Source organism: Patiria miniata, unplaced genomic scaffold, assembly GCF_015706575.1.
Source record: "Patiria miniata isolate m_02_andy unplaced genomic scaffold, ASM1570657v1 HiC_scaffold_3, whole genome shotgun sequence".
Taxonomy (NCBI): domain Eukaryota; kingdom Metazoa; phylum Echinodermata; class Asteroidea; order Valvatida; family Asterinidae; genus Patiria; species Patiria miniata.
In genome coordinates this window covers 15,051,334-15,166,029 of record NW_024037069.1, presented here as the reverse complement: position 1 = coordinate 15,166,029, position 114,696 = coordinate 15,051,334, and the positions used below count along the sequence as shown (strand labels likewise).

At 41.0% G+C, this 114,696-nt stretch overlaps 4 protein-coding genes and 1 non-coding gene across 9 annotated transcripts; 3 read left to right on the top strand and 2 right to left on the bottom strand.

Moving 5' to 3' along the window:
• The first annotated feature begins 953 nt into the window (after positions 1-953).
• LOC119737522 (dynein regulatory complex subunit 6-like) lies at positions 954-33,263 on the top strand. 4 transcript variants are annotated; one of them, XM_038211950.1, is made up of 22 exons: positions 954-1,078; positions 1,828-1,859; positions 4,734-4,866; positions 6,723-6,844; positions 7,911-8,004; positions 9,371-9,385; positions 12,104-12,171; positions 13,637-13,791; positions 14,467-14,576; positions 15,200-15,301; positions 16,246-16,341; positions 16,782-16,807; positions 17,393-17,502; positions 18,259-18,412; positions 20,182-20,311; positions 20,926-21,145; positions 23,626-23,788; positions 25,141-25,260; positions 25,987-26,113; positions 27,242-27,460; positions 28,253-28,416; positions 29,393-33,263. In XM_038211950.1, the coding sequence occupies exons 3-22, from the start codon at positions 4,792-4,794 to the stop codon at positions 29,886-29,888; spliced, it is 2,766 nt and encodes a 921-aa protein (XP_038067878.1). In that variant the 5' UTR covers positions 954-1,078; positions 1,828-1,859; positions 4,734-4,791; the 3' UTR covers positions 29,889-33,263. The 4 variants fall into 4 exon arrangements, with proteins under 4 accessions (XP_038067878.1, XP_038067877.1, XP_038067876.1 ...); XM_038211949.1 differs by lacking the exon at positions 1,828-1,859 and having other exon boundaries at positions 4,741-4,866; XM_038211948.1 differs by lacking the exon at positions 1,828-1,859.
• On the bottom strand, positions 29,097-29,169 carry Trnaa-agc. Its single transcript has one exon. It is a non-coding gene; the product is annotated as a tRNA-Ala (tRNA).
• A 760-nt stretch (positions 33,264-34,023) lies between the features above and the next one.
• On the bottom strand, positions 34,024-38,513 carry LOC119738741 (armadillo repeat-containing protein 10-like). 2 transcript variants are annotated; one of them, XM_038213675.1, is made up of 5 exons: positions 38,320-38,513; positions 37,324-37,469; positions 36,855-36,989; positions 35,535-35,789; positions 34,024-34,652 (listed from the first exon to the last, which is right to left on the bottom strand). In XM_038213675.1, the coding sequence occupies exons 1-5, from the start codon at positions 38,483-38,485 to the stop codon at positions 34,386-34,388; spliced, it is 969 nt and encodes a 322-aa protein (XP_038069603.1). In that variant the 5' UTR covers positions 38,486-38,513; the 3' UTR covers positions 34,024-34,385. The 2 variants fall into 2 exon arrangements, with proteins under 2 accessions (XP_038069603.1, XP_038069602.1); XM_038213674.1 differs by having other exon boundaries at positions 34,026-34,652; positions 37,324-37,490.
• Positions 38,514-38,742: 229 nt separating this feature from the next.
• On the top strand, positions 38,743-45,752 carry LOC119738230 (28S ribosomal protein S25, mitochondrial-like). The gene is made up of 4 exons (XM_038213017.1): positions 38,743-38,914; positions 41,427-41,533; positions 42,624-42,711; positions 43,945-45,752. Exons 1-4 carry the CDS (start codon positions 38,781-38,783, stop codon positions 44,153-44,155), a joined length of 540 nt encoding a protein of 179 aa, XP_038068945.1. The 5' UTR covers positions 38,743-38,780; the 3' UTR covers positions 44,156-45,752.
• An 8,567-nt stretch (positions 45,753-54,319) lies between these two features.
• LOC119737814 (26S proteasome non-ATPase regulatory subunit 6-like) lies at positions 54,320-74,320 on the top strand. Its single transcript, XM_038212429.1, has 8 exons — positions 54,320-54,534; positions 56,746-56,951; positions 59,201-59,346; positions 60,449-60,668; positions 61,416-61,524; positions 64,235-64,403; positions 71,648-71,753; positions 74,132-74,320. Exons 1-8 carry the CDS (start codon positions 54,390-54,392, stop codon positions 74,198-74,200), a joined length of 1,170 nt encoding a protein of 389 aa, XP_038068357.1. The 5' UTR covers positions 54,320-54,389; the 3' UTR covers positions 74,201-74,320.
• Positions 74,321-114,696: the final 40,376 nt, after the last annotated feature.

Genomic DNA, 114,696 nt, shown 5'->3' with positions numbered 1-114,696 from the left:
CCCGATTTTTTTTAAAACTTAATCTATTTTTATAATTCACCTTTCCTTTATTTGTTTAATTTTCTAATTATTATAATAAGGCCTATTTGAGATGATTACTTTATATTAAATGTTTCTCGAAACTGGTCTCTTGAGTTTCTTTACAGTTTTTTAAATATTTTTTATTGAGAACGTGTAGTTGATGTACGCACCAGGGTGACCGTTTTAGCTGATTTTCGGCTAACTTTGACAGATTTTTTTGTTAAAAAAAAAGAGTTTGACAGCAAATTTACAGAATGGATTTTTTTGGCAGATTTCTGGCAGAATTCTGCAAAAATGGTTATTTGACAGAAAAAACATAGCAAAGTTGAAAAAAATTGTACATTATTTTGTTTAAATCTTTTCAAACAAACCATTGCACAAGGGCGGATCCGGGGGGGGGGGGGCCAAAGGGGGCATCGCAATAAAGGCAGGCAATGAGTACACCACCATCTTTTCCTCAAAAAAACATTGGTTAAAGTGGTCAGAAATTGCCTCAGATCGCACCACAGAGCATCTAGAATCCAAAAAAATTTCGGGGCCCTTAAGCGGGCCCCGAACCCCACGCCGTAATTTTTTGACCCACTTTTTTGGGGGACCAAATTTTTTTTTGGCCCCCCCAAAAATTGTGTTCTGGATCCGCCCTTGCCATTGCATAATGGAACAGGTTGGCTGGTCTATAGGTGCTGAGGTTCACTGGTTGTGATGTTTTGCCTGAAATTTACGCAATAATTTCTTAACATAAATGTGACTACAGATCGTTTATAATGTAATTTGAACCTTAATTAAGGCAATACTACAAATCTGCATGTGATTTTAAGTGTTTATGGTGTATTTCGAGTAATTCTTGGGAATTTGGCAGATTTTTGATAAATCTGACAGATTTTTAAAGTGCATTTAGCAGAATTTGGCCATGACCTTACGGTCACCCTGTACGCAGCTAGCTAGCGTTGCTAGCAACGACATGCTGACATGGCGGTGGTCCCGGTTGGTTTGCGTTCCTTCTACGACAGAATAACCATGGAGGGAGGAACACAAACAACACAGGAATGACATGATTGTAAGGGAATTTGATGAACCGAGAAGCTTCTTTCCTCTGACACATAAAACATTTCCTTGAATTAACACAGACCAGCTTAGGCCAAAGTTAAACTAGCAAACTTGTCGCCTCTGTTGTGTCGGAAATGCACGACTTTATCATTTCTCGTAGTGTGCGCGCAGTGGGCTGGATTCTTGTCGCACTAGTAATCAGTGCAACAAATATAATATGGGTTACTCCATGAAGTTGGAATAATAGCTGATAATGCTGAAATGGAAAAAATTCCGTACTCGGACGTCACTTTTTTCAATTAATTTTCTACCGCCAAAAGTTACATCTTTTATGGTTATTCCTCCACTTTCCCTCCTCTACTCTCACCCTCTCCTTTCCTTAATTTCTATTTATTAATCAGTCAGTTACTTCATCGGGATTCGAACCTCTGACGCTTGCTTGATACACGAGACTCTTAACCGCTAGGCGGCGCACGATCGCTGTTGCAATAATCAATCTTTGGACGTATTTGAAGTATCCATTGAAATAAACTGTCTAAATATTCATGAGAAAATAAATATTCATAATGACGTATTGCACTATCATTGGCAGGCTCATGCGACGTCATGGTTGTTGATGTCACGTGTATAACGTACCGCTGTCTTTCAGCCACTACAATCAGTTTTGACCGGCTGCTTCAAGTTAGTTCTGCACGACGTATGCATCCAAAATGTGCTCTAAAAACACATTTTGAGTAAATTTTTTTCACCTTTACACAGCTTCCTGGATTTCTCTTGGTTCAAATGACAAGGTGAGGTGACAATTAATATGTTTGGCAGCAGATAAATTGACGTCTGAGTACGGAACTTTTCCCGCTGAAATTACTCTCTTTGTTATCAATTTGTAAAAAATTTAGTCTTTCAAATCCTTCAAAGTAACGTAACATTTTCCTCAAAGGATATGATGTTACTTTTAAAAATAAAATCAAACTAGGACTGTATCTGCCCTCAAATAATTTTTATTGGGCAAAATGTGTGCAAAAACCACTAAAAATGTCAGTAAAAAGTGTGACATTTAAATTACCAGAAACATGTGTTTTTATTTTTTTTGTTTTGTTGCAAAAATGCCAACTGATCAATCCTTTTAAGTAATTTACTATTAGATTAAAGTCATATTCACCCATATCTATGCATAAAATTGTACAAAAGCTGCTCGTGTTGATATTACATGCATGTGAAAATTCTGTTACCTATGCTAAATTTGGTGTCCGCACTTTTTGTGTCCTGTAGCATAGGTACTAAGGCTTGCTATCTCCATACAGTACACCGTATCTGAAAGATTTTGATTTTAATATGTTCAACTCACTCCAAGTTGAGTTTTTAAAAAGTTGAATTCTCCAAACTTGCTGCTGTTTATAAGATGCAAGAAGAAAAAGTATCATTTTTTGAAATGGTGTCCATGTAGCATCGGTATTTTCAAACTAAAGAAACCCCTCAAGCTGAAATACCTCCACACATACTGACACATCTTAACCTTTGGTAAATAGTAATTGGATGGATATTCAAAATAAAACATGCTTTGGAAAATTGTTCTTCAGCAATTAAGATTTATGTTCCAAAATATAGCGCGGTGTCCAAATGTAGCATAGGTAGAAAATGTAGCATAGGTAAGAGAGTATTCCTTTAGTTGTGAAGCTATGATTGTAGACAAATTATTTTTTTAATGTTAGAACCAAGAAAGTGGTTAATTACAATAAATTAATAACAATCAGATACAGATGAACTCTATTTTACATAAGGGTTTGCTCCTCTAAAGTGAAAATTGATAAATAGGACACGGTGTCCATGTAGCATAGGTATTGTTCCACACTCTATAATTCATACATACATCCAAATTATGTATCCAAAATTCAGCTTCTGTATTCGGTTTGCATGCCCACTGCCATAAAACATGATTTAGCCATTTTTTGCTTAATTTTCAGTTAATTACTGGATAAATTGTGCTGTTTTCTACCTATGCTACAGGACATGGTGTCCATGTAGCATAGGTAAAATTGACACATTGTCAGCCATATTTCTCAGCACGACGAGCAAAGGCATACTTTTTGAACATCATTTTAGAAAGGTGGTTCACTGACTGTGTCATTTAAGTCAAACTTTTACTCATAAATGCTATTTTATATCTCTTCTAGCTGATTTGGTTACTTTTTCCAAACAAGCACAATTTTGTCAAAATTACACAAAAAGCCTCAATTTACAATGGGTTATATCAACTTATTTTGAGCATCTGCTGAACCATTTGTTTCTCCTTTGATTATACCCTAAAAGTTAATCTTAAACAACAAGAAAACTGACAAATAACCTAACCCATTAAAAAATGTTCAGAGCAATTGTTTAGATTTGGTGTCCATGTAGCATAGGTATTTTGAATTTCCCATCATGAAAATAAAGATCAACCACAAATTCAGTTTTATGTTTTGGGGAAAAAGCATACTATTTCCTAAAAATATAGTAGTTGAGCTGTCAAAAACAATATTCAGATCAACATTTGGGAAGTTTGACCCAATGTCACACTTTTTGCCCGAACTTCATGGAGTAACCCATATCCGATCCACACTTACCGGGTATATTCTGCACTGTATATTATTTATAACACCAAAACTCAAATAAATAAATTGGAACAATGTTGCAACCTGACGCCACTTCCACGATTGTGTACACAAAGTCTAAGGAAAGTCAAGAAAATTTTCTAAGTAGTAGACGTAGGCCTATTTCCTAACAAAATTGGAAATATTTCTCAGTCCCAGATTCATGTCTTATCATCATTTTTGCAATGAATGACCTTCATTGAGATTACTCCTAGAACTATGAGGCTCCACGTAGTGGAGCCTCATAGATTAAGAACCCCGCAAAATCGTTTTCAGCACAAAACACTAATTAAATACAAAAACGTCCATCAAAATGCAGACATTTCCCACAGAACCGCTGCACAGTTTGCCCCCAAACTCCGTACTACACCTCATGACATACTCACGTAATATGCGCAGAACAACCATTGCTGGACTTTGTCGTTTTTTTTGGCCAAAATGATGAAAAATATGCCCTTTCTGCACTGAGCCAACCTGACACTTGAAACGTGCACGCATATGATCCAGCGATGATTTTCGGTTCGCTCGGAGCGCGCAGCGGGGGGTACGGTACTTGCACTTGTACGCATACTATCATTTCGCTTGTACCGTACCCCCCACGGCGGGCTCCTGTATAGTTTACCTTGTGTGGGTACATGTTGTTTAGACTCAAAATGTGTTTTCCCTTTAATATCGAACACTTTTTGGCATGACACTGGGCCTTGGTGCTCATCGTGCTGGCACAAGGCGTGCGTGTGTGGCCCCTGGATTCGATTTTCCGTGGCGCCGTGTTTTGCCTATGGAGTCAAACAGAATGCTACGTTCATCGCACAGATACGTAACGTTATGTTTTTCTTTTGACCGAGTCAGAGTCATTTTCCAGTGTGACTTGAGTCGAGTCCGAGTCGCCAATAATGTGAGTCAAGTCCAAGTCCTGGACTCAAGTCCTACAACACTGTTATTCTTTAATCAGTTAAATTATTAGACATTAATTGTGCTCATCAAAGGATTGTTAAAAAAATGATTTTTCATTTTGCAATTTTTTCTCCATTTTTTCAGTCTTTAGTTAATCGAGGTATGAAGTGGAACTCGACATACTGAGAGAAATTGTCCAAGTATGGCATCATTGAAAGGTGTTAACCCTGAGGTTCGGAAGTATCTCCGTCGGCACAAAGTACCAGATGTGTACGAGGTAAGATTGTCAAGTGCCCATACCTAGTACTAGCACTGATGGATGCATGTAGTACTGGAAATGGCAATCATGTAGTATAGGGCCCTGTTCCCTATCAAAAATCCACTTCGTAGGTTATTGGACTTATCAAACTAGTTAGCGACATAACAAACCAACAGGTATGCTGTTGATAGAGGGCAGGGTTTATTTTTTGAGGGAAGTTTTTGGGTGAAGTGACGATGAGATGATAAAAAGCATCACGAAAATAAAAGATGGTGCAAAACGTGCAAGAAAATCACATTTTCTACCACAAGAAACTGTTCAAAATAATTACAAAAAAATAATGTCATTGGAATTAACAAAAATCTGCTTAGGGTTGACAAAGTCACTTTCAAATGATACAAAACATCCTTGACTCTAATTTGATTGAAACTAAAGAGGTGTCTTACACTAAACATTCGCCCTGGAAATTCTCTCAATCTTCCCACATGCACATGCACAAAATTAGGGCAACTTTACCTGCTCTTTGGCCTACATATTCTCCAAAACGGAGTAATTGCAGAAAACCCCGCCACTCGGAAATACACCCTGCTACTCGGAAATACACCCCTAAAATCTCTGGCTACACGGTTGGAATCACTGGAAAAGAAACAATTCAAGTCCATTGCCAGCTACGCGGATACTGAGTGGGGGTCCATTATTTGAGAACGAAGCAACACAAAAGGAATGGGAGTTGCTGAAATTTTTTTAAGTCCAAACCAACCACCCTGTTGCCGGCTAAGTGGATACGAAGTGGGAGTCCCCTTGAATATGCTTGAGAACGAAGCAACACAAAAGGAATGGGAGTTGCTGAAAAATTTTTAAGTCCAAACCAACTACCCTGTTGGCAGCTACGCGGATACGGAGTGGGAGTGCAGTGGAGCATGACGCATAGTACATACATTTATTGAGGGCAATCAACCGTGACTCCGTAGCCGACTACGAGGTGGATAGATTGAGTGGCGGGGTATTCTGCAATTGTGCCTCCAAAACTTATTGAAGGCAAATTAAGATGTGGTCCTTAGCATTAATTATAGCCCAGTTTTAGTTCTTAAGAATTTGAAGTTTTCAATGACCCTTTTGCACAAGTGAGTGAAACTGCACAAGATCAAGTCAAACCGTTTGAGAAAAATGAACTATTGTCACTTCTACTGCTAAGGAGTGCTACAGTTACATGATGTTATGGGATTTCATGTGCTTTCTCACAAACATGACATGCAACTGTTCGAAAGTCCATCATTTGTAATTTGTGCATTTTGTTCGTTTGAAGCAACAAAAGTGTTCAAAATCTAATGAAGGATACTGAACAACTAACCTGATGAAGTTTCAGCTCAGCTTAAGCTGTATATTCCGAGAAAAACAGCATTCTAGGATCTCAATTTCAAATCAAAAGTTGCTAAATCATGTTTTGAATTGTTTTGAATTGCAGCTGTACGCGATGTCACGCAGTGATCCGACAAATTATAGCAACCGCGCGCACCTGTGCGTCGTGCCAATGCTTGTGCGCGCTGCGCTGAATAACAAAACGAACTACTACTTTCAATTTTCCTACGGTGCGTCTTAAGACGCACTGTTGGAAAGGCCTTCTTTCGTTGTTTACTTCAAAATGATAGCTTGCCAGAAAGATTAATTTCACAGGGAGTTTAGTCCACTTACTATCTTTCAACCAAGTATGTTTTTCAACAATAATACGCCAGTTACTTTTTTGGATGGCTGCAAATGATGGACTATAGCTTTAAAACTAGACTGCTTTCAAATTACCTGCTGGGAAAAAGTAAAAACTTTTCCGGGGCTATCCTTGCCGAGTGCTGCATAATAAATATCTTATTCAATGTCAGGCCATCTTGACAGGGCTAGCCGTGCTCTGCCCAGACGATCCCATGGCTTACATCATTGACAAGGTGAAAGAGCTGATGAAGATGAGGGTGGAATCATTGCACGGACTGGATGCCCTCAAATGGTAAGGACAAAAAAAAAGTCTCCGGTTTCTGGTATGCGGGCGCGTCGCCGTAGCCATGAGCGTCGGCAAAATGAAAAAGTTTTTTTTTTCAATGTAAGATGATGTCTCAAAACTGCCAAACTCACTGGTTTGTCTGGAATCCTGCTACAGCACAATTTTAACGTGTTTTAGATTGGGTTACGATCGAGTGTAAGCTTTATGTGGCCTCTCTGGACTCCCATATATTTGCACTAAATTTAGCCGCGGGCACCTTTTGCAGTCATCAGCCAACATTTGAAGAAAAAAAATCGGTAAAAATTTAAAAAAAAAAGCCGCGTCCCCGCACCACTTTTGGGGCAAGCTCCATACCAGAAACCGGACTTTTTTTGGGGGGGGGGGGGGCTAAGAGACTGTGTGCCATGCAGTGTCGCTCACTTTTGTAGAGGATAAAATAACGGCCAGACATTGGAATTTATTGACAAGTTACTACTTGTTGTATATTTGGTTTCTCCCTTCGCGGACGTATTTAATAAACACTGTATACAAAGTGTGGTCTGACGGCTTGCTAGAAAAAAATTCACCAGCTTACTCGGATGGGACTCAAACCCACGACCTGCTAACTTGTACAGATGTCTTACCATTAACTTTGTAGTTTACTATGAAAGTTGTGTGAGCACTTTTAAAGGAAAGATTTCCATATAAGAAGTCCATTAATTTTCCTCTGTATTGACTAACAAGCCCCCAGATAGCAATTTCATGTCATCAAAGTCAATTTGAGCAGTGAGAAAATACTAGCATTTTCTTTATAGAAAACACTTCAAATTTTTCAGTCCACTCTCGTAGGGTTTGTACACAGGGTGTCGAGTGAACTTCTTTTATGGAAATCTTTCCCTTTTAAAAAAATTGTTTCATCTTCTGAAGCCGTGTTCGCATTGATTGTGACGCAGAAGTGCATGTCCAAAATTCTATGAAAAAAAAAAATCAGTTAAATGCTGTCATGCTTTTCTGAGAAAAATGTTCTTTTAAAACAAAATAAAGAATCTTTTTTCCTCTTGATTTTACCTTGTTTTGCCTCTTTTGTGGGCAGGGATTCGTTGATCCCGGAGGAGGCTAAACCCAAGAAGCGATTGAGCGCCAACTACCTGGACGCCATCTTCATGTTTGATGAAGAAAATCTGCAGGTGAGTACAAAATAGCTTATTTGCAAGTATCCCCTCCGCAGTTCCAACGAGAGACTGTGGGAGGGACGTTCTGTCGCATTCCGGATGGCACTGCACGTGGACGTGAAGAGGCTGAATGAAATCAGTCATGCATACTTTACTCCATGTGCACGCAAACCTGGGCCAAGTTCGGGCAAGGACCGTTAGTCGACTAGTGGTTGATTTGTGACGTACCTTACGCCTGCGCACTGATAGCAATGTGCGAACGTCTCTAGTCAAAGGCTGGTCCAAATGTCATCGCAAAACTTCTGGATCCTGGCTCCCTGCTAGCGTTATGAATGCGCGCGACTATTGGTTACCAGCGATGCAACCAGCCCCAGTAGGCTGGTTCCAAATAGTCGACTAGCCTAGTCAACCATCGTCGACTAGACAGAGTTCGGGCAAGCGTTAGTCGAACTATGGTTAACCATTGGTCAACTATAGTCCTTGTGCGAACTTGGCCATGTCTGCGCACATGGTGTGTCCCTCTCGCCCAAACTCTCGATAGTGGTCACAAAGAGCCATCTGCTGATTGTGCACGGAGTTCATAGGAGATTTCTGAAAAGAAACAGGAATGTTGAGTTTTTTTGAGAGTCGCCATTAGATTTTCTCCCGGTTTTCACTGTAAGAGAATTTCATGCAGGAACACGTAGATGGTGTGGAAAGGAAGGACACATCCGGCTCATGAACTGGCCTACACCAGTAATGGCGCAGTGTGCGTGGCTTATATTTGAACTAAGTGTGCACGAATCTGCCGAATGAAATTATTCTTTCCGTTGCACAAATGTGAAACATTTATTATTTGTTTAAACAACATCTGAATAAATCCTCATCATCTGATTGGTCAGAGCGGCCAAAAGTGTGACCATGGAATGGAACTTCCATTTAACGTGAAATGGAACTTCTATTTTGCGGTGTGGCCACGCCGTGTGTTGGGACGAAAAATTCAATGACGCATGATCAACAAACCACCAATCAGATGACAGGAATTTAATCAGGCATTGTATGATTCTGGAAAGTTGGCTAGACTAGTCAAACTATTGTTGACTAGCGTGTGTTCGAGTGAAGTTAGTCAAACTATGCTTTAACCACAGTTCTTGCTCGAACTTCCTTAGCATAAACCTGGAAGTTGGGAGCATGGTAGCAGTAGGACTCGAGATATTTTCCACAGCATCATTATCAACTTTCATAATCATTTCCTTGAACATTTTGCTGCAGAGTGATCTCTGTATTGAGACTAGTGAAGGGAGTGCATGGATGTTATGGTGTGAAGCTCTTATGCTTTGCTGTTTTGCTTTAAATTCCACTTCATTGTTTCTTTTTCCTTTTTTTTTATCACCGTAAACAGCCATGGGAATGGAGGGTAATGCTTGCAATTTTTCTTTTGCTTTTTGAAAGTTTGTTTTGGTTTGCTTTGCATGATGTAGTTGTGTATTAACATGATTAACATGCGCAGAATTTATGTCAAGATTTTGATATTTTGTGGATGTTGTGGTTCAGTTTAACAAAAGGTAGTGTATACATGTCAACATTATGGGTAGACATAGCAACCAAAGTACTATATCTGTAGCAACCAAAGTACTATACGCATCACAACCGCTATTGTGTGTAACTGCATACGGGTGTGCGCGTTGCGGGTACTGTTCCCAAACGCTAGTGCTACACAGCTGGGTTCAAACATGTCGTGAAGAGGTATAGATTGGAAAAGTGTAAGTGAATTTTAAACTAATGTCGTATTCAAAGAGAAGTACATTTTAATTGTATTTAGAATAAATTGATCAGTTATCTCTTAAAATCAAGCACAATCTGTGGGAGAGGTGTTATAAAACAAATATTGACTGCTTTATCTCGTGGTGTAGTAAATGAAGCCTCCCTCGGTGATCCATAGAGCATTCTATTTTCCCTTGGCTTTGCCTCGGGAAAAATAGAATGCTTCATGGATCACCTCGGAAGGCTAGTTGTACTCCAACACTCGAAGCAGTCAAATATTTGTATAATTCCACACTGTTGTTTCCATGGATTGACCAATTAGAATTGAGGATAATTTAAATTCCCTTGAAGATAAAATCAGTGAAACACAGACTTGTTCAGATGCTTGGCAAGTTTTACATGTAGCTTTGGTTCCCAGATGCCGGACATATTGATCTCAATTCCCTATTCCTAAATGTAGTTGGCACTGTGTTAGTTTTAACTCAAAACAATGTGATTCTAATCCAATTATCATCATTTGGTTTTTGAAGGGGTAATTTAATTTTAATTGTCAAATTTGTAATACTGACTTAAGTACACATGGGGAAGTGTCCTAATAGAGTTTGTAGGGCATTTGGAAATATTAACACAGTAAGGGTCATAGCTGGCCAAATTGTCATTTTAATTTACTCTCCCTGAGCCATTTTGATAGTCTTCTCCCACAAAATCTATTTGAATTTTAAATCTCTATTTTCCTAGCATTGCAAAAATAATTCACTTTTGAATGAAGACATCCAACGAAAAAAATACACCCATGTTTCGGATATAGAATAATTGCAGCTGTACACATTTGAATTACTTGTGCCCCGACAATAATGAAGTTCTTGCAGGCTAGAGTGGTTCCCGCCACCCTATCAAGATCGATAATGTAGGGACTGGGACCAGTTTACTCACATGGCCGATAGGTCTGTCTATTTCAAATAATTTAGTATTCGATTACTCGAAAGTGCTTTTGACCGAATATTCGGGTAATCGAAACTGCAAGCTGCAACTGCGTACCGCGCTGCACACTGAGGGCGCCAGTTAAAAGATGCGCGCGGCGATCGGTATCGGCTGCTGGAGTGTTTTGCAGTAAGGTTTTTATAATTTTGAAAGGGCTTTAACCTGCTGAAAGGATGGGAATAATGAACCGCCATCGACAAAAAAGTTAGCATTGACAAAACACATGGCTCCTAACAATTAGGTGCTACAACTTTCCGATAAAACAACCTCACAGTCGTGTGTGTATGTGTGCAGTTTATTGGGTGTTAAATATTTAAACCCGCAAAAAGCTATTTGACTATTTGATTGAGGATTGAATATTCGGTATAATCGGGACAGCCCTAATTGACGGATCTGTCTGTCTGCACAAAAGCGAACCAAAATTAAAGTCTTGCTTCAGAGGGTTGCAGATGCCCAGAAAAGACAACAGGCAGTTAAAAAACAATCTGAGTTAAGAATTTGACAATAGAAAAAATAAAAGAATTTGTGTAAGAAAATGGGGAGAGCAACGTTAATAATAATGTGTTCCAGGCCCATGTGATTAATGAACGGAAAGAACAAATATTACTCTATCAATCAAGAGTGTCGCTTGCCATGGCAACCATTGATCAGTGATGATGCTGTTGTTATAGACAATTTATCTTTGCACCTGTCTCATGTTTGCTTGCATCCTCCCCCACCCTTGCACAAGTCATTTCCTGCGGTGATGTTATGCAAATTAGCCTTAAAGGAACCGACTAAGACTTGATTTTAAAATAGTCACTAGTCAGATAGATCTCGAATTTGTGGCTCATTTAAAAGTTTTGGAATAACTCACATGGCTTTTTTTCTTTCAAAAACTGTTATGGAACAATTTGTTTTACCAAATATATCACAGTTTGCACATACTAATGTGAGTAGATGTCGAGAAACCCATCTGAAGGTCCTTCCGATTTTTGTTTGTTTTTACATAAAATACAAATTTTGAGGAATGGATTTGTGGGCACTGAAAAGTCTTGACAAAATAAGGAAAATAAATTCCAGTCTTGAATGAAATGTACACAAATCTCTTAATTAAATAAATGGTAAAATTGTGAAAAAAAAGAAGCTCATACTGTAATCCCAAATGGTACAAACTCGTCAAGTTGAAGTCAGTTCCTTTAAGGTAAACGCCAGGTGAAATCACAAGTGTACCTGGGTGTACACACATGTGTGTGCTGAAGTGTGTGCTTCACATCTCTTGCAAGTGTCGTTGAGTGAGAAGCAAGTGTGTGTACGCACTCTCAGATCCTTGCACAAGTGGTAGTGTGTAGTACACTCGGGTTCGGACATTTCTTATCTAACCATGGCTTCTTTATTCGATCATCACCAGCCGACTCCAGAAATGTACCAGAAGGCCTACCATAGCTACAACAACAAGCTGGTCACCATGACGTTCAGGTAATTTCTGTTTAATTTTTTTTATAGTTCTGGTGGCAAAGTTTGAAACTAAAATCTGTCTTCTATTAGAAAAAAAATGGAAACAAATGTTGCAACCTGACGCCACTTCCGCGATTGTGTACAAAGTCTATGGAGAGTCAAGAACATTTTCTAAGTATTTCCTAACAAAATTGGAAATATTTCTCAGTCCCAGATTCATGTCTTATCATCATTTTTGCAACGAATGACCTTCATTGAGATGATATATGAAGAAAAAAGTGGCGTCAGGTTGCAACATTGTTTCCAAAAAATGAGTACTGAACTTTGTGGCACATGTACGCCTGCTCATAGCCCCATAAATGTGGCCAATTTACTGGACTACCTCCGTAAATAAATAAAGGCCACACTTCCACCATGTACAAAAACATGTCGAACTTTGTCAAATTTTGAATTTCACATTTAGGCTTAGTTCGTAGTTTATTTTTGCTTTAGAAGTATACTCGCCCTCTTTATAGGCTAATCAGAAAGTGCTGCCTTTTTCAGATGTCTATTTTTCGTGAAATTTCCAGATTTGTTTGCACACGTTTGCGTATCAAAATTTCAACATGAAATTTCACAAAAGTTAGACATCTGAAAAAGGCAGCACTTTCTGATTAGCCTATAAAGAGGGTGAGTATGCTTCTAAAGCAAAAATAAACTACAAACTATAAAGCCTAAATGTGAAAATCAAAATTTGACAAAGTTCAACATGTTTTTGTACATGGTGGAAGAGTGGCCTTTATTTACGGAGGTAGTCCAGTAAATTGGCCACATTTACTGGGCTAGCCTGCCCACAGCATGGCATCTTTTATGCTCAACTAGTGCACAAATTAAGATGGTGAGGACGCAACCTCAATGTTCACAGTGATGAACCTTGCAGCTCTTTTCTCCTTGAACAAAACGTCAATCAGCATGTTTTATTGTGACAAATAAACCTACTTCATTTTTCTATATTGGGTGTCTGCAACCCAAGAGGCTTATAATTTTGGTTGCTGTTGTACCTCTAGCACACAAAAACACCTAACTCCATTATTTTTGGTTTCTAATAATTAAAAAAATTGTCAAATATATAGTTGTTAACACACCTATGTTCCGACATCCCTGTGTTCCGACACCCCTATGTTCCGACTGCATATATTCCAACCCTAACCCAAACCCTAAACCTAACCCTAGCCCTAACCCTAACTCTTATGTGTGGGCTGTTGGAGCATAGGGGTGTCGGAACATAGAGCAGTCACCAAATGTTTCAACACAAAGCAGTTTTTCATTGATGTCTCATTCAAAAGCGATAAGCTTTTGTGAAGCTAGAAAAATAGCAATTGCAAAAAGAAAAACATAATTTTTCAAATGCAAAACTCAAAAGTAGCACAGGGAGATTAACCTTAATGAATCCATGGAACCACATACCTTACTGAGCGGTCTCTATTTTTGCCCGGTACCCGTGCAGCGCCTGGCTCCTGTACCACGAGAGGAAGAAGCGTCGTCGCCTTATGATGGCCCGCAAGATGGTGCAAGCCGCCGAGTACTATGACATGCGCAAGCAGCGGGTGCACCTGCAGCAGTGGGTCAAGTGGTTCCGCTTCCGTCAAGACCGACAAGAACGTAAGAGACAGTGAGAAGTCCATTAACACAGACAGGATATCCTTGTTTGGTTTAGATCTGGCGAGAGAGAGAGAAAATGGCTGGCTCAGCTGGCATTGATGATAAATTGGCTTTTCAGATGTCAGGATGGGATTTTTAAAAAGATGCCTGAAGGCATCTTTTTGTTATTCTTTGGTCTTCATTTCTGACTGACCCTATTTTTGGCTCCCAACCCGAGGAAAAAAAAACTTTGCTCTTAATGCCGACCCTGTCTGGAACACCCACTAACAAACATATTAATTAATGAAAAAAATTGAATATCAATTTTAGGCAATCAGGCTCTGTATTTTTGAAAAGCTATGGAAAATTATGTCTGATCTCCCTCGAAAAATAAGTTGTACGTATTTCGCGCGCGAACCAGCACAGTGCGCTCATGCGATGTCACGTCCAAGGGGTTCTCAAAAGTGGTAAAAACGCACGCTCTTTTGTTGGCACACGGAGCCCATCGCAACCAATGCAATCAAGGAAGATGCAAGGATGTTGTCTCCAACATATTAGGGCTTTATCGTTCTAATATTTTGTGCATAGTGCGGATAAAGTCAAGTACTTCTTGCCAAAAATGGCTTTGTTATTTTGTTAAGTGATATGCACTTGGCATTATTTAATTTAACATGATTTCTTTTCTCATGCGTATAGGTGCCTATAACATCATCATTAATGTGTACAACATGTCCCTGTCTCGTCTTGTCTTTGAGGCCTGGCATAATGTGATGCTGGAGGCACGGCGTACCAGGGAGTACTTTGAGGTAAGCAAACGATGACCAGAGACCATCTTGTGTTTTACAAGTGTGGCTTATGAGGTTTACAAAGAGAAAACTGTTGTTTTATAAAGTCTACTGAAAACATTTTGCAAAAAAAATGGAACAAGACCAAAAAAAACCACCCAGAAAGTCACAAACTTGCCAGGGAAACCTTCTATCCCATAAGGACCATTCACATTATCCAAGTTGGACTTGGGGTCCAATGTTTAGATTTTTGGAACCTCACTCACGTCCAAGAATCCAACCCTGGTTGCATTTGGACCGAGTTTGAGAGGCTCTTCCCAGGTACAAAATAAAAAAATCTACAGACGACCCGTGTACAACTCAGGTTCAGGTTTGCTTTCCTGCCGAGCATGAACTGGTATCAAGGTGTTTGTTCCAACCCGTGTGCTTACAGGTGTGCCTAATAATTATTTTGAAAATGAATTAAACTGCTTCAAACTGCTCACTAACTAGATTGACCTGAAATGTAGAAATCAAAATTCTCAAATGGCCTGATATTTCAGCCTTAGCAAAGCCTGCTTCAGAGGCAAAAAAAGGCCATTTTCATTTATCTTATTTTTGATTTAATAATTATTGTATTGTTTTCCTTTGTCTGTTCCGTTCAGAGGTTAGAACGAGGCGAGATGGATGGCGAGGATGAGATGCTGTCGCCAAGAGGCGAGGCGAGGGATGACATCTCCCTGTTGCCACGGAAACTTGCCATCAAGGTCAGTCAAGGACGATGAAGTACAATCTTCTGCCTTTTTGCAGAGGATGCAGTTCAGGCTTTTTTCTGGAAATTCCTACTTTTTTCTGGAAATTCCTACTTTTAACTCTACATATGACCACCAAATCCACAAATTCAACACTTTGTTTTTCAGTGTTGTGACAAATTTAGCACTGTATGGCTGTGTCTCTATTTTCAATTGATGTCACAATTGTTATTAGAGTGGCCGTGCTGTGTAGTTTACACATGGGTCATTCTATAACTTTGGGGTCCACTTTTTCCTGTCTCTGTTACATCTGACATCTATGATTTTATAACTCTGATGCACTTCTTAATTAATGCAGTCATCCTCCAAGAGTGATTGTGAATAGCAAACTACATCATCAGCGTTTATAGTCCACTTGTCCCACTTTGTGGGGTTGGACATTTCATTTCCTTAATGGCTGCTCTCCAAGCTTTCCTGTCTGTGGGGTCCATGTGAGCGATACCAGATGTTTTGGCATCTTCTTCTACAGTTTCCCTCCAGGTTTTTCTGGGTCTCCCACGAGGCCTTCTTCCGGTGACTCGAAAATTGAAAGCTCTCTGGAGCCAGTGTGTTGCCGCTCTCCTAGCCACATGTCCATACCATCTAAGCCTGTTAATCCTCATAACCTCTGCTACCCCCATCAGGCCCACTGACTGAAGGAGGACTTCATTCCTCGTTCTTTCATGTAGTGATGTCCTGCACGACTGCATGATGTCCTGTAGTGATGTACCTACCCGACAAATACAAAATTGTTTTCTTAATGACAGATTACAAAGTACCAGGGCAACAGGGACATGAAAAATGTCACACTTTGGACCTAACTTCATAAAACTACCCATATTCTAGCAAAGATACCAAGAGTAGTGGGGGTTTTCCATTAAAAGTGTGCAAAGTACAATTGATTCTGTTCTGCACAACAGATCTTCAGTTATCTTGACCTGGCTGACGTTAGCCGGTGTGCTCAGGTGTGCCGGCAGTGGAAGATGATCACGGGTACCAGTTCCCTGTGGAGCAGGGTAAGCACAAGGCGATCTAGGAACCAGTGAAAACTTTATGGGTTCCGTGCACAAGTACCCCCTCAACGGCAAGAAAGGAGAGCTGATGACGCCTGATGCTCACGCTATAAAGCCGTGATGGCTTTGTGAACACTCAGCATAAAATAGTCATTCGTACTTCGCATCATACGCGCACGAACCAGTACAAGCACGCATACCGTCCCATCCATGGGGCTCTCAAAAGTGGTGAAAAAAGACACCCTTTCTTTCAAATAGTTTTGCCAACCATTTTTTTCACTTTGCAATTGAAAGAAACTTTTGTTGAACAAAACTGAGCTGTCAATTGCTGACATATGTATTTGTGCAAATTCCAATTCATAAGTTGGTAATTATGTATGCTCTGTATTTCTGGAAAAAAAGTAAAATTCCTGACACCAGGTATGTTTTGTTGTGTCTTTCAGGTCAATTTGTCTTCTATCAAAAACAGGTATGTATTTTTGACCTTTTGTATTGTAAATTTTTGTTTTAATTTTCAGTTGTACATTACTGAAGATGAGTTTCCATTTTTTCAGTCGGGGAAAACTCAGGGAATTCCGGAAAAACACCAAAACTCAGGGAACTTGAGAGTGACCCCGAGAAGGGAAAGATTTTGCCAGTTTGGCATATGTGCGTCTTGTGCCATGTGTCCAAATTGTGTTCATTGACTGACTGGCTATGGCGGTGTTCTAGTGTTTATTCAGTGTCAATATTGCACACCTCTCCAGACAATAACAACTGGCTGTGTCGCACCACCTCTTGACTTCCTAGCAACCTTGTTTTAAAAAGTGATAATATTTCTCTTGAAATTTTGGAGATTTCTCAGGGAAAAAGGCAAAAACTCATGGAATTTTATTTTCATAAAGTGCTGGGAACGCTGTGCTGAAAACAACCACTCCATGATAATTACTCTGAACAACAAGCTGACACAATACCTTCACCATTACTAGGGACCATGTACCGTGAGTGTCAGCCACTCTTTGTACCCAGTTTGGTCTGAAGCGTTAATTTGTTCACTTGGATTGAATATTTACAGAGTGACGGACCGGTTTGTGTGTAAGCTCCTACAGACTTGCAGACCTTACTTGCTACATCTCAATCTGCGAGGGTGTAGTCGACTCACCAAGCCCAGCTATGTGGCTATAGGTAAGGTGTAGGTACTTTTCTGTGTGACTGGTTTTTGAGCAACTGCTGAGCAGCATTTTCAGCTATGCAGCTAAAAAATTGGTCCAGGGTTATGATGCAGGTTTAGTATAAAGAGGATATCAAAATGAAGTGCTTTTTGTGGGTGATTGTGAGTCATTGTGATAATGCTCTCTTGTGACAGATTATCGCTTATCCATTATACAACAAAAACGTCTTACCCAAGACATAGGATTTAGCTTGAGGGATGTCTAGGTATCTTATGGACAATGCGGGCTATTTTGAAGACCCTGTTTTACAGTATTTACAATGAAACTGTTTAGCAAACTACTACATCAGTACATGTATGTCCTTTTTTATGTAGTAATCAATGAAATGTTGTATATGGGCAATTCCAGCATTATGTAATGTCAGAGCTTTTGAGAGCTCAATGGGTAAACCTGAACATTTATATTATAAGAGTTTTGGATCATTTCTCTGAATCATTAATTATATATCATAGTTAATATTATTGGCTCTGTCAATGACATTACACTTCCTTTTAAAATACTGGAATTGCCCAAAAGTTAAAAAATACCTCATATTTTGCAGTAAGAATTAAGAGAAATCGCAAAAGCAAAACTTTTGATAACCGGTTTAGAATGCTGACTTAAGCCCTATCTGATGTGAATGTATAACGTAAGTCAGTTTCAGCTTTTCTGCTGTAACAGAAGGATTTAGCTTCTTTGTTTTTGTGTTCGGTGTTTTTTGCCTTGTTAGGTCAGTGCAGGAATCTGCAGGATCTGAACCTGTCTGAATGTGAGGGAGTCAACGACGATGTGATGAAGGACATAGCGGAGGGTTGTCAGATATTGCTGTATCTCAACATCTCCCACACTAACATCACTGATGCGACGCTCAGGCTACTTGGAAGGTACTTATACAGCAGTTTTGGATCATGCTCGGTAAAATCTGGACTTTTCCAGTTCACTCAGCTTCGCCTCGTGAAATGGAAAAGTCCAGATTTTAACTTGCGATAATATTCCTCCCATTTCACTCTGAGCCACTAAATATTTGTATAATATAACTGACATATAGATCCTTGTCATTTGATATATTTGAACTTTTATTTCAGTACAAAATTGATGGGAAATGTATTTCTTCCAAACCACCCCTTCACGAAAATGTTTGAACCCCACTCTGTAGCGCTGGCTCTTTGGAACAATACGCGATACGCGCAATGCTGAACGCGCACACCAGCATGCCTTTGCACACAAATACCGCGTCTTGGAACAAGAATGATCCTAACTGTTCAATAGTATTTCCCATTCCCCATGGGCGGATAGTACTTTTTAAGACCCGGCGTGAATGGGAGTAATAACGAATGTCACGTGATGTGAGTTCCACCAATCAAATGACAAGGATATGTATGTCAGTTATATAATTGCTCTTAATGCATTTTGTTCATTTGCAATAATAACACCACTCGAAATCCAAAGAAGACTGTTCAAAACCCAACCTGTTGAAGTTTCAGCTCAGTGGATATTACACTTTTCCCAGAAAACAGAGAAAACCGTGCACAAACTTGTTATCATGAAACACGATTCCATCAATAGCACTCTTTATTTCCAAAAATCAGTCATTGTTGGAAATCACCTGCATTTCTTGATTTCTTCTAAATGACAGCAAGCCAGACGGAATAATTCCACGGGGTGTTTAGTACCAGTACGATCTGTAATACAAGTAAGCTTTTGGACAAAAAAATTTGGTAGGCTACTTTTGGGATAAATGCAAACAATCCTATGGCTTCCCCACCAGCAGTGGCAGTAGATAATTTTTAGGCCCTGACTTTGGGGAGAGTTGGACTAAATATGGTCCGTGAGGTGTTTCATGCGCATGAAATCTTATGATGTGGTCCCTTTGTTCCATTTTTGTTTGGGAAAAAAAGTATACAAATGATTGTGAAGCAATACCGCCTTCCGAAAATATGAATACCGTAATTTTCGGAATATAAGCCGCGGCTTATACATTGATTTTGCCCATGAAAATGTTTACTGCGGCTTATACACGGAAAATCACGATGGGTTGCATACTCTCTCACGTGCTGCGGGAAAATGTTGTCATAGGCCGGCGCGGCGCAGGCTGCCGCGCCGGGCGATGTATTAACTTTTACGGCCGGGGACGGACGGGGCAGCCAGCAGCAATTCCCGGTGTTTATTTCTCATCATCAATTTCCACATTTGTTTGTGAGAGTATCGATTGTAAATGATTTGATACAACTTTTGTGGGCTCTTTTTATAGCTTCTGTAGTGTAAATGGAACCGGTTCAGAGCATTTGGGCTAGAATTTGGAGGCCTTACAAATTGAAACCGCTGCCGTCGGTGCGGCTTATATGCCGGTGCGGCTTATACGCCGACTTCAAATCTTTATTTGCAGATTTTTGCGTGCTGCGGCTTATACGCCGCGCGGCTTATATTCCGAAAATTACGGTACTTGAAAACCAGGGTTTGCTGGCCGAGAGTCTGTCTTACTTTTGTCAGCTTTCCAGACCCATGCTGACTGCAGTGTCCCAATTTGTCATTGTCTTTTTTTTGAAAGGGCCTGCGCAAAACCCTGTACATGCCATGAAGCAAGGGACCACAACCAAAGTCCGAATTTTTTGCAACATCAAAGCATCTTTGTGTTTGATTTCGATTCTTGTAGATGTTCCCGTAACCTGCAGTACATGAGCTTAGCCTACTGCAGACGCTTCAGTGACAAAGGTCTGCAGTACTTGGCAAATGGTAGGGGCTGCCGCAAACTCATCTATCTGGATCTGTCTGGCTGTCCTCAGGTACAGTACATCAACAAAACAAGCATTCTGCATCCCCCCCCCCAGAATTCGGGCGTGAAGTGACAAAATGGAATGAAATTTGGCACACATGTACAGCAATTCTATCTGAACATATTCATAGAATTTAATTTTCATAAGGCAAAAAGCGTTTTTTTAATTGATGTAAGTTAGCACACTTACCACAGCAAGCTGTACTATCCATGTATTATATTTCTAGGGAATTGCGATTTCCGTGCTGCTCAGCCTCAAATAATTTCGCGCAGCGCAGTGACCCTAAGGTCAATTATCGTAAATTTGGTATCAAAACATGCGCCAGACTTGAAGCTAGAAAGTGATGAAAGCTCATGTCGATAAACGCATGTTTGGTGAAATTATTGCTACGAAAGTCCAGGGGGTGTAATCCCCCCCCTGGCCCTTTTAGGGTAAATGGAGTTGATGTTCGCAAAGAGTGATTATGAAGAGCAAACTACCTACCCAACAAAGAAATCATTCAAAGTTGTTCTTTTAATGATATTTGAATGTCAAATTACAAAGTACCATGGTAACAGGGACAGGAAAAATGTCACACTTTGGATCCTAAATTTATAGAATGGCCCAAATGTCATTTTCAACAGATCACTGTGACCGGCTATAAGAACATCGCCAACGGCTGTTCCAACATCCAGTCTCTATGCGTCAATGACTGCTCCACGTTGAAGGACGACAGCATCGTAGCCATAGCCTCCAAATGCCACAACATCCGTAGTATATCCTTCCTGTCTTCCCCTAACATCACCGACGTGTCCTTCAAGGCCATCGCGCAGCACCGGCGTCTGCAGAAAATACGCATTGAAGGTACGTCAGATTTAGAACTTTGATGACGTAAGGCTTTGTTGTGTTTTGCTCATTTGAGCATTTCTAAGGAGATTTTTTATGGTATCAGGGTTGGCCTTTACTTACTATTCATAAGTACCTAAGACGGTTTACGCATTCCTGTTGGTCGAGAGCCCGTCACGTGGCCGGTCTTAAACGGATGATAAAGACATGGCTAGCTGGTCTTAAACACTTTTCCAGTGTCACATGAAATTTGGACTCCCATGAAATCCGGTGCTTTTTAACGTTTCATTGGTTGAACGTTCACATTCCTCATCACGTATGCATGCGCAATACTACCAGTGAATCAGTATTTCATGGTCCGAAATTCACACTACACCAGCCCAGCTGCGTTTTGCGCGACATCGTGCAGTACGCGCGAAGTGCACGCCAAATCAAGAATATGCATCACTCTTTGTAATGAGATGGATTAGGGTTGTGCATTGGAACCAGGTACCTGACCGCTGATGTCAAAAACCGGTTCCACATCATGTGATCGGGTACCCGTAACCAACTTAAAAATTACTTGGTAACTTCTCAGACAAGTTAAAAACAAAGAAAGGTTTTGAATGCCATTTCTGGGAAATTTTGAAAATGAAAACCGGGATATTGAAAAAACCAAAACAGATTTCACGTTTGTGTGCATTTTTGACGCTTGCGAAAGTTGCAGCTTACACTTTAAAGCTATACAAGCTCCTGAGATAGCTTCCAGGATTTGAATTTGGGGGTTGGGTTTCTTTTACGGGTAAAAGTTTTTTACTTCAATAGGGTACCCTATCCCCGTACTACCCGTAAAAGCACACCACTGACATGGATACATATGTGATGCGATCAAGCTACAAGAGTCGTTTGTCGACCCTGGTCAAATTTTGTTTTATTACAGATTTCAAAAGAGCACAATCTCAGCATTGCTGCTGTGAAAACCGCATGCTGGTACCATCTTTAGTTCAAAAATTATGGAAGTCGGAACACCAAGAGAGGTGATGATGATGAAGTGGCCCTATTTTGGCCTGTATCTCCAAATGAAAATTCCCGACGAACAACTCATTTAGCTTGATCGCATCACATATGCTGTATCTCAGAAAGCATCCACTGAGACAACCTAATAATCACTGACACTATTGAAATCACAACGGCAATCTTTGTACTTCATTAAAACTTACATGATATGCTGAGCGTCATTCCTTGCCCAAGTGATCACAAAATAAATGCAGGAATTATTATCTTTTTAAGTTAAAAAAAAAAAGCTTGTTGGAAAAAAAATGTGACTTGTACGTCACAAGTCTTCAGAATCAAGTGTGAGTCATGATAGTCAAATCTGAATCTGCTTTCAAGTCTTTAGCAAGTCTTGAAAAAACTTGTTACAGACTCAAGTCGGATTCCTGCAGCCAATCTCACTAAACAGTTTGTAACTATTATGCATGGACGTACCTGTGCATCATTTTAAATAATTTAACATCTTGCATGAGGATAGTAATGGCATTTGCAACTGGGCAATTCCACGGTTACTCACGTTACATTTTTGATATACTTTAGAGCTTCCTTGGGCTGTAATTACCTTACTGAAAACGTTTAATAACTGTTATCCCCATGGTAGATAGAGTAGACCTAGACCTACCTAAGCACCAAAATGACATCCAGAAAAATGTGTTATGTATGATAAACAAGACGCACAGAATCGGTTACTCATGTTATGAAAATGTAACGTGAGTAACCGTGGAATTGCCCAACTGCTGTTTTTGTGTATAATTTCTATTTGGACACAGTCATTGAATCACCTCCACCTGCCATTTGGAAAATACTTTTGTCCGGCTCCCTCTGGAACCGTGCAGCTCTAAAAATGTCACATGAAAAAGAGCGATTAATTTACTTCAAACACAAAGCTATGAGTTTCTTGCATCAACATTGATTAGTTGTGCAATCAGACAGGCTCCACGACGATCACGATTTGCTGGTAAAATAGTTCACATTCCGTCGCCTACGTCACAACTTGCGCCACCTAAAATGATTGCGCAAGTTATACGCCATAGTTTGTTAAGTTAAGCTATGGCAGGCTCCACTGAAGTAGTTCATTTTCAGTGGCTACACTATAACTTACACTACCTAAAGTGATGTACACTACCCAAAATGCGTAAGTTGTTGCTTAGGTCGTGATTTACGCACTATGAAACTTTCGTGGAAATGTGTCATAGCTGAAATGTTGCGCAGCATTAAGTTTTGTGAAATTGGCTGCTGGACTCAAGTTTTAATCTCTGCTCCTTGCTGGACATTGTGATATGTCTGACTATTGGTGACCAGTGTTGCAATCGAATTCCGGCCTAAAACTATCCACTAGACTAGTCAAATCATCAGTGGCTAGAGTTCATTCAATATGATAAGCCATAGGTTTTCAGGATCAAACTTGAAGGCGGTATCATTCTGAAAAGCATTTAATGAGAGGGTACTCTATTTTTTTCGTTCAGGGAATTCAAAGTTGAGTGATGCGTCCTTCAAGTACATCGGCAGGTACTGCTCCGATCTCAGACACGTCTATGTGGTAGACTGCCCTCGTGTGACAGACGCGAGCCTGAAGTCGTTGGCGCAGTGTCGCAACATCAACGTGCTGAACGTAGCTGACTGCATCAGGTATTCATGGTCGTTAAGATGGTCCGCAGACAACGTTGATGGTTGCCGCATTTTTATTTTACACTTTGTTGCCCCGATATTGTCTAATCCAACATTTGATTTTGCATTAAACTGATACATTTCAGGCTTTAGAGCCCTGGCACCAATGCTTTATGAAGGACATGATGATAACACATTTTTCAAAGGGAATGTGGTTTTTATTACTGTGTAGTAATATCAAAAAAAAATTTCTTATCTTATAAATATGTATTCATAAATACCTCAGACAGTTTAGCTATTCCTATTGGTCGAGAGCCCGTCACGTGGCTGGTCTTAAACGGATGATAAAGACATGGCTAGCTGGTCTTAAACACTTTTCCAGTGTCACAATAAAATGTGGACTCCTAAAAATCCAGTGCCTCTTACCGTTTTATTGGTTGAACGTTCACAATCCTCACGTAGGCATGCGCAACACTACCAGCGAGGCAGAATTTTATAGTTCTAAATTCAAAACGCAACGCCCCAGGTGCGTTCTGCGCGATATCGCGTAGAACATGCTACGCGCGCGTCAATGTCCATAAAAGGGTTGTTTACATCTTACTCGCCAGCTGAACACTCCATTATTTTGCTAGAGGGATGTTTCAAAAAGCATGAAGTGAACTTGTTGAACAAAATCGGGATTTTTTGAACGAATTGTTTGATTTTTTTTACCGAAAAGGTATTTATGAATGGGAATAAATATGTGCTCGGTCGGTATTTATCACTCTGTTTAAGACCTCTTAGAGTCTGGGTGATAATTACCCTCGCCTCCGGCTCGGGTAAGTATCAGCACCCAGACTCTAACTGGTCTTAAACAGAGTGATTAAAACCTCCGGAGCACACATTTATTCCCTTAGTAATAGTAGTGTCAAACATAACCAATGAAATTAGGGAATTAAAGATGGATTCCCTGTGTTATTTTCAAGTTTCACCTCGAAAAATACATTTTTTTTTTCAATTGCTATTTTCCTAGCAATATATAACTTGTTCACTTTTGAATGAGACATTGAACAAACAAAAAGTCCACCGACGTTTAGTTATTGAAATAATTTCTTCACAAAATTTGAATATTGGCTGTCAGACAATAATTTGGCTCTCACAGGGCGGGTTACTTGTGCACAAACTGAAAGCCCTTTTTCAGAGGGTTGCAGATGTCCAAATTCGGAATAAATTATTTTTTTTGTTAAAACAAAAAATACAAATTGAACAGGAATTCGGAGAAAAAAGTCCATTGTGTGAAGAGCTAAGGGTATGCATCTTTAAAGACCCTGGCATTTTATGGAGGAAAAAATCAGCTTCTAGTCACCACCAATAACATTTTTTGAATACTGCAGGATCAGTGATAACGGAGTGCGCAGCCTGGTAGAGGGACCATCAGGACCTAAAATCAGGGAGATGAATCTGACCAACTGCGTGCGGGTCAGCGATGTCTCCATACTGAAAATCATGCAGAAGTGAGTGCTTACTGAAACAGAACTTGTGGCAGTATTGGAATAAAATTCCCAGCCACCCTGGAATTTAGAAAATCAGGAAGAACCTTGGAAAGGAGTATCCATTTTTCCAGTCAGAGGAAACTCAGGAAATCTTGGGGGAAAAAACACAAAAAATCAGGGGAAAACTCAAGGAATTTGGGGGAAACACTAAAAATCAGGGGAAAACTCAGGGAATTTGGGAAAAACACCCCAAAAATCAGGGGGAACTCATGGAATTTGGAAAAACAACGAAAAACAGCAATACTGAGGGAATATGACAGTGAACCTCCCCTCCAAAAAACCCCAACGTTTTTGCTAGTTTGGCGTACGTGCGTCTTGTGCCATGTGTCCAACTTGTGTCCATTTACTGACTGGCTATGGTGGCTTTTTAGTGTTTATGCAGTATGAATATTATCTGTATCTTGGTTGCTTTGCTGCCACCACCTCTTGACTTCCCAGCAACCTTGTTAAATGAAAATATTTCTCGTGGAATTTTGGACATTTCTTCGGGAAAGTTTCAAAGAAAACTCAGGGAATTTGGTTTTCATAAAGTTCAGGGAAGCCTGCTATTGCAAATTGGGAACTGTACTGACACCTCATCGTGATGAAAGCATTGCAAACACAATTTTGATCTTATATGGAATTTCACCGCCTTGTCCGTGTCATTTTCAATTTGTCACTGGCCAGCCAACTTTGTTTTGTTTGCAGATGTTATAGTCTGGTGTACGGCACCTTCTGCTTCAGTGAGCACATCACCGACGGTGGGGCCGAGATGCTTGGCAATCTGCCAGCCCTCTCGTCCCTGGATGTGTCTGGATGCAGCATCACTGACACTGTGAGTAAAGTCTAAGGGAGGTCAGAGGTCAATGTTCCCAATCTGAAAGTCGCAAGGTTTTGCAATCCTCATGTTCCATGAGCTATACCTCACCTGCAGATTCTTCACAGTGTTAGTATACACATATAGACTGGCAATGAGGTCACTAGCGCACGTCTATGCCCCCCGAGGTACTGTGAGTGACTCCTATTTCCTGAGGCCGATGGCCAAGGGAAATAGGACCCTCTTCTGGTCACTCACAGGTCCCAGGGGGGCACTGACGTGCACTAGGGACTGAATTATGCCAGTCCATATGTGTTTTATAACTCACCTCTGTCCAAAATATAAAATAAGAAAAGAAACCTTTCAGGGTTTTATTATTGAACTGTTTTAATTCAACAATTAACTCATAAGCAATTTAACTGTAAGCAATTCAACAATTAATGGAACGCTTTTAGTTTCCCTAGATTAAATTTTTTTGAGTTTGAGTTTTGTCAGAGGTGCTGTTACCAGTCAAAAATGTTTGAGAATAGTGCCCGCTCAGGCACTATACTCTGGAAATTATGGGCGCGCGATGTCTCGATGCATGTCTAGGTCACGCTGACGCAAGTTTCATACACTACCCTATATTAGTGAATCACACGTGACCGCGTTTCAGCCAACCAGGATACGTGGATGCATCATGCTTAACAAAATCAGACTCTGAAAGGTAAGTATTATTTCTATAACAAGCAAGAGGTGTGTTATAAAGATATCTAGTTTACCTGACTGATTAGCAACTGTAAGACATTTAATTACAAAATGTTTTCAACCTATATTTCTGGGGCACCATCCGGCTTCAGTAACCAAGCCTCTCTATGGGCTTTGTGCGCTAACGAAGAGGGCGCCCTTTTACCTAGCAACGACGTCCCGTGGGCGGGACATTTAGCTGGTTGACGCGCACCGTTCCTTGTGTGTGAGGCACGTACACCAGGGGATTTGTACTATGTACACGCAGCGGTACATGATACGGCCGTGCGTCGCGGCAAAATTGCAGTCAGGCAAGATGGCGTCGGTCGGTCCCCCCCCAACTGTGCTTTCTTTGCCGGTGAGGGGGTACTTGTGAACAGAGCGGATAGGTCACACCCGTTTGTTTTATCTGATATGCAGGGTCTGGGTGCCCTAGGCAACAACCCCCACCTGCGGGACGTCACGCTCTCTGAGTGCTACCAGATTACGGACCTCGGTGTGCAGAAGTTTGCCCAGCAGTGCAAGGACTTGGAGAGGCTGGACCTGTCCCACTGCACACAGCTGACGGACGGGGCTATCAAGAACCTCGCCTTCTGCTGCCGCAGACTGACCGTGCTGAACATAGCTGGATGCAAACATGTAAGAAAGATAACGATGGGACTTTGCGTTTAATTTTGTAAACGTTTGGCAAAACAATTAAGCACCGTTTAAATGTTTAGCCACTTCACAAAGGCTCACACCTGCTCTAGTATGTTCGAACCCCGGTGTGCTTAAAAAGCAAAATCATAAATTTATTCCTTACAGCACAATGAGCGTCGATCATGGACAAGCATTACATTCACTGTGTGGACTTCCGAACAAAAGAGGTCCACATAAACCAGTTTTCAGATACAGTGTGTGGACTTGCCCACGTCCACACAAGGTTCCCCCTCTCTGGAAAACAGGGTTAAGAGGCATATTTGGGTTAAGTTTATCTGTCACAAAATGAAGAGAAACATTCAAGGGAATCATAGAAACAAATTTGGGTTAAAAGAGTTTTCACAGTGTGAGTAAAATGAGTTTTTTGACAGGTTTTTCTCAACTACATGAACACACAGGAATATCCACACTGGGTATGTAACATAAACGTGTCTGCGCCAGCAGCATGTTGTAAACATAAAACAATAAATTGTATTACTTTATGAATGTATAACTGACACAATAGAGAGTCGACAGTCATTGGAAAAACTGCTCAGAATGTGATTAAGTGCTGTGGTGCTTCCAATGCTTTGTAAATTAAGTTGGTTAAAGGGATCCTTGATTCTTTATAAAAGGCATTTCCTTAAAAAATGTAAGAGCCCACTAACATCCCTGTGTGAACCCACTGACATGGCTGCAGTAAGTGTGACACATTTCCTGATGGTTCATATTTGTATGTTTCCTGTCCCTTAGTTGACAGACCTGAGCATACAGTACCTATCGGGGGTCTGCCACTATCTGATCAGTCTGGACATCTCGGGCTGCGTCAACGTCAGCGACAAGTCCATCAGGTACCTACGGAAAGGATGCAAGCGCATGCGGGTACTGGTTATGCTGTACTGCAAGCATATATCCAAGTAAGTGTGAGAGTAAAAACCTTCAAAGAAACCACTTAGGGAAACTGACTAGGTGTAATATAATTAGTTAGTACTTAAAGATATAGTCCATCAAATGTTATTTGTGCATTGTGTTTGTTTGAAGCAACAAAAGTGCTCAAAATCTAAAGAAGGGTGCTGAACAAGTAACCTGATGATGTTTGAGCTCAGCTTCAGCTGTATATTTCGAGAAAAACAAAATTTTAGGATCTTGATTTTAAATCAAAAATTTGCTGAATCTTGTTTGAACTGGGCCTGAATTCAACGTCTGAGACATGTTTTCACTGAGCCAATTGCAGCTACGCGATGCCGCGCACTGATTGACGAATTATAGCAACCGCGCGCGCGTGTGTGTTGTGTCAACGCTTGCGCATGCTTCGCTGAATAAAAAACCGAACTACTAGTGGGAATTTCCAACGATGCGTCTTTAGAGGCATCGTTGGATTTCCAACGATGCGTCTTTAGATGCATCATTGGAATGGCCTTCTTTCGCTGATTTCTTCAAAATGACAGCTTGCCAGAAAGAAAAATTTCATAGGAAGTCCCCTTACTATCTTTCAACCAAGTATGTTTTTCAACGATAATTACGTCAGTTACTTTTTGGATAGCTGCAAATGATGGACTGTAGCTTTAATTTTAAATTCATAATTGAACAAAGACATGGACTGGAGCGGGGTTTGAACCTGCGACCTCCGGATTGCTGTTCCAGTGCTCTACCAACTGAGCTATCCAGCCCTGTGTTGGCAGTTTCCCCACTTGATCAATGTCTTAGTTCAAGGGGCGCTAGTCAGAAGCCATAAACCCGTATATGCCATGTAGCCAGGAATCACACCCAAAGTCACGATGCTAGCAACATTAGCAATGCTGCAATCCCACTCAATCTACATTTGTAATCCAGCACTGCTCCGTACCTTTCGTTTGTAACTGAAAAATATTATATTTGTTAATTTTTTTTCAGAGCATCTTACACCAAGCTGGCCGCCAAAATTGAAAGGGTCAATTGGAGTGACGACCCCGTACCCAGCAGCTTCGGTCCCGGGTTTGACTACCTAGCCGCCCTTCAGAAGGCCGACGCCGACAAGAAAAGGAAGGAAAAGGAAAAAGAGAAAGAAAAAGAGAAAGAAAAGGAGATGGAAAAGGCCAAGGGGTCAGGGGAAGGAGATGTGAACGAGAAAAGCAAAGACGAGGACAAGATGAGCAAGATCTTTGAGTCGGAGTCCAAGGTGTCCGAGGCCGACCTGAAGGAGTACGAGAGGAGCGTCAGGATTTCTTACTCCACTACCAACGGGGAGGATAGGAGAAAGATTGAAGAGGAGAACCTGTGGGGCGGGGAGAAATCGGACGACGGGGGCGGGACAGCTGAAGAGGACAGACATGAGAATGAAGATGGCATGGATGATAAGAAAATGGAACCGCCCACAACAGTTGAGGAAACCCCGCCCATTAGCCAGTGAAGCGAGTGATCGCGAGTTGTTGGGCCAAATGTACAACTTATCACCTTTGTGTGTGTGATATTGTTGTCCTTTATGACCGAGGGCTTGGGACAATAGGGGATTTGCGATAACAATAACTCCGAGGACCTGAGCCAAGTCTTTGGGAGGTTTTCGTGTACAAACCTTACGGGACATGAGAAAAAGTTAGTACCAAAGAAGGGAACAATAGGAAGTCCTCACAGGTATAAGATAACACGACTGTAAGTGTGTATGCCTGTATATAGAATCAAATCGTGGCCTTGAACAATAGAGGACAGTGGCGTCCTCAATTGACCGAAGGTCCACTTTTGAAGTGTGTGTACAAAACATATAGGAGGTCTTCCTAAAAAGTTAGTGATTTTGTCCACAATTGACCGAAAGACCACGATTTAAATTCGTATACAAAACCAATGAGAACTGTTGCTAGGGGTACAAACAAAGGAATGAGGATTAGGGACAATAGGGGGTCCACGATTGCCGGTGTTTACCATGATGGGTGTGCGTGTGTGGTATTAGCAATGAAAATATCGCAGTGTGTGTGTGTTTATATGCCTGTTCAGTAATTTGATTTTGGTCATGAAATAAACAGAGTGGCATATGAAGCTACAGTCAGCATAGGGCTGCATAGCTTGGTTGGTACAAAGCCAACAGGTAAGCCCAGTCGTTTAACGTCAGAGTACCATGCGACCATCTGGTTTCCAATAATCATTGGCCACTATTGCAGTTGGGGGTTGTCATAAATGTGCTGACCCAGGACTAGGTGTTGGCTCTGCGTTTCTCTCACAGTTTTTGCCATCCATTACAGCTTTGAAGGCTTGCCTACTACCTACATGTACTATGCACAGCACTACACAATCTTTGCCTACTACAATGGCAGCGTTGACTTCCCTGTGGTCAGTGAGAATCCTCTATTTGGTAATCCAAAAGTTGGAGCCTGGAGGTTGAAACCCTTTTTGTTGATTTCATTCATGTGGTACCCAGTCCTTGTCAACAATTTTATTATTCTGGACTTGATTTCAGCGTTTGAAAAGTCTCAACGTGATTTTCAGTTCCTGAAATAGTTACTCTTAGTTTGAGGTACGTCAGTGACAGCATGAAATAAATTGTCTTAAAATGCTGTTTTGAAAAGTGGAAAGCTTTCAACAACAGAAACTGCAGATAGATTGACACAGAAAAATGTACCACGTGACCAACATTAAATATTTTATTTTGCAGCATATATATGTAACTCCATTTCACCTTTTTTCCGAACACTTCTACTCACTACTTTTGTTCACAACACTTAAATATGAGGCAAAACTACTTGATACCATAACTAGTTTGAATGCCCTTTTTTACTCAGTAACTTGAAGTACACAATGGTTTCAAGCAGGTTCCAAAAGAAGAGTGCGACATTTTTAGTCGAAAGTCGCATTTATAAAAATTTGATATCTACAACCAACTCGAGGAAGAAAACAAGAAAGACAAAGTTGGCATTTAGCATCACCATTAATACAACGACTTGTACATTTTTAACCACTGAAATTGATCTAGAAAAACAAAGTGGCTTCATTATTTTACAGTCATTTTAATGAAATCGTTATCTTTAAATTTGGTCCGATCATATTCCCCCCCCCCCCGACATTCCTGAAATTTACGCATCCACAAAACAAACCTCATACCCCTGTGATGCTTTAGAAAGGGGTAATAAATATTGAATTGTATTTGTCAGTGTGTTTGGAATGAACACATGCATGCTCACACAATTGCAAAACTTGCTGTTTAGTTTTATAAACCAGTTTTGCGTTGTCACTGGAAAAGTTTCATTTAAAAATGTAGTAGGTGTGCATTTGCTATTTGACATTGTGTGGTGGTGTTTTGTTGCTGTTCCGTTTAAATAGTAATAAATTAAGTTTAATATATTAATTAAGGACAGAGCCACAGTCGTACAACTACAACCCGTAACTACCCAGCACACATATCCTTTATACACACTCCACTATCCAAAATCCACCACACGGCCGTGCACTTGCATTTATACAATTTCAAATGTACAAATTGAATAACCATACCATTCAGCTGCAACCGAGTTAAATGTGACAATTTCTTTCTGAACAAAGTGAAATTAAATACACTACTATACATACACAATGCCCATGTGAAAACAGTGCCTACTCAAAACAGAAGTTGAAAGGTATACAGGATCATTAGCTTTTTGTGAATTTTTTTTTTTTTGGAGCAACAAAATTGCTTAAAATTGTAAGAAGTGTGTATAACAACTAACTTGTTGAAGTTTCAGCTCAGTGGATACTCTACATTTTTGAGAAAACAGAAAAAATGTAGGCACAATTTTTGGGGTCTCGTAACTAGATTCCGTAGGTAACACGTATAAAACTGCCCACCTAAACCACCTCAAATGGTGGTTTTCTTCCGAATGATACCATTTCAAGGTGGAATAATTTCACAGGGTATTTGGTACCAGGCCTATCTTTACTTTACGCAAGGATCAATCTTGTTAAATTGGTGGGTACGTTTCCAGAAAAAAATTGCAAATTTGTGTATGTACCTTTATAGACCTTTATCATGCTGCCACCATTTCAGTCATGTTACCTGTATAAACCAATAACAGTACTGAATGATACTGTTTTTTGTGCAAAAAGGAACCAGACTACTTTTCCTTCCAACCTCGCATTGGTGACGTTGATTTGAATGGGAAAAAATCAAGATGGCCGCAAGATAATTGTCTACAGGTGGCACACACAGCTTGCAAAGTGGAATAATTCTGCCAAGCATAGATCTGTCCCAAGCCAAATTCAGCAGACGGCCGGCCCCAATCAATGCAAATGTACATTGACACATTTTTGGCCGGCCCCCTAGAAAAAATGGTGTCCTTTTTAGTAGCAACTTAACACGATTGGTTAAAATTTGTTAAGGCAGTTTCACATTTAATCCATAGCTTTCTAACTAGGAAAGTTAAAAGTATACCCCGGATTTACAAAAACACATTTGTATAAATCGAACATGAAAGTTTGTTTCCTACATTTTATAAAGATCTATTTTAAATTGTTCATAACAACATTGTACTATAAATATGTATATATATTAGCTGTAAACGTTTGTTAAAGTATTTGTATAATTGTTGTATTTATATGCATTCAATAATTTGTTTATCGCAGTTTACTGGCCTTTTTATGAATAAATAAAGCAATTTATAAAACGTCTACATGATTGAGCTGATTTCTAAGAATTTATCAAAATGTTTTCTTCATTTTTTAAGTGTCTTTGGAACATCTTTAAAATGTGCTGCTGAAAGTTGACTTTATTGTATAGCTTCCCTTCCGATGTAGTAATATGGTAAGGCCAGGTTGTAGGTTCTTATTTTGTGTGCCAATAAACTGCAAAAACAAACCCTGAGGTTAAAAAAAAAAATCATGCAAGTTGGCAATTTTTCGGTGACCGTACTGGATTCACAGTTTATCCTCTCACAATATTACATACATAATAATTAATAATTGTAGTGCTTATATAGCGCTTTCCATCGTATCAACAATCTCAAAGCGCTTTACAATTATTACCCCGTTCATCAGGCCATGGAGGGCAATTGTAGTTAAGTGTCTTGCCCAAGGGCAAAAACACCATAACCACTGGACCATGGCATTCTACATGTACACTGACAATAGGTTTGACAGATTTGTGACAGATTCGCAATAAAAACTAAAATAAATGACTTTCAATAATGCACATTTTCATAAATTTCTGTTAAAAGGCAAAACATAATGCCCCCTGATAAAAGTGACAAGGCCAAAAAAAAAAAAAATACTCGGTGTCGGGTCAGCGCGCGCGTCGATTTTAATCATGCGTGTCAACCGTTTTTTTTCTTCAAATTAACACGGAAGCTACAACAGCGCCCTCTATTGCCGCACCTCCTCAAATTTGTGTACCAAGGAATGGGGAAATTGCACCAAGGTAAATGATAAAGGGTACCAAGGCAAATTATGGAGGACACCAATGTATAATGAGGACACAAAAAAGCAAAATAGTACCCACCTTGTCTGTACAATTCAAGCTTGAAAAGGAAAAAAAGCCACAAAAAAACCCCAAAACACCGCGTCGCCGCATCAATTCCGGAACTTCAGTCTGACCAGAGACTGATTATTTATTTTTTTTGGCCTAACAGGTGTCAAGGTAAAATTTCATTAAACATTTTGGAGAAGGTACGAAAGTTTTATCCGAGTTAACCTTAAACCATCACATCATAAACATTTGATTCCCCAAAACCGACACTGCAGTATTCCAATCACACATTCTTAGTACTTGAAATAATTATTATAACTTTACATTATTGTTATTACTTTTACATGGTCCTTGGTGTCTAAATTTTGTTTTTCCTAGTATAAAAGAATGTGTTATCGGACAGTGGTTGGTTTTGGCAGATCCAAATTTCCCAGCAAGAGTGTAGGCTTAAGCAGCACCATCGAATTGACCCAAGCTTTCTCAGCTTCACGGTCCAGACAGCATCACCAGTAACCGTCTGGCCTGCTGTTCCACGTCGGCGTTCCCATGATGCATCAGTGTTTCCACGGCGACCCTCAACGCACGGGTGCCTCCGGTAAAAAGGCTTGAAAAGTCTTGTGAGGCACTCTCTGAGGTTGTTCTGACTGGTGTCGCGAGAATCGCCCGTCTCAGGTTGACGAGAAACGAGAGTGTTCTGAGGAGTGACTCTGGTGGATGGTGCGATGCCAGCAGGCTTGCAAAGTCTGTAGGAACCTGTAGATTAAAGGGTGCATGAAGTGAATTTTTCTTCGGAACATATTCTGTGCAACTTTCTACTCTTCAACATTCGAAAACAACTTCGGTTAATTTTATTGAAAAGTGCACTTCTTTAAACATTAAACATTTTCCATGCTTTTCCGCATAACTGAGGGTGCTGTTGCTGTGATGTCATTTCAGGAAGACACTGTTCAGTTTTGGGGTTTTCTGTTCAAATTGTAAATCAAAAAAATTGCTCATTGAAATACATTTGTGATAAAAGTTTGCTCATTGGCTTACTGCCATGTACTGACACAGCAAAAAATCACCAAAGGAAAGAAAATTTACAACAGCAAAATGTTCACAATTCTGGCAGGTTTTGGTGCTGAAATAGCTGTAACATTGAGGTTTCTGCCTGAAATGACGTCACACTTCTTCTTATGAATATGAAAGTTTACATTTGCATACAATCCAAATAGGCACCAAAACATCCATGAAAATGGCAAAACAAAATTGAAAATAGGGTGAAATGGGACACACAGGAGCATTTTCAAGGACTGCATTAAAGTGCATGAGCCCTTTTAAAGTGGGAAGAAAACATTAACTAATGCGCCTATCACTGCATATTTCAAATGTATCCAAAGATATTGGGGGCGAGGATTCGTCTGGGAGACCATCGCAAGATGAATTCGAACCTATTTGCTTGCTGACGACGCCTGACGTTTGCGCAAAGATGCTGTGGCTAATAGCTTTAGCACATTCAGGAAGTTGTGCGTACTTTGCCCGCGAACAGTATGCAAACGCTGTGTTTTCCGTCCACGGGTGGACAAAACGTGCCCTCTTTTGTTGGCGCACGGAGCCCAAACTCTGTGAATCTGACTAACTTAAACAAACATATACCTCAAAGCTGAGCAGTGCTGGCACCACTGTTTCATCTGCGGACAGGTTGACCAACACTCGCAGAGCTTGCTGGCCGAGTGATGACGAACCGTCTCCAAGGAGCTCAAAGAGACTCTGTAGGGCTGACGGCTGGCTGAAGTACTCCCCACACCGACCGCTGACCGACAAGTTGACCAGGGCTTGAATGCTGGCTAGCCGGAGTCCCTTCGTGTGGAGGGGGTCTGTGCTAAGGCTGAGAAGTGTTGGAATACAGGCCTAGGGAATTAGGAAGGAAAAAAACAAACAATAGATACTTGTGGATGACGGCAATGCTACAGCCATCAATTATTTTTCTGTATTTATCTGTAATGGTGACCATCCCTCTCTGGCTGGGAAATTCAGCTACGACATCAAAGCAGTTAAAATCAATCAATTGACTGTTTTCAACAGTTCAGAATTCCCTTGTTAATTTGATAAAGCCATGCTTTGACTGGTGATTGATATGCCAGCTGTACCTACCAGTTACCTCCTTTGTCTGTGTACGGAATTTGACTAGTCACAGTGTTTACACAAATGTGGCCTGACCGTTTTTTTTTACTAGTCTGTATACAAATGCATGGCAGGGGAAGTGGAAGAAACATTTGATTGTCTGTGACTGATCAAACAATAAGAGGGTTTCAAATGGTCTAGAAGCAGCAGGTTTCAATTTGTAAAGGCAACTTTGACAGTTATTTATGGGTAGACGTATGAAGTTACATCATTCACATGATTTGTGACACAGGATGAAAACTCAGATACAGTTTTGGTACGGTATGCAATTGCCATGCACAGGATGCTGGTACCAAGCAGAGGATGCAATTGTGGTGCAGAGGATGTTGTTGCTATGAAGATGTTGTTGCTAAGGGGATACTGTTACTAGGCTCAGTCTGCTGTTGCCAAGCAGAAGATGCAACTGCCATGCAGCTGTTGCACTTGTTGTCACACAGAGAATGTGGATGCTGTTGAGAGGATGCAGATGTCATGCAGGAAATGTGGTTGCTAAGCAGAGGAGGTGGTTTCAATGCAGCGGATGCAGTTGCCATGCAGAGGACGCAACTGCTATGCAGAGGTTGCACTTGTCACACAGAGAACATGGTCGCCGTTGAGAGGATGCAAATGTCATGCAGAGAATGTGGTTGCCCGGCAACCACATGCAGAGAATGCGGTTGCCATGTTGCCATGCTGATAATGTGGTTGCATCCCTCCCACGCCAACTGCGTGTTGCGAGATTCACCCTTCTGCATGCAACTTGCCCCTAATCTTTTACTCCTTCCACTGAATTCCTGAGTGACAGTGTCTTACCTTGAGTACAGGCTGGTTGTGGCTGTTTAGGGAGAGGTTGGCAATGCAGCTGGCAGTACATGTCCTCACACGGTCAGAGTCTCTCCCGAGAAGTCTTATTATAACTGGTAGGCCGCCTGCAAACCACACTGCATTCTGCCCAGGGAAGAAAAGGAGTCACATACATTTACGCTTACATGTACTTCACAGTGACAAACATTTGAAACACTGAAAATATCCACTCTTCTCTATCATTGGTGTGTGCTTGTGTAGACATGGAAATTGACAAATCGTCACTTTGAAAACTATTTACAAACATTACTATTGTGTTGCAGTGAAACACAATAGTCAAGTGTCTTGAGACTAGACTGTAGCAAAGGCATTCCTTTTTTACAATGTTCATAATCGTCAGGTTTATACTTGTGATTTGAAATGTCATTGATTCAGAAAGGTAGGAAAGATAAAGGAATATTCAGTCCGCTTTACTCACCTGTCCTTCTGTGAATGCTGCTTTGTTAGCAATAGTCGTCAACACTTTGCACAGCTGGCTCTCGTCATTGGTATCAAGCAGTTTAATCAAGCTGACTACTGAGATCTCTCTCTCAGTATTTGGACTTCCTAATGCCCTCGATTTATCTTTTTGTTGTTCCCGTTCCTCTAATAAAAGTAGAAAATTTCAGAGAAAATTTATGACGAGAAACTATTAATAATAGGCCTAAAAATAAAAACCTTAATAACACAGATGCTTCGGATTCAATTCAATTAGTTACAGCCTCTATAAATACAATAGCCCCATAAATGTGGCCAATTTACTGGACTACCTCCGTAAATAAAGGCCACACTTCCACCATGTACAAAAACATGTCAAACTTTGTCAAATTTTTATTTTGACTACGTGGAGCCTCATAGTTCTAGGAGTAGGTAGGCCCTATAAATGAATCCCCAAGAAACTTCAGCTCACTACAGTCAGGATCAAGGGAGGAAAAAACATTTCATTTTTTTTACCAAAAATGGCCTAAATCTGAAACATTTTCTATATACTACGTGGAGCCTCATAATAGTTCTAGGAGTACGCGGCGACAACACGCTACCCGAAACTAAAGATGGCGATCACCGCGCGATGTACAGTGAGGGTACACGCACGGCGCGCTGAATCGCAAGGCACAAACCACGCTGGAAAATCGTGATTTCTACCACAAGAATCTGTTCAAAATTGCAAAAAGGGTGTCATTAGATTAGAATTGAAAAAAGTCTGCTTTTGATTGTAAAGGTGATTTTTGAGCAATAAAAAACATTTTTTACTCTAATTTGATCAAAACAAAACAGGGGCCCTACACTTCACGATTGCCTATAGATTTACGGAGGTAGGCCTAGTCCAGTAAATTGGCCACATTTATTATGGGGCTATGCTTTTGGCTGCTGGAGGGTAGGGCATGTCCGGAAACTGGGCACTGCCGCAAAGACACAAGTACTGTTATTATTTCACCTTTAGCAAGATGCTGTTCCGATGTACTTGCAGACACTGTGTCCGACGGCTTTCTCTTGAAAATGTATCTCGATCTATAATACAGATACAAAGCCCCAGCAACCACAACGGTGAATGTTGTCGCTCCGATTATTATTCGCGGGAAAAAGCTCATGGGCGCCGCCATCTTGTAAATTGTCAGGCTCTTTGGATATGACTTTTTATTTTCAAAATGAAAATCGATGTAAATTAACAAACACGATGTACTTTGATGTGATAAAAATAAAATGAAACTTTATATTTTATTTGTATGAATTTTCATATAGCTACTGATAATAACAAGTTTCATTTGCCAATCTCAGTACGATACAATATCAGCAGAATTGATTGAGCCTGCAATTTACGCCCTCAGCGTCAGAATTGTTTAGTGTTGAGGGAGCACTCTGACATCAGCTTCAACTTGCTTGACAAATAACTTCAAAATGCCTATGAAAGGCCGCTTCCCGCTAAGGCGGACGTTACGGTACCTGGAACAAGGCCATGTACATTTAAAAGATACCGTCAAAATTGTGACAATCAATTATAAGACTCATGGAGACTTCAGCGAAGGAACAAGGTATTAAAATTGGCAGTGTATATTTTGCCGGAGACGGCAAACCTTTAGTAAACGTTAGTTTGCCGGATATGCACTGAACATGCGCAGTTACTGTTTTTTTGTGACAAGTTTTAGTCTGGCTCCATGCCAAAATTATCGTTGTTACCTCGTATTCACAAGATGGGATTCAGACAATGTCAGACCATTTTATAATTTCGGACTTTGTTTCCCTTTTAGTTTAAAAAAAAATCCTCCAGAGCCACAAATCTGAAAAAGAAAATGTAATACTCTGCAAAAAATGTTTGAGATATGTTAAAATAAAAAAAGAAGAATATTCTTATTTATTTGGGGATGAGAAAAAAAACTTTAAAATGTGGTGCGGTCGGAATCGAACGCGAGTCATCCCGCTTACTAGAGCCTTTGCTTAACCACTGCACCGTATGTGCTACACAACTTTTGGTGGGAATTTAATACATCTTATAATTCAGCCCTATTTTAAAGAGTACAGCGCCCTCTGTTGATATGGATTGCCGCCGGCAAAACTTTAGTAATCGTTAGTTTGCCGTCATTACCTCCGGCAAAATATCCACTATCTATGAATTATGAGTCTGACTTCATTCATCATTGAATAATATCAAGTTTAAAATATATGTTTTTTATTTCATAATTCGTATGTAGAACCTTGCAGAATTTCTAAAAGGACAAATGTCCGAATGAAGATAGTATTGACCATTGATTGTTTTTGTATTAAATGCAACTGCGAGGGTTTGTGTTTGTTCCCCAGTTTGTTTCTTATCAAATGTTATGGCCTGAATCGTGTAAATCATCAATCATTCATAATCATATGATTAGGCCTAGTTATCATTGCAGATTTCATGCTATGTGGGGATTATCCCAGGTTAGCCTGGACTAAAACTAATAGTTTAGTCCAGGGACTGGCCATAGCCCATAGACTGGAAATATTTGATGAACTTTTAAGCCCGGCAAAAGGCAGGATTTTGCAGTTTTTACTTTCAAGTTTAAGTAGTAGCCTTTAATTTTTGCAAGGTCTTTTAAAAGACCTTAGTTTTTATTAAAATGGGTTATACATGTATCAGTGTTGGAGCAAAGGCTTTGACCCTCAAGGCCAAGGCCAAGGCCAAGGCTTTGACCCTCAAGGCCAAGGCCAAGGCCAAGGCTTTGACCCTCAAGCCTCGAGGCCAAGGCCAAGGCTTAACCCTCAAGGCCAAGGCCAAGGCCAAGGCCCTGTTTTATGTAATGACCACTGATATAGAACTTATTATAGTCACATGAGTGACACATCATCACGCAAGGGCGGATCCAGAACACAATTTTTTTTGGGGGGGGGGGGCAAATAAATGTTGGTCCCCCCCCCCCCCCAAAAAAAAAGTGGGTCAAAAAAATACGGCTTGGGCTTTGGGGCCCGCTTAAGGGTCCGGAAAAATGTTTGGATTCGAGATGCTCTGTGGTGCGATTTGAGGCAATTTCTGACCATTTTAACCGATGTTTTTTGAGGAAAAGATGGTTGTGTACTCATTGCCTGCCTTTATTACGACGTCACTAAAAAAAAAATGGTTTCGTTTTTTTGTTTTGGGGGGGGGGGGGATGGCCCCTTTTGGCCCCCTGGATCCGCCCTTATCATCACAAATTGCTCGTTACGAAGAACAACATTTCTTTAATTGCAATCAACATGCTCGCATAGGCCTACACCGTTTTATGACTGCACTGTATCTATTAAAGTATAAGTTCAGGTCTTCGATATGGTTTAACTAAAACAAAATAATGATTTACTTCTATATTGACACACAATTCTCCCAAGTGTAACAAAAGGGGGATCCAAGAAACTGATTTGGGAATTTTTTATTTGCTGGCCCAACATGGTCAGAAATATCAGCATTATCTAAAACAGATACATGCAAATCTTTAGCACTTATCAGGGAGACATAGGCCTATACAACCAATCAGATCTATTCCATAGTTATGTGCAATTAAAGTGATCATCTCATTAGCCCCACAAGTGTACAGAATATTTTTGCAGCAAATCTACTACAATGGTAACAAAATGTGATGCTACAAAAGTGGAAGTGTGCCCAACACACAAATCTATAGGGTGCTTCCCTCCTCCGTGGTAATACGATTAAAATGGTAACAGCAAAATTTCGAACAGATTTATCTGGAAAATGCAAGCATCTATGGGCCTTGAAGAGCCTTGACTCAAAATTGCAAGGCCCTGAACCCTCAAGGCCAAGGCCAAGGCCAAGGCTTTTGCCCTCAAGCCTCGAGGCCAAGGCCAAGGCCCTAAAATCCAGCCTTAAGGCAGCCTTAAGGCCAAGGCCCAGCATCAAGGCACCACATCACTGACATGTATCTTCCTTTTTTATTTATTTCTTATCGTTATTTCTGTTTCTGCAGGACTCTGAAGAGTTTCATGTGTAAATCACCCAAAGTCTCATTGCTTTTCATCCGAAATGGTCAAATGGCCTGATAAAAATGGCAGCTATTAATATAAATCTTACTTCCATTTCTATTTCAGAGACTTTGTCTTCTACAACTTGCCTCAGCTTCAATACAAGAATCCCACCGTTCAGATGAAGACCTTCCAGAATATTACACCATCACCGTACATTAGATGTTTTTTGGGTAAATAATTACAGGGCAAGATTACCATATGCGAAGTTCACTAATTTTCCTCTGTATTGACTAACAAGCCCCCAGATAGCAATTTCATGTCATCAAAGTCAATTTGAGCAGTGAGAAAATACAAGCATTTTCTTAGAAAACACTTAGAATTTTTCAGTCCACTCTCATAGGGTTTGTACACAGAGTGTTGAGTGAACTTCGTATATGGAAATCTTTCCAATTACAGTAGCAGACTTTCGTGAGATAGCATGTTGAATTGAACACATATTGGAATTTTGTTGGCTTCTTTAAAGATTGTACATGTTACATGTAGTTTCCATATGACAATCATGAACGACTAACTTCATAAAATTTAATATATTTCACATGGTGTAAACTAGAGTTTCCTCAGAAAATAGCACTCAGTTTATTTTAATAAACACACTCAGTTTTTACATCAGGACCCTTCGTTTTTAAGATAAGACAGGTTTATTTAATGGTTGCAGACATGGGAAATGTTAGCCCGAAAAGGTACTGAAAACATGCAATACAAGAAAATAGACTGGCACATGAATCGACTGGCACAAGAATCGACCAGTCCAAAAACTCTTCAGTACTGCATCAATCAACTGTCAGCTGACTGTGCCAAAAGAAATATCTAGGATGTCGGGTACTAGGTCACTATTTCTACACATTTCTGCTTAGTCAGGCACCAGACTAATGAAAAGGAATGAAGAAGTCAGTCTTGTCAAACAGTTGGACCATGGATGGACATGTAGAAGTCTAGTCTTTAGCCTCATTTTGAAATCACTTGACTTCCCTCTCTTGTGCAAGGCACTGCCAAATATTGAAGAAAAGTCTCCTTTAAAAAATTGAATTGAGTCTTCAAACTTGGTTGGTGAAATACTGAGGACCTTTCATTTGCCCAGTGAATGTTGTGGAGAAATTTGCTGGCTAATGAGTGAGTAAAGTTGGCCTGATCTTCTTTTGCATCATTTTGAGCACTTAAGGTCCCAGTCTGGGGAAATATGTGTATTCCTGTACCATATTTAAAAGAGAAAAATGAAATATATATGAGCAATGTGGTTTCTTCTGTTTTTTTCCCCCACAGATGACGGGAATGATGTCTTGATTGACACCGACAGTAAGAGCAATCTAGAGATCCTAGAACACCTAAACAAAGTGCTGGGAAAATCAGAGTAAGTCAAAAAGCTGACACCTTGAGAAAAACAATTGCAAAAAAAACCATTTGTGTAATTAAAACAATCTCCCAAGTAAAACAGATCAACAGAGGTGGCAGCAAGTCATTGTTTGCAAGTCCAAGTCAAGTCACAAGTCATTGTTTGCAAGTCCAAGTCAAGTCACAAGTCATTAGGTCCAGTCAAAAGTCAAGTCACAAGTCATTAGGTCCAGTTACAAGTCAAGTCACAAGTCATTTGGTCTAAAAACAAGTCAAGTCACAAGTATCTTTGTCCAAGAACACGTCAAGTTGCACATTATTTTGTCCAGCTGTAATAAGCTAAAAGAATTAACCTGGCGTGAACTTACGAGTTATTTTGAACATGCCTCCTTAATTCCCCTTTTTCAATGTGTTGCAATTACTATTCTTGTAGTTTATCACGTATCTGTCGGATATTAGCCCTTTGTATACTTTAATAAATTTACTTTACATTGTAGAAATAAATGCTGAGATGACCGTGAAAAAAAGACTTCCTCACTCGATTACATGTAGTATACTATCACTTTATTGTTCAATTTTCATGTATACTAAATGCCTACCAATGGGTTAGGCTATCCGGTATTGTACATGCAATTGACAAAGGCCTGCTTTCTTTTCATGAAAGGTTCCTTTCAAAGTTTGTTCAACCAATACATTAAGCAAGAGACAATTGGTCATTGAAAACTGTAGTTTGTTGTGACAGTCTTATTGAAAACTTGTGAAACTAGTGGGAACTAGTCATTTTACTGGATTCAGTCACTGAGGTCTATTTTCTGGAATGAAAAAGCTAATTAAAAGTATAATAGCTTAATTAAAGTGTATTGGGTCGCTCGAGTAGCGTCTGACTTGGGTTGGTAACAAGTCATTTTTTGCAATCCCAAGTCAAGTCACAAGTCATTGTTTGCAAGTCCAAGTCAAGTCACAAGTCAAAGCTGGTATTTACAAGTCAAGTCACAAGTCACAAAAATAGCGACTCGAGCCCGACTCGAGTCCAAGTCACATGACTCGAGTCAGCAACTCTGCAGATCAACAGACAAACTTAACTTTCACATTTTCGTAATAACTTCCATCAGCTGCCAAGAAGTATGTTTAGTTTTAACAGAAGGTTCTTTTTTTGCCTTCGGTGTATTCGGTTGCCTTAAACTTGCTCGTGAAAATTGCTTTGTGTGATTTGGCCATTTTTGAAACCATTTTTTTTTTTACCCCAACTCAGAGAGGTACTGGAGAGGGAACGCAAAGCCCAAGAGCGGCAGTCCAACCCGGCCCACTTTGGTTCCGGTCACCGTAGGAGGTGCATATGCGAGATCCCAGGCCAGGTCCCCTGCCCAGGAAAGGTTTCCCTGCCCAAGGAGCTGCGGGGCAAATACCGCGATTTGAAAGCGGACAGTCTCAAGCCGCCGCGGGGTGTGCGGCCTGATTCATAGCACATGGATACCTGTACAGGACCTGATGACAAGGAGGAACGTTGATGTTTGACATTTTGATTGAGCTTCTTCGACTGAATCAGTGTGTGATGTTGGCCTCTGATGGTCACAGTTGTGTACCCATAGAGGAGGCAGGAGGCAGAGAATAGATGAAGCAGGAGAGGGTTGGGGAGGCTTGAGCCTCCAGGACCAAAAGGGGGAGGGGGGAAGAAGCCTAAAGACAATATTGTACTCCTTTGACTTTAGTGTCAATTTCACAATAGAAACCGGAGGTCTAAAATGCAATATGTATGTTATCATCTCCAACCTACTTTCAGATTTGCTTGTAAAGTTCTACCTCTCCAATGTCAATACAGCATGTGCCTTTTGTGGTCAACCATCGCTAATATACACATGCTTTTTTATGTAGGTTGACTCCAGATATGGGTGGAAATATTTCTTATTAGCAGGCAGACAAGCTGGATTCATAAGCAGTAGGGGAAGTGTGGGATTGTTTGTAACAGTTTGAAGCATCCAAGGTGGCAGTTATCTTTTCCTGAATTGTGTTCAATGAAGTCCTGTTGATCGATGGAATAAATTTCACCTTTTCTCTGATTCGTGCACATGGTTTGCTCAACAACTCATTCACCTTATCATAGGATCATATCAGATCACATCAGTGGTTCTCTAGCACCCGGTTGTAATAAGCACACGCGGCATTTACTGCAATCATGTGGCGCAGAGAAGGAGTATGAGCTGAAAAAAAACTACAGGTTCTAATGAATAAAATTTAAAAAAACACAAACAAAACGTTCTAAATAAAAACATCAACTACACGTTCCAATAAAAACATCAAAAACACATTCCAAATAAAAACACCAATTACATGTTTTAGTTAAAATACACATGTACATGTAGGATTTCCCGGCTGTTTTAAAAGATTTTTTTTCATTCAATTTCACCAACTCTATCATTTAATTTCGTACACGAAAAATTTCAAACGCTTTTAAACAAAACCAATTTAATCACTTGCCATTCAAAAGCTTTATTATACTTCACATGCAGCTTATTAATAATCACGTACAATGTAGAAATTACTTAGTAGAAAGTCTAAATTTACACCTATTTGTGTACTGAAGTCATTCCCCTGAGTCCAATTCCATACAAATGAAAACAAATTTTGTTATACTTGGACATCATTTCCCTTTCCTTTAACCAGTGCCCTGATCCGCTGTAGCCCCGCAACTTCCTGAGTTGTATAGATGTCTTTCACTTTCGTTTTGATCACATTGTCAACAATTGAAAAGTTTTCCCCAGTGACACCCAACATAGTCACTGACTCAGAAAAATAGGTGATTCCAACACTGCAGAAAAAAAATATATATATATGTGGTTTCTTCTTCTTCATTTAGATTAGGCCTTTTAGAGTCTGGCACTCCCCACTTGAAACTCTGGCTTTCATTAAATGGTACTCCTAGGATTTTTCATTTAATATAAAAAACCTGCTACAAATGCAGAAAAGATTGCTCAAATATCACTTATTTACAGAAACTGGTATTAGCTAATTGGCAAGTTAAATATAAAAATCCATTTGTTTTTTAATCTTTGCTAAAAACTACCCTGTATACAGCCTTTTGTGGTTTGTTCGAACCCTCCTGTCATTTTGTTTTAATTATCCAGTTACATTTTAATTCTTTCACTCAAAAGTAACACCTTCCCGTTTGACAGCGTCATGGGTTGAATTTTATTTTGCAAATTCCTTGAACCTATCGGAAACTTGTTTTTGGTAATTCCCCCCCCCCCAAAAAAGGCTGCAAAACTGGCTTCCCTTGGCCACAATTAGGTAAACTACCTAATGTCCTATTAGACAGAACTAGTAGAGTTATCAGTACAAGTAATATGTGAACTGGCATCGCAAAATGAGCATGAAGTTGGACTTGAGATGTTTATATATTTTGATTCTGCAGAACAAAACAAGAGCTTTCCAATGGTACATACAATAATTTTGGGGTACTAAGTTAACTAACAGGAATATAGACCGCCAACTTAAACGAACTTGTAACATTAATTTCTGAGAAAATGGCAATTAAAAATATTGCTGTTGTGTTACTGTGAATAACAGTCAACTTATTTAAACAGATCCCCCTGCAACTAACACAAATTCGACAACCCCAATGATCTTTGGGCTTTGTCCTACTGTATTTCAAAATGGCGATTTCCGACTTATAAGCTTTTTTTTTTGGTGACAAGGTCACATATGCAAGCGAGGAAATGTACAATACGTGCAAGTTCAAAATACAAACTATTATATAGGTTTTCCCGGCTGTTTTGAAACATTTTTCGTTCAAATTCACCAAATCTAACATTCGATTTCGTATATGAAAAATTTCACACGCTTTTAACAAAACCAATTTAGTAATTGACCATTCAATTTGGTCACCCTCTTTAGTCACCGGGTTGAGAATATTCGTCATTACAGATCAAATTCGTCTAAGCTGTTGCCGAATGGCAGCATTCAGAGATCGAATTCGTCTTATATTAAATCAATTAGTCGAATTTGATTTGGTTTGGCGTGGACGAGACGAAATCGAATGCTCTGGGACGAAAACGGTGTTCATCGTTTGAATTTGCTTGAACTGAATTTGAAATTGTCTGACAAAAAAAAGACTAAATCAAACATTGGTAGTGCACTAAATCGATGTTGATGGACGAATTTGAATATAAAGAACAGTGAATTCGAATGATAAACGTTTTGGAAATAGCCGGGAAAACCTATAGCAACTGTAATACTAAAAACTAAGTCTACCTCTTATATTTTTCAATGAATTTGTTTAAACACTTGCATGCAGTTAATTACCGGAAAACTGTAACTTTTCCTCGCACTGTCTATATGTGCAAGTCAACAATTATTGGTTACTCTTTTCCTTACCAAATATGTACGAGTTAGGAAAATACATTATGATGATTGAGTTCTTTATCTTTTACAATATTTATAAGCCAAACACTCAACCCATGAACAGAATAATACATTCACTGCAATGTCACTGTCCTGTTTTCTTCTCTTTAAAAAATACTGTAATTCCTTTCATGTTTTTCTGGTGTCTAATTTGGAGCAACTTGCCTCAAATTTGCATAGTCAATAAAACCACTATGTGAACAATCATTATTTTATTATTGTTAAAGTTTAAATTTGCTTTCTCATTTGGTTCTATTATAGAACTGTTAAGATTTTTGCCAAACACTCAAAAGCGCCTATTTTCTCAAACTTTGCCTTTCTATAAAAAAACTGTAGTTTTTGACAGGTGATTCATGTAAATCTAAGAAAAGGGACAAGAAAGACATTCCAGAAAATGACCAAAAATCTTTATCACCGCCAAGGGCGGATCCAGGGGGGGGGGGGGGGCCAAAGGGGGCCATGGCCCCCCCCCAAAACGAAACCAATTTTTTTTTTTTTTAATGTGACATCGCAATAAAGGCAGGCAATGAGTACACCACCATCTTTTCCTAAAAAAAAATTGGTTAAAGTGGTCAGAAATTGCCTCAGATCGCACCACAGAGCATCTAGAATCCAAAAATTTTTCGGGGCCCTAGCGGGCCCCGAACCCCACGCCGTAATTTTTTAGACCCACTTTTTGGGGGACCAAAATTTGTTTTGGCCCCCCCCCCAAAAAAAATTATGTTCTGGATCCGCCCTTGATCACCGCAAACAAAACTTGCAGTCATATTCACGGTTATATTTATGTCTTTTTTTACATTCAAAGACAAAGAGATCTCTGTCCTAAATTCAAAACCATCGGGCGAAAAAGTAATAATAACTGATACTTATTCAACCACAAAATAGTATAGGACATTTGGGAGACTTTTTAGCGTCATGAGTTACACCTTTGGGAGACGTGGAATTAGGGAGACATCTCAATGTCTCCCTATGCCTCAGCCCCAATTTAGAGGCAACATTTTACCATCGCAAACAGCAGGCTCAATCGATTGCTCGTGGTCCGCTTTGTAAAAAATACCGAAATTCGTGGGGGGTAGGTTAAGGTAAAATTGGGGTTAGGGGTCATTAAAGTTGGAGAAAAAAAATCGCGCACAAGTCTATAGGAATGTCTCCCTAGTCACTTAATAACCACGACATACCCAAACACTCAAACATTGTAACGAAAGCAACATTCGTTCAAGAAAATATTTAGTTTGCGCTGTACTCACATTTCATGAATATCATATTTTGTTCACAAATGATATTCAGAATATCACAAAGAAAGCAAACAAACGAGAAATTATATTTTAAAACATTTTGCAACTAATTTTTAATATAACTTTCCAGTTTTATTTTCCCTTCCCTCGGTGTGGTAGTTTGGTTCCCGCCCAGTGGCGCACCCAGGAATTAGCTGGGGGGGGGGGGGCCTCACATTTTTTTTCCAATTTTTTGTAGAAGTTTGATTTTTTTTCAGAAAATGTTGCCCAAAATGTTTGGCAGCAGAAAAGATATATTTTGTTGGGGGGGGGGGGGGGGACGGACTATTTTGACGTTGGTTGCTCCATTTACACCCCTATTATACTACTCGAAAATAGGCCACATACATATTACCGCGGTCAGAAAAAAGAAGAAGTGAAGTTTGGCGTTGGATCAAATAAAACACACAAGTCAAACATTTTTATTAATAGAAAAAAAAATGTCGAAGAGCACAGGGAACACAACTGTAATATTCCTTCCCCCTTAAATTGTTGCTGCTAGCTTTGATGGCACTTCATACCCGTGCAGATATGTCCTGCATAGGTCTTCTCGGGCTCTGCCTCTTTATCTTGACAGCCGGGTGTGGAACAGCTTTGCCAATTTTGCCTCAGGCAGTTGGATCATTCTTGCACTCTGGGTAGGTAGCATACGCATACTCGAGGCTTTCCTTGTACGCAGGAGAACCCTGCAGCTCCAGGTACTCCGAGGTGATAGGACCATCCTTATCCTCGAGGTTTTCCTTGCGCGCAGGAGAATCCTGCAGTTCCAGGTACTCAGAGGTGATAGGACCATCCGTTCCTCGATCGAGGGTTTCCTTGCACGCAGGAGAATCCTGCAGTTCCAGGTACTCAGAGGTGATAGGACCATCCGTTCCTCGATCGAGGGTTTCCTTGCACGCAGGAGAATCCTGCAGTTCCAGGTACTCGGAGGTGATCGGACCATCCTTATCCTCCTGGACTGCAGCATAAGCGTACTCTTGCATTTCTTGACCCTGCTCTCCATCAACCGTTATGGCATAATACCCATGGTCTGCTTGTGTCATTCTCGGTCCTGCTGGGGGGCTTGTGGACTTCCGGGAATGTTTCCTTTGCCGCACGAGCAAGATGATGAGGACAATCACTGCTACTGCTAGGACCGCTGCCACCATGATGAGAGCCACAGCGACTGGAGATAATTGTTCATTCGTTTGACAAGACGGGAACCCTGTGGTGAACCTGCTACTCCTAGTTGTCTCTTCCCACTGCACCCATGTGGAACTGACACTCATTGTTGCCTGTTCCCGGGAGATTACTTCAACCCTCGCGGTGGTAGAAGTCCCCTCCTCAACCCTAGATGCTGCTGGCATCGGAGAGCAGTTACGCGGTTCATCCAAGGCAGGTGTAGTCATGATGCAAGTGAAAGTCACGCCTTTGTCTTGAGCTTTTAACTGATATGGATGAAGAATTGAATTAGTCACTGGACCTACCAACTGTTCATTCCCCTTGTAATATGTGATGTTTGGAGCAGGTTTACCACCTTGAACATTACAACTAAGATTCACACTTTCTCCCACAGCCGCTGATGCAGGTTCTACACGACACCATGGTGACTCTGGGCTTGGTGGAACCAAAACAGTCAGCTCAGCCGCGCCAGCAGTCTCCGGTGTTGCCCCGGCAGAACCATACAGACACGCATATGTCCCTTCATCTGTCACCTGTACATTTGTGATCCTCAAAGTAAACTCGTCTTGGCTCTCATCACCGATGATCGACAGACGTTGTTCCAGCTGTGGGGGTAGAGTGGGCGCTGAATATAGCTGTCTATCAACGCTAAGGTATAATGAGCTCTCCCGATGACTCCAGTAGACGGTAGAATCGCCTGCATTTGCCAAGTCACAAATGAACTCGACTGTGTCTCCTGCACGAACTACGGCATCCTGCGGGCCTCTTTCTATTGTGGGTTGTGCCAGAACACGATCACAAGCAAAACTTACTAGGAAGAAATACAGCAGACCAGCGCGAAGTATAAATTTATCAATGGGAGACATGTTGGGGGCTTCAAGCCTTCGGACACAGGTTACCTCTCCACAAAGTTAACCCAACCAATGTTTTGTCAAACTGTTCCTGTTAGCAGAGAACTGTTTCGTGATCGTAACATAGTGACCCATTTCCCCCTTCTACTTATATTTATCACACCATTTTCACTGTTATAATTTTAGATTTACTTCCTGTTTTCTTAACACATCCTTTGAATGACTCTTGTCATTGATACTATAGGTATAAAACAGAAGCAAACTGAAAATCCTGTTTACAAAAAGGACATTTTTATTATCATACTGTTCCAACTTCAAAAGTTATAATAAACGTAATTGTGGTAAACAATTGTTGTCTGCTGTGATATAGTGTATGGTATGGTTTTTGTATGCACTCACCATTGGGGGTACCATATTGACGCTCGTTTCTCGTACAAACTACATGTACCATGGTTCCTAATTACCATGTACTCTCAAAGAGGATATGGGTTTTCTGACTTTACTCAGATTCAATCAGATCCAGTTGTTACTTTTGTGTTTACTTGTATTGTTTATATAAACATAGTATTTATTTTAATTGCATAGCAAGTGTACGCTTTGGTCATGAATATACCTGTATGTTTATTGAGTACGAGTTCGATCCATGGTTCGACTAATTCAGATCGAACGCGGCACGCTAGTCGAGGATTGTTCTGGACTAGTCTAGTCGACTATTCATGACAGCATATACCGCGGTTGGTTTTGGTCGCGCAACGATTTATAGCTGGTTGTCAATAGCGATTTTCATAGTATAGTGCAGAGGGGACCAACTACCAACAAAAATGGCGGAAAAAACGAAAATGTGAGTGCTATATATAGTAATGTCACGTACTTTGCCACCATTGTACAATAATAAAGGCGATTATGGAAGGTAGAGTACACAATCACCATTATTTTTTTGTAAATCATAAACAGAAATATCAACATGCGCATGCGCATGCGCATGCGCTAGGTACGTCACGAACCATCCACTAGTTAACCACTGGTCCTTAACCGAACTTGCCCATGTATCCCATCCCGTCATCAGAATAACACATGGCATTCCACTTTACTGTTTCCCTTTCTGTATGTGCATTTCCTTTGGCTTTGTCTAGGTCCACTGGCTGATCAGACAATAATATTTAAACTTTGGTTTGATGTTCTATGGGGTTTGTATTATTATCTACCCACATCTCATATAAATGTACAGCCAATAGGTGGCGCCCTTTATGTTACTGACACGACTGGAGCAACGTCTAGTCTTTTATAAAGTTCTGAATAGAAATCACACGGCACACTGATAAGAGTCCACAGCACATAAATCTGTTCGTATTTATTCATTTACCCAATCCGGCATCTTTGCAGGGTACACGGACAATAATTTAGTGGTTTTCACCAGGAAAACGTGTTTTGACCTAATATTAAATCTTACATTTTAAATTTTAAGAACACAAGTTAATCCGTTTTATAGTCAAGTGGCTTATCACTTGAATACAGGTCAACTCGTACGCGAACCAACTCGTACGCGACCAACTCGTACGCGGGACAATTCGTACGCGAACCGACTCGTACGCGGACCGACTTGTACGCGGACCGACTCGTACGCGGACCAACTCGTACGCGAGTCAACTCGTACGCGTGAGTTTAGACTGTTGGTTTGGCTCACATGGACAGACGAAATTAGGTTCGGTACGGTAGGTCAGCATAATTTTTACCTTTTCTGAAAGGTTGAGATTTTCAAATTAAATGTAGTTGATTTTTGAATCCGCCAGTGCTACCTACATTCGCGTTTTTTTAAGAAGAATTCTGCGTTTAATTGTTTGTTTGTTTTTTACAAGTTCGCTTGATTGATTGGGAAGTTGTCTTCGCGATAACCAGTATGATTGGTTCACAACATAATACCCCTAATTGATAAAAGATACCAACAAAACCGCTACTATACTAGCGGCAAACATGAAAGCTTTAACACACCCTTGTTACCACGTTTACGAAACAATACCCGAGCGCAACATAACACGTACGCGGCGTCACAATCACACTTCAGTGATTCTAGCTGTTGGCTTTCTGTGGCAGCGGGAAAGCGCACCAGGCATAGGGTGAAGTGGACTCGGGGAAAGCACTGAAGTTAGATAACAGTTTGACATTTTTGAAATCAAGGGGAAAATAATGATAGACACAATGTTTTTTTCATCTTTTTCTAGCTCGTAAAAATAGTTTTCATTGTATCCCGGACCATCGCACCAAATTAATACTGGCCATCATATATTTTGTTATGCTGCAAACAGATTTAAAATGGCTCAAAGGATAGAATAAAAAAAAGGAGAGGAAAGACAATGGAGAGGGCAAAGAAGGCTGGGGAAGAACAATAATTAAAAAAAAAAAGGAGAGAACAATTACATTGGGGCGGAATGTGCAGGGTTCGACCTCAACTTCTTGCACTAGCCAGCCGGGCTACTGGCCCACGGGCATTTCTACTAGCCCGCATTTTTTTCTTATCTCAGATACAAAATGGCGTACGAGTTGGTTCGCGTACGAGTTGGCTCGCGTACGAGTTGACCAATCCGCGTACGAGTTGACTCGCGTACGAGTTGGTTCGCGTACGAGTTGACCTGTTTCCGCTTATACTAGTTTGGCCAAGGCCGCGACGACTCACAGTGGTCACGTCAAAAGCACTCAACTTGGTAGATAGATCCCACCGTAGCCCTGGAGAAGATACAGGGTGAGACAAAAAAAAGCGAAACCCCAACCCCCCCAAAATATATTCTATATTTAAAAAAAGTAGCACCAAACATAATGATTGGAAAGCCACTTTCATATGCTACTTTAAGATGAAAAAAATACTGAAATTGCCCGATCCATTTAAAGAATATCACCATTTAAACGCAATGACCCCAAAACCTGTTTTGTCCTCCCCAAAAGCAGTTTATGGTGTATTCTGACTGTTTGGAACAACAAAGAAAATAACACAGAATACTTGTTTCAAAACTATCAACAACTCATGCCATATTTTCAATGGGGAGCGCTGTTAAAATCCTACAATCAGGCACACTATATTATCTAAAAGTGTACAAATGCACCCTTCTCATTTAGGGGGAGAACGTTCCCATGTACGTCAAATTCTTACATTTTGCTGTTGCATTTTATTTCATGGATTTTTTTTTTTTGGGGGGGGGCTAAAGCCCCCCCCTCTAATGAGCCCCCCGTAGAACCGCCACCCCTCGTGACTGATAGTGATCAAACTCAAAGCATACATTTTTAGTTCCAATTATACTGGCGCTACCGTTATAAAAGAGCAGCCACTCAGACATTTTAGGGCAATTTGGGGAGTTTTGTTTAATATTCATCTTCAAATAATACTTCCCCTGCTATGTAATTTTCACAAGACACGGCTTTGGTTAAAATACAGAAGTATAGAGGCATTTCGGAATTAATAACTTGGAAATTTGAATTCGGACTTTTTTTTTTAGAACGAAAGGGGAAGACACATAAAAGCCAGAAGAACTAAAACGATGATTTTTAATTTTAAGGGTGCATTTTCTTTGCTCGCATTTTTAAGCTCTGGCAGGAGCTTCTACAGCTTGGTGATCAGTCTGTCACGAAAATATTGACCATAATATAAGTATCGTGGTGTTCCATTATTTGCCATCGGCGCCGTATTTGTTGGCGTCGCATTTATTTTAAGCTCTGGCAGGGATCATTTCGATCGATTTCACGAAAGATTTTCATGCAAGACACGGCCAGAACTTACTGTGCACTCGCTCGCATTTTTTCAAAACTTTTTACCTCAGGACCGTCACAAAATATTCTGCATTCGCACTTGTTTTGAAACTTTAGACATGCAACAGCCGTCGATTTCCCATTTTCTGCGTGAGTCTAGATCCTAGAATCGCTACTGTACTAACGCAAGGTAAATTGTTCGGTATCCGACTGCTTTGTATGGTTTTTGTAAATCGCCATCACGATTCACGAATACAACTTCCACAACACGATCCAAAATGCCGGCCGATAACTTGGAAGAACAGGGCTTGGAGAAAAACCCAGATCTAAGTCTTGCCCAGCTGAAGTTTCTACTCACCTTGGACAGCCACAAGGATGATTCCAAAACGAAAGAATCGCTCATGGAAGGAATCAAACGAAACAGTAGGTTTTGCCGGTTTTGCCTTACTCTGCCGAGTCATTCCCATTGTCTCGTGCACAATCTATTTCGTGATAAACGTGAATGGTGTCAACAAATAGTAAAACTTGTAATATTTATTAAATATTAGGGGAAAAGTGTACTTTTAGGATCCCACTATTTCGTAATCGTGTAGTTTAGGACACAGCCCTTAAATGACTTTTATTTACTAGTTTTACTAGCTGGAGTCCGAGTAGCCTAACTTGGACCCAACTTATCGCCTTTTTTTAACATTTGGACATGGTCTGGCGATAGTGGGGTCCAAGCCGGTCCTACTAAAGCACGTCAACAAGTGTCAACAAGCGTCAACAAGTTTTAGTAGTCGTTAAGTGCGCGTCAACAAATTTTGTATAGGCTTTTGAACAATAAAAACAGCTTTATATGGTAGAAAAAGCAATATAAATGAACATCTTCTGCATATCAATTAAAGTAAAAATTACTTAAAAAGTGGTTTTCCAGCGCGAAATCTACGACGGGTTTTTCGGTTTAGTATTGGCCGCCATCTTGTTTGAGATATACATACTACGCATGCGTGGAGTGTACCACTCACGCATAGGGGTTTCTTTATACTATACGCTTTGCGAAACCTCGTTTGGTTTTTGCATTGGGATATTTAATTATTTATAATTATAAATTATGCAAAACTTGGTCACGGTACTTGGCTAATTATTTGAAAAATATGCCGACTGACACTGTTCACAATGTCTGCCAAAAAAATGCCAATGCAAAAACCAAACGAGGTATCGCTAGCGGTATCGATTATGGGACCATCGAATGTACGCTGGGCATGTAGAAGAAATCGCGTCGTTCAAACATTAAACACGATCGGAAATTTAACGTGTTCAAGATCGCGAGGGGAGCTCTCCGGAAATGAACGGAAAATTTCACTTTTTTCCGAATCGTAAGTAAACTTCAGTACAACCATCTTAATTATCGATGTCTACTTGTACCTCAGGTGGCATATCTAGTAATTTGGAGGCCGTTTTGAAGGTGAAATCTGATGTTTTTTGTTGGAAAATGTTGGTTTTTGGGACAGTGACAGGATGATGTTGTCAAGGTCGCGGTATTAGCTTGGACCCTACTATCGCCAGACCATGTCCAAATGTTAAAAAAAGGCGATAAGTTGGGTCCAAGTTACTCGGACTAAGTCCGGTAATCCTTACCTTTAGGACCCCGTTCCTAGTATTATAAGGTTAAAAGACTCACCAAAACAGCTGTCTAAATGACACTCAAAAGTGACATTCTGGTATTTTTGACACATTTGAACCAATGCAAATGACACCTTCTTGAATATCAGCAGGTTCAATTTTGTAGAAAGAGGGTAGGGCTTTGATTTATGAGGGGTTAAAGATGACGATGACAAACAGAAAATATATTTAAAAAGCAAGATGGTGAACTGCAAAAAAAAAGGTAGAAAAGTCACATTTTCTTTGAAAGTGCTTTAAAAATTACAACTAACATGAGTTTATCTGAAGAAACAAGACTGCTTTAGCCTGTAAAAGTCACTTTGGTACTGGAAAGTCACCTGCAAAAGTCAGTTTTTGAACATAACTCGTAAAAATAGAGGTGTCCTAAAGATAAGGATTACCCCTAGTCCCACTAACTGGGGCGCTAGAACTCCTTTTTTGAGATTTGGGATGTTGGTCTGTTGTACTAGTGTCCCACTACGGAAGTATTGTCAATTTTATAATTTCAAAGTTCACCACAAAAATCATGCAAAATACTTGACAAAAATACCTTAAGCACCTACTGGTATTTCCACATGTCAAAGACGAAGAAATGGGGCTTCAATGATACTCACAAATAAGTTTTGGGTTGAAAATCCGTGAGATTCAACCACTATTGCACAGACATCATACAGCGATCATTCAAAAACGTTATGGCTTTTAATCTACTAACGCATTGTCAATGGTAGTATGGACGTACATCATGCACCATACAAACACGTACGTGAAGCAGGGGCCGGGACACGACCGCGACCAGTGCCGAAAAACAAACTCCGCATGTAGATCGGGGGATGCGCCTACGACTGTATTCTTGTACCGCGCCTTGTCAAAATTGTCATCATCAATATGATGACAACCGTTTGTCTCATATCAAATGATTTCAGTTTCATTCTTTCAACCTGAGTTTCAGAATTTTAACAATTTCAAAAAAAAATCTAAATTCCTTTTCAGATATGGCTCCATACTACGAAGAAATCTGCAAGGAGTTGAGTTGGAAGCCAGATGCCTCCCTCTTGAAGAAGATGCAAGCAGCCAATGCGGAGGAGCTCAAGACGCTTGATGCCACTCTGGAGGACGCAGAACAGAATCTTGGAGAAACTGAGGTCCGGGATGCCCTCCTCAGAAAGGCCGAACACTTGTGTCGCATCGGAGACAAAGTAAGCATCATTCGCTACTTCATGGTCGGAATCATATGCCCTGCTATTCACTTCCAGATCCTCCAAAATCCCCCAGGAGGTTGTGGGTAGATTTTAGGTAGAAATGAACCACTTTTACTTTATATTTGGTCCATGGAAATTTTTATTAAAAGAATTTTCCAGTGTTTTCCTCCACAGTGGATATTATGGATTCATAAAAGGTTCCGAGCAAACTGCCCTGCTACTGCTAGTGAGGGTATAGGGTTGTCTCAAAATTTCAGAATATGGACAGTAGGCCTGGGCAACTATCAAATTTCAATAGTCGAGGCGACTATCAATAAATAGTCGCGACTAGTCGACTAGTCACGACTAATTGCATTGTTTATTTATCCATTAAAACCACTGATTAGGCGTCCGTGGATCTGCGTTTGCATAACACAAAGGGATACCCACACACTAGGCTTACCACAAGCCGGCTCCACATAGCATTTCTCCACTAACTAGTCGGTGGAGTTTTATCATTTTTTTACAAACGAATTATGACGCACTTTCCTAGCACTTGTGTAAGATCAAGTGGTTGTTATTAGTCAAATAATTCCTTGATCGTCAATTGCAATTAATTCTACTAATCCATGCTTGAGTACTTAACATGTGAGGCATGCCGCACGCATTCGATTTTGCCAGCAACATGTTTTGTACATGAATGAACTGCATTTGCATTGTGCAAAGTGCGTCGCACTTTCTACGTGTCTTTCCAGGCTTGTGGTTTCAGATGATTTCTAGAGATCAGTGAGTTGTCCACATAAACAAAACTGGCTCCGCTAAGATGCATAATGCATGAAGCTAGACTGAGTCTTTGATTAAATGATCATTGCTGTGAGAAGTTTGAGAAATCAATAAAAGCATGAATAAATAAGCAAAGTTTCTGGGCAAGCTGGGTCTAATAAAAGACGTTTCGAGACATTCAATGGAGGCCTTGATCTTGTCACGTTTCTTACTTTTCAATCAATTTGAAACTTTGCAAAAATTACATCGAAACTTTACTAAAAGAACTTAGACTAGTTAAAAAGTTAAACATACAAATATTAATTACAAAAATTATACGCAAGAAAAATAAAAGGACTCAAGCAAACAAGCAGCTGTCTGATATTTTATTTTTTAATTCAAGAAACACACGACGAAAGTTTTTCACCATCAACCTGTGGAAATGTAATGGAGACATACGTATGTGTAGGCCTACATTGTTTTGTGTGTCTGGCGCCCTTCGTGTGCGCCGAGTTCATTGTGTACAGTTATCGGCACTCAACAGTCAACACGTGCGCCGTTCATCGTTCATGAGTGACCCCGGCCCCAATGCAGGTGTGCAGTGCACGCACTTTCGCGATGTATTGTACATGTGTACGATGTACATGGTAGCGTTCAGTGAGTGTTTCGTTGTGTGTGGTGTTTCGTTGAAACTGTAAGTACTGTCTGTGGGTGTCTCTACGTGTGCCCAGTGTACAGTATAGTGACTGGTCACTCAGAATTTGAACGGTGGGTGGTGCAGGGCAGGTTGATAGTCGCAACGCAACAAATAGTCGCGGCGCAAACTATTGCCACGGCGCACTAGTCCGACTCGCTTGACAATAGTCGCCGCATGACGACTACTCGACTATCTGAAAATCGATAGTCGTGACCACCAATACCTTTTGGTATTGGCGACTTTGCAACTAGTCGCACTAGTCGCCCACGCTTAATGGACAGTGTCCCATTGAGAACGCCGCCTGCTTTGATCAGTTACACAGGCTGTTATCTTGGAAGTAGTTTAAGAACTGTAGATGGTATCCAATGGGAGCAACAGCTTGTTAAAGCGGCTGAGCTATCCTGGGGCGAATTCCACGAACGTGCTTAGGCCTTGGCCAAGTGCACCGAATAAATACCAGCCAAAATGTCATATTTGGGACTGGTTTCAGCTGTGCATAAATTTGCTCAGCAATAGCTTTTTTAGCTCCAAGTGACTTCTGAATCTTTCAAAATACTGCCTAACCAAGTGCTGGATTTGTCGTTTTTTTTAAATTGTAATCTTTGCCTTTTACAGGCAGATACCGAGTGTAGGAAAAATTTGGTAATGGACCACCATCCCCAATCATACTGATTTATATGAAAGTTTTTAACTTATTTTTGATCAATTGGCTTTAAGAGGTTATACAATTTTTAAAAATCCGGAGGCCGCAGGTTCAAACCGTGCTTCAATCAATTCCTTCAATCAGTTTTATTCATCCTTAACACAGGAAGGTTGCCTGGCAGTTTTCCGGAAAGCCTTTGACAAGACGATAGCACTGGGCCACCGCTTGGACATCATATTCCACCTGATACGCGTGGGTCTGTTCTGGTTGGATAATGACCTGATCACACGGAATATTGACAAAGCCAAAGAGTAAGTGTTGAACTTATGATGGAAATTTGGCTGACTTCTGCGGTACGCTTTATTTACTCCTTGTCCATAAAATCCTTTTCTGGGACTTTTTTGTTGGGGGGGGGGGGGGGAGGGGGGTGGTAAAGAGAGTCTTATAACACCTCACCAACAGATTCTGTGTCTTGATTGGCCGAGAGCGAGTCTCATGGTACTTTCTATTTTTGCTATCTTTCAGTGCACGGCCAAAAGTACTATACCCATAGCAACCAAAGTACTATACCCGTAGCAACCAAAGTACTATACGCATTGTGTGCAAAATGCATAGGGGTGTGTGTTGCGCGTATTGTTTCCAAGCACGAGCGCTACAGAGCTGGGTTCAAACATTTCGTGAAGGGGTAGAAAGTTTCACGGATCACCTCGGGAGGCTTGTTTTACTACACCACTCGAAGCAGTCAATATTTGTATATTATTATATTTTATTTAGTTAATGCATGTTTATGAACAGGACAGTTTTGTCCGCAATTGATTCTTCCAACACAGGAATAAAATGGGTACCTATGAAGTTAAAAATATTTGCACCAAAGTGACAACAGCCTGCTGTTAACTTCCGAGAGCGCTCACCTTAACCTTCTCAAATCCTCCAAAATCTCTTAGCAAAATGGAGGATTTTGCAGGATTAAGGATATATTATGGCAAAAGTGTGTGGCTGATTTTGGGGGATGCACTGTGTCAAGGTCTTGGGCCGGACCTTGTGTTGTTTATTCTCGGCCATGCATAAATTAAGGTCTAGATTATACTTGAAATTCTCCGCACTGCCAACTGCTCCAGGATGTCACTGGCTCTGCCTCAACATATTGGCAGTGATTGCTGGAGGATTTTGCAGGATTGAGGCAGTGGTCACCCCTCCAAAGACCCCAATCGAGAAATAACGGATGATTTGAGAGGATTGAGGCTGTATGCAATTTTAACATTGTGGCTGTTAAAGGATTTTTCAGGATTCAGGTTGCATCCTAGTCTAATACACATTTTATGGGCACAACATGCAAAGGTAAAAATATGAAAGGCTTTGCCCTTTGTTTCAAAAGCTGCATAAATGCTCAATTCCTTTTAATTTGTATATCAGCATGATTGATGAGGGTGGAGATTGGGACCGACGGAACCGTCTCAAGGTCTATCAAGGGATCTACAAGATGTCCGTCCGCGACTTCAAGAGTGCGTCCCAGTTCTTCCTAGACACGGTCTCCACGTTCACGTCTTACGAACTGATGGACTACACCGAGTTCGTCTCGTACACTGTCATTGTATCCATGATATCGCTGGATAGAACGGAGCTCAGAAAGAAGGTGAGATAGTCGTGCAAACATTTAGAACGACTCTAGTTTGAAAAATAATACTTTCACTGTTAAAGTTTTATGATATACTTCTGGTATTGAAACCAAGGATTCCTGAGAACTTTCCAAGGGACTGTCGCTTGCAAGCTTGAAGGAACCTGTAGAGAGGAAACAATGAAGTAATGTTCAGTTTGAATGTTGAGGAAAATTCACAGCATCAGGGAGGGACTGAAAACCCAATCCACATTTTGACCAGGGCAGGAATTGAACCCGGGCCATAGAGGTGGAAATCGAGGAAAAGAAACCACTGCCCCAACCTGACTCCCCCAGTGTGACTCATCTGCAATTTTCATGGTTGTTTCTTCATTAAGATGCAGTTCCTTCTTGCATATTTAGACACATATGACACCTTGCACCATGAAGATTAATCTTTTGAAAGAAGATGAGCCCTTGGACGTACAGACCAAGGCTTGGACCAAGTCCTTAACAGCTTGAGACTAAAGCGCCTTGACTATCATTTTCACGGATTTTGGCGTCCAAGACCACAACAAAATAGGTCTCAAGATCAGTCTCAAGCTTACTCCAACACTGCCTGTCAAACCATTAACTTAGGGAAGTCACCTTATCTTTATTTATTTATAAAGCACAGTTTAACTACTTTTGTAGCCAAATGTGTAGGAAGTGAAGGCTAGATGGATTTTAAGGGTTCCACTCATGCCCATGTCATTTTGATATGTTCCTTTCATTTTTTCTCTGCAGGTTGTGAAGGGAGCAGAGATTCTAGAAGTTTTACATGGTCTGCCAGACATGAGAAATTTCCTCTTTTCACTCTACAATTGTCACTATGCGGAGTTCTTCAAATTACTAGGTGAGACAGAATGCAATGCAAAGTCCAGAAATTTCGTCACAGCTCCTCATGCTTTTTCATGAGCAAATGCATCTCTTCCATTGTGGCATGAAAGTGAAAAAAATAGCTTCCTTTATGATTCTTGCAAAAGGTAGTTCACCAACTGTACCGTTGCTTCCGGAAATGTATTAAAAATACCAACAACTATTTGAGGGACAAATGTGAGACGTTCTGGCAAAATGAGATGGAATTCGGGCGATTCACAATGCAGTGCGCCACCAAGAGTTTGCTAAGGAGAGTTCATTTCACCAGTGCATTGTGGGAGATGGTCGACAAATTCGCTACGCGGGACATTTGAAGTTGTTAGTTTTTCCGGTCAGTACTTTTGTAAGCGTATGATTCAAGTATAATTGCCCTTTTTCTTTGGATCCAAATGGTGTTTTTTGTAAGGCAGCAGAATGCTTTGCCCCGATTTATAACAAATTGGCTCAGGTTGTCTACTGACACTCATTCAAATGGGCTGTGTTTTGTTGACCGTAAACTTAAAATAATGGCTCTCCATGGCAAACTCTTGGTGAAGCACTGCATTGTGAATCGCCCAAATTTGGCACATGTAGGATACTGTAAAAAACGCATGGGGGTGATTTTTTCCGAGTTTCAGCTTTATTGATATTTGTAATCTTTGATGTGGCTACTACACATACTTACAAGAAATAGTATAAAACATCTTGGAAAGTTTTTTAAAGAAAACAATTGACATCTTTCATTTTCACAAATACAAAACTTGATACTTTAACCCTAAAAGGGCGGGGGGGGGGGGGGGGGGGCAGAATCCGCCCCGCCCCTCAACTTTTTCCGCAATAGCCTTGAAATTAATTTTTTTTATACCAAAAACATAAAAATCGGACCACGGGTTGCCACGCAGCAAAAAATTTTCCGGCGCTATGCGCCGTGAACACTGAATTTTCCCATATACGTCGTGTACACAGAGCAGAATTACCATTCGTACATATGAATAATTAATTAGCCATAATTCCAAAACCATTTGACCTATAGTCATAAAAATTTCTTGGGTATGTTCAGGATGAGTTGCTCTATGCATGTACCGAGTTTCAAAATTTTTCGTCACTCGATGGCCGAGATCTTGGGGGGGGGGGGTGGAATCCGCCTCCCCCTGGCTGAGAGATGGTCAAAATAACCCGGCCCTTTTAGGGTTAAAGGCTTTTTTCGCAGTATTTTTTTTTGATATGTCCATTAATGTGAAATTTTGATTGTAGGGCAACAAACAGTATTGTAAGGACAAGTTTATTCTCTTTATAAAAAAATACCCGCAAACCCTCATTTCGACCTCCGCCCAGTTCTCTCTCATTTTGCCAGAACGCCTCAGAAATTGTCAAACTGTGACATGCATGCCTTATAACAGTACAAATACAAACACTCTGCACAAATTGTTCAGTTTCCTTTGATTTGTATAAACCTAGTCGGGCCTGGCCAGCATGTTCATTATTCACAAATTCAATATTGAGAGCTGGTTTTCCGTTCATTGTGCACTTAAATGTAAATGGTATCGTGTGTTTGTGCAATACTCATGCTTATATGACGGAAGGATAAGAATTTGAAAAGTTGTTCAACTTTTCAATTGTTATAATTCACCTAGTCAGTTTCCCTGTGTGGTTCATTAGAAATTATAAAGAATTTCATGTGTTCATTTTTGTTACAACTTCTTAAGTTGAATAGCGCCCTCATTTGGCCACTGAACATCATACATGTAAATGAAGGGTCCATTATGGTTGCAGACCAGTAAATGAACTTCATTGACCCCAATGATAAATGCTCCCACTTCAGAAATTCGGGAAAAATACTCACAACTCTCCAAGGTGTTCGAGACACACATCAAATTAAAGCTTATTTCATCATGTTTCATTTTCTTTTCAATTTACGGGGGGGGGGTCAACTGATGACTTTTAGGAGAAATTTCCATCCGAAGATGATCACACCTTAAAATAGTCCTGAAGCCCATCGCCAATTTCATCCAAATTGAACGGAACTGCAAGCTCACAGTCCTGTGCACGGCTTCCACCCATATTTTTTACAAACCCTCTAGTTCATGGCCCATAGTATGCTCAAATACTGAAGATTTTGAGGGCATGCAAATCGTGATTTGGCCGGCGTAGCTAGCAATTTCGGACCGATTTACTGGTCTGCAACCTTTAGAGGAATTTGCCGGGAGCCTGTTCTTCAACTCTTTCAAGTATGCACTCATTGCAGTGTTGTAGCCGAGTCCATCCCAAGTCACAAGTCCTTTCACGAGTAACTGGATGAACAATGACAAAGGAATGCTTTTGTAACAGTTCATTTGAATAGCTAGTGACTTGAATTGCGACTGAAAGATTTGTGATGCACTTGTGATGCACTTGCAGGGACTCAAATGTAACACTGACTCATTGTGGTGAATTTTTTTTCTCCAAAATTGACTTTTCTGGGAAGTGGTAAAAAGCAGAGGGGTAGTCCAAAGCATCATAAGTCCAGTCACAAGTCCAGTTGCAATTCCAGTCCCAGGTCCAGTCGCAGGTCCAGTCGCAAGTAACGGGGGGTGAACAGTAACAAAGGAATGCCTTGTGATGGACTTGCAGTTATTTTTAAATGTTCAATTGTTAAAATATAGATCAGTGCCCACTATACAATGACTTTCAAAGTATATCATGTCTGTCATTCATTGCTATCTTGACAGCCGTCGTGGAGACCAAGCTGAAGCTAGACCGACTGATGAGACCGCACTATCGCTACTACGTCAGAGAGATGCGAATCCTAGCCTACACACAGCTACTGGAGTCTTACCAGAGCCTTACCTTACAGTACATGGCCGATGCGTTCGGTGTCAGCGTTGACTTCATTGACCAGTAAGCATACATTAACTTTTTTCATTGGCCAGTTCCAGTGTTCTGTCATGTCGTAGAACGCCATGGTCCAGTGGTTACGGTGTTTTGACTCATGTACGATGGTGCGTGGGTTCGAACCCTACCAGGGATATGGTGTTTGTGCCCTTGGGCAAGACACTTAACTACAATTGCCTCTCTCCACCCAGGAGTATAAATGGGTACCTGTGAGGGTCGAGGACCGATTGAGCGCTGATATCGGCTGCTGCGTGGTCCCATGGCCTGATGAACGGGGTAATAATCGTAAAGCGCTTTGAGATTGTTGTTACGATCGAAAGCGCTATGTAAGCACAATTTTTATGTCTGTGACAGAGCTGTTAAGAGCTCAGTGAATAAACCAGAAAATGTATTTTTCAAATCTTTTACATCCATCATTTTGGTGAAGGAGATTACAGACAAGGAGTTTTGGATCATTTCTCTGGATCATTAATTAGATATCATGGTTAATTGGCTCTATGATGGACATCACACTTCCTTTCACACAAGCTTGAATTGGCCCATAGTGCTGTAAATTATTTAATAATTTAGTATACGATTATTCTAATTTGCATTTAATCTAATATTCAAAAATTCAAAACGTGCTGGCTGCGTTTTACATGTGCAACACAGTGGGATGTTTAAGCAACTTTTGTTTCTGTAAGTATTGACAGTGAGCCGAATAAAATTGAGTTAAAGTAGCCGACTTGCTGATTTGACAGATTTTAAAGAAGTAAATTAGAGTTAACACTCATCACAGAAACTCTCACATCATGCATGTAAATTGACCGTCAACAAAACCAAGGCACTTGACAAACAGCATAACCCCGCAACTACATGTAATATGATTGAAATATCACGGACCTTTTTCTTCATCTTCCTGGCGCTAACTGTATGTGCAAAGAGTGGTCTCGCAAAACTTGAAGGGTTGTGAAGTGCAGAAGACTAGGATGGTTACATGTTTTGACAATGACACATTCCATTTGGCTTCAAATATGTCGATTTTTGTTTTTAAGTTGTGTGTCTGTAAGTAAGACTGGTAGGTTTGCATGGTGGAAGGTCAAAAGATATGGCGTTTACGGTAGCACCATGTAGTGATTTTCCTAAATTTGGCCACTTGACATTTTGAACATAATGCTCCGTCTGTCGTTAGTGTGCCTGTATACATGGGCGTCGCGAGGGGGGGGGCAAGGGGGGGCACTTCCCCCCCCCCTGGAAAAGCAAAAAAAAAAAAGGAAGAAAAAAAAAAAGAGAAAAAAGAAAAGAAAAAAGAGGCGCGAAGTCATAGTGGTGTAAATTTAATGGTGTTGGGGGGGGGGGGGCAGAATGTCCCTGGCCCCCTTTAAAACTGATAAATCGAGAATGTGTTGAGAAATACATGCATTTTTTGGCAAAAATATGTTTTGCCCCCTCTAGAAAAAATCCTGGCGACGCCCATGCCTGTATATTGTTACCATCTTTTTGGCCACATTTTTTAGTGCAGACTTTCTGGTGGGTGTCATGCTTTTTTATGCCTATTTGAATTTCAATATTCATGGCACAGCAGTCATGTCATCTAGGGAAAAGCATTGTTTTTCAGTTTGGCTTGTCTTTTTCAAAAGAACTTGAATTTGTGATGTTTGTCGTGAAGTTGACTTCCTGTTCAGGGTTTTGCAGCCACTCTTGAAAGCAGGAAAAGCCTTGAAAACAAGTTTCCATTTTTCTAGTCTGGGAAAGCTCAGGGATTTGGGGGAAAAAACACCAAAAATCAGGGAAAATTCAGGGAATTTGACAGTGTCCCAGAAGGGAAAAGTTTTCTCAAGTTTGGCGTATGTGCAATGTGTCTATTGACTGACTGGCTACAGTGGCTTTTGAGTGTTTATGCATAAAATAACAATTGGCTGCCCTACACCACCTCTTGACTTACCATTAACCTCGTTAAATCAAAGTGAAAATATATCTTATGGAGTATGGGAAAATTTCTCAGGGAAATTTATATCAGGGAAAACTCAGTGAATGTTGTCTACATGTACATAAAGTGCTGGGAACCAGGCTTTCAGAGAGAATATGTTTGCTTACAAGTCAGTCAATTTGGAATTTTGTTTGTGCATTGTTGGACATTGCTAAACCACCAACATAGCTTTATGCATTATGTTATACTCAGATGTCAGGAAGTAATGCCAACAATTTTTTTTGCACAAAAAGACGACATCATCAAGATTTCAAATCAATAATTTTTTTTTTTAAACCGTCCTGTAGTGTGAAAATCTAAACAATTTTAACTGCAATACTCATTTTACCCTCACTTGCCAGGCAAAAAAGTCAAATCCTCTTTGTATTGTTATTGTGATGCCTGTGTGCAAGAACTTAATGAAAGGAACCACACCATATAGACATCCAATTTAATTTATTCATTGTGTTAGGCCATCCAATATCAATAATTCTTTGTTGCTGTACATAACAGTGTGATAAGGTCCACGGATAGTTTCCACATAGCTTTTAATTCCAGTAATGTCATTAGGGTTTGCACACTATTATTTCCAGTACTGCGTTATACATCGTTGGGCATGCACATCAAAGTGACAAATATGATAGTTTTGCCGCATCACTAAGTGACGTATAGTCCATGGACTTTGTGCACATAGTACGTCACTTCGTGGTGAGGCAACTATCCACGGTATGCCATTTTGTGGTGCGACCGGCGAGATGTTCATGAACAGGTAGAAAGTGAATCTTTTTTTGAGAAGGAAAAACAGGATATTTTCATGATTCGGAAATTGCATCTTAAAGAGGTTGTGGAATTCCTCGAAGACATTTCCGTCATTTTTCGGGTATATGTAGCCTAAGGTGTGATGAAATAAAAACGACTATTGTTTCTGTCATAAAATGAGTACAAAAGGTGCTTTTGAGAGCTGTTTTTCAAGTCCTGTCATGCCTGTTTCGGCCCGAATGTGCAATTTGTGTAAAAGTCGTCGTTGCGGGCAGCAAACAAAACACAGTAAATCGTGACGTAATAAACAGGACTCCCGATGCAGAGTAGCATAAACGAGTCCTGTTTATTACGTCACGATTTACTGTGATTTGTTTGCTGCCCGCAACAACGACTTTTACACAAATTGCACGTTCGGGTCGAAACGGGACCTGAAAAATAGCTCTCAAAAGTACCCTTTGTACTCATTTCATGACAGAAACAATAGTCGTTTTTATTTCATCACACCTTAGGCTACATATACCCGAAAAATGACGGAAATGTCTTCAAGCATTCCACAACCTCTTTAAGTCACATTTAGTTTTCTTGTAAAAATTTCCCAACCACAGTTGGCATTCAGTTTGGGACTGTTTTGGATCACTTTTTTGTATGAAAAAATGCTTAGCATTGTAGACAAGTCAAACAAGTCTATCCATGTTTTTAGGTATGACATGAGGAAAGACTACTTGTGGTGGCATTTGTTGGCCTTCTTAGGTTTTCCGTAGATCCACCAGCCACATTTAACCCCTCCTTTTAGTTTGATTTACATGAGCATGCATCACTTGCGAGTTGCCCTGTAATCTTTTGTGGCTATAGTGCACACATTTTCTTGAGCGGTCATTGGAAATTTGTTTGCTTTTTTCCTTTTGAAATTTGCTATTGTCTTTGGCTGTTTCGGCAACCAGCAAACAGCCTTTGTTTTCGTTAAAGGTTTTTTGTTTTTTTTTCTTTTTCAGCCAAGCCCATAGCATTTGTACATGTTTTTTTTTGTTACCGGCACTTTGGGCACTAAAATCAATCCGATTGCCTTTATACCTGGCACATAATTAGACCTCCACCAACAGATGGTCACCGAAGTTGAACACGAAGACGAAGCTGGAATTTCAAAAAGGCCCCAGCTCAGAGATGCCAGTTTTCCGGCTATAGCCGGAATTCCAGCTTTTTATTTTTATTTTTTTTTCATGTCAAGGGGGGGGGGGGGGGGAATGCAGCCGGAAATAAAATTCTCATGTTGCGCACATGAAAAATAAAATCAGAAAATCAGAAAAATAAAAAAAAAGCCACTTGTTGTTTTTCAGCCAAAAGAAAAAGCTATTAGGTGTTGTTTATCATCGGTCATGAGCCAGCAAGAAAATTGGTTACATGCTACATACATGTGTACACTACAGTACGTAGCGTGCTAGACTTGTACCGAGTGCACTCTGTCACATGTAAGGTTTTTTTTTGCATGGACTCACCACATTCAAATTGTATGGCGAATATGATAGTTTAAAAGCTAAGTGTACTGGTTCCCTGGCCTGGGATCATTGTGTGTGTGTGCTGCTCAATGGTGATCACAATGGATTTGTTTTCCTGAAATACCAAAATAATCACTGCATGCCAGGCATTACAATCGAAGAGTTTGTTTTCAAAGAAGAATAGAAAGACAAACCGTATGCTTTGGCATACATGTCACTAGAGGGTGCTTTCCACAAATAACCCCACGCGCCCAGCCCACTGGCAGCCGTCAAGAGCCTTAAAGGCCACCACAAATTGAGTTAGCTGTGAATTCCCCCCTCAGCCCTTTGTCGTCTGGCTGTGGCCAAAAAAAGAAAATATTGACGGTATTAATACCCGATGCTGCAACTGCATTGTCCCGCTGTCCTTTAACGCAGGCAATATCCCCTGCTGATGATGCCCCTGCTCCCTTTGTGCCCCTCCACAATCGCTGAAAAGGAGGGGGACTAATCAAGTTTGCAATTTGCACCTGTGATTAATGTTTGTTAGGGGGCCCAAAGTGTACACACAGCTCTTAGTAGCCTTGTCAAATTCGCTGTTACAGAGGGAGGCGAAAAGAAGAGAAGACAACTCTCTGCTATTCAGACCCATCTTTCATCTTCTTTTTTTTTTTGATATTGGTAAACTCGCTCTGCTTTATCATTCCATGGCCAATGAAGGTCACAGTGATAGAAATACGTCAGGGGCTCAGTCCACCCCCCTCCCAAGTGCCTTTTGTGTGTGTGTTTGATTTGATTGAGTGCTCTGATGCTGTTACGCTGTAGAAAATTACGCCGGTTTGTGTTGCGATGCGATAACACTCGGCCGGCGAGAGAAAGGGAAAAGTTCTTTTTTTTTTCTTGCGCGCGAGGGTTCCCCCCTGTGTGGCAAGCTGACAACACTTAAGTAGCTAAATCGACAGTTAATGAGATCTTACCGTGCAGGCCCGTTAATTCTTGCATTGGGTGTAGAATGCCTTTTGCTTCCTGTAAAAGATTTGTTTAGGCTGTAATGACACGGTGCATCAGTGCAGTGCAGATCATGTTGTAAATCCCTATCCCCCTTCCCCCCCCCCCCCCCCCTTGTATAAAAAATATCTTCCTGTGGGAAATCGTCTGGGTATATGACATTTCCTCGGCACAGCATGAGGTCGGGATGTCTTCTCAGAGAAAGCAGAATCAGACAATGTTTATGGTAAAAGTGGATTATTCCCTCATTCGTCTGAGGGTTTGTGACTTTGCACACGCACATGTAGGCCTTTTGTGACTAACGTACTTATCTCCTAACGAGATTGGATGCACAATTTTTAATCCGAGGGGGGTCTGACTTCAAAGTTGTTGGACAGGCTGGAGTTTTTTTTCCTTCTTTCGTCGCCCAGGCTCATTGGGTATTCATAGCCAGTGCCTCACCAATTCAGTTGGGGTCCCTTACTCCCTTTGCGTGAAAAAGGTTGTATGAATTATCCAAACAGGCTTACTGTAGTGCAGACTGCTGGTCTACCGTACATTGCTGACAGAGCAGTGTCCACTTATTGCTTCTGTGGATGGCGTTTTTTTTTAACCACTTTCAAAAGCTGTGGTGGGGGGACATGCCACATTCGTGCAGTGGTTTGCGCGCGTACGGTACAAAGTACACATGAGCTGATTTTATTCTGCATGTGCGCAAGCCCATAGCGTCTTCGGGTCAGCGTCACGCGCCGACAGTAATGCGCTTGACTGTCCCTCCCAGTGGTCTTTCCCAACTCGCCCTTTGTAACCGTTGACTTGCGTACTTGTGCACGTAAGCCATAGATATCGCTGTGTGGCCAACCTCGTCCCCAGTGCTTACTCTATTTCCAACCTCGTTTCCAATAGTTAGCCCTGGATAGGAAACTTTCTTCTTGTATCCTGATGCGATACCGCATTTGTGTAGTCCGTGTTGTTATTTCCAATGTGCATTACATGTTTTCATGATCATTGTAATTAAAATGTCTTCTCAAAAATACTCCTTTCCTTTCCAATTTGCTCATGATACTGCATATTGGCGGGATAAGATTGTAACATTTTAAATTCGAAAACAACTGTGTTTTCATAACTCACAGCGCGATGAATTGATGCTGTTTTTACCCCAGACACCACATACAAAAACAAACGTTAATGGGCAATTCCACGGTTACTCATGTTACATTTTTGATGTACTTTTGAGTTTCCTTGGGCTGTAATTACCTTACTGAAAAGGTTTAATAACTGTTATCCCCATGGTACCGGTAGATAGAGTAGACCTAGACCTTCCTAAGCACCAAAGATGACATCCAGAAAAATGTGTTATGTATGATAAACAAGACCCACAAAATCGGTTACTCACGTTACGAAAATGTATCGTGAGTAATCGATTTTGTGCGTCTTGTTTATCATACATAACACATTTTGTTGTAGATATTATTCATGTCAAAAAGCACATTTTGTGAGTTGATTTCAGCAGCTCACTTTGTGAATGGAGGCCAAAACTAATTTGATTCTGGCCTTTTTTTAGCTAGGCTGAAAAATCCTGTTTAACAGAATTGTGTACACAAGTTTCTTGAAATGATGATGAAGCGGTGCTGAGGTTTCTCCCATGAATGGAAAATGTTTCCAAATTTCCAGCATGAACCTTCAGAATCCTCCAAAATCTGTCCCGGGTGCAGGAATTAAATTTGCACTTAATTTGAAGAAGCATCGCGCCCATTGTCAAGTCATAGTGGTCCAGCAACAGTCAGATCATATTTCTTGTAGGCACTGTGACAGTCCAATTCCATCAACAGACAAAAGCAGGTGACTGGTAGGCACAGCTGGCTTATCAATCTCCTACAGTCAAAGCATAGCTGTATCAAGCTACATTGCAGTCACAGTCAGTCAATCCTGCTTTATGTAGGCTGGGAGCTCTTAACTGTTAAAACCAGTCAATTTAATTGATTTTGACTGCTGGGATAGCTGTGTTGAATTTGACAGCCAGAGTGGGAGGGTTGACATTTTGTTGATATTTTGTTTTATAATTTTTTTGAATTTTCCAGGGAGCTGTCGCGATTCATCGCTGCCGGTCGCTTGCACTGTAAAATAGATAAAGTCGGAGGCATCGTGGAGACCAACCGTCCAGACAGTAAGAACTACCAATACCAGGTAAGATGTCTGTCAAGAGTTTCTGCTGGTTCCCAGCGGGCCAGTCAACAGTCCTCTTGTGAATTAGCCTTGCATAAGCCTCACATTGGCCCAAAAAAATTGACTCAGACGACTATCTAGACCCCTCAGGCCAAATGGGTTTGGGACCAGGTTCATTATACTGCCCTAGTCTTGTTTGATTATACCTGTTGTCTACTGTGCTCTTTATCTCAGAAGAAGCCAGTGTCCAGGCATGTGAGAAGTAGTAAGGAAAGTCTGTAAGGAGCTAATATGGCTCATCAGGCCCGTGTTTATCTCCCGTTTCCTAGGCATGAAATGGCCAAGGATATTTCTATCCCCCCGAATGGGTTGCCAGTCCATCACAGGTTACTTCCTAGCTGATGCCAGTACCATTTATACTCTAGGTGGTGAGAGGCAAGTGGGGGTAAAGTGGCTTGCCCAAGGACACAACATATGACCAGCAGCTGGATTCGAACCCCTGACCTTCTGGTCAAGAGCTGAGATTTGTTTTAAGAGTAATATGCTCAAGGGAAAGGCGTCGAAAATTGGGACTTTTTTTTTAAAATCAGAGTGTCATCTGTATGGTCTCTAACTTTACATGGGATCATTGGTGTATCAAATATTCTCGATCGATATTGGATTTCCGATATACCGGTATCGATTATTGAAAATTCTGATATCGACGGTGCTTATGGGCCTATTTCATGTATTTGCCAGAGCTGTAATGGATTGTCAGTCACAAGTCAAATCTCGAGTCCAGCCACAACAGGGAACAAACAATGGCAAAGGAATGCCTTGGCCATGGCTCATTTAGTTTGTCACTTGTCCGTAGATTAGATGATTTGTGCTGGACTAGCGATTGACTTGACGTTGACTTCTGATGATTTGTAATGACTTTTGACTCACTTGATTACCACTGCTATTTTGGGGTTAAGTCTGATGTCATATGTGAGGCGTTCTGGCAAAATGAGGCAGAACTGGGCACAGGCCGTTGTGGAGAAAAATGCCCCCAAAAAATGATTGGGATTTTGTTTTTGATTTTCAGATTTATTCATATAAATTATAATCTTCGATATACCGGTATGTCTTCTACACATGTGTTAGAAATCTAGTATAAAAATGAAGAACAAAGGTGTTTTTAAGAAAAAACTGTTGGCATCTTTCATTTTCACGAATACAAAACTCGGCCATTTCTCATTATTTAACTTTTTGACATGTCGATAAATGCAAAGTTTAAACAGCCCTAACTTGTTAACAGAATGTCCGATTGAAGTGCAGCAAACAGTATCGTAAGGAGGATTTTATTCTCTTTCCTAATACCTGCAAACCCTCATTTCGGCCTCTGCCCAGTTCTGTCTCATGTTGCTAGAAGTAGAATGCCTCACATAATTTTCTAACAGTCTGACAGTGAAAGTTAGTTGACATCGTTTGCAAACATTCAAAAATGAAACTGTCAAAATATCATGGAGTATCCTACTCGATATCAAGTGAATGATAGGATCAAGCATCCTGTGAAATCATTGTGCCTGGTAATGCTTTTTCAAGAAACGAGGAATTACCATAATTTCCTAGTGATGGTTGTAACCAAACCATTGGGCTTTCAATGAAAACCTATTCTCTGCATTGCAAAAAATTAAGATAAGTTTTCACAGCTTTCCCAAACAGTTTAGTTTTTTAATAACCTGTATCAGATGTATTGTATTGGTGTTCCTTGAATCTGCAAAAACACATTTTTGCACTCGGTGTCCACTACCTTTAAAGCTATAGTCCATCATTCGTAGCTATCCAAAAAGTGTACTTATTGTTGAAAAGCATACTTGGTTTAAAGATAGTAATGGGACTAAACTCCCTGTGAAATTATTCATTCTGGCAAGCTGTCATTTTGAAGATAACAATGAAAGAAGGCCTTTCCAATTTTCCGTTAGTAGTTCATTTTTAATTCGGTGAAGCCCACGCAAGCATTGACATGTCGAACACGCTCGCGCGGTTGCTATAATTTGTCAGTTCAGTGCGCAACATCACGTAGCTGCACTCGGCTGGATGATAACGTGTCCCGGACGTTGAATTTGGGTCCAATTCGAAACACGACTCAGCAACTTTTGATTTGAAATCAAGATCCTAGAATATTGTTTTCTCGGAATATACAGCATTCACTGAGCTAAAATTTCATCGGGTTAGTTGCCCAGCAGCCTTCTTCAGATTTTGAGCACTTTTGTTGCTTCAAACGAACAAAATGCACAAATTAGAAACAATGTACTGTACCTTTAAAGGAAGGCTAGAAAATTACCAATCTTATTTGAAAATTTAGAGTCCCAAGCAAAAAAAAAAAAGCCAAAAGTTGTCATTAATCATTTGCATTTTGTCTCTGCTCCCTACAGGCCACCATCAAACAGGGTGATATCCTACTCAACAGGATCCAGAAACTGAGTCGAGTCATCAACATTTAGAAAGTAAACAAAATGTATGGTCCATCTCCAGCTGGAAGATTTCATCAAGGAAACTTGCATTGTTTAGCTTTCCCACTCTTTCACCGGAAAACAGACATTCCTTAGGCAAAAAAAAAGTCTCCGGTTTCTGGTATGGAGCTTGCCCAAAAAGTGGTGCGGCGACGCGGCTTTTTTGTTTTTTTTACCTGATTTTTTTGCTTCAAATGTCGGCTGATGACTGCAAATGGTGCTCGACTAAACTTAGTGCAAATATATGGGAGTCCAGAGAGGCCACATAAAGCTCATTCTCGACCATAACCCAATCTAAAAACACGTTAAAATTGTACAGCAGCAGGATTCCAGTCAAACCAGTGAGTTTGGCGGTTTTGAGACATCATCTTTCATTGAAAAAAAAACGTTTTCATTTTGCCGACGCGCATGGCTACGGCGACGCGCGCGCATACCAGAAACCAGAGACTTTTTTTTGTTGGCCTTATCAAGGAGTATTTTGACACCTGTAAAAATTACAGTTGCATTCCACATGCTCTCTTCAACAATTTCAATTTTGTTGTCTTAATAAATTTTCAACTCGCATGTTTTGTTAAAATAAAATAGAAATATCCCCCCCTTTTTTTGGGCGGCTGCGAGCAGACTGGCTCTCAGTCCATACATTATGAATACTGATTGTGGGGCGGGAACCAGCCTTACCCGCAAGAACAAAATTATTATCGGGCCACAAGTGATTCGGAATTTGTCGAGTAAAAATTCACTAACTACACACAGGGAGATTTTTCGATGGATGTCTCATTCGAAAGAGAATAACTTTTGTATTGCTCAAAAAACAGCAATTTAGAATGGAATGTAGTTTCGAAAGAAGCACAGAGAATGCACCTTTAAAACTGAGATGTTATCCTAGGGTATCAAACGTGACCCAGGTGACTCAAGAGTTCAATTCATTATCTTTTCTCTACTGCAGTGTCCACCTTGGCTTTAAAAGTGCATGCTATGTACATTATGTGAACCTTTTTATTTTATACCAGAAAAAAGTTGCATAATTAAGTTTGGTTATAACGTTTGTGGATGTTTTCCAATCCCATCTGGCTGATTAGTATTTTTGTGTCATTTGCAAATTTTCTACCAAGGTTCGTCATTTACCAAGGAACGGATTCATTCTGATTTATTTATGCATGCACTAGGGTAAGATCATCAGGCCCAGCATTTAACATACTAGGTTAATGTTAAAAAAAAGATTTCTGTAAAGTTTTGCTGAAGAGGTCACTTTGTATGCTAAGCTTTGCGTTTGAAACAAGAAGTTATCAGGAATTCAGCATACATCCATCATCCCTACAAAAAGCTCTACTTGAATAAAACATCAACTTGCTGTATAACTCTATATTCGTTACTTGTTGTGTGTGTGCTGAATGTTCCAAAATTGTCATTGTCAATGTCCTTGTTTCCAATGTGGCAAAAAATGTTAAAGTTATGCGCCTATCAAATGTCCCCCCCCCCCCCCGCTACCCCAGGTCTGATGTCGGGATTTTGTCATGTTTTTCATGCCCCAGGGTGGGGATTTTGGTCACTCAAATTACATTGTTAACATTGGCATACTAATGGAAAGGCAATCACTAGTGCGCCCCACGTATGTAAGTCGGGGCATGGTCGGGGATTGTCACTTACATTTTGCCCGAGGGGTGGGGATTTTGTCACTTGAAAAGTGACAATCCCCACGTCTTGGGTGGGGCAGCCCGGGAGGGGAGGGGTGGGGGAAACAATTGATAGGCGCATTATAACTTCACCTAGGGCCTATGTATCTCTGGTATTGTATTAGAAATGTTGTCAATAAATATGAAATAGCATTGGTTATGTCAATATGTACTTTTATTTTAGCCATGTCAAAACTAACATATCCGGCAGTATGCACACCCATACGCACTCGGTTAATTCCCATGCGTTGGGTAATAGCTCGCCGGTTCGATATTTCCCCAAGCTATTTTTGCCCCTGGGCAGAGTCTTCTTTTCAGGTTGGGAGTTCCTCCTTTGACTCCTTCTTCAACACTTCATCATGGGTTGGATTGTCTCAAAAGCCACAACGTTTTTGTGGGATGCTTGACTCGGGATAGTGTGGAAATAATATATGCACGCCGCCCATTTCAGCATTTACTTTGATTGTAATTGCTTTCGGTCGTGTCACCTTCTACAGTGTGTATATCAGATTTTAACAGCCAACTATAAATCTGAAAATGAATTAAACTGCTGCAAACTGCTTACTGACTAGATTTACCTGAAATATACAAAGCAACAAAATTAGCTGGTTTGACGTTTAGGTCTTAATAAGACCTTCAGAGGCAAATGACCGTGGTACAAGGAACAAACATGCATGGGTGTCGATCCACCACTTTTAAAGAGGGGGATATCATGTCGTTTGTCCCCCCTCCCCCCATTTTTTTTTCGTCCCCGAATAAAAATTATAGCCTACATTTTTATTCTGTAGCCAATATAGCTGATTCAATGACTGCAAATTCGAAAATGATGTTTAAATGATGATCTTTTGCAATAAAAAATGGTTAACATGGTCAGAAATCGCCTCAGATCGCACCACAGAGCGTCTAGAATCCAAAAATGTCGGGGGCCCTTTTAAAAGCGGGCCGAACCCCGCGCCGTTAGGGCTTCGCGTTGGCATTACTTCTGATCAAGGTATGTCCCCCCCCCTCCCCACTTTTAAGAAGCGACTGACGCCCTTGCAAACATGTTGGGGGGGGGGGGGGTAAACACACAAGCATGCAGGGTGGAAGGAGAAACACAAAGGAGGGACTAAGGACCAAGATAGAGTGGCCAAAATCTGGCAGTTCCGTGGTCGAATGGTAAGACGTCTGTTCCAGAAAGTAGGAGGTCGCCGGTGCAAGTCCTACCAGAGTAGCTTGTGTAAAAAAAAAATCACGAGCTGTCGAACATCTTTAAGTTTACAACGCTTATAAAGGTCCGTCGGCTCGGAGGGAAAACTATTACATTTACCCCCCCCCCCAAAAAAAAATGCTTACATGTAAGTGGGACCTATGATGACTCGTGTATTCGTCTTGGTTTTATAGTAAGCCTACTTGGCAGTGATAGAAGAATACAGAGTGGAAATCTCGCAACGGTATCGCCACTCCTGAAGAGTAGATGATCCGCAAGAAATCCTTATCACACCAAAGTTGTATCAAACGAGATGGGTTGTTTAAACAGATTCGGTGCGGATTTAGCGGGACGCCGGTACATCCGCGCATACCCAAAAACATTGTACTGTTGTCGAGCAATGCTTGTTGATGCATGTGCACTCGCGTACTGATGTATTCATCAATTCCGCTCGATAGAAATTGGTTGGCGCGAAAAATAAGGGAGTAAAAAGATTGGGAAGACGTGGGGGAGGGGGGGGGGGGGGTTGCGATATACTGAAATCTTGTTTGGCGTCTTAAATGCAAAGAGAATCCAACTCGGTGTATCGTGGCCCCAGGGCTTCTTGCCCTGTGCTATCGCCCTACATTATCTAACTCGGAAAATGGCAAAAGAATTGGAAGTATAGCGGTTCTGATTATTCGCGGTTTTTTTTATGAGTGTCTGTGTGTATTCGTGTGCGGGGCTTTTTCTGAGATTGTAATCGCAGTTATAGAGGCTGAAGGGAAAAGGAGGCGAGAGATTTTCCGAGAGGAGGTGTGATTTTTATCCTGTCCTCGTAATCTCGCCGTGGTCAGTGACGGATTAAGCTAGAAACATTCTCGCCAGCAGGCAAAGCAAGTGGGCGGGTCATTACACGGACGATCTAAATGCTTCAACTGTTTTCGTTGATGCCACATAGCAATATCTTCGCATTATACAAAGTATATATCACATAGAGCTATGGGATCGAAATGGCGCAACTTCAAAAAGATGTTTATGCCTTACGGCATATTATGTCCATATCTGTATCATCTATACATACATTGATGTGTTTTGAAAGGTTTTTTGTTAGCGCCTTTTTCCCCGCGGGATGTTGGATCGTTCTTGTTTTTTATCAAGATGGCATTTACGGCTTGAAACATACGACATAGACAAGTCCTGTATAATTATAAGTTATACCGTGTATGAGTATACTGAGAACGTACGTGTTTAGTTGACATTTTATAGGTTGGAATTTAAATGTTCACTTCTTCCATTTCATCTATATGTCCTTGTGACATTTTGAAGAGAATGAATGTCAAATCAATGCATACCACGGGAATAAGAAGACTTAACCAAAGCTTTCAGAACCGAGGGTAAAACATGTTGACATTTTTTTTTTACAGATTGTATAAGCAAGTAATACAATAAGAATCTTTTAGCGTTTAACTTTCAGCCACTCAAAGCTCAGCTTACAGAACTGCTTGTTCCAGTGTAAAGAACCCCACCGCTGATTGGCCAATGGCAACACGGCTTGAAACTGTGTATAAATCCCCGCGCATGACAAATCCCCGTGAATGCGAGTCGCGGACAAAAAAGGGCAAGGGGTGAATAACGACGATGGTCGTCGTCTGCGGGTGAAGCAATCAGCTAGTTTGTCTTCCCGCGCGGTGGCGCGTTAGGGGCTCGGGGCAATGCATCGCAGCCTTTGAAGGCCCCGACGCTTTCCCCCCACTGCTCGTTTGTGCGCGAACTCTCGCGGGAATGTCCGAGATTACACTTCTCCCCCTTGTCGGCGGACATTGCGGGCGTCTAGTTGGAACAAATCCCGTCGCGAGTCGACAACGCTCCTTTAGTCGTACTTGGCCCATAATGACGAGTTTGTAGGCAGGATTTTTTTTTCCTACTTTAGAATTTACCTCTGGCAAAATTTGAGCTTTTGGTAACTTTAGGGGTAGATTTCAACTCTGATTACTGAGTCCCCTTGTCTATGAATAATGACACAGTAATTTAAGAAGAACACGGAGATCATGAGAGACAAGAGCCGAACCATATCTTTGAAAACCTCTATACATACACGCGGAGATTGAATGTCTGCCGGCTCATCAAAACACAACCCTCGGGGTTTAAGCAAGACGCAGGAGCTACATCTCGGGTTTTTTGTCTTAATTCAAATTCATGTTTTTGTCCAATAGGTTTTACGCGATTTTAAGCCAAAAGTTATTCTGGTCTGTTTTTTTTGTAAACAATAGCTGCCACATCGGTGTCCCGCTTACACGAAATCGAATTTGCCTAGGTCTTTGTCCGAAAAAAAACGGGCATTGTTTTTGTTTTTAAAATCATGGTCCTGAAAAAAAAATCAAATAATCTACATTGATATCGGACAAGAGTTTGCAAAAGCATGCAGAAAAGAACACGTATAAGGCCTTAGGTACACTGTGCCATCGAACATGTTAACGATCGACAAAATAATGATTTGGGAGTGAAATGTGCGTGCACTTTTAACATCTACTTAGGAGTGGGAGACTACTTGATATAGCTTGACAAGCTTAACTTGATTTTTATTAGTGGACGCCTTAAAACAGAAAAAGGGGGGACAACGTGAAAATTATCAACTGTAATAAACGTTTACCACTTTTGTTTTTATCGATGAGAATCATGATGAAAGGGGCGCAATAATTTAACACGCCAGCGCGAACTGTACTAGTGTGATACCAGTGAGAAATGAGACAGATTGTACTGCATTTATTAATATCCAAAAAGTCACTTTGGTATTAATCTCGAATGTGATTTTGTGGGAACCTTTGGATCCATTGTTGTGCGACATTACGTGGATTACACGCAGATGTGACCACAATTTGACAGGGCTTAGAATCTCGTCACACGCGAGTCCGAAACTCTTCCTGAAGCCCCCACAAACTATATTCGGCAAAAAAACAATCAGATAATTTCTAATTGATATCCCAAGGAACCAAAGTCATCTCCGTCTGCGTGCCCCATCCATCACGTGGGCCGGGGGGGGGGGGGGGGGGAGAGCTGGGATACGAACAAACAGCAGCTCTCTAACGCAAACACGCATCTCCCCTGACGGTACAGCTTGCAAGAGGCCTTTTTTATCTGGCGGTCCCAGCGGAGCGCGTGGCGGCGCGTCTTTGACGAGCTTCACGCGGTACCTGTGCCCAATTCCACCGGGGGATGGGCCTCCATCAACGGTATCACCCTCGTTCCGCCAAGAAGCTCAAAAGAAAAAGGAAAGAAAGCAAATAAGATCTTTGTGTTATATGTAAGCGACGAAGCCTAGACTCTGCACTCTCTTCCTGAAAAGACCCGTGGCGCACCCCGGTTTTCTTATACCGTGTGTATACAGCGTCCGCCTCAGATATGCATCTCATTTCGAACCCGATGCTATCGGGTGGCCGTTGCACGGAAAACACCGCCGGTTTTGTATTTTCTTACGAAATCGGTCCCGTAATGCTGGCCAGATTAGGAGGGGCATTGTGAGGACTGCATTTACATGCCCCTGGCCCGCCGGCGGTGGATTTGCAAGATTGTCAGCAGCGATGTAGCTGATCTCTCATCAAGCTCTGATACATCCGAGTCCTTCCCATCCAAAGAAAACTGTTTGGGAATAAAGAGAAGGTATAAAAACAAGGTCGAGGAAAACAGAGCGGTGTTTCTTATGCATAACATGCGCGCTCGGCCCTCAAAGAAACAGATTTATACGGTAACTTGGCCGAGCTGACTCACCCGATATTGTACCCGATGTCCGGTTTGATCCCCCCGTGGTTGTCCGTGTTTGTCCCCGCTTTGCTGGATCTCCGGATCTTGAAACCGTAACCCCATCGCGGAAAACATATTTCTCAGATAACAGTGTGACTTTTTTGTTATAGGGGGCCATTTCTGGATATTTTATTTCACAGAGAAAAGCCACCAGGATTAAAGCTACTCGCCGGAGAATGGAGCTCTTTTCCCCTGTCCCGGGTCGTTGACGCACTTTGTCGGGTGAAAGGCCGGTTAATCTCTGGCATTCAGTTTCCTGTCTTTTTTTTTGGAGAAAAAAATGCTGTCTTTAAAGTTTGATGTAGATAATTAAAAAGACTGGGGTTGTCCATTTTTTGTGTCAGATGATTAGGTTTATAATTTTATAAGGGACTTGTTCAAGCAACTTAATGCAACATTTTTTTCTAATGTTGCGAAGTCCTCACAAGTAAATCACCAGTCATCACGAGGCACATAGTCTCATGTCAAGCGCCGACTATTCAATTGACGACATGCCGCAAAACCTTTTGTCGTTGTTTTTTTTCTGTTGCACGCGCGCAAACTCTTCTTGCGATTGAATATTATTGTCACCGACTTGACACCAGTTCTTTTTTTTCTTTTTTTTATAGATGCGGGTAGCAGCTCAGCAAATCATCATGTCTCTCCGTTAGTCCGTTCGTTAGTCCGTTAGTTAGTTAGTTAGTTAGTTAGTTAGTAACAAACGTTGACATTGTCTATTGCTCCTTCATATTTGACCGATTTCAACCAAACTTTGGTTGTAGCCCATGTTGTAGCCCAGCCCCAACATGCCACATGCCCAAATTGTGAAGGTCATCATGTGGTCAAGGTCAAAATAACTTCAAATTTTAAATAATCTCTAAATGACAAAAGTTGCGCTGTCAACATGTTGGCATTGGTCAAACATTAAAACAAAGTCCATGGTGACCTCAGTTCATCTGACCTACGGCTGTGGGGTCAAAGGTCAAAATACAGGCAGAAGAAGAAGAGGTAGACAAAAAAGGAGATGGAGAGATGAAATCACCACATATATGAACACGGCAACATGGAGTAGAATGACAAACAGAGGAGAATGGAAACTGCTTGAGGAGGGCTTCATCCAACAATGGATGACCACAACCTGATGATGATGATGATTATTGTTGATACCATTTCTCTACTATTGTTCTCGTGTGCGGCAGCATTTGCTGGCTCGCCTTTCGTCGTGCACTACTAAAGCAAACAACGTGCACCTTTAAAGGCATGTAGGATCACTTGCATTTATCCAAAAAATTATCAAAAAGCTTACTTGGATTAAATATCGTTGGCCTACTGCAATTTATTCTGTCTGGCTTGGTTTCATTTCGAAGAAGTCAAGAAATGTAGGCGATTTCCAATGATCAGTCAATTGACTGATTTTTTTTTTGAAATACATGTAAAGAGCGCTATTGACGAAATCGTGTGTCGTGATCAAAAGATCGTGCATGGTTGTTCACATATGTTTTATCGAAAAGTGGAATATCCACTGAGCTGAAACTTCAACAGGTTAGGTTTTAAACATAATGATCCTATATGACTTAAACAGAATTCAAACACAAGTGTTAACCTAATGATGAATGCAGATTCGTGATACAGTTTCAAGTCAGCGATCTTTTACCGTATCAAACCCTATGAGTTAATGGACATAGTTGTTATCATTTGTGTTCATTAAACGCATTTAGAATTAAGAAATTGACCTTTTATTCAATGTCAACATTAAAATGAAATTTATTTTGTAATAAAATTGAGATTTTCTGATAAAACAGCGGTGCAAAAACATGACTGTAAAGATAATTTGGAGAATGTAATTTTAATATGCTTTTAATATTAGTATCTGGACAGTTTCAGCCCTGCCAAATATATACTTGATGATGCCATACTGATAAATTAAATATCAGTTTCTGCCCTCCACCGAAGTATTGTATAAACACCGACGATTTTATGAACAATGTTAATTGTTCGAGCTTACTCGGGTGGAATGGGAACCCACGCGCAAAATCCAATAATTAATTTACATCTCCACGACACAAATTCCAACTAATAAATAGTCATTCAGATAACTATCTAGTAATGATGACAGTAATGCCATCCTTATGTCACTAGATCCCCCTCGCCGTATTCTGTCACCTACACACGCAAGTGTGTAAACACCTTCAATCGAGGCCCCTATTGTCCCTCTTTTGTTTGTAGCCTACTAACTTTTTAGGAAGACCTCCCATATGTTTTGCATACACGATCGTCAATCGTGGACCTTCGGGAATTGGGGACCCTGTTGTCCTCCATTGTTCAACGTCCCCTATTTAATGCAAAAACAAAGTAACCCAGATACACACAAAAGTAACATCATCTTCGGTACGACATTGTTTTTTTCTTCTTCTTGATTTTACTCTTAATTTACATTTATCAGGTTCAGTCATTGAGTGTATTCGATCAAGACTATATATGTATTGTTGTATTTTTGTTTGAGATCAGATGAAGGACTTTCTCCTAGAGCTTTTAAACTGTTTGACTTGCAATGTACACTTTGACACTGCCTGCCCTCATTTTATATTCTTGGTGAGCATTGTTCTGGAAATGCCACACCAAAGCCCACGTGTGGCGTTTTATTATCAGCCAGCCTATCACGAGTCTGTTTGTCGTACGTGGGGGTTGGGGGAACACAAAATCAAGGAAAATCAGGTCGTTAATGTCTCAAAACTTCTTTTTTTTCTGAAAATGTTGAATCAGACACAGGACATTTCATGTTTAAAGTTGGATAATTTTCTTATTTTTTTTTTAAAGGCATCTAGGATCATTTGAGTTATCCAACAAGTGACCGACCGAATTATCAGCAAAAAGCTTACTTGGATTAAAGATCGTAGTGTACTAAACACCCCGTGAAATGATTCCATCTGGCTTGCTGTCATTTAGACGAAATCAAGAGTTTCTACCATCTGTCAATTGACCGAATTGCTATGGAAGAAATCGTGTTTCGTGGTCAAAAGCTGTGCTTGGTTTATCACAGTTTGCTCGAAAGGTTTAATATCCACCAGTGGCGTCGCTGCACTCTAAAATTGGGGGGGGGGGGGCAATTTGGGGGCAAGGAAATATTTTTGGGGAGCAGTCAAAAAATATCTTAAGCCTGTGTATGTGCGCGCGTGCCCATTGTCAATGGTCCGGAAATAAGCCACTATAGAGCAATTTAGAAGTGTAGTCATTTTTATGAATGAGTAATGTATTAAACCGCAGAATGGTGTATAACACATAATAACAATTTACAAAGATGTTAGCTGCATACTATCTACGGCTATATTAATGCATGTGTGGCGTGTTTTGTCTAAAGTACCAATGTTTATAATGCTTTCATTAGCCCCAAATGTGTCCACATTTTATGAATCTTAACAGCAAAGAAACTAAACATAATTTATCTAATTTTCAATAAAGTGTTGAGAGAAAACGGGGGGGGGGGGGGGGCAACCTGGGTGGGGTGGGGCGGGGCCTGGAAAAAACTTGGGCAAATGCCCCCCCCCCCCCCCCCGTAGCGCCGCCACTGATATCCACTGAAACTTCAACAGGTTAGGTTTTGAACATGCTTCTTTGGATTTTGAGAGGTGTTATTATTGGAAACCAACAAAATGCATGAAAAGCAAATAATCTAATTGTACGCCTTTAACATTTCCATAAGAATCGCCTTGTAACTTTAATCAAGCCGTCATGCGCAGTGCAACGTGTAATGGTACATCACTACTCACCGCAGCCTATCTAATTTATTTATCCCCCTCAAAATGGTTACATACACCCTTAATTCGCCAGCTATAACAGCGGTACCAATAAATGCAGTGTGCGTCGTGTTAACACCAGCCATCATTACCGACTTCCTGACTGATCAATTTCGTCTTTTTAAAAAGATTTCACACCGTGTTGGAGCCGCTGCGCTGTTCGCTAAAATAAAAATATTGAACTACAAGATCTCAACAGAGTGCACCTAGCCACTTAACGCCCGCCGGTTATCCCTAGCCGCTAAATTAGCCGTAAAAAGCATCGGCCGCGCTAATGCTGTGGAAAACGTGTTCAGCCGTAAGGGCAATATCGTCCCCCGCTCGGTGTGCGCATGAAATATGAAACAGATCCGACGGCGTGGACAAAAGGCTTGAAAAGGAAAAGTTAATGATGGCAACCGCAAATGGTCTTCTTAAAACATTGACCATTTTAAAACCGGCTTTGTTTTGTTTTATGTTGCACGTCAAGGAAATTTCCGCGACCAGCGGCCAATGTCTTTAACGATCTCTTAGCATAATTGCTCCCCTAAGCGCACGATTTCACGGAGACGGATGGAGACAAGACAAGTGTAGTAATTTGTGAACTCGCAAAACAGAGATGCTTTTTTTTCTTCATCTGCTCATCTTTCCGCTAAAAATAATAAAACTGAAACAAAAGTGACACAAAATGTTCACGTACACTCTTATCACAACATATATTGTTCACCTTTTTTATACGTGATGCTGGCCAGTTACGTTTTATCGTCTTTTGAATAAAGAAAAACATACTCGGGTTTTAATTTCGGGCCTATACTTCTATCGGGCCTATACTGCGACCCAGTAACGCACCATACATTACCGATATAAATTATAAACATCACAACAGAGGGTGTTCCCAATTTTTTTTTTTTTATAGTAATCTTCCAATTCATAAAGCTCCTGATCCGGACGGTATAACTGCGAGAGTCCTCAAGAGCTGCTCCCACAGCACAGCTCCAAATCTACACTGCAAAAACTGTAGTGTTAATTTAACACCATTCGGTATCTATATAGGACAACACCAGTACAATTCAACACCAGATGGTCCTATATAGATACCAATGGTGTAAATTAAACACTGCAGTTTTTGCAGTTGTTCATGAAGTCAATTTCAACTGGCTCACTTCCTGTAGACTGGCGTCATGCTAACGTATCCCATATTTCCAACAAGAATGACAGATCCATTTAACTATCGGCCAGTGTCTTTGACATCGATCATCTCATTGACCACACCAACTAAGGCCAAAAACACGTCAGAATATTCTCGGAAATTCATCTACAAGCACATCTCAGCAAATAAGAACTGTTGTCAGAAGTCGTTGTACCCCAAAACACTTCCTGCTTGGAATTTGCTACCCGAGGTGACCCGTTAATTGTGCCCCAACGTTAGAAAACCTCAAGAACCACCTATTAAATATTGAACTGGCTGATCTACATAAGGTACTAAAAACTAGTTTGCACCGACTCCTTGCATTGCGCAACTGTACGGGATAGCCACACCAGGCGTTTGTACAGAAGCAGATGCAGTTTGTACAGAAACAGATGTAGATGCAGATCTTTATGTATTCCTTAGTGCAACACGTTTTTGGCATACCTGTCAAGTCCCTCCATATTCACAATCATCATGGAATTTGTGTTGGTCCAAACGGGCCAGCCTCGGAGAATAGTCTTCTTTGTGCCCGACTGACTGACTCCCCGACTGACTCCCCGACGGACTGTCACTTGTGAATTAGACTTGCTAACTTGTATGTTTTATTCAAACCAGAAAAAAAATCCTCCTTTAATTCCCCCCTTTTATTTGGTCGTCCGCAACTATCTGAAAAAGGGGCTTAGTTTTGGACACAAATAGATCCACTTTGCGAGCAGACTGGCTCCCGGTCCATGCATTATTGATACTGATTGTGGTGGCGGGAACCAGCCTGCCTCGCGCGAACGAAATTATTGTCTGGCAGTCAATAATTCGAAATTTGTAAAGTAATAATTCAATAACTAAACATTTGCCGATTTGGCCCGGTCGATGTCTTATTCTAGAGTGAATAATTTTTGTATTGCAAGAAAAAAATAGCACTTTACAAACAGGAATCTATTTCTGGGGATAAAACTCGAATATATTGCACGGGGGACGCAACTTTGGCCCATAAATTAGAAAAAAGGATTACCCTTAACGCAAATGAATGGGCTAAATCCGGCCCAGTGTGCAGACCACATGCATCAAAAGACTTCCGGTGAATAGCCGTTCGGAATCCATGGAATAGAAGTTTGTGCACGCTGGGACCAGCTTTACTATAGTCTTACATTATCTTTCTTCCTTTTTTGAAACTATTTTGCCAAAAAGTATTTGGATGATAGTACACTCCTAAATATTCCGGTTATATTTGCTAAATTTTAAAGACACTCCAACGTGACAAGGGATTTCCGATCATCTGCTTGTGTAAATAAAAATCAGTCAATATAAATGTTTATATAACACCCAAGTAAATCCCTGTCATTTGATTGGAGGATAGGTCACGCGGCATTCATTAATCGAACTATTGCACGGCCTACATCATAACCGTGCATTTTGGTTCCATTCACCGTGCATTTTCGTCCCATCCCTTTTGATCTATTGCACGCCGCGCGCACGTACGCTAAGACGCGCAGCGGCTCGGCGCTATGCGCTATTTAGACCATATCATGCGTTTTAGCAGTACAAAACTTACCTTTGAAGTGGATGCAGTTGCCTGGATGAGTTTTTTACATTAGTTTAAGAACTTATAATGTTAATTTCAAACCTTTGTTAGCCTTGAACAAGCTGCAAAAGTAGTGGATATGATACAATTTTGTGAGTTTTGTTTGTTCTTAAAGTTTTATCCTCAAATCGAATGACAAAGATCTACTTGGATGTTATATAAAACAAATAATGAATGTTTTGCATTCGTGCAATGGTGAGAATATTTTCATTCGTTGAAAGATTGAATGGAACATTCAATCTTTCAACTCATGAAAATATTCTCACCGTTTCACTCATAAATATTCATTATTTGTATAATATTGTGAACTGATATATTTCAACACAGTAAGGACTATTCACTTGAAAATAATTATGTACTATGAATAAGAATCCTGTCGAAACCCGTCTTAATGATCAGCATGTTGTTTCCTGTATAATGCTAAATTTTCATTCAATTTCAAGAATCATTCTTCTTTGACCTAAAGGGAATATACATTTGCTTTTGATGTAATTTTCAGAAATGGATGGATTTGGGGAGTTAGTATTTTAAAGCAAATGTGGTTATACTGACCCGTTTAAAGTTTTGTGCTCATAGATGCTGGAAAAACCAAGAAAAAATAAATTTCTTGTAGTATGTTTCCCTGACCCCACTTCAGATGAAATGGAGCAATTTACAGACGTCGGGCAATTGTAAGGCCAGGGAACCAGTCTAGCTGGCTGTTACCCGCTCACAGATGTGTAACCGATTGCAAACAAAATGTGGGCTAACTAAATTTGGTAAACTGGGGGCAGTGTTTGAAAAAAGTCAGTTTTTTCCAACGATGATGGGCCGACCATCGTTGGAAATTGATACAAAACTTGCCATGATTTGACAGGATTCTCGAGACTGTCATTCACTAACAGACCAGTAAGGTATTTCATAATAATTTTGTCGTTTTGGTTTGTTGATGTGTGCAAATGTTGCATATTGCCTTTAAATTATGTCTTACTAAGTTGTTTGCAAAACCTTGCTCAATATTCTCTGCAACCTTTATAAAATGTGATCATTTATGAACAAAGTGGCGTAAGGTAACACCCGTGCAAACTTCACCCTGCCAGTTTTGCGATGGGAAAAGGACGCCCAAGGCAAACGTCAATATCAAACGGCCTACGTGCATATATGTAAACTCAAGAGGGATTTGGGAGATTTCTTTTCCTAATGTGTAACACGGAGAATAATAATAATGCTTCTCAACTACAAATTCACAATTTTGAGGGGCATTTTTATTTTGCGATCAGTCCCGGGGTGTGCATTGAAACCGGATACCCGAGTACCCGACCGTTGATGTCAGGAACCGGTTCCAGATTATGGGATCGGATACCCGTAACCAACTTTCAACATTTTAGTAACTTATCAGACAGTGAAAAAAAGAAGGTTTTGAATGTCATTTTGTGGGGAATTTTCAAAATGAGAAACAGTCCACATGGAATATACAAAACATATTTCACGTTTATGATGCTCGAGAAAGTTGCGCTTTTCACCATAAGTTACAGAGCTTTGTCTTGCTGCATTGACGCACCGATGTGGCAGTATTATCGTGCGTACCTTTATGAACAATCTGAACAGCAACTTGAATAAGGGGGTTGGGTTCCTTTAACGGGTACCCGGGTACCCGTGTTTTTTTCTTCAATCGGTTACCCAGTTCAATTCCCCGTACTACCCGTAAACGCACACCCCATCATCGTAATGGCATAAGTATCATCTTTTTAAGATGTCATTTATTTTTGAAAATCCATTTTTTTTATCAGCGAATTACTGAGAGAATGATGTCATTTTTATCAGAATAGTTGCCAAACAATCCTAATTGTTTTTGTTTGTTTAGAACAGCATCACCTCAAATGTAATTTACCTTTTTGGGTGGCCCAGAATCCGGACCGTGTCAGTGCACCTAAACATTGCGATCACAATAGCACAAGACAAAACAGTGTGAACGCATTGATGTTCTTGATGGGTCGGGAAGCTGGGATAATCGCACCAAGTGATAGTGATATAGATGAACAGCAAAACTGTTGTAATTAAATAGGCTACTTACTTAATGATAATTATTCATTTAACTTGATTAATATGGATTGAGTCAGTTACTTATGGAGATCTCAAAGGGAGTATCTGGGAAAATACAACTTTAAAAGCGAAGACATATAGCCCTGCATTTTGTCCTGTGATCTTTACATTCTCTACATTATTTTCAATGCATATAGGCCTACTTCTTAGGGCATTTTCCCGAGGTCTCTTCGGGCATTTACCCGAGGTCTCTTCGGGCATTTTTACCAGGTCTCTTCGGGCATTTACCCGAGGTCTCTTCGCGCATTTACCCAAGGCCTCTTCGGACATTTTCCCCAGGTCTCCTCGGGCATTTCCCCCAGGTTTCTTAGGGGATTTACCCGAGGTCTCTTCGGGCATTTTCCCGAGGTCTCTTCGGGCATTTTTTCCCGAGGTCTCTTCGGGCATTTTTCCAAGGTCTCTTCGGGCATTTTCCCCATGTCTCTTCGGGCATTTTTCCCAGGTCTCTTCGAGCATTTTTCCGAGGTCTCTTCGGGCATTTTCCTAAGGTCACTTCGGGCATTTTCCCGAGGTCTCTTCGGGCATTTTCCCGAGGTTCCTACTCTCTAAATTCCAAAGAGTGAAAATTTACTCCATTCGAGTGAAGATTCACTCCCACAGTCGGAAACTAGGGACTAGACGTTTTAGAGTGAAACTTTTTCAATCGTAAAGATCGAGTTTTCACTCTAGCTTCGACTGAAGTGGTTCATTATTCAGACTATTTCAATCGAAAATGAGAGTGATTTTCACTCTAAAACGTCTAGTCCCTAATTTCACTCTTTGTAATTTAGAGAGTATAATCATGTCCAGTCGACTTGATTTGTTCCGATAAAATCAGGATGTAGTGTGTATCGTGGATAAGTAAGAATCGTATTAAATTGAATATGTTGTATATACAATGTTAATTCAGTCAACGGTACATTGTTGGCAGGTGTGATGTTTTTTTTGGCTGTGCCCCATATCGCAAAATAATCCAATGCTATTTCAAACGTGAAGATGCCATTTCACTCCCGTTTTCTTTAATTTAGAGTTGACAGGCTGCCCATGACAATGTGTCATATCTGTTATATTCCGGTTGCTTGACAGGGATTAAAAGACCATCAAAGCAAACGCGCCCGATGCATACACGCGTCCACGTGGCAAGATCGTGTTACACCCCGCAATATTGCTAGCAGCGCGCCGGCGCGATGGGGGACTTTAGCCCAATTAATGCGTCAAAAAAATGCTACAGCGCTAATCCGTATATACGCTTCCAGCAGTAATTCGTTACCAACTGTCACAAGCACTGAGTTTTAATTGTGATAATGGCACTTTTGGCGTAATCGTACCAAAGTTTTCTTTTGAAGTCGAGTCACTGGTGGTTTGCGGAGTGTTGTTCGGGGCTAGGTACACCATGTGTGTACCCCACGGCCTGGTGGTCTATCCTGTCCATTAGCTCGACTCTTCTTGTAACTCCGGATTGGTATAGCCCTTGTGCTGGCTTGATATAAAGCCCTTGTGCCGCACTTCTTAACTTGGGCCTTAGCTCATCTCGGCACTGTGTCTTGAGGAGCCAACACAATCATCGCTGATGACAAGTACGACGCGATGGAACCATTCCCCCTCTCTCTCAGCTCTCCAACTTGGGATGTTTGCATCAACGAAATGGCCCTCGTCAGCGCCGTGGGACGGTGGAACGGGGGAAAACTGTAACACTATCTGGTCGCGTCAGCCGTTGAAAATTGAGAGATCAGAGACAAGCCGGCCGCGCGCTAGAACCCTCGCTGTAATGGCTTTTTAATTACGGTGAGAGTGTGGACATGCGCGGCTAGTAATCACATTAAGAGGGGGACCTATAGTGCCAGGGAGATTTCCCGCCTCGTCTCTGTCAGCAGTGGTCGTACGTGGCGGGCGGGCTGGTGTCGTTGCGTTGTGCGCGCATGTGGTCAGCTTCTGCAACAACCGTTACCTGGTGACCATTGTCCTTCCCACCTGTTATATGTGGTTTCTCAACGCAGGTGTACCAGTTGGCTTTTGTTGTCTCAACCAATTGTTTTCTGGCTACAGCCTCTGGAAACTGGGAATGCATCAACATTTGTAAGAATTAACAACTGTGTCAGTGGCGCTGCTTTTGGTACCGGCTCTTCTCAACTCAACACGGGGGAAGTATACTCGTCGAGTTAACAGTGTAAGTAAATTTTCTGTTCCATTTTCCATCTCTCAGTTCCTTTCTTTCTAGTTAATTCTTGTCTATACATGTACATGAATATCGGGCCTGGGGTGGAAATATAGACGTTGACAGCCCGGGAAAGAAGAGAAGCAATTTGGGGGGAAGACGAAATCGATGTCTCCGCCATGCCTGAGCGGCGCCACTTGTCAGCCCCTATCCCTACGGCTCCGGCCTGGCGCTGACTCGACGATGTCTGATTGTTTGAAATCATTGCGGTGTCCCCTTTCAAATCGCAAACCGTCTTTCATATTTGCACTGGTATCGTGTCGAGTGTCCTGTGTATACACAGCTCCTCTTCTTCTTCATTCTCCTTCTATGCTTCTCTCTCGCTCGCCGTTATCCCAATCGTCTATCAATACTCATTCCCCGTAAGAAACATGGTGTATCGGGCGGCCGTGTGCCACTGCCAATTACGACACTTGCGCGCGGGGAGAAGGAGATAGGAGAGAAAAAAAGAGGAAAAGTGTATATAATATTACGCAAAGATGACGACACGAGATGTAATCGTTTTGGACACGGCTGCTTCGGTACACACTGAAATACGCCCCACGGGATGAAGGGCACACTTGTCGGGCTCGTCTTACCGACTGATGCGCCTTTCTGTTCGCATTATCTCGGGGTCTGATGCCGGTACTTTATCTAGACTGGCTTTATAAAGACACAAAATGTTCGCAGACTGAATCAAATCGGCGTTATGTGGGTTGCCGTGCCTTAGATTGCACCAGTGGCTCCGTTATATGAATATTGTATGTACAGACTTGTCCTACAAAAAGTTCAGTCTTATAGAGTTCATAATTTAGAGAAAGAAATTTCAGTTTCGTTCTCAACTCACGTCAATTTCTCAAGGGAATGAGTAGTCATAAGCCTTGTCTGAAAATGTGGGTCTCTCAGTACTTTGTATAATGAGTCCCAAAATTTAAGATAGTAAAAAAAAAACCATGCAATACAAGAAAATAGACTGGACATGAAAAGACCCACCCCTTTTGTACTGCATCAATCAACAATGTCAAAAGAAACATCTGGTATACCTAGCTCTATTTCTACACATTTTCTATGATCATGCCGCCACACTACTGAAGGTTAAAATCTTTTTATAAAGTTGGGAGTGTACCAGTCTAGTCTTAGGCTTCATATTGAAATCACTTGGCTTCAATCGCAGGTGCAAAATGTTGAAGAAATGTCTCCCTTAAAATTGAATTGAGACTTAAAACTTGACTGGTGAAATACTCAGGATCATGTCTCTGCCTCATGAAACTTTATTTGTGGAGACTTTTGTCAGTTAAAGAGTGAGAAAAGTTGGCCTGATTTTGTTTTGCATGTTTTACATGTTTTGCAGTTCCACGTTTGGTACACTCCTACTTTCTTGTGGTGTAGGCCCTAACTCGCATCAAGACAGTCCTAATTGTCCAATTCGAATTCAGTGTGAAAAAACCCCAACAAAGCGATTTTGTAAAGATTTTTGTTTGGCACATTGTATTTTGCCGACAAGACTGAGTTTGATGAAAAAAGTCTGTTTAAGCTGAATGTTTGAGCTCAAACGGTGTTTAAAATGTTGTGTAACTTTTAAAAAGAGGATTAGAGTCTGGCTTCGTGGAATGACAGAACTGAGTAGTATCGACCTATTCACTACAGATTTATTTAAATAAATTTAAACACATTCAATAACATTATGATATCGCTCAACACGAATGTTATGAATCGCAATCGCCAAAACATCCAAACATGTTAATGTATAGATTTCTAGGGCGTTATTTTTTTGGTGGCTAATCCCTTTCAATATTTATATTAAACTGAAAAAACTACTCAATTTCCTTATCTGGACTAACATATAATTGTAAATAAAGGGTCGTTGTTAAAGGCATAGATATTTTGTATTTATCCCAAAAAATCACCGAGCGAAGTAGTATCAAAAAGCTTACTTGTATTAAAGATCGTACTGGTACTAAACACCCCGGGGAATTATTCCGTCTGGCTTGCTGTCATTTAGAAGAAATCAAGAAATGTAGGTGATTTTCAACGATAAGTCAATTGAGTGACTTTTGGAACAAGGAGTGGTATGTGCACAGTGTCGGCGTCGCGGGAGGGGGGATTTGCCAAGAAAATCTTACAAAAGAGAAAAAAAGTAAATTAAGGTAAAAGAAAAGGAAAAAAGGAAAAAAGAGACTTGAAAGTCAACATTATGTACATAAATACGTATATGAATTGTTTTGAACAGCGCCCCCAAGCGTCAAATGCCCCCCATCTTTAGTGGTTTCCACAGTCGGTGAATTTGTTTCTATGCTGCTCCCAAAATTGTATAGGCTAATCTTGCGCCGCCACTGCTTGTGCATTGTGAATACTCGTACAAAGGGTCTGAAAATCACTTGTTTCTTTTGTTTGAGTTGCACATAAAGCGATAACTGTGGCTTGTGATGATTTATAACACCCATAATTATAACAATTATTTTCTCAAACAATTTATTGCAAATTCATGCCCACTAGGTTCGGCATGCTATATTTTAGGACTTACCATCGATTTGGTTTTTCAGGTGGCCACACAGTTATTCTGATCTACATCCAAAGGCGTCTCTTCCAAATAAACCATCATCGCTCCAAAAATCATCCATTCAAACGTGCCACATCTCTTGAGAATTAGTAAGTAAAAAGAATACACTTCCAAATAGTTTGGTTACGAACAAGGACAAAGTACAGGTCAGAAGCTATTGTTTGGTGTTCTGAAGAAACAAATGATGTCGTGGCCAATTTAATAATTAATATACATGTAGTAGATATCCATTACAGGACGTCTATGTATCCTTCGGGAATAGAAATGCAGCATATTAGGAAAAATATAATTAAAGGCGCATATGATCACTTGCTTTTCATGCATTTTGTTTGTTTCTAAAACGTCACTCAAAATCCAATAGAAAAGTGTTCAAAACCTAATAATATGTTGAAGTTTCAGCTCAGTCAGTGGATATTACACTATTCGAGAAAACAGTGAAAAACCATGCACAACCTTTTGTTCACGAAACACGATTCCTCTATAATACTCTTTGTTTCCGAAAATCAGATCCTTGGAAATCATCTTCATTTCTTGATTTTTTCTAAATGACAGCAAGCCAGACGGAATAATTTCATGGGATGTTTAGTACCATTACGATCTTTTTTCCATTGCAAGTAAGTTTAAAAAAAATAATCTGGTGCGTTACTTTTGGGATAAATGCAAATGATGCCTTGACTGAAAAGATTATTGACCGTTATCGTGTAATATATTATTCGCTATTTAAAAGTTCCGAAAGTAAATTCTGGTTTCTTGTAGGCCCTAGTTATTATTTGTGCCAAAGTTACTGTCTTTAAAAAACACCATGCGTGCCAGTAGTGGGATTTGTCGACAACGTTTTTTTTCGAGAATGGAGCAATCACGGTGTTTTTCCACATTCGGTTTGGTTAATTAGCAAAAGAAAAAAAAGAGAAGAAAAAACGTTGTCCCGTTTTGCCTTTAAGAAATATTATGCTAGAATCGAAACATTGTACCTTATAACTTTTTCGATTTGTCTATTTGGGTTAACCCAATTAGTAATCAGTTTGGTGCAGTTTTTATTTATCGTTTTTATCCCCCAAATCTAAAAAAAACTCATCCCAAACGGCCACTAGCCCGCAATTACAAAAAAAAGGAGATTTACCGCAATCCAGCCGAAACGTAAGTGAGAGGAATGAGAGACGGGAGCTTTTGCTCCGACTTTTCTTTTCTTCAAGATCATCCCCATACTTGATGCATACTGCGTCCCAATATTCTGACTCATCTGCTGTCGGAGGTTTTTACTGGGCCTGCCAATATTTTCTTTGCGGTGGAAAATTATATAGGCTAAGCATCGGGTACCGTCCATGCGTCTCGAATCGTTTTGGCCCTCGCCAGGCGAGACGGAATCACCTTGACAGTCCTATATACCCGGCCCCAAAACCCCTCAGATCTCCCCCTCCCTTAATACCTCATGACAGTGACCTTGTCTCGGTTTTTAAAGCAGATTACAACCAAAACCGATCATTGCAAATGGTTTTCCCCCTCTTTGCTTGTACAGGCCTAATCCATCCGCGGTGGTTATTGCGGAGATTCGTTATTCAGAGTGTATGTACGGTCTTCGCGGATATCCGATCCCCTTGTTTAATTTCTTTCCCCCTCGGTACCGGGTGCGTGGTGCTATAATTTGCCGGCGGGCGTTTGTCTTTATAGTGTGGCGTATCCGTGTTTTCCTTCTCTCACTTTACGATCACCTGGGGCTGGGGAGCCGTTTCAAGAGAGACGGTTTTCAAACTTCAAATGTCTTTTTGAATTATTTGTACTTTGAGCCATTTTGTACTTAAGTTTGATTTGTTGCCAAACGATGATGAAATTGTGAAAGACATTTCAAGAGATTTCGCAAGGGCTGAGGAATACTGACCCAAAGTTTGTTTTGAACTACGTGATTTTATTTCGTGGAATTCGCTTTTTTTTGAAGGGTTTTGGCACTTTTTACAAATGGTTCTAGAGTTTGTTTTGTTTAAAAAAAATAATCTACTCTACGGATTCTACCATAAACAGTCCTGTTTATATAGAGACGCCACTATGGCATTATTGAAATGCTTTTATCAACTAGAAATCACAGTGTTAAGTGCTTGTAAGTCATTTGCTATACAAGAGCAATAAGATTGATCAGCCTTAAAACCCACCGCCCAAACCAAACACCAAAGCCAAACAATAGCAGGCAATCGACTTGAGTGACCCGCACATTGGTATGCTGCGCGCGGTAGCTCAGACTTGCTGGTTTACCTAGGGGTGTGTGTGCATATGGCGTACGGCAACACTGCGTGCTATCTACCGTAGATAGCTCGGTATGGCGCTCACATGCACACGGCAAAAAAAGGGAGAAAAAAAAACGCGGCGGCGGCCACTCGGGCATTCACCGATGGAATTACTTCATATGATCATCACACACACATTACGATCTCGTTACAGACCCACGGCCTGTGGACAAGCCGGCGTGTGGGCGAAAAATGATCCGATTTAGGGGCAATCATCCCGGCCGGCGCGCCGCCCTCGTCTCAGGGCTGCGCCGGGGCTTTTGCTAAGGTATACACGGTCGCGGATGCTTGACAGCCAGCGTGTCTATGTCCGTCAGGCCCTGGCAAAAACCAATTTGGCTGATGACATTGCGAGGAGGAGGTCATCACGCTAATTTATCAGACACTCGGCTTGACTTCTTCCCTGACGGACCGGTCATGTTAATTGTATTGCATGCATGCAGGCAGGCAGGGCTAGGGAGCACGCATGCAGAATGCAAGCACAGAATCTTGTTGGGGCTGGCTCGGTATAAGACTCCCCCGATTGACTTTGTGAGCTAGCGTGTTGTTTGTTAAGGTAGGGCGAAGGCGGCGGTATTAGTGGCCGCGGGTCCTTCGGGATCGGCTGAGCGGTGCTCGCAAGCCACGGCTGGCTGGCCACTTGGGTGACAAGGCGAGTCCGACTTCCAGCTCTCAACCAGCAATAGACCAAGCTACTTCCCAGACAAGCAGCGCATTAGGGACGTCAATTGAGTTTCATTGAGGGGCCTTGCGAGCGATGTTCTGTGCTGCTAATGATGCTTAAATCCGTACATGTTAAAAAAAGGGAAAAAATAACACGGTCTCCCACACGATCTAATATTCCCCCCTCCTTATTGCGACTGTCCATCAAGTGAGCCATTTCTTTTTTTTCATCACCACATTGCGCAGCGGGTTCAATGGTCGCTTGGGGAGACGGACGCGCGGGAAAGGGGGAAAAAAGGAGAGAATAATTGCATAACGCCGGAGAAATGTCATAAAAATCGCTTCTCAATTGTGAAATCCGATAACAGACGGGAGTTGGAGTGCGCGCCTGTCATAATTCGATCTCACCTGTGAGAATGCTTTCTGACGTTTGATTGCGGAAATATTCTTGTACGTTATACCTCGCTGTCCATAAAAGAGGCATCCGGTGCTGAGATCCTGTCACTTCTTTCCCAGTTGCCAGACATTGATTAATGAATGTCAGTGGTGCGCCCTCGGGCCGATTTTTTCCCCCTTTTCTCCAGGAGATAAATCCCCGCCGGCCCTGACAATTTAAGCTGCCCGTCGAATCCTTAATATAATCCCCCGAATCCATATAGACATGAAAATGAAATACACCAGGTGATGATGGCCGGCTGACAGTGTGTATATGAATATTATTGTATGGAGGGGGTCGTGAAGAGACAGTTTTTCTTTCTTAATTTGAGTACATAATATTATTTGTGGCATTATACATGCCATTGTGATATAAAGTCCATGTAAATGTTAGAATCCAATCGTGAAAAGATGGAGTGGGTAAGCGTCGTCATTTTGCAAGCCTTAACGGGATAATCACCGTTTTCAAGCTTCATTGAATGATCTGCCTCATCCCTTTTTAAGATTACCTATTGGTTTCTTTTTAAGGGGGCCAAAAAAGGTTTCCAACTAAGGTCTATGAAGTTCAAAGAACTGCAATTCACTAAAATAATCATTTTAATGAGCCAAACAATTTTTCCAATATTTAAAAGATAACAAAGCGTACCATCGTTCCGCAACAATACGACGAACCCACTCCCCTCTCCAAACTGAAGTCTGGAACTACGCTCAAAAGTACATCGTGATTGAGGATCCCCCTTCCTGAATATTTTGTATTCAAGATGTCATTACATTTAGCTTCCAGTGTCGGATCTACGGGAGGTTTAGGGGGTCTGCCACCCCCCCCCCCCACGGCTGCCAAAAAATGAAAATAATGGGAAAATACAAAGCACATGCCTGCTTTGACAGCTACCCCCAGCCAAAACTGAATCCGCCCCTGGCTTTATTTACTTATTCCATTTTGATGAGGTGATCGTTAGAGAATTAGAACGACTGTCATGTAGACCATAATAATATACGCAGTAATCAGTGCATGTCGAAATGCAAAGCAGGCAGTACTCAAAACAAGATTATTTTATAGTTTATCTCCAATCCTACTTGAGTCGCGTATGAGGGACTGATGATTCTTGAAATATAAATACGGGAATCGTACGTCCTTTTGATTGTAAAACTTCAGCGACCTCCTCCATCAGATCTTTATGATGCAACCGACTGAAAAAATTAAATACCTGAAAGGAAGAAGGGTCCACCTCAACCATTCTAGCCAATATTATAGTTCTGACCAAAATCACGTTACCGTCGACACAAAGGGCCTCCTAAGCTTGTATGTCAATGACAGGCCTGATTCCATACTCCAAATAAGTTTTTGTTCTCTCAGGCATCTTCCCACCGCATCCATGTAATGCTAGCACTTACTTTGAGCACTAAGGACTGTCTTCCACACATTTATGTACAACAATATTCATAGTGAAGTCCGCCCTGCCTGCACATTGGACTCAGGTCTTTTTACACTAACATTTTTGTTTTTTGTCTTCAGCGAAATTATATATTACATTAAAGCCTGACTATTTCTCAATCCACCCAACCTTTTTACCACATTCCATTTGGGACCCTAGATCCAGAAATACAATCAAGTGAAAGGGTGTAAATTTTACTTGGGCCACTATCACCTGTGATGTCACCAACTTCAATACCTATTCAAAGCCTATTCAATGCTTAACTCAGATTCAGCAAGTCCAGGTGAAAGTGGCCCGAGTAAAATTAACACCGTTTCACTTAATTGATTGTATTTCTGGATCTAGGGACCCAAATGGAATGGGGTAAAAAGGAGTGGATTGAGAAATAGTCAAGCTTTGATGTTATATATTATTTCATTGAAAAGCAAATACATTAAACGCTTTTAATTATTTGTTTTCTAAATGTTTCACTTTTGTGGGCACACACGTGTCGGAAATTAACACGGATCTACCTTGAGTGGAGCCGGCAAGGCATAGGCCTATACTAGCCCAGGTTAGACGACGTCTTCATTGCATTACGACTGACTCCCTCCGTGACGTATAGGGGAGGGAGTCCACCTGGGCTAAGGCCTATACCATTCAAACTTGGTCAGCTGTAGATTTTGGATTTTCTACCAGGGTAGAGCCTCTCAACCCTGGTCCCGGCTAGTAGGGTTGTCATGGATTGTACCCGTGTAAAGCGCCGACCTGTGAAGAAGCTAGTGTGAAAGATGTTCCTGAAATCTCCGTGTTGGACCCGGGTCCTACACGGAGATTTTGGATAGTTGGCTGAAAGGGTGTCCAGCCTTTGTGTTTGTGTGAAGTCGGACCTGGTTGTAGCAATCAGGGCCCAATTTCATAGCACTGCTTAACAGTAAGCAGAAAAGTTGTGCTTACTATAGCAGAAAATCATGCTGCTGCTTAAGCACTATTTCATGCTGAAGGTTGTGCGTGCATGGAGATTTCTATGGTTACGTCACTGATTTAAGCAAAGTTTTCTTCTGGGGTTAAGCGTGATTTTGCTGTGCTTACTGCTTAACGGTCCCTGTGAAATAGATTGAGGCTCGGTAAGCACAAAAATCGGCTGTTAAGCAGCTCTATAAAATTGGGCCCAGATGCCCCCAACTGGCTTTATACTTGGTGCTGAATAAAACATTTCTGGAGGCCATTCCATGTACCTACTTATACGTGCCCGAACGAGAGTTTTTTCTACTTTGCCAGATTCATAATTTTCATTACGATCTCCTCCTTTGTCGTTTGTGATGAGTACTTTAACCAAAAAAAGTCCAATGGGAACACGGCTTAATTATTAGTTGAGGTTTGTTACAATCTGAGTCGTATTTCGCTTAAACATCTGGATCAAGTTCCCTTCTTGTTCTTCACTACATTATGGTCAGTAATTTGAGACGTTTCTCTCTCCTCATAATACGTGTCCATGGGCCAGGGATTTGAGTTCTGTTGCTCGTCGCTGGACGTTGTCGATTACCATCGATGTGTTTGCCTTACCATATCGCGAGGTGTAAAGGCGCCATTTAAAGGCGCGTCACCTTGGTTTGCATAATCCACGATGAGAGGCCTAACACCAAGGAGGGATATGCCTGGTAGAACGTAGGTGAAGCTTGCCTCATAACTGATTATGGTGGCATGGGTCACGATGGGTGGCGCACGCAGCGCGTCGGCGCTGTGGCCCAGGTTCGATTCCCGGCTCGGGTCATATGTGAGTAGAGTTGTTCGTTGATTCTCATCTGCTTTGTGCCACGAGGTTTTTTTTCTCCGGGTTCTCCGGTTTTCCTCCTTCCGCAAAAAAATCAACACTTTCAATCTGTGGCTGTGCTCAGACATGGGTCGTATGGCGGCTGCCCGAGGCGCCTTTACATGCCTTCGACTCGACCATGTTGTATCTGCCTCCTTCGCAATTCTGATCAGCATCTGCTGCGAGCAAGGACGATTAGACCTTCAAATTTATATCTTTATTTACCCGTTTTAATGTTAGTAAGCCTTGTATTTCTTAATAGTATAGCTAAACTTTCATCGAAGATTGCACGAATCTTGACAATATGCCGTTCTTCTACATTTCTGTTGACGTTTATTGCTTGTTATCACACACCACAAAAGGACTTTAGGTATCGTCAGCCCCCCTAAAATGACGAAGATATATTTGGACGCACTCGCATTCAACTTGCGTTGGACAACGCGCGCGATGCAAGCGTTATCTGCGTCAATTATGGTGACTCGAGGATATAAGACCCACTTTTCCAAACCGAAAGTTACCAATTTTTTTTTTTCTTATTTTTTTTTACAAAGAATTCGCCAATCTCATTTGGTATAAACAATAAAGTCATTCGCGCACAACCACCTCGTGGAAACGCTCAAAACAAAATCCTGCCGCCATTTATCTCGTTTCGGTAGTCCAGCGCCTGAAGCGCCCTCTACGGCATACGGCTTACAGTTTACTCGGAAGCTTTTTACGAAAGCACTTGGGAACTCCTGCATGCATGCTAAACCGTCACTTTCGCAAGACTGTCCAACATCAGTGACTTGTGTTAAAAAAATACACTGAATAAACAGCAAAGCTTTTACGGGACAAGATAAAGTGTTGACCTGTTCACTGGTTCAAGCGTCCAGGACCCCCCTCAAGCCTGCTCTCTCCCGCCTCCACCCCCTGCGATTTCAGCTTTAAAACCGATGCCTGAAGAATTCCACAGCCAAAGAAAACGAACGATTTCATCCATATTCATAGAGTCTTTATCGTGCATTTTTATCCTTCGTTGCGGGTGGAAAACCAACAAACTAGAAACATATTACTAAGGATTACTTCCAGGAAAAAAAACACCCAAGAAGCTAGGGTTGGAGATAACGAACAGATAACAAAGATAAACCCTCTATGAAGGTAAACATAAAGTAAAGACTTTATAAAGTTAATTTAAGTGGTGTTTTTTTCTCTAAAACTGTTGATTTCAAGTATGCACGTTGCAGGCGGCTCTAAAATGGTAAATGGCGCCCTCTTGTGGTTTGGGGGAAATTTTAGTGACACTTTTACGGGCTCCATGGTTTTTGGAAAACGTATTTGTTTCCCGAAGGATTTTGTTACTGTCTTGTAATGGAATTTTTACACTTAATTGCTTTAAAAATCAGTGTCATTTTTTTTCTTCGATTGAGCTTCTGAGCAAATCAATACAAAAGTAGATTATGAAACAAAAGTGCCATAATATCGCACAACCGTGTCCATTCAGCCGTTGCCATCCCAGAAAAACATTCAATCATGTTTTTTTTATCAAGATAATTTCATATATTTTGAAAAAAATTAAAAAACACATTTTTTTTAAAGGTTCGTTTATGTCAACCTCCTCTAAGGTGGAGCTGCTAATATCAGTTGCACGTGGAAAGTAACCTCGTTAAATAAAAAAAATATCAACTTGAGAAAACACTGAGCCCCTTTGAAAATTATCGTACATGATTATCGTCCTCGAGGAAAATGAACAGAAAACTCTTTCAACATTAAGTTTTTTCTAAAAAGCTTTGATGAAGAATGATTAGGGTGGGTTATTTTATCTTAGAGATGTCCCCAAGTCCTTCGAAGCACGACAAGAGAAAGCCCCGCGGCTGATCCATCAGCGTACTGCATACGAAATGGCGCCAATGACGCGATCAAAAACACTCATCGCTAATTAGAACCAACGATAAAAACGAAAGATGTTAGTTTAACTAAGCAGGTGTAAGTAGATTGATACGGCGATAGTCCGTGATCAAAAAGCATGAATATACCCTTTTGCATTTTGACGATTTCCATCTCTTCTGATAGATTCTTTTTTTCTCCTGTTTATTTGATGTTCCCGCGATAGAGAGAAACAAACCTGGAGCTAGGAAAATCGTTACATGCGTTTTTTTTCCTTCTTTTTCTCTCGGCATGATCAAAGACCGCACCGGTGTTTTTAACGTCTGCCCCGGTCGTCACTTGAGATTTGCCCGACCGCTTAAGCTAGACAAACTCTGTTTCTCGGCTATTCTCCGGTTTTGCCTCGCCGTCTTTCTCTCTCTCTATCCCCTCTTCAATCGGTCCGAGCGATCTGATCGTAGCATGCATCAGAGTAATTATATCGAAGGGGAAAAAAGTCTAAGCGTGAGGCCGGCTAGTGTTAGGAATGGACTGTTCCTGTGGTCAATGACACCGCTTTACAGTCGGTCGCGCGCGCCACGTACTGTCCACACGCGCACTCGTTGCCCCCACACACTGCTAAATAATTCCACTGTTTTTATTCATACATAAAGCGCGGCGGGGTATCTCCATAGATCAGTTGTTCTGTTCCGTGAAACAGAGAACTCGTGAAATTAAGTCTACATCAGTTGAATCACATCTTCCTCCCGTTTTAGTATCACACCTCGACATGACGACCCTGCGGTCGCTTAATACACGAGGCACAACAATCGTCCCGCGAGGACTGTAATAACGATGTATTCCCCTAGTCGAGCTTATCTAGAGAAGTGGTATTTTGGCTTTGAAAAATTGCATCTTTTGTCGCGTGACTCAATTAGAATATCAAGCTTGAATTTGTTCGACTTGACCGCTTGTTCACGGGAGGCAACTACATGTCACTGTACGCGGTTTCCCCCACGAGGCTTCTTAAACCACTTCGCCTGTTTTTCCCACCTGAAGTTAAGTTAACCAATTCACCTGCAGAGAAGCAACGGAGTGTTGAAAAAAAAAAAGATTTGGGTAGGTAGAGGGCGTTTGAAGGAGGACGCATGATTGAAGACACTTTTTTTTGGTTATAATTGCGCACTTAGACAAATAAAGTGAACAGTCTTTATTTACATCATCTGAGAATGAGCTGAATGTTAGAACAAAGATCTATTTTTACATTGTTCTGTGTTTTTTTTTGCACAATGCGGTTTGACAACTTGCAATCTTAGCTGACCATTACAGTTCAACTTTTGGTAAGCAACTATCATTATCATTTTTTTGCTCTCGAAGCGATTAGATATTAATGGGAGCAGAATTTCAAATGACGATCTTGCGAGTGCAGTCTTCAGTATGTTTATGGCGCAACAGGACTCGCATTGTTGACTCTTGGTACAGAATCCAGACTTTTCTGTTTTCATTTTTTGAGACAGGGAGAAAAAATTGGACGAGACAAGTGAACCCAGTCGGCCAATCAGCGTCTCCCAAGCTGCGCCGTCGCGAACGTGATGTTTCCCCGCGCGGTGATATTGTGCCGTCCGTGGTTATACGTTCCTGTTGGTTTCTCCCGTCACCCAATTTGTCCAGATCCGGGGCTTTCAGTCTGGTTTTCGTCTGGCGCCGGTCGGGTGAGGTCTGGCCCGCCGAATGTCACGTCCAATTCTAGATCGGGCCGATCCCACTTGACCCAACTACAAACAATGTCTATAGAATTAGCCCGTCGGATCTGACATCTATCGGAACTGACGAGTTTCTAACGATGATTTTTATTTCTTCAACTACTTCGTTTTATCTGTTATCTGAGAAAAAAATAGGCTAGGTCTTCGGCATGGAACCGCGACTATTGATTTTGATGCAAAATGAGCGCGAAATCTTAAAGAAAACTTTCAATAACTTAGTAGTTTAATCAGTTCAAATTTATACCGAATATACATAAAGATTAAAAAAAACTTCGATGTGAAAACCGGGACTAAAGCGCCATCTTAATGATTCAAAATTTTATCAGAATTATCAAGGGGATTTTTTTCTTTCATTCCCTCTATCCGTCATCTCGGAGACGAGTTTTAGTTGATCATTATCGGACTGGTTGCGTTTTCTCTTAAAGGAACCACGAGGTGAAGTTTTCTTAGGAACACATTTTGTGCAACTTTCTACCCCTTTTGGTATGAAAACCATTTGACATCATTGTATGGTTAATTTTATTGAAAAGTACGTGCCTTCCTTAAACATTGAAATTTCTCTTGCTTTCCTGACAGCTGAGGGCGCTGTTGCTGTGATGTCACTTTAGGAAGACACTGTACAGTTTAGGGGTTTTCTGTTCAAATTGTGACCCACACGTTTGCTCATTGGCTAAGTGTCATGTACTGAGATAACAACAAATCACCAATTTAAAGAAACTTTACGACCGTAAAATATCCAACATTCTGGCAACTTTTGGTGCTGAAATAGCTGTAACATTGAGGTTTCTGACTGAAATGACATTTAACTTTGCATTTGCATAAAATGAACATGAAAATTGAAAATTGGAAATAAAGTTAAATTGAAGAAAAGGTGAATTTTCAAAGATTGCATTAAAAAAATACATGTACATTGCATGGGAGCCCTTTAAGTTCTTGTCTCTGTTACATCTGTGATATTATGATTTAGATGCACTCCTTTAGTATGCAGTCATGCTTCAAGAGTGATTATGAATAGCGAACTACCTACCCAACAAATAAAATATGGTTTGAAGTCATTCTTAACGATACTTGAATGGCAAATTACAAAGTATACCAAGGTAACAGGCACAGGAAAATATCACACTGTAGACCCCATATAACTTACAGAACGACCCATAAGCCCACTCCAATATACAACTGGCCAATCACACAACTGGCCAATCACAGTCATGTAGGACTATGACGTGTATAAAGTGGGATGCTTAAATTTGCGTGTATACAGCTGCTATATTATATGATATTTATCGTTACTGTTTATCTTGCATGTTCCATACCTGTGTAACGTAAAAAAACCCAGTTAATATGTTAATATGCACCTATCACTTCTATACTAACTCGTCAAGATAACCAATGTTTATTTTCCCCCGCTTGGTGGCAGCAGACGCCTTCTTTTGACGTTCTTCTGAGCATGCGCGCGAGTGCATTGGCGCCGTCTATTAGATGATTTACATCGTCCCGTACTGAAATTCTCATGACATTGTTAATTTCATGAGTTTAAAATTACAATTATAATTTTCCATCTTAGGCTGCATCCGAATCAGCTGTCTAGAGCTAGGTCTTCGCCCATTGAAAATACGCGGGGACGCGCTGACAACGTAGACGTAGCTCCGGAAGCTCGTTTCGGACACGGCCTTATAGTCATTTCATTGCATTGAGTACTGACATCACTCAGTGGTATTAACACCCATGTTGTCCCATATTACATGTAATCATTGCTGTCCAAAATGCCGATAACATCCAACAAATAACTGCTTCCGAAAATGTGTATAATGTACATGTACACCGCAGCTATATGACCCTCTTTCCAAATCGACTTTCCAACAACTTGTAAACAAGTTCGTGTTTTGCCGGATAATTAGGGATGCAAGTTTTGTTTGAATAATAACGTTTTTACTTAAACGACATTTGCAACCGGAAAGCTTCAGACAATCGGGCCATGTACAGTTAGATGACCAATTAAATTGATCATTGACGTGCCGACTGCATCTGCAGACTGCAAGCTGTAATGGTTCAATATACACTACGGTTATTCACTCTCTGTGTCATGGATTCCTTTTTAATAAGTGCCCTCCTTCTGTTTTCGATCCTGAAGTTTGACTTTGTCACTAGGGAGCTGATTGTACTTTGCGTAGACCATCTTCTCCTGTGCTCCAGAACTCCCTTCTGGAACAGCTAATTGGTCAGGATTTCCCGCCAAATGCGGGTTAATTGGCGCCAATTAAAGACGCTTGCCAGCGATCTGGGCCCTAATGATTCTGGAAAAGAAGACCCAATCAGGAGAAAATACGGCACACGGGCAGAGTGTGGGTTTGTCTAGGGGGCGTGCTGTGCTGAGGGAAAGCGTGTGGTGGTAAGATTGTGGTGTCACGCGGTCAGTCCGTGGGGACCTAGAAGCGTTTAACTCGGGGAGATAGTTTCCCGAGTGCTCACGGAAGCGGAAAAACTGACATCATTCCAAAATCTCGCCCCGATTCGCAAATTGAGAAAGAAAGAGAGAATAACGAGGGGAAATTCTTTGATTTAACCATTTAAAAACAATTTAAACCTCCCTCTTTCCAAATTTTGGCCAGATTGGTGCGGGGTCTGTACACAGACAATGTTGCCTATGGGCATTGAGCGCCGGCCGGCGAATTTAGGGAGGGCCGGTTCTTTTTTGGCTCGGAGGAAACTCGCCTAATTCCGGCACGGTGGCTTTCATCTGTTGAGCCGAGGGGGCTCGCTGGGAGAAATTAATCGCCAATTAAAATTAACTGGCCGACAATTAATATTGATCACCTTCTCAGGAGACATCGATAATTGATACCCGGCGGACCCGGCCAGGATGGAGGGTGTGTGCTGGCAGGGAAACAATTATCCGTTAATTGCGAGGTCGCGGCTTTTGTGAGTGGCTTGAGCCGAGCTGTGCTTCCAAGCTGGACCCTGATGTGCTTCAAGACCATGGTTTATCCCGTGTTTGTTGCTCCTTCCAACGATGCTCCTTAAACCAAACACCGAAGCCGTGCTGGGAGATACGAACTGCATACCAAACACATAACACTAAAAAGAAGCAGCAGCTTTTCTCTCATTAGTGTGTGGGTTTATACCCTTATTGCTCATCGTCCTTTTCTCTGTATCTCTCTCCCTTTTTTTGTATCTCGGGACAATAGGCCGCATGATTGCCCGTTTCCACAACATTTAATTGGGACAAAAACAACAATCGACTGGCTGAAAGCTTCTTTTTGGGGGCCATCGCAGCCCAGTTGACAGTCGGGTTTTTTTTTCATTGCGGGGGAAGTGACGGCTGAATGCCTACCAATCGTCTTTTTGTCGCTCCATCAGCTTGTCCATTGTCCCGACCGTTTTGCCCAAACACCTCGGAGGGAGTTAGACTGTGGTTGCCGTTTAAGGAGAAGAGGGGGGGGGGGGGGCAACAAGAGCTCAAGACGCATACTAAGAGCTCCCTGACATGTCTATTATCTTGTCAGCAGCAGGCTCCCAGGCCAATGCACAATGAGGCTCATGTGATGCTCCCAGATCCCTTGCCTCATTTTTGTTTTTTAAGTGTTTGAGCCGCTCATTCAAGGAAGGCAATCGGTCAGGGAGATTGATCTCTGCTCTAATACTCTTTCAGAGTAAAAATGCCACATATCGTCGGCCTCAGTGTTATAAAGACGGCTGGTAAAGAGTAAAACCCAGCCGCAGGACTTGTCAGCTGCCTATACAACCTCCCTTTGCAGTTCAGTAATGGAGAACTAGAAGGATACTCTAAGGCCCTGTCACAGTGTCTAACCCCAGATATTTACCTCATTTCAAGGCGATTACTAGAATCTTTTAAATACTGATCTACACTCAATCTTATGTTGAATCCGCTACTTAATTTTTATGTCGAATCCTTTTTCTTATGAAACCCCCATTCTAATACGAAGTCTTTGTGAAGAAAAACAAACACGTCGATTTTGAGAGAAACAAATCTTCTGGCCCTCAACGTTAGGCTCTCTCATTTTAATCTATAATCATGCAGAGGCAGTGATTTGTTTCTTGTAGGCTTTTTATTCATGAAGAAAAACAAACACGTCGATTTTGAGAGAAACAAATCTTCTGGCCCGCAACGTTAGGCTCTCTCATTTTAATCTATAATCATGCAGAGGCAGTGATTTGTTTCTTGTAGGCTTTTTATTCATGAACAAAAAAATAATTGTTGAGAAAGAGGCTAAACCTACTTCTCAAAACTACAAAAACAAATCTCACCAATGTTATTAAGCGGTCTTTCTAGTCTTGAAATCGAGTCCCTGTTTCGCCCTATCCCAGTTCGCGCCCGTCCACTGTTGAATCAGTTTGGTGTATCTTTTCTCGGCCATAAATTCTACGAGATCCACCTCCCATGTATATAGTTTATACACCTGTTATTGTGGAAGTTCATTTCTCAAGAGTTTGATGAAATTTTGAGAAAAGTTCATCTAAGTGTCCTTCCTTTTTACATTAGGCCATAGAGCATTCGGCTTTCAATACTAGCGTCACGTTAGAGCATTCGAACTGAAATGGGTGTCAGGCGTACGATTCGGTGGTCGTTTTTTTAATTACGGTTTTTGTAGTTTTGTATTCAACACTTGTATCTATGTCTCCAAGCTCATTGCAAACATTTTCTTATTTAGGCTTCATCTCTCCTTTGAAGCATAATGTGTTGCAATAATATTGTACACTCTAAAACCTCCTGGGTCACATTGACCCTGAATCGGAATCCAAATTTGCTCAGTCCATTTCCGGGTCACAAATTACACTTTTCTGGGTCAAAATGACCTGGAAAATGTCAAATTTGACCTGGAAAAGGACTGAGAACATTTGGATTCAGATTCGGGGTCAATCTGATCGAGGGGTTTTAGGGTGTTATGAGTAATGTTTTTGAACCTTTCGAATTCTCGCCGTGTGGCCCTATCGAAAATGGCATTACTTTTCTGTCTCCATGCATACAGACCGTTGCCATAATCATCATTGATATATAAATACCCATTACTTCCAAATATCGGGAAAGTACTCACAACTCTCCAATGTGTTCAAAACACACACCAAATCAAAGCTTGAATGAACATCTTTCACTTTCTTGTCCATATTTGAGGGTAATAATAAATATGAGTCTTGGTCGAGATTTCCCTGCCAAGATGATTATCCTTACGATGGAAACTGAAAACCCTTTTAAAAAGTGACTCCTCATGCAGCTACATTGCAAAATGGAGCGACTATGGTTCAAATTTATTTTTTTTTTCTTACAAATCCTCAAACACAAGGGCTACAAAACTCTCTATTAAGCAGACAAATTTAAGACATACAAGTCGAGTCGTGATTTGGTCGACGTTAGCAATTTACTCTAGGCCTATTTGCTGGCCTGAAACCTTGAGGCAAGTTATATTTTTTTGTTTACATTTTTTCCATTATCTATTTATCAAGGCCTCATCCTTGAGGTTAATCCCTCTTAACTAGTAGAGGCTGTCATCTTCGTCTTCCCCCTCATCATCTCTCCTTCTTCCTCTTACTGCTCCCCTGTCCCCAACCGACCTTGGCGGGGTCACAGTCTCCTTTGGCCCCCGTGCTCTCTACGAATTGCACGTACTCGGGTTTCCGAGCCCGGAGTCCGTGAATATCACGACAGGTCCGTGGTACAGCGAATAAAAGTACCGGCCATCCGCGATCACTTCCCCCAAGGTGTCAACGCCTTTGGCCGGGGATCAAGCCAAGCTGTGCCCGCCCCAGGGGGCCTTCTCTCCCCGGCCTAACCATCCAGCCTGCCAATCAAACACATAATGAGTAGCATCTTCCTTTTACTGTCCAGTCAATATGCTACGTGACTGAGAGGATGACATATGGCCGAGAGACCACTTGGGGATGTGTTTGTTGGTTATTTTTTAAATTGACAATAGCATCAATAAATGTCCTCACGGCACTCCAAGGACTTTACTCATTACTTGAAGGTGAAAACGCATGTGAAATAACTGGGACAATTTCTCTTTCTTAAAAAGAAGAAGATAATAATATAATTGTCACCTTATTATGATTGGGTTTCAACAACCTCCCGGTTTAGTCTTGTACCCATTTCTGCCCTTCAAAATCATAGCCCCTATCCCACTCTCCCCTCCCTCTCCTCCCCACCCAGGGGAGACGCTCCCTTGCCCTCCCCCCAGGGGAGACGCTCCCCTGCCCTGATATGGTCAGAGACAAGCCCTTCCCCTTCACGAAACAAATCCTTGATCGTATCCCTTAATGCAACGCGCACTGCTGAATGTCCCGTTCCTAGCCTGCGCTCCACGCGCCCTTTGCACGGCTGCGTTGAAATACAGGCTGAGTAAAAAAAAAAACGAACCCAAATGTTGGGACCATTTTTTTAGTGAACTTCTGCATGTAGCACTTTTAAGCTGTAGGATATGAAAGCACAATTCATAAGCTTTCTGTTATTGCAAGAATCATTCAAATCACTCATGTACTTTTCAAGTTAAAGAATTTTAAACACAAACACCGTTTGAACTTTCTGTCCACGGTTTTCGTTTTGCTAAAAGAATACTTATCTTTTATGTGATCCGTGGACAGAACTTCAAAATGGTGTTTGTGTTTAAAATTCCGTAACTTAAAAAGTACACAAGTGATTTGAATGATTCTTGCACTAAATAAAAGCTTACGAATTGGGCTTTTATATCCTAGATTTTGAAAGTGCTACCTGCAGAACTTTACTACAAAAATGGTTCCGACATTTGGGTTTCGTTTTTTTTTACTCACCATGTAGAGGCCGCACTGGCAAAAGTCTGGCATGCCCTTTTTTTGACTTAATTTCTACGTGATAGTTTCGCTAACTCGACAGAGTCGTTGCTTTTATGAGTACAACATCGGTCTTGTTCCTATAAGATGATTTCCGTGCTTAGGGTGCACGGGCACTTCTGCCGTCAATCTCTGCCGTCTTTCGTCCGCTCACGACCCATCCGCGCCGCACAACCGGCCATCGTGTAGTTTGCTTAGTCTAGTCATGAAGAACATGTACAAGGCAGCTCGCCAAAAAGGTCCAGAATGTCGCACAAGAAAGTTGCCGTTAAGGTTGCAGACCATATGCAGTAAATAGACTACCATGGTAATAACTACGCGCACTACCCATTGCAAAATTATTAAAAATACTCACAACTCTCCAGGGTGTTTGAGACACACAACATATTAAAGCTTATTTCATCATCTTTCATTTTCTGTTTAATTTTTGGGGGTTAACCAACGGCTTTTGGGAGAAAATTCAATTTAAAGATGATAACCCCTAAAACTAGTCCATTTTGAAAAAGGACGTCTACGCTAAATTGCAAAATAGAGCCAATTTAGGACCTTATTTCATCCAAATTTTAAAGAAATACGAGCTCGCAGCCCTATGCACGGCTTCCACCCTTCTTAATTTTACAAACCCTCAAGTTCATGACTCTCAAAATACTCTAAAACCGGAGAATTTGAGGGCATGCAAATCGTGATTTCGTGTGGAACTTTCTGTAGTTTTCAGTGAGCCACAGGATCAAGTTGTGTAACCATGGTCGTTCCTAATGAGTTCACAAAATTGTTTCGTTTAAATGCACAGGCTGCTAACTAAAATGTGGTGCAATCCACAGTATGTCACAAGAAAGTGTCCGCCTGACTTGTTTTGAAATAACTACAAACCATGAAGTCAATTTTGAAATTGTGTTGATTTTGCAGATACTTCTTATCATTGGCCTCAACCCCTATGAGTTTCATTTAATTTCGGTTACGCATCACTGCACAATGGTCAATTGCTCACAACAACAGTTTGGACACTGTGACCAAGTTCCTTGCCTTAATGAATTCCGGTGCCGTGTTATGTCAGCTGTGTAATATCCTTCATGTTGTGAAAAGGGCTGCAGTTGGGATTGGAATCATTTGGCTGGCTATCAGTCATCATGGCAAGACCTCAGTTTAATGCTTAATGACGAATGATTTCAATCCCAAACCTAATCATAAACCTAAGCATGCAGAATTCTACACAACTTATATAACACAGCACTGAAATTGTTTAAGGCAAGAAACTTGGTCACAGTGTCCAAAAATGTTGACAATTGTGTAGTGTTGCGTGACTAAAATTAAATGACACTCACAGGGGTTTAGGCCAAAGATAAGGAGTATCTGCACAATCAAACAATTTTGAAATTGACTTTATGGTTTTGTGGTTATTTCGGACTCTACGTCTGAACTTCGGACAATAATGTTAGGATCGATTGAGTTGATCTCAGCTTGAGCAAAGTGGTTGCAATATCTGTTGGTATTTGTCAAGTTATTTTGTAGGGTGGTGAGATGTAATGGAAAAATTCGATTATCTCGTGTTTCGTACGATAGCATTACTCGACTTATAGCATTATCAAAACACCTCGTACAGCTGCATGACTAATTTGCCAAACTGCAATGGTGACCATCCAAAGAAGTAGGCCCAAACACTCCCGGTAATTGTCTCCTTTTTTTTTTTAGCTTCGTCTGTTTCAACGCCGCTTGCTGCATCCTGCCTGTCCAACTCTTTTTTTTCTCATGTCGGACTGTTGAAACTGTCATTGATGAATTCAGTTATCTTGGGTTTTGTTGATGTGAAATTGTACTTCCGCTTTCACCCCGGGGCATGCATATCATTTTGCAAATCGCATCCCCAGCCTAAAAGTGAAGCAACATGAGTTTTGTTCCCCTTGGAAAGGGGGGGGGGGGGCTAAATATAAAGCCGAGCTCTTCCTTCAAAATTGCAACTCAATCTAGTATGGAGGCTCATGCCGTAATTCCCTTTTATCCGTTCACTGACAAGATATAAAACCGGCAACCTCGGCGGATAGGGGGCGACATAAAGGCATTCTATTCCCAATAATCAACAAGATAGCCTTCCATTTCAACTCGGATGGTGAAACATAAAGGAGTGGATTTCTCCCTAACCCTCGGACTGCCCCGGTTGGTTTTTGTCATGCATCCCGCCCGTATATCTCCGTAATTTGATTTTACTTTCAAATCAACCCGGTCTTTGTCAGCTAACGACATTTGGATGGAGGTGGGGACAAATTAAGGTTTTATAAGATGTTGTCGGCGAGCGAGAGGCCTCCTTTGCCGGGGATTAGTGCGTCTCTCTCTCCCTTTCGCCCCAACTCCCGCGGAACCGCTTGGGAATCCACGGCGCGGTGGAAGAGCTCGGGCCGGGTCGGTTAGGGAGCCGGGGCCGCGGGGACTCCGGTGCGGATTAGAGCTGGACTGGTTAAGCTCCGGTGTCCGCGGTGTTCCTTCGCTTAGCCTGCACGTTCCACGCGCGGCTCGGGCCTGGAGTACACAGTCCAAGTTCTTGACGGGCCAAAGACCGGCGTGATTCTCCCTGCTCATGCCGTCAATGTCGTTATAACCCCCCGCTGATGACTGATCAACTCTGCCGAGTCTCTGTTGCATACCTAATGATATCCACGCCATGGACCTGGCTTAGGTGGATTATGGAAATTCCCAAATAACGAGAAATAAAATGTCGAAATTGACTCTCAAAAGACAGGGACTCAGAATCAGATTAATATAGAGAGACCGCAGATTCGCCGTCGTTGGGAATACGAAATTAAAACGGTCACAGATTTTAATTAAGCGGTTTTTTTCTACGTTGGAAATGAATGTTCCAAAAAAAAAATTCGTTGGGAAAGTTTAAATATATCTTGGGTATTTTTCATCAAGTTTTCAGCATTTATCATTCAAGTAACTGTTTTCGTCGATATCTCCTTTTGGCGATAGCTATTTTGGAATTTGTATTATACAAAGTGAAATCACGCAGCCGAAAACTCACATCGGAAACGTTCTGTTTTTAATTGGTAGGTATTGTCAAATACTTCAACAAAAAATAAGTAACTATTTTAAAATTATATTATAACTTTTATAAAAGTCAAATAGAAATCAGTCTACCTGGAATTGGTTCTTAACATTCCCCCTGATGCAAAATGCCACAATTTTAAGGAATACAATTTGATCATTCGGTATTCAAACTGCATGCGATCGTCAAGTTTGTACATGCCATAACTTATAAGTGTCAAAGATTTAATACCATGAAGCTACACATTCACAATGAGCAATGATGGTAAATGTGAGGCAATGACATTCTATGTATTCACGTTATGAACGTTTCTTGTACCATTGTTTGTAATAGTCGGGTAAAAGAAATTCAAATTTTTTGGGGGAAACAATTACAGAAAGTGATAGACAGTTCACAGTTTGACTAATTTCTGGGCAAGAGTTGATCAATATACTCCCCCCCCCCCCT

Coding starts and splice junctions, on each gene's coding strand:
- LOC119737522 (XM_038211949.1), top strand. CDS start 4,792: ATGGCATCATTGAAAGGTGTTAACCCTGAGGTTCGGAAGTATCTCCGT. Junction 4,867..6,722: donor AAGTACCAGATGTGTACGAG/GTAAGATTGTCA, acceptor ATTCAATGTCAG/GCCATCTTGACAGGGCTAGC. Junction 23,789..25,140: donor AACGTAGCTGACTGCATCAG/GTATTCATGGTC, acceptor TGAATACTGCAG/GATCAGTGATAACGGAGTGC.
- LOC119738741 (XM_038213674.1), bottom strand. CDS start 38,485: ATGGCGGCGCCCATGAGCTTTTTCCCGCGAATAATAATCGGAGCGACA. Junction 36,990..37,323: donor CAGCATTCACAGAAGGACAG/GTGAGTAAAGCG, acceptor TTCCCTGGGCAG/AATGCAGTGTGGTTTGCAGG. Junction 34,653..35,534: donor CAGCACTGCTCAGCTTTGAG/GTATATGTTTGT, acceptor TTTAATCTACAG/GTTCCTACAGACTTTGCAAG.
- LOC119738230 (XM_038213017.1), top strand. CDS start 38,781: ATGCCTATGAAAGGCCGCTTCCCGCTAAGGCGGACGTTACGGTACCTG. Junction 38,915..41,426: donor GACTTCAGCGAAGGAACAAG/GTATTAAAATTG, acceptor TTTCTATTTCAG/AGACTTTGTCTTCTACAACT. Junction 41,534..42,623: donor GTACATTAGATGTTTTTTGG/GTAAATAATTAC, acceptor TTTCCCCCACAG/ATGACGGGAATGATGTCTTG.
- LOC119737814 (XM_038212429.1), top strand. CDS start 54,390: ATGCCGGCCGATAACTTGGAAGAACAGGGCTTGGAGAAAAACCCAGAT. Junction 56,952..59,200: donor TGTGTCGCATCGGAGACAAA/GTAAGCATCATT, acceptor TCCTTAACACAG/GAAGGTTGCCTGGCAGTTTT. Junction 59,347..60,448: donor AATATTGACAAAGCCAAAGA/GTAAGTGTTGAA, acceptor TTTGTATATCAG/CATGATTGATGAGGGTGGAG.